This window comes from Schistocerca nitens, chromosome 2 (genome assembly GCF_023898315.1).
Source record: "Schistocerca nitens isolate TAMUIC-IGC-003100 chromosome 2, iqSchNite1.1, whole genome shotgun sequence".
Lineage (NCBI taxonomy): Eukaryota > Metazoa > Arthropoda > Insecta > Orthoptera > Acrididae > Schistocerca > Schistocerca nitens.
In genome coordinates, this window is record NC_064615.1 from 583,721,964 (window position 1) to 583,866,142 (window position 144,179).

Genomic DNA, 144,179 nt, shown 5'->3' on the forward strand with positions numbered 1-144,179 from the left:
TATCCCTCTGTCGTCTATTTCGATATCTACCATTTTGTCATCTGTGCGAAAATCTAGAGAAGGAACTACAGTGCAGTCTTCTTCTGTGAAACAGCTTTGGAAAAAGACATTTAGTATTTCGGCCTTTAGTCTGCCATCCTCTGTTTCAGTACCATTTTGGTCACAGAGTGTCTGGACATTTTGTTTTGATCCACCTACCGCTTTGACATAAGACCAAAATTTCTTAGGATTTTCTGCCAAGTCAGTACACAGAACTTTACTTTCGAATTCATTGAACGCCTCTCGCACAGCCCTCCTCACACTACATTTCGCTTCGCGTAATTTTTGTTTGTCTGCAAGGCTTTGGCTATGTTTATGTTTGCTGTGAAGTTCCCTTTGCTTTCGCAGCAGTTTTCTAACTCGGTTGTTGAACCACGGTGGCTCTTTTCCATCTCTTACGATCTTGCTTGGCACATACTCATCTAACGCATATTGTACGATGGTTTTGAACTTTGTCCACTGATCCTTTACACTATCTGTACTCGAGACAAAACTTTTGTGTTGAGCCGTCAGGTACTCCGTAATCTGCTTTTTGTCACTTTTGCTAAACAGAAAAATCTCCCTACCTTTTTTAATATTTCTATTTACGGCTGAAATCATCGATGCCGTAAACGCTTTATGATCGCTGATTCCCTGTTCTGCGTTAACTGTTTCAAATAGTTCGGGTCTGTTTGTCACCAGAAGGTCTAATATGTTATCGCCACGAGTCAGTTCTCTGTTTAACTGTTCAAGGTAGTTTTCAGATAAAGCACTTTAAAAAATTTCACTGGATTCTTTGTCCCTGCCACCCGTTATGAACGTTTCAGCCTCCCAGTCTATATCCGGCAAATTAAAATCTCCACCCAGAACTATAACATAGTGGGGAAATCTACTCGAAATATTTTCCAAATTATCCTTCAGGTGCTCAGACACAACAGCTGCTGAGCCAGGGGGCCTATAGAGACATCCAATTACCATGTCTGAGCCTGCTTTAACCGTGACCTTCACCCAAATTATTTCACATTTCGGATCTCCATCAATTTTCTTCGATACTATTGCACTTCTTATCGCTATAAACACGCCATCCCCTTCACTGTCCAGCCTGTCTCTGCGGTATACATTCCAATCTGAGTTTAGGATTTCGTTACTGTTTACATCTGGTTTCAGCCAACTTTCTGTCCCTGGTACTATATGGGCATTGTGACCGTTTATTAATGAGAGCAGTTCTGGGACCTTTCTATAGACGCTCCTGCAGTTTACTATTAGCACATTAATATTGTTATTCCCTGTTGCATTTTGCCTACTCCTACCTTGCCGCGTCTCAGGAGGCGTCTTGTCGGGCCTAGGGAGGGAATTTTTTAACCTAAAAAACGCCCATTTGCACTCCACACGTACTCCGCTACCCTTGTAGCCACTTCCGGCGTGTAGTGCACGCCTGACCTATTCTGGGGGACCCTACATTTCTCCACCCGATAGCGGAGGTCGAGAAATTTGCACCCCAGATCTCCGCAGAATCGCCTGAGCCTCTTTTGTAAGCGTTCTACTCGGCTCCAAACCAGAGGACCACGATCGGTTCTGGGAACGATACTACAAATAGTTATCTCAGATTCCACCCCGCGAGCGAGGCTTTCCGCCTTCACCAATTCCGCCAACCGCCTGTACGAACTGAGGATGACCTCTGAATCCAGACGGCAGGAGTCATTCCTGGCGACATGAGCAACAACTTGCAGTCGGGTGCACCCAGTTCTCTCTATCGCCGCCGGCAGGGCCTCCTCCACATCTCGGATGAGACCCCCCGGCAAGGAGACAGAGTGAACACTGGCCTTCTTCCCCGACCTTTCCGCTATTTCCCTAAGGGGCTCCATCACCCGCCTAACGTTGGAGCTCCCAATAACTAACAAACCCCTCCCCCCGTGTGCCTGCTCGGACCTTTCTGAAGGAGCGGCCACATGTCCACTCACAGGCAGAGCGCGCGATGCCACACGGCCAGCCTCCACATTGACCCTCCGCCTCGTGCGCCGCGAACGCCGCTGAACCCGCCACTCCCCTTGGGGAGAGGGTGGCCCAACCGCGTCCGGTACCCGCGAAGATGTCTCGACAGCAGGGACAGTGGGTGAAGCATGTTAACACCTGGGGTGTACCATGCGACGTACCAGACTCCCCACTGCCGCTACACTCCGAGGCAGCAGCCTGAAGACGGCTGACCGCGGCCATCAACACGTTCAGCTGTTCGCGAACAGTGGCCAGCTCCTCCTGCGTCCGTACACAGCAGTCACACATCCTATCCATCCTAAGAAATCAATTTACTGTAGAGAGTTAATCAACTTTTAACTATACTGCTTATTCACTAAAGGCGGCTGACTACTGACTAAACGGTGATTGCTAGCCACTTGTTGTAGAAAACAAAGAAAATAGCACTACCTGTCCCTGGACTGTTTTGAAAACAAACACTAGCACTACTGGCACTATGGTTGACTAAAGGGACCCTCTCTGACTGTATTCAAAACAAACACGAAATCTGTGGAACACTATTACCAGCACTCGACAATTAAAGCTTCCTAAAAGCAAAAACACACGGAAGAAGAAGTGACAAGAAAAATACAGGTAATACTTAAATTAATGTAGCTCCTCCATCTCACTGCTACCCAGTGTAGTGTCCAAAGCTAAGTCTCTCTCTTTCCTCTTCGAAGAACCAATATCTATCTATTCACAAATCCTCATCATCCCCAGTTCTCCGTAGGAACACCACCAAAACAAATCACCTACCCCTCATCAAGTTTGTTAGCCATGCTCCCAGTGGAAAGCCTCGTAACCAACGTATTAACAATTTATCAACAATCTCGCACGGTCGAGAACAGTTTCAGTGCCAGCCAATCCGAGCAGCAGCTGTGCTGCTGTTTTTTTGGAAAATAGCGTCTTATCTCCCACTAAAACCCCTAGTTTCAGCACTGGCTAATCAATGTCTTTCCTGCTATATTCTGCCGTCCTCAGATCAACAAACGTCGTGGCCTAGCGACGGAGTAATGGCGCACCGGCTCTTTACAAAGGGCACCGACATTCAATTCCAAAACACAAACTTTTTCCTGGTTCTAGCCAAGTAAGATGTTATCCGCCTTTCCGCACCATCGCGGTGTTATTTTACAATTAGCGTCCGGCTTGTGGCTACCAAGCCCTGAGTGATAACTTTTGGCTGAATGAGACGTCACATAACGAAAAGGCACAGGTGTTGCACAGTCCAGCATTCTCTTCAGTGCAGAGTCCTAAGGATTGTTCGGTGATCCCTGCCCCAAAAATCCAGCTTACCACTCCATGACGGCGTCGATATACAATGGCCTCAGCTGGCGACTTGTTGCCATCTTGTGTGGTGACCTCCTGTTGTCCCGACTGGCCACTCTATGGCGATGCCTTCCTCCTGGCGGCGAGGGTCCCTTGAGATCGAGTTATATATATACTTGAAATAAATCCAATCCATCGTCCACCACCAATTGTCTTCTCCGATTTTTGCCGATATGATACGATACGCGTGGTATGCATCAAACCTGACGAACGATAGAACAATTTTTCAGTCAATCAGGTGTGTTTCCCCAACAGATAATTTAAAAAACAATTGTTCTTGTAAAAACGCATCGTTTATCAGATGTGCTCGATGTCGTGCTGTTTTCTGCTTTCCATGTTTCTATGATAACTATCACTCTGGTTCGTGCGATACTCTAGCTACTTCTGGTCACTAATAGTTAATTATGTGCGAGTGTATACCGAACTTATCAATAAATTGTATCCACTTGAATATTATTTGTGATATTGTGTTTTATTTCAAGTTTTATTTTTTGAATTACAAAAAAACAAATAATAAAAAAAGTTGCATGGCGCGAGATTCGATCCGGCGACATTCGGATTACGAACCCGAGCGCTTACCGCTACGCCGCGACGCTGTAGAGAATAATTACTCCTAGAGAGAATTTCACCGGAACGGTTTCTTTTAACTGTCGATTTTCTCGACAACGGCTGAGAATTGCATCTTGGTGCTTTGCCACATTACACCTCTGGCCAAGAGCTTTTATTATGCGCAGTATGAATCGAATCTGAATTTCACAATTGTCGGCCTCCCCTTGTAAATTAAACTGAATCTTATACCATTTTCAGCATAAAGCGTTGTCCTAATGGCCTGTTCTTGTATTATTTTACAAGAGCTAGTCGTTTATTAACATACCATCGGTCGTGCACAGTAAACCAGAGCGAAAACCAACATTCTTTTGTTTGTAACAGTTAGCTACACCTTCCACCTACTTCTCTGCGTAGCCGCCATTTTGACTTAGACATTTGTCGTAGCGTTGTACCACCTTCCAATACCCTCATCATAGAAGGCAGCCGTCTGTGCTTTTCACCAATTTTCTACACTGGCCTGCAGCTCGTTGTCTGTGCCGAAATGTTGTCTTCACACCCAGCGGTTCATGTGAACAGAGATGAAAATCGAAGGGGTTATGTGATGGGTCATCAGACACTTCCCATCGAAAACGCTGCAGGAGCGACTTAATTGTCCCTGCATTGTGCGGCCGACAATTGTTATGAAGAACGAAGTGCATCACATTTATGTCACGGGTGAAATCTCTCAGCAGGCTCATATATAACTTTATAGGTATTTTTATGTATTCTCTGTGCGCTCGGAACAGAAGAGCGACGTGACGCTATCTACGGCCATAGTAGAGACATTGCTCAACACATCTGTGCAAAGCTTCACCAGGTTTTCGTCCGCAACTCGTGATCTAGTGGCTAGCGTTGCTAACTCTGGATCACGGGGTTCCGGGTTCGATTCAATCAATCAGTACAATCAAATGGCTCTAAGCACTATGGGACTTAACATCTGAGATCATCAGTCCCCTAGACTTAGAACTAAGTAAACCTAACTAACCTAAGGACATCACACACATCCATGTCCAAGGCAGGATTTAAACCAGCGGCCGTAGCAGCCGCGTGGTTCCGGACTGAAGTTCCGGACTGAAGCGCCTAGAACCGATCGGCCACCGCGGCCGGCTAGAAATAACAAGTTCAGATTTCTTTCTCATACTAAGGTCCATGGTCTCTTTGGGGTATAATAAACGATAGCTTCTAACTCAATACAATCAAAAGACACGGATATTTATGTTACAAATTTAGTTATTCGCAAATCCACTCATCAAAACCTATAGAGTACTTCCCGTTGGTGTACAATCGTGAAATTTCACAAGAAGATAGACTTCACATTACAAGTAAAGGGCAAAATCCGAAACTGCTAATTTGTTGCTATATTACATCCAAAAATTTGCCATTTGTTATCTGATTGTCTGTCCCTCCGTCCGTTATTCCCGTTTTTCTCGGGAACGGGTAAACGTATCAAGTTTCAATTTATATCACATACTAAAGTTCATAGTCCTTCTGTGGTGTAAAATTTTTGAGCTTCGAAGCCAATGCAATCAAAAGATACGGCCATTTATGTCATAGGGTACTTCTCCTTGACATAGAATCATGAAATTTGGCAATAAGGAAAGTTTCGATGTAAAAATAAAGGAAAAAATCAGAAAATTATTAATTGGTAATTATATCACAAGAAAAAAGTTTTCTTTCGTCATTTGTTATCTGACTCCGAACTTGAAATTACAAAATTCTCAAATGTCTTGGAATGTCTGACACCCTGTGTCGATAACAGGCAAAATGGTCGAGCCTCATTGCGCGAGTCCACTGTTTTTGAAACAGAGTCCATTTACTGCTCTTGTGTAATTCAATTATCGTCTCTCTATATGTACTAAATCTAACAACTTATATAATCCATTTTCCTTAGCAAACGCGGAAGGCGATGCTGTGGTCATAATTGCAGTTATATAATTGAACTACATATTTGTCTTTACCAAATATTGTCTTAAGCGTTTCGGCCACTAGCCATCTTCGAAAGCACATGCAATAGATTCATTCAAAATATCTCGTCGGTCTCTCATGTCCTTTTGAGGACGGCCAGTGTACGAAATGGGTCAGAAAAAGTAATGAAATAATTGTGTTGAAGACATAAAATTTAGTTTCGTTTTTGTTGTTGTTGTTGTTATTGTTGTTGCTGTTGTGGTCTTAAGTCTACACATTGCTTCGATGCAGTTGTCCACACTGGTGTATCCTTTGTAGGCCTCTGCATCTCTGAATAACTAATGCAACATACATCCTTATGCACCTGCTCACTGTATTCACGTCTGGGCAGCCCTCTACACATTTCACCCACTACACTTCCCTCCATTATTAAACTGACACTTCGTTGATGCCTCAGGAAGTGTCCTTTCAAACGATCCCTTGATTTAGTCAAGTCATGCCACAAAATTCTTTTTTCACCAATTCCATTCTGTAACTTCTCGTTATTTGTTTAATCTGCCCACGTCAGCCGGCCGAAGTGGTCGAGCGGTTCTAGGCGCTACCCCAATAACGACGCGCGCCAACAAAGGGACAATAGGCAATGACTTATACCGGTGGCAGCCACAAAACGTACGTATGAAACTGACGACGCAGCTGCCGTAGCTAGTAATTACGTAAAAATGGAAGACATTGGGGACATCTTACTCCAGGAACACGACGTAAAACATAACAACATTGCATATCCTGTGATTCACATTACAGTAAATGACGTAAAATTTACGGCAGTACTTGACTCTGGCAGTCCCATTTCAGTAATTAGTGAAACAGCCTTTAGCAAATGCAACAAATCGAACGATTGTCCCACACTTCCGTTACGTAAGATTAAATTACAAGGTGCAATCTTTGGAAAAAGTGTAGATGTACGCCAACAAACCAACTTAGAATTCTTTTGTCAAAGCCACAGCTTTTCTATGAGCTTTCTTATTGTTCCATTATTGTCGACGGAAATTATATTGGGAGTAGACTTTTTGGATGAATACAAAGCAATCTTAAACTTTCACGATGCTGAAATAAGTTTAGAGAAAGAAGGTAAGTCAATAGCTTTGAAATTTGAAGATTGGCTCTCAAACCATGACGAGGAAATTAATCGGCTTTACCTTCTGTTAGACAACAGTTCGGAATTTTCTACGGAACTAGACACTAACAATCACTCTGCAAGTACTGACAGGGATGATATCGACGGCATATTTGATACTAATGAGTTAATTCGGAATAAAATTCAAGCGATTGAGAGTTGTAATGACACTGATAGGCAGGACCTTTTTGAGATTTTACAAGCACATTCCACAGTTTTTACTCACAAAACAGGAACAATCAAGGGATTTCAATACCAATTTCGTGTTCGTGAGCATACTAAATTTTGTGTTAGACCATACGTAATTCCGGCGCATTATAGGGACCGTGTTAGAACAGAAATACAATCTATGCTTGACGAGGGCATTATTGAGCCTGCAGTAAGCTCATACAACAATCCATTACATGTTGTTGAGAAGAAAAATGGATCGATCAGGCTTGTCTTAGATTCGAGACAAATCAATACTATCATTATTGCTGAAACAGACAGGCCGCAAACGTTGGAAGAACTTCTTCAAAATTTTAATGGTGTAATAGTGTTGTCTTCTATTGATCTCAGATCCAGCTTTTATCAGATCGAACTTCATCCAGAATGTAGAAAATACACAGCTTTTTCTTTGTTTCGGCGTTTATCAATTTCGGAAACTTCCTTTTGGTTTGAACATTTCTTCGGCAGCATTCATTCGCGGGCTAAATTCCATATTACCTGAGTTCTTAAAACGTCACATCACCTTATATGTGGATGATATTCTAATAGCAGAAGCTTCATGGGAACAACATAATCGCATCCTCAACAGTTTGTTACGTATTTTTGCAGAATCTGGAATTACAGTTAACTTGGAAAAGTCTGAATTCGGTAGGTTAAAGGTGAGGTTTTTGGGACATATTATTTCTTCTGAAGGCATTCAGCCGGATCCTGAAAAGTTAGAAGCAATCAGAGCCATTCCAGTTCCATCCACAAAAAGACAAGTCCGCAGTTTTCTAGGTCTCGTAAATTTTTACCGTCGTTTTCTGAATATGCAAATTCTAGTTACACCAAAACTTTGTTCTTTCACTGGAAAAAATACTATTTGGAACTGGGACGAACAAGCACAATTGGAATTCAATTCTTTGAAAGAATCGCTACTTAACGCGCCAATACTAGCTCATCCAGATCTGTCACAAGATTTCTGCCTTAGCACGGATTCTTCTAAAGTCGGTCTTGATGCCCATTTATTTCAAGAAGCCACAGAAAATGACACTACTGTTCAGAAAACCATTGCTTTTGCTAGCCGAGTGCTAACAAAATCTGAAAAAAAATATTCCGTTACTGAACTAGAATCTTTAGCTATCGTTTGGGCATTTAACAAATTCCGTTTCTTTCTTTCTGGCAAGCACGTAAAAGTATACAGTGATCATCGTGCATCACAGTTTTCTTATGTCTTCAAAATTAAATCGTGACAGGTTAAAACGTTGGGCATTGTTTCTGCAAGAATTCCACTTCACAATAGTCTACATTCCCGGCAAGGAGAACGTTGTTGCGGACGCACTGTCACGCGCACCGGCTGGGCTTGAGAAAAGGAACACAGAAGGCAACCTCGAAAAAAATTTCAGTATTCTTTACATTCAGAAAGTCGCCTTTGAAAACTTCATCACCACATCTTTAAAGGACATTGCTCATGAACAAGATAAAGATCCGATTTGGAAAGACATCAAAAGTAAATGGCATGAAAAGCCGCACACTCAGATTCGGCATTATTATCTGGTTAGAAACAACATACTCTTCAAACGCTGCACTGTTGATGACAAGCTATGGGTACTTTGCTTTGCTGACGATTTTGTTAATAAGCTCATTTGGTACATTCATTTCAGCTATGCACATTTTGGCCCACGAAAATGTTATCATATTCTTCGGACGACTTGTTATTTTAACAATATGGAAAAGAGAATTCGAAGAGTCTTGTCTATTTGTAAACTTTGTCTGCGGTAGCGTTCTCGCTTCCCACGCCCGGGTTCCCGGGTTCGATTCCCGGCGGGGTCAGGGATTTTCTCTGCCTCGTGATGGCTGGGTGTTGTGTGCTGTCCTTAGGTTAGTTAGGTTTAAGTAGTTCTAAGTTCTAGGGGACTTATGACCACAGCAGTTGAGTCCCATAGTGCTCAGAGCCATTTGAACCATTTTTTGTAAACTTTGTCAAAAGGTGAAACCATCTACTATCTCACATCGTGCTCCATTGTTTCCTATCACTCCTTCTAAATTAAAAGAATTTGCTGCTGTTGATCTCTTGGGACTGCTTGTCAGAACATCTAATGGATTTTCGTACGTTCTAGTCGCTGTTGTACTTACTTCCAAATTTGTTTCTTTCACACCGTTACGTAAAGCCACTGGCCGGTCTGTATCCAACGGCTTTGTTATAAAAAATTTACGTGAAGTTGGACACGTTAGTAAAGTCATTTCAGATAACGGACCTCAATTCAGATCTGGTGTTTGGTCACGCATGCTTCGGAACCATAAAATCAAACCTGTTTTTATTTCATTGTACTCACCATATTGTAACCCCTCCGAACGGATTATGAAAGAAATAACTAAGCTTTGCAGACTTTATTGTCACAGAAAGCATCAGTATTGGGACAGATATTTACACTTATTTCAAAACGTGCTGAATGAAATGCCTCATGACTCAACTGTTTCACCACCTACTCTTGTACTGAAGAATGAAGAACCACCGAACAAAATCAGAGACCTTGTACCTTTCCCGAATACACGTAAACTTCGACACAAAGACATAATTGATTTGGTTATTAAAAATATAAAATCTGCAGCAGACAAAAGGAGAAAACTACACGGTAAAGCAAATGCAAAGAAATTATATATTGGTCAGAAAGTTCTCATTAAAGCTCATTCATTGTCATTTAAGAAGAAACACTTGAGTCACAAATTCTTTCTAGTTTACAATGGACCTTACAGAATCCGACGTATACCACATGATAATTGCGTTGAAGTTGAAACTCTGCGTACTAGGAAGAGTAAAGGTTTACACCACATTTCACATTTAAAACCGTTTATTGAAAGATAATCTGATTTTTAACTTAGTCTTTGCCATAAAACTTTTCACTTCACGCTACTAGTACAATTTGTCACACTGAGAAACTGTTAACATGCAACAATGTTTTGAAGTTAACTATCCACCCTAGAACCTAGGGAACATTTTTAAACAGAAATTACGAATCCATTGTTACTGTGAACAGACGACACAGTGTTATTGTGTGTGTACATTCTTGCTTGTTAGTTGCACGATTACGTAACGACTATAAGGCTTACATACTTAGAACATATACTGGTACTGCTAATGAGATTTTAATGCAACATTTTGGTTCACTTGAAAATACATTCTGGATTTAAAGTACTTTCTGTGAGATACCAGATGACACAGTGGTTAGTTTATGTGACAACTACACGGTTTTATCACGACGCTACTAATGAGTGACAATTTATAATGTTGCTTTTGCGGTGTTTCTGTTTTATATCTGCACAGTTTTTCTGCATTATTCTCGAAAGTAAAAGATGTTTTAGTAGTACCTTTTGTGGTATAGCAACAATGAGACAGCCTTTTTCGTGGCACAACAATACGTTACTGTACAGTACTTTCTTCATCACGCCAATAAGCGTAATAACTAAGATATCTATACGCAAAGCATTTCACTTTTGTTTATCATAAGGTAAGTACATTGACTTCTGCAGAACTTAGCTTTCGGAGGACGATAACTACGACACTTCCACAGAGATTACGTTGCAACAAGACGCACAGTTTAGCGCTACAGTACACGTATTTGAGTGATTAATTTTATACTTACAACATTTATTTTTAAAGGTTTTTGAATTACAAAGAAAGTTTTCCGTGATACATTTCATTCCATTGCAATAATCTGTAACACCTGAGGGTATAATTACATTAATCCTCAGGGGGGTAAACGCTTACTTTCTGTACCATGTGTTTGGCAAGCACAAGGAGCCCTAGCTAATATGGTATTTGCTTATACAACTTTACACATCGGTACCATATTTCTCTAACACAAAATCACACAGCTATCTGATTATTTAACAGAGAAACAAACATATTTTTACTATGTCAGTGACACATGTTTACGCAATTACACAGTTGGATAATTTCACATTTATGAAATTGTATTTTGTCTGTACTTTGTGAACTGTTCATATTTTTTCGGAACCATAGTGATAATATGAGAGCTTAGAATGATGTATTTGGTAAGGGATCATGATTTTTGAAGTGCGTTTGAGGTGGATGACTTTATTGAAGGTCTTGAAATTATTGAAAGAAGCTCCGATGATTCTGAGATGTGATTGATCTATTATGATGTTATTATTGCGATGACGATGTGTATTATGCTGTTGAGGTACGTTTATGATCAATAAGCTGAGAATCGTACTGTAAAGAGTTATGAAATGTGTGTATATGCGTGAATGTATCACAATGCCGCCAAAAATTTTTTGGACTCTGTTATATTGATAGGATTTTGTTTCTACACATTTGCAATGCAAATTCTCGACCTGTGAAATTTTTTATATGAGACTGTCACTGTAGTGCAAACTGCTGTAGTAAATATTTCGGTAAGAAAGTTGAGTGACCTGCACGTAATGCATCGTGGGCACCCAGCTGTGCCACCTGCCTGGAGAAAATGCCATTAGTGTGTGCCTTTCAGAGGCACATGTCGAGACAAAAAAAAAAAGAGGCCATTATCCTCGCTATTGACATTTCTTTGTAGAAAGTATCGCAAATACAACACGCTCAAACTTGAAAACATATGATTATACTGTGGAGCTTTTAATTTATGATATTTACTAAAATGCCTAATGAAATGATGAGAAACATTTTACATCTATTGTCTTTCTAGTTGAGAGTTTGTTCATTTTGTTTAATATCAAGTTTCTAGCTGCAGCAGCATTGGTTAAAATAAAATTTAATACATGTACTAATATCACTATTTTCTGTCTACAGACCCAGTAAAGAATATTTTTTTTATGTACTTTCGTAGAAAAGAGAGCACAAATAGACATTTCCCTTCACAGGAATTGCGAAAATAATGTTTTTAACAGGTTGGTAACTTATCTGCTAGAGTAAGTCAAGGTGATGCATCACTCTAGTGTTAAGATGTGACATAGGTATTAAACATGGCCATTTTTACTGTAATATTTTTTCTGCTTGAGCTATGTCATGTTTAGATATAAGTTATTGCATTTGCTGCTGCTGTTTGCCAGGCATAGTGCTACTAAATTTCACTTTGTATTACTCTGTTAAGCTAGTTTTACTACTGATTTATTTTTCTTGTTGCTGCACATTGGCTCATATTAGTTGTAATGTTGCATTTGCTTGGTAATTTAGATTTACTGTAGCTTGCTTTGCCAATTTCCATTTTTTTTGTCGTTGCTGTTTGTGTTAATTGTTTTGTGCTGCTGCATTGCCTCGTCCCTTAGTTTAGTATCTGAGCTCAGTAGATTTAAGTTAGCTTAAGATGGGGTAGGCTATATGTGAGAACAAGTTGTGATGAATTGGAAGAAATGCATTGAGAAGCTATAAGAAAATGGTTTGGCAAAAAAAGTATTTTGAAAGGGGATATGAACCAAAAAAGTAAGGTTTAGGGTCAACAGGTTTAGGTAGGATTCTCTTGGAAATAAATGATAAGGTAAGATAATGGAAAATAAATAATGAGGTAATAAATGTGTGAACATATAAATACAGAAAGCATGCTTGGATAGAATTTTTTTGGTGGAAACAAATGTTGAAATAAGAGGAAAGATATATGTAATGAAGTTTTGGGGTGTACTGCAGTACCAAATGTCACACTGAAAACAAACCCTGTCCTGTATTTTTGTGTTATTACACTATGTGAATTTGTGTTTTTCCTGTCTTAATGTGTTTAGCTAATAAGAGTTATGTTGTAGAATTTTTCCAATACTATGTTATTTACTTTGTAAAGATGTTTAGACATTATTTATTCTGTTTTGTTTTAATGGTCATGTGTGAAGTTGATGTTTCAAAAGTTATTCTGATCTTTTATATATTTACTTACGTCATAATTCCTGTAACACTGAGGTATATGTTATTTCGATTCTTCTGTAAAGCCTGAATTACCACAAATGTTATCTGTATTGTTATGTTCTTTAATGATGTATTTTGTACCTTTGTTATTGTATTCTTATGTTATAAAATTGTAATTGACACCAGTTCATCAAATTAAGTAACTTGTATGTTACATTTCACTGCACACGTTTCTGTTGGTCATAGTATATGGAAAATATGTGAGAAGTAGGGACTGTTAGTGTTCGCACGTGTGTTAATTATTCAGCAAGGGACTGGATAACAGCATTGCTGGTTCTAAGGACAATTCCAAAAACTTTGTCAGTGCACGAGTGGTGGTTTATGGACTTGCTATATTGTCCGCAAGACTCTTCGATGGTGATTGTGCACCTGCACAGTCGCAACAGATGGCTGCTGGTCGTCTCTACATGGACTACAGTGGGTCTGCATCTTTGATGGCCCACCAATACCATTATTTCTACAAGGACTACAGTGGGTCTGCTCTGTGATGACCTACTTACCAATATTCTTCAAAACTTCGACTGACTCTGCTGTGGGTTTGCTCTGTTATGGCCCATTACCTGTCTGCATGTCAAGAGTCAGCACTGTCTTTCCGTTGGTAGGACAACACTACTTCTTCAAGACTGCGTGGAAATCCACTACTTCCGTGTGCATTTTCTTTTACTGCTCAGACTTTGAGAAAAACACTGCAATTTTACTGTGATGAACGATCAGGACTGTCTTTATGGACTGTGAGAAAATTGTAGCGTTTGACCAACATTACATCAATAAGTGTGTGCATTTGATTTCTTTGTTATTGTATTTGTGAAAAAATTTTTAACAAATATGTATTGGCCAGTGCCCAAAAGAATTTGTAAAATTTTTTGTGGGGAGCATGGGGGCTATGTGAGTAGGCTATTTAGGTTTTCTTATTGGTAACGCCACGTAGCGCTCTGTATGAAAATCACTGGCTGTGCTGTATGCAGTCTGTGGCTAGTTTGCGTTGTTGTCTGCCATTGTAGTGTTGGGCAGCTGGATGTTAACAGCGCGTAGCGTTGCGCAGTTGGAGGTGAGCCGCCAGCAGTGGTGGATGTGGGGAAAGAAATGGCGGAGTTTTGAAATTTGTAAGACTGGATGTCATGAACTGCTATATATATATATTATGACTATTAAGGTAAATATATTGTTTGTTCTCTATTAAAATCTTTCATTTGCTAACTATGCCTATCAGTAGTTAGTGCCTTCAGTAGTTAGAATCTTTCATTTAGCTGGCAGTAGTGGCGCTCGCTGTATTGCAGTAGCTTGGGTAACGAAGATTTTTGTGAGGTAAGTGATTTGTGAAAGGTATAGGTTAATGTTAGTCAGGGTCATTCTTTTGTAGGGATTTTTGAAAGTCAGATTGCGTTGCGCTAAAAAAAAAATTGTGTGTCAGTTTAAGCACAGTCATGTATATTTCTTCAAAGGGGACGTTTCACCCTGACCTTTAATTCCCTTTCCAAATTTCTTCTTCATTTTCTTTACTGCTTGTTCGATGTAGAAATTGAATAATATTGGCGATACACTTCAACCATCTCTCACTATTTTCTCATCTACTGCTTGCCTTTCTTATTCTCTGATTCTTAAAACTGCAGTATGGTTTATTTATATGTTGTAAATAACCTTTCACTCTCAGTATTTTATCCCTGCAACCTCCAAAATATCAGAGTGTATACCAGTAAATACTGCCAAAAGCTGTATTGAAATCTACAAATGCTACAAAAGTGTGTTTGCCTCTCTTCATCCTAACTTCTGAAGTAAGTTGTAGGGTCAGTATTGCCTCACGCGGTCTAGTCGAGCGTAGACAAACTCTGCAATATGACAAACATGTAGGAACTGTCCAGCCATCCTGATACCCCAACTTCATACCTTGCTCTTCACGCAGAAGACCGGTTACTTACACTAGGCAGTCACAAACAGTCTGGAAAGCTTGTAATGCTGTTACAAGGTTAGTCGTACTGAGATATAACAAAATTCGTTAAGTTGCGCAGTTTCCCAGTTAATTATCATTGAAGTTAGTCAATCTGGGTGTTTCGCCCGAAAATTCAAGTGGCCTGAGAGAGATGGTGTCGCCATATGTGTTCTGTTCTTTTGATTACCTAAAACCGAACAAAATAGGATACAAACTTTGGCTTGGGAGGGTAAGGCTGACCAGTCTCATGTGCTATCATCTGCTCTGTGAGAACAACTGATATTAATTGTATATGGTGGGCCACTTGAATTTGCGCGCGCACCGGCCTGATTGGCTAATTTCAATGCTAATTCACTCCCAAACGGCGCAACGTATCGAATTTTTTCTTAGAAACTATTTATCGGCACAATCTATCCCGCAACACAGTTACAAATTTTTCAGGCTGTTTGTGACCACCCTGTATATGGTCAGAGGATTGCTCTAAGCTTTGGAGAACGAGAAAGTGCTGCAAGAGTTTCATTCACGGTTTAATTTTTTATGTGAATCTGCTCACTCTAACGCTTACTGTTTCTAAGTTGAAAAAAGTACACATATACTGTTACATTCGGCTAAATAGTTTGGGGTCTGGTTTCGTATAAAAAACTTACCATAAAACCAAAGAAAAAGACATGCTTTATCACTAGCATCACTATCACCGTCATCATCTTCATCATCCCCTACACATATTACTCTTTGCCTATTACAACTACTTATAGGACTTACACAAAGCGCTATCTCTGGTCTTGGGTTTCCTTCTGTTGCTTTGTTCTGTTGGTTTCTGTTTGTATAGTGGTTTTGGTGTTCCTTGCTACTGATTTACTCTTTCCATTTACTTGTGTATTCTTCTAAGTTTCCATTCAGAGATGTTAATTCCAATTCTGCTCTTATTTCTGTATTTCGCCTTCGATATTGCCTTTGTATCCTGCTACGTGCCTGAGAAATCTTATTTCCATATTCTAGATTCTATTTTGTCAATTTTTGTTACTCAGTTTGGCTTAAAAACATCTTGCGAATAAAAGAACTTGGAACTGAAACTCTTTGTTGTATATTTTATTTCCTTTCTAGAAATGCCTCTGTCAGGTAAGGGTTTTGATAGCTCGCCTAGTTTGCCGTGCGGGCGAACGCACGGCTTTCTGAACTGGTCCATCTGCCTCGGCGAATGCGGGCTGGTTCCCCTTATTCCGCCTCAGCTACACTATGTCGGTGATTGCTGCACAAATAAGTTCTCCACGTGATGCGTACAGCACCATTACTCTACTACGGAAACATAGGGATTACACTCGTCTAGTGCGAGACTTTCCCAGGGGGGGGGGGGGGGGGTCACCGGGGGCCGAACCGCACAATAACCCTGGGTTCGGTGTGGGACGGCGGAGGGGTGACGTGGACTGCGGTAGTCGTCGTGGGGTTGTGGACCACTGCGGCTGCGGCAGGGGCGGAGCCTCTCCGCCATTTCTAGGCCCCCGGTTAACATACAATACAATACAAGGATATGATATGATAATTTATCTTCTATTTAGTACAGTTGTAATAGTTCTCTTTAACGCAACGGTATCACGCTGTTACAATATGGCGTGTTGTTGGGAGACTGCTGCTGGTTGTGGATTTCCAGTTCTGGCAATAAGTGTAGTGTTAGGCAAGTTTCGGAGTTCGTGTGTTGACTAAGTAATACTTCCGAGGATCTTCAGCTTTTGTAGTCCTGTCGTCTGCAGTCGCCTACAATATTACTGTATGTTGAATTATTAATTTGGCACAGTCTAATCACAAAAGACTAAAAGCCAGTTTCATTCGACATAGAAAGCATGTACACCTCCATCCCAATGACAGAAATAATAGAAATCACAGAACGAAATTTCACGTTCCACAGCATGCTCATTACAGAAGCAACAACGGCAATAACAATTATATGTGAACTAATAACAGAACAAAACTACCAGCAATTCGAGGATGAATATGATCTGCAAAGTCATGAACTGCTCATGGGATCCGCAGTATCAGGAACTTTACCTACCTTTTTGTCAGTCATTTAGAAAACCAGATATTTGAAAAGATAGAAACTGATGAAAGATTTAAAATTTTGTTTTGGTACAGATATGTGGATGACATTATTTGTCTGGTTTATGAGCCAAGTGGAAAGATAGGTGAACTTTACTCCAAAATCAAAAAGGCAGACCAGAATATAAGATTCACATTTGCAAAATAGGAAAGAAGATCAAATAAATTTTCTGGTCGTAAAAGTAATCAAAGAAAAGGGAAAATATACGTTGAACATTTTCAGAGAAACAACAGCTTTGCACACAACAATAAATTTCACATCTAATTATCCCTGAAGTTATAAGCTCGTGGCACTATAAAAAGTGTTTTATGGAATAAATTAGAATAAACAGGATTCCGCTCAACAAGATAAATTATATAAAAGAAATAAGTACACGTATACGAGTAGCTAGGAACAATGTGTATGGCACACATGAAGTACAGAGTCTCAATCAGAAAACACAAACATAAATACTAACGAACACAACAAATCCAACCTATCCAGAATGCAGGCATACTCACAGATACAATGACAACGCACAGAAAAGAAGCATGTGGTACAGAAATTAACACATGGGGTGACTTCTACAAACGAAACAAGGCTTCCATATAGCATATAAAACTGTGCAGACTCTCCAGTCAAACTTAAGACAACAAACAACCGAGGGGGACAAATTCCAGGGATCAGATATATACAGAATTGAATGTCAAAGTTGTGACGCAATATACATAGGCATTACATGGAAGAATTTTAAAACACTGCACAAGTAACACATTATGTGTGGAAGTATGAAAGAAACCCCTCCACATTGCAGAAAACTTAAAACATCACAGTCACCATCCTACATACATGGAACAAGATATGAAAATAATCAGAATGAACAACCACAACAAACGCCTTGTACAAATGCAGGAAGACTACCACGTCCAGAAAATCATTGCTGAGAACAAATATGAGATAAACGAGCAGACACACATCAAACCAGACTCTCTAATAAACGTAATAAATGAAATGATAAGATATAAAACATTCCATTTATGAAAACGGCCACGTTGAAAAAAGTACAATATACATTTCACACACACACACACACACACACAGAGAGAGAGAGAGAGAGAGAGGAGAGAGATCAGAAGCAACAGGAAATCACATTCAATAGTTGGCAATGACGGCCAGCAATGGGCAACACCGTCCAAAACATATCTACATCTATACTTTGCGACGTGAGGTACATGGAAGAGGGTACGTCCCATTGTAGCTCTTATCAGGGTTTCTTGCCGTTCCATTCACATATGGAGCGTGGGAAGGATGATGGTTTCAATGCCTCTGTGCGTGCAGTAATTATTCTGATCTTGTCCTCACGGTCTCTATGTGAGCAATACGTATGAGGTTGTAGTACATTCCTACAGTAATCACTTAAAAACGCTTTGTTAACAGGCTGTCTCGGGATAGGTCAGGTCTGTCTTCAAGAGTCTTCCAGTTCAGTCCCTTCAGTATCTCTGTGACACTCTCCAACGGATTAAACAAACCTGTGACCATTCGTGCCGCCCTTCTCTGATACATTCAATATCCTCTGTTAGTCCCATGTGGTAGGGGTCCCACATACTTGAGCAATATTCTAGAACAGGTCGCACAAGTGATTTGTAAACAGTCTCCTTTGTAGATTTTTCCGGTATTCTACCATCTGCTTTACTCACGACTGGACCTCTGTTATCATCCATTTCATATCCCTACAAAATGTTACACCCAGGTATTTGTACGAGTTGGCAGATTTCAACAGTGACTAACTGACGTTATAGTCATAGGATACTAAGTTTTGTGTGAAGTGCACAATTTTACGTTTCTGGATATTTAAAGCACCACTTTGGAAACTTATCATTTCTGCAGCCTCTTTTAGATAGTGCTTCATTATTGGTGATTGAATCATCTGCAGAAAGCCTGATTTTAATATAAATATTGACTGTAACGTTATTAATATACAACACGAACAGCAAGTGTTCCAATACACTTCCCTGGGGCGCACCCGAAATTATTGCTACATCTCACGGTGACTCTCCACCCAAGATAACATGCTGCGTTCTCCCTACCAAAAAGTCCTCAATCCAGTCACAAATTTCGCTTGATACCCCCATATGATCGTACTTTTGACAATAAGCATAGGTGTGGCACTGAGTCAAATGCTTTTCGGAAATCAATAAATCCAGCATTTGACTGCCTTGGTCTAGGGATTTCAGTATGTTATGGGGGAAATGTGCGAGTTGGTTGGCATTGAGGAGATCACTCTGTTCCTCTGTTCAAAATACCTAATTATGTTTGAGCTCAGAATATAGATTGTACAACAAATCGATGTCAAGGGTACTGGACGGTAGTTTGGGTGGTAGTTTCGTGAATCACTTCTACTGCCCTTCTTGTAGATGGGCGTGATCTGACATGTCCAAAACATATCAAAATGTATGTCCAATTCCTAATGCTACGATGTGTACAAGACGAAATTTCAATTGGCAATTAACAGAAGGACACCTGTTACAGCAAAGAAACAAGAACGCAGCATGTAGATCAACGTCCACGAAATCTGTGGGAAGAACTTTAAATACTTGGTGCATCATAGAAATACAAAAGTGCCAGACCAGTTTACAACATGTAGCGTAACAGATACTACTTGTAAAGTAAATAGCATAAACCAAAACATGTACATATTCAAGGCCACTGAAAGTGCCTTGCAAAGACAAAGGCGAAATGCTCATGGCAAAAAATTGTGCCTTATTGAGTTGCAATTACTTGGTCCCAAAAAAATACTTATCAACATAGAGTAGAAGTTAAATATTTTGCTTGAGCCGATCTTCCTTCCTTCCTTCATTTTTTTCTCATAGTCTTTTTTGTCTTGTAAGCTTGTAACACGTGATCTTACATACTTATTCAAAAATGGTACGTATTTCATTCATAAATTATTACGTGCGTACACACACCATGAGATTTAGGTCCCACTTTTTTAACTGTCATTAGTCTTCCGTCTGCTTTTACGCCATCCGACACGTCTTGCTGTCTTTCTTTCCCTCATCGCCTCAACTGAGGACATTCGATGTATTTATGAGATACGTATAGGTCAATCTCTGTGTGATCTCCTGCACATTTTGCCCTATATGGATTCCTCTAGCATCACGGAATTTATTTGTTTTTCTCTCCGATTCTGCGGAGAACTTATCATTTCGCGTCATCCATCCAGTTTCAAAACATTCTTCTGCAGCAACATCTCAGACGCTTCGATTTTCTTATTTTCCTGTTTGTCCCTAGCCTACGATTCACTTCCATATAACGCTGTGCACCAGACATACATGCTCGGAAATTTCATCCTCCAATTGACTCCTGTGTTCGATAGGCATACTGGTAGACTTGTCTCAGGAGGGATGTCCTCCTTCCCTGGCCAGACTCGTCAATCGTACATTATTTTGATTCCAAGGTAGCAGAATTCTGTCGCTTCGTCTGCTACGTGTGATGTTCAATTTCGATGTTAAGTTTATCGCTATTTTCATTCCTGCTGCTCCTCCATCACATACATGGCGATTGATCTCAAATAGATAAAGATAACAGAGTATACCCAGAGATTCCCAGAGTACCCAGAGAATACTAGAGTACCCAGAGAATACTAGAGTACCCAGAGAATACTAGAGTACCCAGAGAATACTAGAGTACCCAGAGAATACTAGAGTACCCAGAGAATCCCAAGAGAGCATCCCAGAGTGTCCCAAAGACTAAAATACTAAGAAGAATCGCTTCTCGGCTTTTGGCAAGATCAATGTGTAGTTATATTTATTAAAATGTAATAAATCATGGATAAAGCCATCATGAGGTACCCAGAAGACATCCCAGAGTCACCTAGAGAGAATCCCAGAGGTACCCAGAAAACATCCCAGAGTCACCCAGAGAGCGTCCCAGAGTGCCCCAGAGACTAAAACACTAAGAAGAATCGCTTCTCGGCTTTTGGCAAGATCAATGTGTAGTTATATTTATTGAAATGTAATAAATCATCGATAAAAATCATGTCGTCCTAACCGCGGTCTGCTTCACGTCTGCTGTGCAGCGAGCTACCTTAATTTAAGTATTAACTGTATTTTTCTTACTTGTCACTTCTTCTTCCGTGTGTTTTTGCTTTTAGGAAACTTTATTTGTCGAGTGCTAGTAATAGTGTTCCACAGATTTCGTGTTTGTTTTGAATACAGTCAGAGAGAGTCCCTTTAGTCAGCCATAGTGCCAGTAGTGCTAGTGTTTGTTTTCAAAACAGTCCAGGGACAGGTAGTGCTATTTTCTTTGTTTTCTACAACAAGTGGCTAGCAATCACCGTTTAGTCAGTAGTCAGCCGCCTTTAGTGAATAAGCAGTATAGTTAAAAGTTGATTAACTCTCTTCAGTAAATTGATTCCTTAGGATGGATAGGATGTGTGACTGCTGTGTACGGAAGCAGGAGGAGCTGGCCACTGTTCGCGAACAGCTGAACGTGTTGATGGCCGCGGTCAGCCGTCTTCAGGCTGCTGCCTCGGAGTGTAGCGGCAGTGGGGAGTCAGGTGCGTCGCAAGGTACACCCCAGGTGTTACATGCTTCACCCACTGTCCCTGCTGTCGAGACATCTTCGCGGGTACCGGGCGCGGTTGGGCCACCCTCTCCCCAAGGGGAGTGGCGGGTTCAGCGGCGTTCGCGGCGCACGAGGCGGAGGGTAAATGTGGAGGCTGGCCGTGTGGCATCGCCCGCTCTGCCTGCGAGTGGACATGTGGCTGCTCCTTCAGCAAGGTCCGAGCAGGCACACGGGGGGAGGGGTTTATTAGTTATTGGGAGCTCCAACGTTAGGCGGGTGATGGAGCCCCTTAGGGAAATAGCGAAAAGGTCGGGGAAGAAGGCCAGTGTTCACTCTATCTGCTTGCCTAGGGGTCTCATCCGAGATGTGGAGGAGGCCCTGCCGGCGGCGATAGAGAGAACTGGGTGCACCCGACTGCAAATTGTTGCTCATGTCGGCACCAATGAGTCCTGCCGTCTGGGTTCAGAGGTCATCCTCAGTTCGTACAGGCGGTTGGCGGAATTGGTGAAGGCGGAAAGCCTCGCTCGCGGGGTGGAATCTGAGCTAACTATTTGTAGTATCGTTACCAGAACCGATCGCGGTCCTCTGGTTTGGAGCCGAGTGGAAGGCTTAAACCAGAGGCTCAGAAGAATCTGCGGAGATCTGGGGTGCAAATTTCTCGACCTCCGCTATCGGGTGGAGAAATGTAGGGTCCCCCTGAATAGGTCAGGCGTGCACTACACGCCGGAAGCGGCTACAAGGGTAGCGGAGTACGTGTGGAGTGCATATGGGGGTTTTTTAGGTTAGAGAAATCCCTCCCTAGGCCCGAGAAGACGCCTCCTGAGACGCGGCAAGGTAGGAGTAGGCAAAATGCAACAGGGAATAACAATATTAATGTGCTAATAGTAAACTGCAGGAGCGTCTATAGAAAGGTCCCAGAACTGCTCTCATTAATAAACGGTCACAACGCCCATATAGTACTAGGGACAGAAAGTTGGTTGAAACCAGACGTAAGCAGTAATGAAATCCTAAACTCAGATTGGAATTTATACCGCAGAGACAGGCTGGACAGTGAAGGGGGAGGTGTGTTTATAGCGATAAAAAGTGCAATAGTATCGAAGGAAATTGACGGAGATCCGAAATGTGAAATGATTTGGGTGAAGGTCACGGTTAAAGCAGGCTCAGACATGGTAATTGGATGTCTTTATAGGCCCCCTGGCTCAGCAGCTGTTGTGGCTGAGCACCTGAAGGATAATTTGGAAAATATTTCGAGTAGATTTCCCAACCATGTTATAGTTCTGGGTGGAGATTTTAGTTTGCCGGATATAGACTGGGACACTGAAACGTTCATAACGGGTGGCACGGACAAAGAATCCAGTGAATTTTTTTTTTAGTGCTTTATCTGAAAACTACCTTGAGCAGTTAAACAGAGAACCGACTCGTGGCGATAACATATTAGACCTTCTGGTGACAATCAGACCCAAACTATTTGAAACAGTTAACGCAGAACAGGGAATCAGCGATCATAAAGCGTTTACGGCATCGATGATTTCAGCCGTAAATAGAAATATTAAAAAAGGTAGGAAGATTTTTCTGTTTAGCAAAAGTGACAAAAAGCAGATTAAAGAGTACCTGACGGCTCAACACGAAAGTTTTGTCTCAAGTACAGATAGTGTTGGGGATCAGTGGACAAAGTTCAAAACCATCGTACAATATGCGTTAGATGGGTGTGTGCCAAGCAAGATCGTAAGAGATGGAAAAGAGCCACCGTGGTACAACAACCGAGTTAGAAAACTGATGCGGAAGCAAAGGGAACTTCACAGCAAACATAAACATAGCCAAAGCCTTGCAGACAAACAAAAATTACGCGAAGCGAAATGTAGTGTGAGGAGGGCTATGCGAGTGGCGTTCAATGAATTCGAAAGTAAAGTTCTGTGTACTGACTTGGCAGAAAACCCTAAGAAACTCTGGTCTTATGTCAAAGCGGTAGGTGGATCAAAACAAAATGTCCAGACACTCTGTGACCAAAATGGTACTAAAACAGAGGATGACAGACTAAAGGCCGAAATACTAAATGTCTTTTTCCAAAGCTGTTTCACAGAAGAAGACTGCACTGTAGTTCCTTCTCTAGATTGTCGCACAGATGACCAAATGGTAGATATCGAAATAGACGACAGAGGGATAGAGAAACAATTAAAATCGCTCAAAAGAGGAAAGGCCGCTGGACCTGATGGGATACCAGTTCTATTTTACACAGAGTACGCGAAGGAAATTGCCCCCCTTCTTGCAGCGGTGTACCGAAGGTCTCTAGAAGAGCGTAGCGTTCCAAAGGATTGGAAAAGGGACGTCGAACAGATGTGCAGAACTATAGACCTATATCTATAACGTCGATCAGTTGTAGAATTTTGGAACACGTATTATGTTCGAGTATAATGACTTTCCTGGAGACTATAAATCTACACTGTAGGAATCAGCATGGGTTTCGAAAAAGACGGTCGTGTGATACCCAGCTCGCGCTATTCTCCCACGAGTCTCAGAGGGCCACAGACACGGGTTCACAGGTAGATGCCGTGTTTCTTGACTTCCGCAAGACATCGGAAGTTCACTGAGGCTTTTTGCAGATGATGCTGTGGTGTATCGAGAGGTTGTAACAATGGAAAATTGTACTGAAGTGCAGGAGGATCCGCAGCGAATTGACGCATGGTGCAGGGAATGGCAATCGAATCTCAATGTAGACAAGTGTAATGTGCTGCGAATACATAGAAAGATAGATCCCTTATCATTTAGCTACAAAATAGCAGGTCAGCAACTGGAAGCAGTTAATTCCATAAATTATCTGGGAGTAGGCATTAGTTGTGATTTAAAATGGAATGATCATATAAAGTTGATCGTCGGTAAAGCAGATGCCAGACTGAGATTCATTGGAAGAATCCTAAGGAAATGCAATCCGAAAACAAAGGAAGTAGGTGACAGTACGCTTGTTCGCCCACTGCTTGAATACTGCTCAGCGGTGTGGGATCCGTACCAGATAGGGTTGATAGAAGAGATAGAGAAGATCCAACGGAGAGCAGCGCGCTTCGTTACAGGATCATTTAGTAATCACGAAAGCGTTACGGAGATGATAGATGAACTCCAGTGGAAGACTCTGCAGGAGAGACGCTCAGTAGCTCGGTACGGGCTTTTGTTAAAGTTTCGAGAACATACCTTCACCGAAGAGACAAGCAGTATATTGCTCCATCCTACGTATATCTCACTAAGAGACCATGAGGATAAAATCAGAGAGATTAGAGCCCACACAGAAGCATACCGACAATCCTTCTTTCCACGAACAATACGAGACTGGAATGGAAGGGAGAACCGATAGGGGTACTTACGGTACCCTCCGCCACACACCGTCAGGTGGCTTGCGGAGTATGGATGTAGATGTAGATGTAGATGTATCCACAGCCACAAGCCTCGCTCTGGAGGTGGTGGCGGTATGAGGACGAGAGTTGTCCTGTTGAAATAGCGCATGGGCCTAGACGATCGCGAACGGCAGAGCCACTGGTTGCAGGATCTACTCTACGTCAGGTGGCTTGCGGAGTATGGATGTAGATGTAGATGTAGAAAAAGTAATAACGTAGGAAAGAAATACAGAATAAGGCATCACAGTTAGTACACCGGCATCCCTCCCAATGTCACAAAGAAAGTCGTAAATGCTACGTAAATAATTCCCTTTCGCGAAAAACAAATCGGAGTGCACAAATTGTCAATAAAGGTTTCCTCAGGCCTCCTACTGTTTTTTGTAATACCGTCATTAGACTTAAATAGCACATCGACGTCTCAGTGGTCAGGTTTATTGTTTCGTATGACAACTGTATAGCATAAGCTTATGTACGTATATGCCGAGACTACTAAAGGACTAGTCTTTAAAAATCAGTATTAATACTATTTTCATTCTTTTGTGCGTCTTCGTGGAGTCTGAGAGGCACCAGTTGGCAGCTTTATTTAATGATATCAATTACGCTTAAAACCACTCTCCTGATGTTGGTTTCAGTTATGTGCTCTGTAAAAGAATGTAACACAGTAAATTAAACTACACACATACTTCTCGTATGACACAAAAGAGCTCTGAAGTGAAGCAAAAAAGAAAAAAAGTAAGATAAAAATGTTTTAGATTTATTATTTGAGAGTGCGAAAGGAAAATGGTGCATTAAAGAGAGTATTAATGCTTTCTGTATTCACGACGACGTCACTATGACCACCATGAAGTTAAGTGCATGTGTTAAACAATAACGACCGCTGAAATTATCACCATTTACTAGATATCAATGATTAATAGCTTCTGTGTAAAGAGATCTACTACTGTACCACTATGTGTTTTTATACAAAGTGGTTACGTAACATTTAATTTTAGAATAGAATTGAAACTAAACTTCGATTTTTAAATCGTATTGATACTGCCTCTAAAGCAGCAGCTATAAAATATTTATAAAGTGTCCCTTCTTTGAAAATGTACAGTGCAGTTTTCAGTCATTACACGTGTCATACCTCCATCAGTTTGTCAAGAGGGATTCTGTGTGCTAACGAATTCACCATGTCGACCAGATTCCCACAGCAAATAGAAACACATTCTGTATGATGTCGGGCATTGCGTCTGAGGTGTGTGTGTGTGTGTGTGTGTGTGTGTGTGTGTGTGTGTATGCGTGCGCGCGCGGGGGCGGGGCGCCAGAACATCATATGCCCATTTTCTGCCGTAACGAATGGAGAGGGCTGAGTCAACCTAAACGTACCACGACTGTAAGAACCGAACTTTTTGGGTAAAATGTCACAGAAGTTATCTGCACACAAGTCTGCGTACAGCAGAGTTATTGTCACGTGCAAACATCAGGGAGACACATCACGCAGCCATCGCTACGGTAGCTCTGGCGACCTGTCTAATAAACACCGACCACTGAAGGAATCTGATGTTGTCAGTTATTGCTGGTCACTTCTGCTGCTTCTGAGTTACAGAGACCACCATAGTGAAGAACCATTTATAGGCTGTTTGAATCGCTTTTTATGGTCTGTAGAACAGTGGAAGGAATTTGTGTGAAGTGATGAGACGCAGTTCATAATATGGTACCCACGTGTTAATTTATTTAACTCCCTAAAGATATATACTTGAGGATGTACTAGAGACTGTGATATTTGATGGAGCAGGTCTGGTCTTGATCTGTTTTTCTTAGTTTAATCTCGAAACAGCAAACCTAATCGCTCACAAAATGAAATATGTGGGAAAAAGTTTAGTTCAGCTACTCTGACAACGTTTGACAATTGACCTTTTTTCTGTATCACGCTGTTTATCTTGCAGGCGAGGACAGATATTACTATCACTTCACAACATAATTCTAATGTGTGTTTCTTAAACAGGTTTGTTTCAGCAAATTGTGTTAGGGATATTTGGTTGTTTTTATTTCTTTTACTTTGTATGTGTGTATTAGTTCGTCTGTTAAAAATTCTCGACTCAAAAGGCACGAAACTTTCTCGTACGAAATTTTGAACTGTACTGCATTTCATTTCGTTGCTCCTTCTTCACTTGACCTTGAGGCTAGATCGAGAATGATGTTGGTCCTCTGCACAAAGAACAAAAAAATTTTCACATTTTAAAAATTCTTAAAAACAGCCACGACAGCAACAAAATATTTATTTACAGTGGTAACCGGTTTCGGTCAATCGACGTTCGTGGAGCCACGACACCTGCTCCGTTCACCCCACCGCCTGACATCTTGGTATGAATGGACTGAAGATGGTCACATTCTGACCGAAACAGTCACCATTGCAGATAAATATTTTACTGCAGTAAAGACTGTTTTCTATCCAAGTTTTATGTATTTTTGCTAGACATTGTTTTGCTCCACGAGAAATGTTCATAAAAATTGCTCTTCGTACTTCATCGGTAGTTGTTTGGGGGAAAATAAGGTGATTCTGCTGGTCAAGCCAGTTTCTTAACTCGAATTATATCATACATAACATCTCCGGAATGAATTGGACTACAGTCGAATGCCATATGAATTGCACATAAAACGCCGTAACAAAGCGACAAAGAAGAATGGACGCAAATTCCATCATCATTATATCACAAATTTTTGAAAAATCGCTATGGTTGTAGAAAAAAAAAACGATATTATGTGTCTGGCTTTTTTGTTGAGAACAGTGAGAGGTATGGTGTTCGTATTTTGTAAGGACTTTTCGTGTGAGTCCACCCTGAACAGAAACAAATGCAACGTATCGCGCCTAAGCAGGGAGGAAGAGCTAGTATTGTATTAGTACACGTTTGCAGAGCAATCACCGGCAGCAGTTACTTCCATAAAATAGCTAGGAGTATGCGAGTGGAACGATTTAAAGTGGAACGACCACATAAAACTAGTGGCAGGTGGGGTAGATGCGAGACCGAGATTCATTAGAAGAATCCTCAGCCACTGCAGTCCACCCACAAAAGAGATAGCTTACAAAACTGCCGCTCGACCGATATTTGAATATTGTTCGTCATTCTGGAATTCATACTAGATAGGATCAATAGAAGAAATAGAGAAGATCCAAAGAAGAGTGGCGCATTTCGTCACAGATTCATTTAGAATGCGCGAAAGCGTCGCGGAGATGCTCAGCCAAATCCGGTGGCAGACGCTGCAAGAGAGGCTTCCTACGTCACCACTTGTTCTATTGTTAAAGTCCCGAGAGCGCCCGTTCCTAGCAGAGTCAACCAATAAATTGATTCCTGCTACGCACATCTCGCGAAAATACCAGGGAAACAAAATTAGAGAGATTCGAGTTTCCGCAGAGTTTTATCGGCAGTCGTTCTTCCCGCCAACTATACGCGAATGGAACAAGCAAAGGGGGTTAGTGGCACTGGTGCACAAAGTACCCTTCTCCACCCACCGAAAGGTGGGTTGCGGAGTGTAGACGTAGATGTAGGTGTAACCAGAGAAGTAGACTGCAGGAGGCAGAAGTTAAGTTGCGGAAGTCGAAACCCTAACAAAACGAGAAACAAAATGTTAGTCAAGAACCATTAGTGAAGCAACCATTAAGCGAAAACACAAGAACATATGGTTCAAAATCATTTGGAGATTAAAGAGAATAGATCAAAGAAAAACAATGAGAAAATGGCTTCAAAAGGAACTTGAATGCAAATGACCACGAGGCCAGTCTGTCTCCAGTAAAACAGAATGTAGAACGAAGAGCAATGGAGTGGCATCAAGGCGAAAGAGATGACGCATGCTTGGACACGTAGATACGGAAGCGCGGTTATAAACCACACCCGGGAAACTACGGGTGATTAATTCCTTAACGCCGGTGACAGCGGCAAGGTGTGGCCTCCTGAGGTGCGGAATCGTCTGCGCTGAGACTGGGAAGCCGTGTGTCAGAGAATGCACGCACGTCGAGAGACTGGACACGCCGGAATGGAATAACTCACCTACGCTAACTGGTCTAAAGTATCCGCACATCCCCATGTAATGCAGAACTGATCACCAGATGTCACGAGAGACGGAGCAAGCAGTAACAGCAGAATGGGTCTGTCAGCAGAGCTCAGTGACTTCAAACGTGGGCTAGTCATTGGATGTCACCTGAGTAACAAATCAATCAGGAACATTTCAAGCCTTGTAAAGCTGTTCAGTTCAACTGTGGACGATGTGATAGTGAAGCGGAAACGCGAAGGGGCAAGTACACGCAAACCAATACCAGGCAGACCTCGGGGAGCACTGACGGGCAGGGACTGTGAAGCAGTGCGGAGAGTGACTGCAAACAATCGCTTGGAGGCAGTGGGTCCCAACCTTTCCTAGACCGTTACCCCGACTGCAGTCAGGCATTAACTAGTATCCCCCTCCCCCCTCAACGCCTGTTGCTTCCCCCTCCTCCACATCATCACCAACTTAAGAACCCAACTAAACTGTAGAAGACTTCTCTTGGAGCACTTCCATTTTTAAAATGTTGAAAGATGAAAGATATTTAGCTTGTGTGCGGGGGGGGGGGGGGGACGAAGGGGGAGTTGTGCGGAACGGGGGGGGGGGGGAGGAGCGATACAAAACATACTTCCCCTCCATTACTCGTCTACATTGCTGGACTAGCTTGACCTACACGCTGCAACCCCATTTAAAATCAAACAAGTCAAAATGTGTGCACTGTACTTACTGTTCCTAAATCACTTGACTGACGCATTCTTCACTCCTGAACTGCAGAAATTGGAAGACTTCAGGCTGTAATTGCTTTGTGTCTGACCACAGCCACTAATAGTACTGTACTAATATGGCTCTGAGCACTATAGGACTCAACATCTGGGGTCATCAGTCCCCTAGAACTTAGAACTACTTAAACCTAACTAACCTAAGGACACCACACAAATCCATGCCGGGGGCAGGATTCGAACCTGCGACCGCAGCGGTCGCGCTGTTCCAGACTGAAGTGCCTAGAACCGCTCGGCCACTCCGACCGGCAATAGTACTAATAATGATAATAACAATAATACGCTATTGTGTACAGCACTATAGTAGCCCTTATGTAGTCACTGCTGTGTCGCGCTGTCAATTAATCTACTTATCTCTTTCAATACGAGTAATTAAGGAATTTCTGGACTACTGCAGTTGCTATCTATAACTGGGAGAAGACGTAAATTCCTGTACACTAGTACTTCCCACAGGAAATATAAAATTTATACTGTGTAAGTTGGTACATGTTACTGTATCTCTGTTTTGAAAAGTAACTACCAGTTATGCTTCACAATGAGAGAATCCTTTTTCGTATTATGTGATTGGTGAAATTTACTGTTATTTCTGCTTGATTATTGGTATTGGTCAGCACGTTATTGTGAAATATGTTGGAACTATAATTTCATTATTTCATTTCATTATCGATCGACACTCTCTAAACAGAAGAAAATTTGACAGATGAATGACAGTAATTGATCATTCCAGTAATGGTCTATTTTTACATTACTTTACTTAAAACAGTTATTGATCTTGCTGAGCAACAATCATACGATAACTCTTAAATAAACACACGGCCATTTGACTTTCTTGTCGTTTATTTAATAACGACCCAGGTTTCGGCCTTCTATGGCATTTTAAAGTGATTGAGTTTGTCAGTAACATATATTGCAGCACATAAAGCTCAAAATTGGCCATAAAGTAAGAAAAATAATCGCTACCCACGAAATGCCATATGTAAAACCACCATTTTGCAAAAATATCAGTGAATAATAGTGTGGGCACGTCATATTTAATAAGAACAGGTTTTTTTGCAACATGCTGGTCTTACGTGTGGCATTTCGTTGGGAGGGAATATTTTTCTTAATTTATGGCCAATTTTGAGCTTGATGTCCTGCAGTATATCTTAATGAGAAACTCAACACTTGAAAATGGCATAGAAGACCGAAACTTGGGTCGTAATTAAATAAACAACAATACAGTCAAATACCAGTGTAAAATAACAATTACTTGAAACACCTCATCAGAAAATGAAGAAATAAAATAAGGAAAAAACACAAACTTTGACTGACTATTGATAATTGTGAATCGATTAAATATTTTGTATCGCCTCTTAGTGAGGGCACGCTGTCGTTGGGCAGTCATATGCCGGGAATAGTAATGGGATCTCGCTTTCATTGGTCCTTCATATGATTGGTCTCAGAGTAAAGGGGTTAATTGATGATGATGATGTGGATTTTCCATCTCAGAATTTCGTAGCTATGAAGCATTCTTCGTTAGAAGACTTCACATCACGCCGTCTGGAATCTCCAGAATTCCCGAAGAGTAGCGACTGCTTGGGCGCGGGAAATGCGTGTCCTCGCCCCTTGTCGTGGTGAAGACGACCTCTTGCGTAAGCTTCCTGCAGCGCCGGATATTTAGACCTGCCCTCTCGTCGCGCGCCTCGTTTTGAAAGACAGGAAGCGTGATTCACGCTTTCCTTCCGAGGGCCCTCGAGACGGGACTTGTCTTAATGACGTTACTGTGTCTGTGTGTCTCTCGGTCACCCGTAAGAGGTGGCGGAAGCGAGCCCAGAGCTTCTGCGCTCACTCCATTGAGTAGGCCACGAAAAAGAGGGCGAAGGCACTTATCGCTGGTGGCACCAAGTACGGAAGCAGCGTGCAGAATTACTGAAGTAACCAGTTTTTAGTTTCTACCTATTAATTTTATTTCTTCATTCTAGTGGTTTCTTTTTTTTTTTCATTTGAAGATTTTACGCTTCCACGGATATTGGAAATTGCGACATAGGTTTCATGATTACTTTTTTTTTTTTTAATATTGTGTAACGCTTACATAACTTTTGTTAAAATTTACGAGTTGGCAGCTGACCGCTTCAATGAGGGACAATAATTTTGGTTTCATGAGGTTACTTATTACTTTCAACAGTTGAAATCGTCTTGATGAAAGAGTGTACTCCCAGAAGATGACAATTATGTACCAAAAGCCCTTACAACACTTTCAAAAACTGGACTTCTTTGTGAGAGGATATTGCTCTGACAAAGAAGCATCATCAACTCGACCTCGTATTTTAAGGAGCAAAAAGCTCACTTACAAGACATCAGCGGCAGCAAACTACCCCGTGTGAAAATTTGGGTCATTATTATGACAGTACACAGTTTTGACCTTCTAAAAGAACAGCTTTTAAACTTCCGCACTCGCTCCACCCAATTATAGCTGTCTAAAGACAACCAGAGCTCTCCTACTCCCTGAATGTAGAAGGCGTGGGAACAGGAGAGGTAAGGGGCCACATCTACCCAATACGTTTTGAAATCTTGTTCGAGAACACATGTTATGTTACACGAAAAATAGAAAATTAATACAAGTACATAACATTTCAACCTCATGCCCATATACATTCAATACTATTTTAACAATAATCTCGTACTGGTATTCTGCCACTATTTATAAACCTCCAAATCAATGTGAATACACCTAAGCAATTGAAGAATTATACATAATTCATTGACCATTCATACGCCATAACACAGGTGTTCACATACAAGTGTTAAAACATTAACAACAGAAAACTGAATGAAAAGTCCAATAGTATGCGGCAGTCGATTAAAGACTCACACAACTGTCCCCATCTCTTTTTTTTACTTTAGTTACCGCTTCACTGTTTTTTGCGATGTTGCAATGTCTGTGTTATTCCGAATTACGACACAAAGCTTCTTTGGGCATGCCTGCGTGGTAAGATGACCGCTCGCGAAAAGAGGGAAATCCGGGTTCGACTCCCTGTCCGCCACATATTTTCACTGTTGTCATTGCATTATACGGCTGATGGTTGTTCCTATTCAACTCCGAATACAGTTTATGTACCCACTCTTTAGTCAAGAATGAATTCCTGATTCCTAGTTCCATTCTTTCACTTTTATAGATTGGAAATTCATCATTGATGACGGTTTTACCAATTGAAGAAGGCCACGCCAACTGTTGCTCTGCGGCATTCTGTAATAGCTCCCTGCACCGTATGACATAGCACTGCAAATGACCAAATTTGGTATGAAATTACAGATCCTATTAGTTATATACGGACACACCCGTTCTTTGTGGGGCGTATGTGATCCTCACCTAATTTTCTAACCAGATGCATACTATTTTCTTTCTTATTTAAATCTGTTCACTCAGTACTTTTAAAATATCTCAGATACTTTAATTTCCCTATTATCAAAATATTAAATTATGAACAGTTCTATAAGATATACACCAGGAGATGCAACTTAAAGGTTGCGAAACCGGTTGTGTGTCTTTAATCGACTTCAGTAGATACACCTACTGCGAACTATTGTGGTTGTTCTAGTTTGAAAATTACCTGTAAATTAAGAATTATTATAAAATGAAATTACTGATTTTCGATTTACTGATTAACGATGGCCATCATGCTGAAGAACATCACATCTCCTGCAAACGTATTTAACTTTAACAGTATCAGCATTAAAATCCAAACAAAATAATGCATAATAACGATATTAATAATTAAATAGCTATACGCTACACCTTTAATGAGACACTCATTCATTTCATTTACTCCCACTGCGTATGTGAATTGCAACAATAAAATGATCAAAGCAAAGAGATCTCTGCCACCAGGTACAGGTTAGAAGCCATACACTTTGACACAATGAGCAAAGTGTATTATCAATACCAAAGCACTATTTCACAAACCTCTTACTCGCTCCACTGTACAGTACGCGCTAGGGCATTAGGCGACGCAGTGGGGCGGAGCAAATGACAGGCAACCAGCGCGCAAAGTTTAAAACCTGTACTTTCGGAAGGTAAAAACTGCATATAACCGAAATTTTCGCACGGGATCGTTTGCTGGAGCTTATACCTCGCAAGTGCGCATATTTCTCCTTAAAATATGAATGAGAGACTTGGAAACTAGTTCTCCTTTTGTGATGTTGTTACGTACCGGGATGCTTTGTGGTAACAAAATTACGTAGTGAAACTAATCGTCATATAACTAATTTGTTACTGTCCATCGACCAGACGGGCAATCACACGACTATATACTAATTTAATGGGTCAACTGCTAGTCTTGGCATCTGCTCTTGCGCTGTTGTATTGTGTAGCAACAAAATCTTTGAATCATGAAGCCCAGTCCAAGGAACAGCCAATTAATAAATTGCAAAACATTAATAAATACTTAATATTATATACCTTTATTAAGCTACGATCGGTCGTGAAATGGAAACGACAGTGAGAATCTGGTGATGATGATGGTGGTTTTGTGGGGCGCTCAAATGCGCAGTCATCAGCGCCCGTACAAAGTCCCAGTTGTTACATAGTCCAATTTTTTCACAGTCCAATCTAGCTACTGTCACAAATGATGATGACGTAATGATGAGGGCAACATAGACACCCGGTCCCCGGGCTGAGAAAAAGGGGCTAGACAGACAGACAGATAAGAAATGACAAAAATTTTATTTTTTTTCGTGTGATGTGATTACAAATTAACAGTTTTCGGATTTTTTTCCTTTTTTTTGTAGTATGAAACGTTACTTAGTGCCAAAATTCATGTTTCTACGCCAACGAGACGTATCCTGTAGATATTGATGACTAAGCTTGTGAATATCAAACTGACATACATGGCCGCCTCTTTTGATTGCTTTGATTAAAATCACCAAGGGGCCGTAGACCTTAATATGTAATAATTTTTTCATAATGTGGGGCCACAGTCATAATATATTTCTTTAAAGTCAGTACCGCCATTGGACTGTTTTTTATTTGCAGTGTTACATTTACACGATCATTATTTCGGCTTTACATCATCAAGTGTTTTAATGTAATACAGTGCCTAAAATGGCGTACTGTCGTATTTAAAACACACTATTATACACATTGTCTAAGGGTCAATATTTCTGGTAAAAGCCTACTGCTTTGTTTTATCACTGAGTATCACTGAGTATCAGTGAAAACAAAGCAGTAGGCTTTTACCAGAAATATTGACAGACAGTGTGTATAATAGTGTATTTTATATACGACAGTATGCCATCTTAGGCACTGTATAACATTAAAACACTTGATAATGTAAAGCCGAAATAATGATCGTGTAAATGTAACACTGCAAATAAAAAAACAGTCCAATAGAGGTACTGACTTTAAAGGAATCTTTAATATGTGACAAATTTCAACTTAATAAGTCTTCCCGTTCCAGAAAAAGAAAATAGTTTCGAATAGTCAGGCAGACAGACAAACAGCCAGACGACAACAAGTAGTTATAAGGGTTTCCATTTTTGCTGACTGATTACGGAATTCTAGAAAAGAAAGTAAACTGCAGAATTATTGGCAGATTACGCATGTTATGGAAAGTGCAATGCTAGTGGAAGAGGTCTACTGGAACTGCGGAGACGGGTGCAGCGGCGAGCAGCGTGCAGCGGGCAGCGCGCACTATTAGGGAGGCAGGAAGCGAGTTATCAGCTTCCTCCGGCGCGGCGGCGCGTGTCGTTGTCCTTACGGAGGAGGAGCCGGCAGACTGAGCAATGAAGGGGGGCGGCAGCCGCCAGCAGCCGCGTGCCGGCGTGGGCGGGACGGACCGGCCGTCTCCCGGCTGGCGGCTCAGCTCGGCGCCGTACAGTCGCCAATTCGCCGTCTAAGTCGACTATTCGTGGCGAGTAGGTTTGCTGCAGCGCTCCTGGCGTATCACTACCGTACTACGAGTCTCGACTGTCACGAGTAGTCGTTTTTTGTTTGCATGTCAGCGCCAAAATGGCATGAGTCGAGACAGCTGTCAGCTTCGCATCTTCGCACCAGAACGGTTAAAATGAGATTAAGGGAGACCATCCTTCTTACAAAAAAGTCGAAACGTTGTAATAAAATTACGGAACTAGCAATGGCAACAGTTTTTATTAATGACGAAAGCAAAATCCTTTGTGTACGTTCTTGTCAATTGTCATTGTGAATGAAATTCTCCAACAGACGTGTAACTTAATATGTTATTTTATTTTGAAGGCTAACATTTACAGCATTTCACGATGCCATCTTCAGGCCCTATACACATCTCTCCAAGCAAACAAAAATGTCATATAGTGCCATAAATACCCGGATGTCGTGGATTTAATCGTTTCACTAGCGCTTCATTCGAAGATATGATAGCAAGACATGTTGCTGTCATGTCTTCCAATGAAGCACTTCGTTACTGTTAATGAACACATCCGATTTGCAACATTTCTATTCGACATCCGTCTCTAGCTTTCCTTCAGCATTTACTGGAGGCCCGTAAAATTCGCACAACTCGCGATAAATCTGAGCAGTTGTAGATCCTTTCGCACACAAACGTCGACTTACAGCACGCACTTTGCAACTGACTAGGCTCAAATGGTTCTGAGCACTATGGGACTTAACTGCTGAGGTCATCAGTCCCCCAGAACTTAGAACTACTTAAACCTAACTAACCTAACGACATCACACACATCCATGGCCGAGGCAGGATTCGAAACTGCGACCGTAGCGGTCACGCGGTTCCATACTGAAGCGCCTAGAACCGCACGGCCACACCGGCCGGCGCAACTGACTAGAGCATCATTTTTCCAAGCCAATATTTTACTTTCACCCAGAGTCAAACGATTACTGAACAACACATTGACTTTTGTAAACAGTCAGTAGATAGCACTCCATTGTGCATCTTTATTCTGACACAATTTAACCAAAAGACTTCTACACTTATCTTTGAGGTGAACTGAAACGAGCGCACGAATTATGTGAGTTCAGTAAAATGCCCTTGAAATGTGCTTTTTTTATAATTACTAACGCTATCTAGCTACGGTTTAGTTGAAATATTGAAGGGCACAGAATGCTTTCACTGCGCAAAAGGAAAGAAAAGCGGTTACGCCTGGTATCCTAGTATGATTTAGAAGTCTAAATGTGATCTCCCTTAGTGCAGATCAAGTGCTATGAGAAGGTATGACATCACACTGAAATGTGCTTTTTTTATAATTACTAACACTATCTAGCTACGGTTTAGTTGAAATATTGAAGAGCACAGAATGCTTTCACTGCGCAAAAGGAAAGAAAAGCGGTTACGCCTGGTATCCTAGTATGATTTAGAAGTCTAAATGTGATCTCCCTTAGTGCAGATCAAGTGCTATGAGAAGGTATGACATCACACTGAAAGCCTAAAATCAATCCACAACAGCACATATGGAACAGCATGAAGTGTTGAAGTCCCAGTGATGGTTACTTATCTTGCAGGCATGCATGCAAAAAATTCCAAATATTTTTGCTGATGGCAGTTGCTTTCGCTTTGAAAAATAATTCCACTGAAAACAGAATGCATTGAATTGCTCATATTCAAATCATAAATGAGCGGAGGAGGAAAGATGCTTTGGTAGAATTTCTGATTATCAAGAAGCAATTAAGTAAGCAGTGACGGCCAACTTATTGACACCTGTCCAATGACCAACCATGTGGTTTACAAGGTTTACATAAGGGAGAATCGGAACAAAAGAAAACTCCATGAATACTAGAATGTTTTAAGTAATGTTAAATCGGCACAAATGAAACGAATCCCGTGTGATTACCTCACAGATGAGCAACTGAAAACCGATACTGTTTCGAGAGCATGAAACAAGGTTTCTCTCATTCATTGACGGGAGTTAAGTTAGGACACGACTGGAGGTACGTCTATAAACCTAAAAGACTTGCAAACTGTATATTACGCCGAACTGCAGGAGCCTTGATACAATCTTCATATTTTTCAGCATGAGAATGTCCACCGGAAAGTAACCTCCATTCAATACACAGTCCCATAAGCCAGCTTCGACCGCCGCTGAGAAGCAGGAAACACCAAGTCGTCCACAGAGAAGTGGGAAACAGAGGTTGAATGTAAATATCTAGCCTTGAGCATGGCACGCTAACCCCCAACGCTGCCACGTGAGCTTCCAACTCCTCAGCTCACCATGCCTCTAAAGTGTCGCTTTGTAGTATCAGACTTTCTCTGACGGTTAATCATGTAACACAAATATTTATGCGTAACAGAGCAAGTAATTTATAACTACTTATGTCTGTGAGGGAAAGATTATTTCTAACTCGTGATATAAAGACTCAGTGGATATAATGTGGAACATCACTTGTACAATGGTCTGACCACTTCGGATTTACAATTGAGGAGAGTAGGATCGCACTAGAACTGTAATTAGAGTCATTTCTGTAAGCTTCCATCTTGAATACGGAATGAAATTTGGTTGTGATAACATTTCATCTTCTACAGGAGGAGGATGTATACTAGAATGCAGCTAGGAAAGTCATTAATGGGAAAATATAATTTCATGAATGGAAAAGGTAGTTCAATTCCTTGGTTTTTTAACTAACAACGATCGCCGGAATTCTGCAGAGCCAGAGAGATATTATTCCAGGTTCTAACTTCGATGACGAGAGTCAGACGGAGTAGGATTATGAACTGTAACTTCTAGTCACTTTGTTTTATAGACATAAGAATTGATAATAGTAACAAAATTTCTATCGGAAGTGTGGGAGACAGTTGTGTAAAGATATTGCGGAAGCCACTTCTCTCGCCCAGAAGTTTCCATTCAACTAACTACATATTATTCAGTCATAACAATTTAACTTCAATTTCAGATGGGGTGGGAAGTTAAAGCCTGCACACATACTTCCACTTTTCCATCTAAAGACTGTAGTATGCTTAACAGTCGACAAACAGCGTTCGCAATCTTTTTGCAATAGCTTAGCGACTGAGAACCCGCGTAGATTATTTGTTTGTTGGTTTATTGGTTTGGGGGAGGGAACCAAACAGCGAGTTCTTCGGTCCATTGGATTAGGGAAGTATGGGGAAGGAAGTCGGCCGTGCCCTTTCAATGGAACCATCCTGGTGTTTACCTGAAACGATTTAAAACCTAAATCAGGAAGGCCGGACGCGGATTTGAACCATCATCCTCACGAATGCGAGTCTAATCTGAGAATCCGCATAGAGAGTAACTTGAAAAGCGACTTTTTAATTAATGGCTTTGATAATAAAATGACCCTTGCTTTCGAATGCAACTGATAACTAGCGTGTTACGTACTAAGCTTTCCATATGTACGGAGAAGAAGGTGTGTAATCACTGTGTATTACCACTACACAGTCTTTTATAGCCATCCTTCCTGAGGCTAGTTCACTGGCTAGACGCTGTTTGTTGTTTCACTGTTAGCTAGCTAGGCCTATCACAGGCTGACCAGAAACCCATTAGCAGCCACTTTTCGGAATTCCTACAGGGAATACTCGAAGTCCTCACTGTACTTTACCGCTGCAGGCCATCCGCTGCTTTGTGGTGTTGCCTGCCTCCCCTTCTCTTGGTTGTAGTCTTGTATGTGATAATGACGAAGGTGATAGAAAAGAATAGAGAAGATAAGACGAAAACAATGGTGTTCGCAGATGACTTGATGACCTGGGGAAACAAGGGGGAGGAGGTTCAGGAACAGCTGAGTGCTTGGGAAGAAACTGTGAGACAGTATGGAATGAAATTTAATGTAAATAAATGTGAGATCCTGGTTACAACTAGAAAGAAAGATAGAACCCCGAGCGGAATGTGAATCGGTGGTGATCAATTGTAGAAGGTGCGAAATGTAAAGTACTTGAGAAGTGGAGGTAATAGGAAGAAATGAGAAGATCAGTGAACTTGGCAGAGAGACACATGCATTCCTGCGAAGTGTTAGGAGCCTGGTTAGTAACATAGATGTCCAACAAAAAAGCAAAGAAGTAAAATATAGAAGCCAAAACATCCCAATACAGACTTATCCATCTGAATCCTGGGTAATGAAGAAAAGAGATGTAAGTAGATTACAGGTATATGAAATGAAGTTCCTCAGAAGTAGGATAGGAGTAAAAGGCGAGATAGGATGAGGAATTAAAGGGTAAGAGAAATGATGAAAGAGAATCTTTCATAGGATAGAAACATGAAGGCTAAGGTGGTATGGGCAGTTAAAATACATGCAAAACAAGAGGATTCCGAAGAAGATACATGAAATGGAGATGCGAAGGAAACGAGCAAGAGAAGACTAATGGGTAGATGGCTGAAAGATGTGGAGGAGTGAGTTGAAAAAAGGACCGAGGACAGGAGCAGAGTAGACACAGAAAAGCAGTGGGAAAACATGACTAGATGATGAAGTAACATTCCAATTAGACTCTGCCTGGGGCTGGAAACTGTTCAAGATGACGATGACATTCGACAGGTAGACGTCGACTACGAGAAATATGAAAACAAACATATCAGGAAACGAAGCAGAGTGGAAGATTATTATGTCTGTAATGAAGCTGAAATAGAAGTGTAGCCAAGCGAACGGATGGCGCTTGGAGAAGGGAAGTTGTTCAGTGGATTGCAAGAAATACGACCGACAATGGCGATATAACGGCAGGTCACTTTAGAAAACGTAAAGGTGATCATGCGTGCGTTTACGAGAAGACGTAAGTACACGGAAAGGTGTATCCAGCAGCGAATGTCAAGTGGCTGATAACAACACTGATTAATGCGCATGGCTCCGTAGCTCTAGAGCGCGAATGACTTTTAAGAGTGAAAGGCGTGTGTTGCTAGGCGTCCTTCACGTCGGATATTCACGAATGCGTCAACAGGTACATGTCTCAAAAATCCTGTTGTCATTTATCTGTCTCCTGGGGCATTAGAATGTCGTCTTAAACTCTGACGTGAGTCGGACAATAGAATAGCTTAGCAACAGAATCGATTCGCAAGGCTCAGTGTCCGCAAAGAGGCGCTCTTGACTGGATTCTCTTCTTTGGCTTGCTATCATCAGGATGAGCCGATATGCTTCGTATAGGAGCTTGGTCTTGTGATAATGAAATCAGCATACTGAAGCGACTTCGTTCAATGATAAGATGAGATGGTGACTGACTAGCATGCTTGTGATGCGTCATTGTATGTTACGGGATTTTCCACTTCACAGGACATTACATTTATTTCCGGAAGGTACAGCACAGTCGTGTTTAACTTGGGAACCGTTAAGTCCTTTCCTGTGTCCACAGTTTCTCTAAAACGCATGGGAATCAACACCCATCCTTTATTTAGTCATCCAAGTTTTCAAGCAGCTTAGCTGAAACTTCTCCCCTCATAGAATAATATTTCGGGTATTAATGTTAATACTTGTTGATTTTCCTTGTCTATTGCACTGGCTGGCTACATGTAAAGTGAATCCACTCACAGAGGTCCTGTGTGAGCTGTAACTAACATATGGCAGCGAAAATTAGTAGATATTCTAGTGGGTTAATGAAAAACCTATTTACACTGGAAAAAAATTAGTTCCAATTTTGTCTGCCAGGTGCAAATCTAGCGCTGTGAATGGAAGAAAGGCGTGTAGTACTGTTTCCATATGTAATGGATTATAAATGAGCAGTAGGCAGAAAAGGTCAAACAAGTGAGTAAAGAATAATGTTGATTTTGTTATTTACTGCCGCTTACGCAATTTGTTCAGTACGAGTACTGGAGACGTCGACGAGATGCTGTATCCGTTAAACGATGTGATCAAAAGTTGCTCGCAGCAGTTCCTGTGGGATCTGACAAGGGAAACTCACCTTAGCATACCCCCCCCCCCCCAAACTTAGTGGTAAGATGGCCCAGTGACAGTCCGTCAAAAACTGAACATAAGTCAAGCATGAAAAACGGAAGAAGGTGTATGGAACCACGAAAAAAGAAGCAAAATAGAAACAGAGATCGGTCTAAGTTCAAGATGTACAACATCGACCGAAATTGAGTATCTCCGGCGTCTTGGTTAAGTGGTTCCGATATTGAACTGCAAAGGGAAACATTCGCGTTCAAATCTCGCTCTTGCCCCATATTTTTTTAACAAAATTATGAACTTTTCGTCCGGTCATTGAAGTGTCTGTTCGTTGTATTCAGATTTGTGTCTGTGGACTGGTGTAACGTCCGTCTGCAACAGCGAGGTGTAACGAAGTGACCTCCAGACGTACGTACCTCCTATTTGTTCAACACCTGTACCACACGTTAAGACTTTTGCCTTCCGTTTTGGAAGTTTTGACTCTCGAATTCCTTTGTTGTAACACAGTTCACACATGTTTATTTGTTGTTTTCATTTTTGTGACAGGTCTATGCGGCATCTTGCCTTCTCTCAGTATTCATCCAATTTAGTTGCGACGGTAATGTATTCTTATCATGTGATTCCTGTTCTGTAACTAATGTATAGTATGACAGTTGCCAACACTACAGAACGAGAGCAGACACTTCAATGAGTGGATGGACAGTACAAACATTTGTGGAGAAAAAAAAATGCGGCACGAGGAAAGTTTGAACACAGATCTCACGCTTGGCAGCCTAACAACCACTACCCCGCTTGTGTTGCAATTCGCTCGGTGCCGCACATCTTAAGCTTGGGTCGTTCCTTTTTTCTATTTTGCTTTTTTCACAGTTCAGCACACCTTCTTGTTTTCGTGCTTGATCTGTGTTCAGTTTTTGAGAACCTATCCACGGGGCCATTCTACTACTAAATCTGAGGGGAGTGTGATGGTGCGTTTCTCTTGTGGTCAATGTATTTCTGTATACTGGTTTTCAGGTCAGCTAAAGACAGAACGTGTCCCTAGTTAGACCATCCTTTTAGATATACTCAGCCCCAAACGTCACAGGGATTCAAACCAGGTGATCTTTTAGACCATGAATCTGGAAAACCTCTGGGGATGTTCGCGGAGGGTTACATAAGCAGATCTTTCACTACGCGAGCGACATGAGATGTTGTCCCATCGTGCATGAAAATACAGGTTTCCACACAGCTGCGCTCTTCCAGAACAGGAATCACGTCCTGCACAAGCAGGTCTCGACAATGTGCAGACGTCGCGGTACACCTTACAGGCCCTCTGCCTGTATTCTCTTCAAAGAACAAAGGACCGAAAATAAAGGTGCTTGTGACTCCACACCACATAGTACATACGGCGAGTGCAATGACATCTAAATCTACATTTATACTCCGCAAGCCACGCAACGGTGTGTGGCGGAGGGCACTTTACGTGCCACTGTCATTACTCCCTTTTCTGTTCCAGTCGCGTATGGTTCGCGGGAAGAACGACTGCCGGAAAGCTTCCGTGCACGCTCGAACCTCTCTAATTTTACATTCGTGATTTCCTCTGCAGGTATAAGTAGGGGGAAGCAATATATTCGATACCTCATCCAGAAACGCACCCTCTCGAAACCTGGCGAGCAAGCTACACCGCGCTGCAGAGCGCCTCTCTTGCAGAGTCTGCCACTTGAGTTTGCTCAACATCTCCGCAACGCTATCACGCTTACCAAATAACCCTGTGACGAAACGCGCCGCTCTTTTTCGGATCTTCTCTATTTCCTCTGTCAACAAGACCTGGTACGGATCCCACACTGATGGGAAATACTCAAGTACATGTTGAACGAGTGTTTTGTAAGCCACCTCCTTTGTTGATGGACTGCATTTTCTAAGGACTCTTCCAAGGAATCTCAACCTGGCACCCGCCTTACCAACAACTAATTTTATATGATCATTCCACGTGTCATGAGTCATGAGTCAGGTGTCATGAGTGACAGCTCTCTATAAATGGAGATGAATGCAAGAAAATCCCTATAACACAGAGAGCCTCCGATTACGAGATTAGTGTGAACAACTGAGCAGGTTACATCTTACAAGTATTTTACATTATGAATAAGCGGTATGGAATGGGACGACCACGTGGAATCGGTTTAGGAAGGGCAAACGGAGGATTTGGATTTGTCCAAAAATCTTACCTCTATCAATTTCAGGTTTCAACCAGCCTTCTGTGCCAAGTATTATGTTAACTTCAATGTTTTTTTATAAGCGCTTCAAACTCTGGCACATTGTTGCGAATGTTTCGACAGTTTAGCATTAGAATTTTAATATCGTCATCAATGGCAGGCATTTCTCTCGATCTTACACTGATACTTACGTGTTTCCTATAGCTGTCTTTATCTGGATTGGATGGAGAGTCGCCTAATCTAAAAAACACAAATTCAGCTACCTAAGTAGCAGCCTCCGATGTGTAATGGACACCTGACCCACTTAGAGAGACCCTGCAGTTCTCAGCCCTAAGGGCAGGAAGTCGCAGCCTAGCTTGTCTCAGAACTTTCGAAGTCTCTGGTTCAGTCTTTCCACTCGACTAAGAACCAAATGGCCACGATCAGTTCTGGGGGCAATGCTGCAAATTGTGAGCTTCCTTGAAACTTCTTGCACAAGGGTGCACTTCTCAACCTTCTCTGCCAGTTGATGATCTTAGAGTTACGGATCATCCACACGTGGTTCCACTTTACTCACAAAGTAGTGACAAAGCAACTAATGGAAGATATTCTGAACTTCACACTCGAATTACACTGCGTTGCAATTTAACCATTGTCCTACGGACTTAGCAGAGACGCGCTTAGCCGGAGATCTTACCACTTCAGACGCTCGCCGCGGACCGACTGCCTGGGCCCCTACCAAGGGTGCTTAACAGATACCAACGGAAGTGACCAGAGAGGCAGCTTCCTATACGAACATGACAAGGGACGGACAAGACCATACTAAGAATAGAAACCTCTCTGCTTTTAGAAAGCGTAGCTACCTGTTCCGATGTTGGTCCTACTGTTCTCTAGCAGACAGGCTTGTCTGCTACCATCAAGCATCCAACTAAAAATACATTTGCTCATTCATCCTTTCACCCAGAAGGGAAGGGGGATGACAGTATCTTATCATATGCAGTATATAAAAGAAAGCGGATGTAGGTTCCGTATGAGACTGTGTGACATGAATTACATATAAACTGTGTTTTAAAGTGTAGTAGTGTGACAAATCGTTCTTGATTATGTGTAAAAGTAACACGTTTCACTGCTCAGTCTCCTCCAAGATAGTCAGAAACACCACAGTAAATGTAGAAGAGGAATTTATGCCGTAAATGACAACAGATTTAAGAAATTAACATGAAAGGAATCCAACAGAGACCTTTCACCCTTTCCTGTCCCTTGCTGCCATTTCCCTAAGTGCTTCCATCACTCACTATACGTTTGAACTGCTGACGATTAACAGACTCCTACTCTCTTGCCCCTTCCTGACATAAGGCAAAACAGGTATCCCAAAAAGCGGACGAAGTGCGACCCACTAGCAGAGTTTCAGTTTTAGTGAAAGACAGCACTTCATACTTGTTGGTTAGGGGGATCGGTACAACACCCTGAGACCTCCATGGTCCCTGACCACAGTGTACAGGACGTCTAGATCTTCCACTGACACGCCACTTTCGGTCAAGTGGACGAATAATGACAGATCCTGCACTTTGTGCAGAGGAGACAGGATTCACGGGTGAATACTGTACCTGAGGTACCTCTAGTATGGTACCACAGGTATACAACTGTCGGGAGCTCTTCCAACACACGGATTTGCAGCAGTTGCCAGTCGTTTGACAGTAGTCAGGGGAAGTTCCAACTGCTTACGAATGTCAACCAACTCATCCCGTGTACGAGAACAGCATTCATATTTGGGCTGCGTTTTGGCTGGAGCAATGTTTTTATTACGAGGTAGTGAACAAACAACTTTAAATTAAAACCGCTGATTGTCTTTTGATCTGTTGATCGAAAAAGATGCTAATTCATTATAAGAATTGAAGCAAATACCCAAAATGAGATTTCTATTAAGACAACACAAAAACCGATGGTAAAAATTACTATCTTCCTAAAACGCCGGCCGAAGTGGCCGTGCGGTTAAAGGCGCTGCAGTCTGGAACCGCAAGACCGCTACGGTCGCAGGTTCGATTCCTGCCTCGGGCATGGATGTTTGTGATGTCCTTAGGTTAGTTAGGTTTAACTAGTTCTAAGTTCTAGGGGACTAATGACCTCAGCAGTTGAGTCCCATAGTGCTCAGAGCCATTTGAACCTAAAACGTATTGAAGTTAATTGTTGTTGTTAGCAGTCTCGGAAACAGAGTTGATTTACGATGAATGCAGGCAATAAATAGGACTACCCCTCTTTAAGGGAAAACTGGATGTAACACAATACGTTAGTAACTAAATTATAGATGCCAGTCTCTTACAAACTGCACATAGATTAGTCAGAGGACAGTGATAGCTTGCGAAAATTCTCAAAAATACACGTTTATTTGCGTTGATATACAAAGAAATTCCGGGGTGATGTGTTATTTGGCATAACTGGGAACCACAAACGCAGATTTGCTACGAAGTAAGTTACGTATCCAAAACACTCGTACTAATAACTTACGAAAATATAGTTTTTAGGCGTCTACAAATTCTCAAAATAATTTGCTTTTCACGTAATTGTACAGTCAAGTTAGAGAACGATTCTTTTGGACGTAGATATAGGCCTACTGTTCTTAAAAATTTTATAAGAGTTTAAGTCTACAATTGACAATAACAGTAATAGTTTATCCCAACACTCGTGAAAGTTCTAAATTTCACAATATATCCCATCACAGATGGGTATCCAGTCAATGAAAGATTATGCAGAAGCAAAGTGAACAGTAAAATATGCAAATCTAGAACTTCAAATCAGCACATGTATCTTCTACACGAGTTCTCACACAAACGAAAATACCGGAGTCGGCTTTTATACATAAACAAACGTTCGTATTGCATGAATTTTTCCCTTATCTGATTCTGTGCACTCTTCTACATCGGCGTGCCGATGAAGAACACTGCAGTGTGAGTTTGCCTCGCTCAAAATCGCTAAAATGTGCAACATCAACAAAACACATCTTCTTCTTGTTGCAGCTAACAGTGTTCAGTACTTTGACCAGATCGTTCTCCCGATCTTAATCCTTTCGATTTTTGATTATGGGGGCATCAGAAAACTTCGGTATGTGCAAGCCCCACTAACGATGAACACTAGAGTGCAAAACCTAATGACGAAACTACTTTCGGATGATGTGTCACTGCCAAGTAACATGGCTCGATGTAACTTGGAACAGACATTGAACGAAACTTTTTAGACTAGTACAGTAGGTTGTTATTGTTGTGATCTTCACTGTCTTTAAAGACTGATTTGGTACAAGTCTCCACGCTACTCTATCCTGTGCAAGGCTCATCTACTCTGAATAGCTACTGCAACTTACGTCCTTCTGAATCTGCTTTACTGTATTCATTCCTTGCCCTGCCTCTGCAGTTTTTAATCCCCCGAAACGTCCTTCCAGTACTGAACTGGTGATCCATGGATGTTTCAGAATGTGTTGTGTCAAATGATCGCTTCTTCTGGCCAAGTTGTACCACAAATTTCTTGTCTCCCGACTTCTATTCAGTACATCTTCGTTAGATTCCTCATGGTCTCGCGGTCGTGTTCTCGCTTCCCGAGCATGGGGTCCTGGGTTCGATTCCCGGCGAGGTCAGGGATTTTTCACCTGTCTCGAGATGACTGTGTGTTTGTGTTGTCCTCATCATTCACGAAAGTGGCGAGGTTGGACTGAGGAAAGGTTGGGAATTTGTACGGGCGTTGGTAAACGCGCAGTTGAGCGCCCAACAAACCAAACCCATCATCATTAGTTTCGTGATCTACACATCTAACCTTCAACATTCTTCTGCAACACCACATTTCAAAAGCTCCTGTTCTCTTTTTGTCTAAACTGTTTTCACGTCCATACATGGCTACAGCGTACAAATTCTTTCAGAAAAAACTTCATAACACTTGGATCTATATTCGATGTTAGTAATTTTTTCTTCTTCAGAAATGCTTTTCTTGCCATTGCCAGTCTGCATTTTGTATCCTCTCTACTTTCGCCATCATTAGTCATTCTGGTGTCCTAGTAGCAAAACTCATCTACTACTTTGTCGCATTTTCTAATCTAATTCCCTCGGCATCACTTGAGTTAATTCGACTACATTCCGTTACCGTTGTTTTGCTTTTGTTGTTGTTCATCTCATATCCTCCTTTCAAGACAATGTCCATCCCGTTCAACTGCTCTTCCCAGTCCTTGGCCGTCTCTCATGAAATTACAATGTCATCAGCAAACCTCAAAGTTTTTATTTCTGTTGCGTAAACTTTAATTCCTACTCCAAATTTTTCTAGTAACTGAACTATATTCGTTATGAGACGAAGAGAAAGGACACGTTCATTCAAAGATAATACACTACTGGCCATTAAAATTGCTACATCACGAAGATGACGTGCTACAGAGGCGCAATTTAACCAACAGGAAGAAGATGCTGCGATATGCAAATGATCAGCTTTTCAGAGCATTCACACAAGGTTGGCACCGGTGGCGACAGCTAATACGTGATGACATCAGGAAAGTTTCCAACCGATTTCTCATACACAATGAGCAGTTGACCGGCGTTGCCCCGTGAAACGTTGTTGTGATGCCTCGTGTAAGGAGGAGAAATGCGTACCATCACGTTTCCGACTTTGATTAAGGTCGGATTGTAGCCTATCGCGATTGCGGTTTATCGTATCGCGACATTGCTGCTCGCGTTGGTCGAGATCCAATGACTGTTAGCAGGATATGGAATCGGTGGATTCAGGAGGGTAATACGGAATGCCGTGCTGGATCCCAACAGCCCCGTATCACTAGCAGTCGAGATGACAGGCATCTTATCCGCATGGCTGTAACGGATCGTGCAGCCACGTCTCGATCCCCGAGTCAACAGATGGGGACGTTTGCAAGACAACAACCACCAGCATGAACAGTTCGACGACGTTTGCAGCAGCATGGACTATCAGCTCAGAGACCACGGCTGCGGTTACTCTTGACGCTGCATCACAGACAGGAGCGCCTGCGATAGTGTACTCAACGACGAACCTGGGTGCACGAATGGCAAAACGTCATTTTTTCGGATGAATCCAGGTTCTGTTTACAGCATCATGATGGTCGCATCCGTATTTGGCGACATCGCGGTGAACGCACATTGGAAGCGTGTATTCGTCATCGCCATACTGGCGTATCACCCAGCGTGATGGTATGGGGTGCCATTGGTTACACGTCTCGGTCACCTCTTGTTCGCATTGACGGCACTTTGAACAGTGGACGTTACATTTCAGATGTGTTACGACCCGTGGCTCTTCCCTTCATTTGATCCCTGCGAAACCCTATATTTCAGCAGGATAATGCACGACCGCATGTTGCAGGTCCTGTACGGGCCTTTCTGGATACAGGAAACGTTCGACTGCTACCCTGAAAACGTCTGGTCAACGGTGGCCGAGCAGCTGGCTCGGCACAATACGCCAGCCAATACTCTTGATGAACTGTGGTATCGTGTTGAAGCTGCATGAGCAGCTGTACCTGTACACGCCATCCAAGCTCTGTTTGGCTCAATGCCCAGGCGTATCAAGGCCGTTATTACGGCCAGAGGTGGTTGTTCTGGGTACTGATTTCTCAGGATCTATGCACCCAAATTGCGTGAAAATGTAATCACATGTCAGTTCTAGTATATTTGTCCAATGAATATCCGTTTATCATCTGCATTTCTTCTTGGTGTAGTAATTTTAATGGCCAGTAGTGTAGTTGCACCGAAGTCACTGCGATTTACAACGGTCCCCTGGATATTACAAAATGCTGGACATGGTTCTTAATAGGTTGTATGATGATGTATGGTAACAAGGCATCTCTGAAGCGTGCTCACATGCTGGCCACAAGCCTGGTAAGTAGTCCTTGTGGCAGAGCGCTCCATTTGTTCACCAGCGCAACCGAGAACTGCTGCATGGTGACTGATGCATGTGGACATGCTGCAGTACGTTTCTCTAACGTGTGCCACGCGATCCTGGGTGAATTAAGTGTTCTCATCTTTCGTCATATGAGAGTGCGCCGAGCATTGTCGATCATGATCGTGTTGGTGGTCCAGGGCTTATGGTGGGAGGAATTATGTTGCATGGGCGTACTGACCTTCAAATCTTTGACCGCGGCGCACTCATCGTTTAAGATATTTGTAACACTGTACTCCTTCCCCACGCGCTCTTTTCAGGGGCGCATTCGAGCTTAACTTCATTTTTTTGGACGACTGGATCAATGTGTGGAGGTGGAAGAACTCGTGTAATGCGAGGATATTCGGCGAAAGGACTACCCTGCCTCTCCCCCCGACTTATACCACCGAGCATGTGTGGGATGCTTTGGCGAGACGTATTTCAGCATGTTGACATGCTCTAAAAACCACCTCCCAACCGTGCTGGTGGAGGAATGGGAAGCCTTACCACAATGACTGCTTACCTACCTTGTGCCCAGCTTGTCAGCACACTGCAGAGCATCCCTTGTTGTGTTAAGAACCATGCTCCGCCATCTGTAGTGTCCAGGAGACCATGGGTAGTCTCGGTGACTTCAGTGTAATTATGAATATTTGAATAAAAATGTCATTTCTGTTCAAATGGTTGAAATGGCTCTAAGCAATATGGGACTTAACATCTGAGGTCATCATTCCCCTTGACCTAGAACTACTTAAACGCAACTAACCTAAGGACATCACACACATCCCTGCCCGAGGCAGGATTCGAACCTGCGACCGTAGCAGCAGCGCGGTTCATGACTGAAGCGCGTAGAACCGCTCGGCGACAGCGGCCGACCCATTTCTGTTGGTATCGTTCCTTATATCTTTCAGTATTATACTGTAGTAGTTCCTTCTATGTATGTTCCAAGTTTCATTGAGCTATGTAACTTGGCAGTGACACATCATGCGACAGTTACTTTCATCCTTAAGTGGTACACGGTAGTGTAGAAACACTACAGGAACGTGTCATCAATGGCTGCCAGCTAATCCATGACCTGGGGTTTTTCAGATTGCCTAAGACGTCGGACAGAAGTATGCCTTGCTATGAATGGACAGGACAATATTGAGCACCTCCTTTACCAATGGCCATCATGTGGAGGTCATATGTAGTAGTGTTATTCCAAGGATCAAACTGATGAGGTCATCGGTCCCTAGACTTACATTCTACTTAAACTAACTTATGCTAAGAACAAAAAACACACCCATGCCCGAGGGAGGGCTCGAAACTCTGGCGGGAGGGGCCGTGCAATCCGTGACCTGGCGCCTCAAACCGCGCGGCCACTCCGAGAGGCGCATGTAGCAGCAAGCAGATTGCGTTAGAAGCTCCTGTGTTCTACAGTGCAAGATTGATATTTTCTCATTTGTTTATTGCATTACGTAGGTCGTTCATAATAGCAAAGAGCTCGCAGTAGAAATGTGTTTGACGCTAGCGAAGATGAACGAGTGCTCATAGTTCTTGAGATATGCCTTTTAAAGCCCATAGTTGCTAGGCATTTTTGTCATGTTTTGCCCCAAATAACGCCTCTCAAAATACGGAACTGCTTTAGTATAACACCCTTTATGAGAAGAAAAAACACCCGCAGCAGTCCTAAAATCTAGCAGATGACAGCAGTTGTGTAGCAGCGATGGCGCAGTTAGGGCCTGGCGCGCTCGCAGTGGCGAGGCCGCTATCTTATCAGCGGCGGCGAGTATCAGGGCGAGGAATGCGAGCGGCCGGCCTTACGTCAGTCACGACACACGAGCGTCGTCCGCGACGGAGGACACCCCGCTGTGAGACCCGACACTGCCGCCGCCGCGGCGCTGCGCCTGCACTGCTTGTTTACCGCTGCTCTCCCGGCGCCGACAAACACGTAGAGTGCGGGCCCAGGGAAGCCCGGCGGAAGAGTTCGGCAACGAATCGACTTCCTACCCCATAAAGCGGAGTTGAGTGTATGGTACAGACCCCGCACTGACGAAGTTAGGCTGTTTATAAGTTGGACGTACTGTGTGTTATTATTAAGAAATACACACACAGAAAGCGGTAACAGAAAATGTATCCACGGACAGATGAAATGCTTTTGTATTATCCTTGATAGATAAATTCATGACCGCCGGCCGTTTTGACCGAGCGGTTCTAGGCGCTTCAATTCCGGAACCGTGCTGCTGCTACGGTCGCAGGTTCGAATCCTGCCTCGGGCATGGGTGTTTGTGATGCTCTTAGGTTAGTTAGGTTTAAGTAGTTCTAAGTTCTAGGGGACTGATGATCTCAGACGCTAAGTCCCATAGTGCTCAGAGCCATTTGAACTAACCAGTAGTACTCGATAAACGGTCGCTCGACTGTTTTCTGCGCCACTTCTTCTCGGACGAATTTGATTTCCTTGTGGTGTTTCCAATGAATTGCAGCTCTTAATCATCTTTATGTACAAGGTTCTTTTTTTTTTTTTTTGCGGTCATCCTACCTTAGATCGCTCCGGTCGTTTACTCTTACGCATCCCGTTATGCATCTCAGTATTACGTGTGTCTCTCTCTTTATGTGTGACTTTTTTTTATTTTGAGAACGAAAATCTCCTATAGATTAATCAACATGGATTCTGCAATCACCTCCCTTCCTCAATTCAGTCAATGGCCAAGGCCCGGTTGTAAAACACAGTGGTCAGCCATCCCCCTCAGCTGGTACCAGAATTCAGACTTCAGTCAAGACTAACACTTGAGTCTTCAGCCTGGGCTTACGGAAATAAAACCTCTCTTTTCGAAAATTCACAGCCATGCCTATCCCAAATCCGGTGTGCTGTGCCTTCCCACAGACACAGAAATCATCAGAAAGCATGAAAGCCTAGTATCACGTTAAAGGAAATGAAACTAGAAAGAGCTCAGTATGAACAGTCACTGTGATACGACATATGTTAATAACAACATTGCTCTTGGGCTCCACCCTGTTATCACCCTCTAGATCCTGAATCATCCTAAAATTAAATGAAAAAAGAATGTTGAATCGCCTGATACTTTTCAAGGTAAATAAACAGCAGAATGCTGTCTACACACATTCTTCTAGATATTCATCCATGTGTGCTACCTCACTTCAAAAATTGGTTCAAATGGTTCTGAGCACTATGCGACTTAACTTCTGAGGTCATCAGTCGCCTAGAACTTAGAACTACTTAAACCTAACTAACCTAAGGACATCACACACATCCATGCCCGAGGCAGGATTCGAACCTGCGACCGTAGCGGTCGCTCGGCTCCAGACTGTAGCGCCTAGAACCGCACGGTCACTCCGGCCGGCCACTACCTCACTTCAATGAAATTTTTACTGAGCCTGAATTGTACACATCCGATCCCACGGGGCACCTAGGGCACATACTTTCTCTGTCAGGTCGTGGCCAAGAGCGACTTTAGCGGGCTGATGCCCAGGTCGCTCGAAAACGCACGATTTTGAATTGAACCAATTGGGGTCCGCCAAATTCCGCACCATAAGTCAGGTCACCTCCAGTTATTGCAGATACCTGGTTGTGATGTAGTATTCATCAAATATACTGAAGTACCAAAGAAACTGATGTAGGCATGCGTATTCACATACAAGGATATGTAAACAGGGCGAAGATGGCATTGCGGTCGGCAACATCTATATAAGTCAACAAGTGTCTGGCGCAGTTGTTAGATCGGTTACTGCCTCTAAAATGGCAGGCTATCTAGATTTAAGTGAGTTTGAACGAATAGTCGGCGCCCGAGCGATGCGACACAGCACATCCGAGGTAGCAATGAAGTGGGGGTTTCTCGTACGACCATTTCTCGAGTGTGTCGTGAATAGCAGGAATCCGGTTAAACATTAAATCTCCGACAGCGCTGTGACCGGAAAAAAGATCCTGCAAGAACGGGATCAACGACAACTGAAGAGAATCGTTCAACATGACAAAAGTGCAACCCTTCCGCAAATTGCAGCAGATTTCAATGCTGGCCCATCACCTGGTATCGGAGTGCGAGCCATTCAACAAAACATCATAGATACGGGCTTTCGGAGCCGAAGGCCCATGCGTGTATCATTGATGACTGCACGATAAAAACCTTTACACCTCGCCTGGTGCCGTCAACACCGACATTGAACTGTTGATGACTGGAAACATGGTTCCCGATGGCGCGAGTCTCGTTTCAAATTATATCGAGGGGCGGACCTGTACGGGTATGGAGAAACCTCATGAATCTGTGGACCCAGAATGTCAGCAGGGGACTGTTCAAGCTGGTGGAGGCTCAGTAATGGTGTGGGGCGTGTGCAGTTGGAGCGATATGAGGCCCCTGATACGCCTAGATACGACTCTGACAGGTGACATATACGTTAGCCTCCTGTCTGATCACCTGCATCCATTCATGTCCGTTGTGCATCCCAACTGACTTGAGCAATTCCAGCAGGACAATGCGACACTCCAAACGTCCAGAATTGCTACAGAGTGGCTCCAGGAACACTCTTATGAGTTTTAAACGCTTCCGCTGGCCACCAGACTCCTCAGACATGATGATTCCTGAGCATATCTGGTATGCCTTGCAACGTGCTGTTCTGAAGAGATCTCCACCCCCTCGTACTCTTACGGATTTACGGGCAGCCGTGCAGGATTCATGGCGTCAGTTCCCTCCAGGACTACTTCAGACATTAGTCGAGTCCATGCAGCGTTGTATTGCCTCACTACACGATATTAGGCAGGTATACCAGTTTCTTTTTTTCTTCAGTGTGCATATCCCTTAAAAGGAGTAAATTTCTTTTTGACATTTCTTATTATCTCAGATCACCCACAGCTCTAATAATTCGCAATTTAGGATTCACGATTTCACACCATTCTCAGTTTTCATGGTTTCTCTCGAGAATGAGAGGGGGGGGGGGGGGCGGCTCAAGAGTGACACCTACTTCTTGCCATGGAGAATTGTTTGGTAGTTTGTTACAACAATGATCTCACCACCATAAGTAAGAAGAAGAAAAGAAGAAGAAGGGGAAGAAAGGCTGAAGAAGAATGATAAAGAGGAGGCTGCACCAGTGGCTGGCTAACAATGAAGTGTTTCAAAGTGTCGAGCATCGACATACCAGAAGAAGCCCAAGGTAAATTACAAGGCGAAATTTTGTTTCATATTACTGATGTTGACTTTTTTGTAATTCAGTATGCACTATAATTTTTAAAGTTATAATTAATAAAGTACTTTAATAAAAGAGCCAAAGACTGCAATATTGTTGCAAAACGTTGCCATCTTGTTACCTTACAGCTGACTGCAATGGATGAGTGTGCATTGTGGTGTCATGATTGTGTTGTATGCTGATGGGGAGAGAAGGAGAGGGTGAGACATAGCCCTCGTAGAAGACCTATTGCTCAAGAATACCACCAAAGGGGCAGCGGAAGCTTAAGAGTACCATACGGTGGACAGAATCCCATGAACAATGGGACATCCTTTACTCCATGAGACACTGCCAAGAGGTTTGCAATTTAATTCAGTACGCTGACGCGATCCTCTCTTCTTCCCTAGCCCATAACATACTGACGGTGAAAATTGCTCACTAGAAAAGGTTCACAGGATGTGCGTCTGTAATATTAGTCCGTCTGGGTACGGTTACTCACTAACACGGGCCCATCGAGGTGATACTAGTGGACGAAAGTGATTAAACAGCAGCGGGCTTAAGGGCGGAGGGAAAAAGTGCAAAGCAGTTGCAGAGGGGAAAGAGCTCTGCGGGAGTCTTGCCGGGCAGTGAGAGCAGTAGCAGATTTGCTTGCTCGTTGCGGGAGATGATGCAAGGGTGAGGTTATGAAGCAATGCTTTGTACCAATGTCATTACTTAAGTTCGTCATAAAGTGTATCATCCGAATCAATGAGAGATACTGTTGAGGCTGGGCAACGACGATGTCCCTTGGGCCAACTGCAGCGTCTGCGTTCCTGTAACATGCCATGGTTGTCATATGAGTGGTGGATTGGTCATAAATCGATCGGACAGTACGAAGGCTGGGCTCTGTTTGTGTTGAGTGCGCAGAGTGACTTCCTTGCTGCTGCCGGTTGGGCGAGTGTGTTCGTTCAGATTGTAGTTCTAGCCAACTTTGCTGAGATGCAGGGATTCACCGATATTTGCGTTGTTTCTGTACCTTCGACCTGGCACATGTGGTTAAGCGTCCCTAGTAAAGAATGTCTTTGGGCGATTATGTTTCCATCTATGGTTGTGATCATAGTTCCCCAAATTTAGGATGAAAGGGTTGTACATTCGTGTGGCGAGTTTTTTGAATACCTCCGAAAGACTTTCGAGGTGGTATTCAGTTTGAAGGTGCGCTGTGCATGTGTGTTGTGAAGCACTGCTTATGATATGTAGCACCTTATTCTGTATGACCTGAAGGCGGCGCAGGCGTTTTGGAGCTGCGTAACCCCGGACTGAAGCTGCGTATGTCATCAGAGGTTTAATCAGTGTCATGTACTAGACCTTGAGACCCTCCTATTCAGTGCACTTTGCCAGTTAAGCATTGCGTAATGTTGTCTAAGCCTCGCGTGTGCTTGGTTGGCAACATATTGTATGTGTCCCCGTCCCCAGGTTAGTTTCTGGTCCAGCCAGGTACCTAGGAACCTGACTTTCTCACGGAAACGTATTGGGCGTGTGTGTAGTGTTATTTTTCTGCGGTGTTGGTGTTTGTTGAGTTGTTTTGCTCAACAGGTGAGCAGAACTGCTTTGTACTTCACGACGCTTCCCTCAACACGCCATTATTCCAAGCAAGGCTCGACGGTTCCGAGTGCTGTCTTTAGTAGTGAGCTGATGTTCGATAGATGGCAACCGTCGTATTTTGTGCATTTTGGGTGTAGTTAATGTAGAGGCTAAACAAGAGAGGCCTAGGATGCTACCTTGGTGTACTACAACTCGTATACTCTGCCGTATTGACTATTTGCCCTAAACGTCAGTGTTGAAGCTCCTGTTGGTGAGATTTGTGTGTATGAGACGTACGAGTCCGTCGGGGAAACCAGCATCGCTGAGTCTGCGAACGAGGCTGTGCCGGCCGAAGTGGCCGTGCGGTTAAAGGCGCTGCAGTCTGGAACCGCAGGACCGCTACGGTCGCAGGTTCGAATCCTGCCTCGGGCATGGATGTTTGTGATGTCCTTAGGTTAGTTAGGTTTAACTAGTTCTAAGTTCTAGGGGACTAATGACCTCAGCAGTTGAGTCCCATAGTGCTCAGAGCCATTTGAACCATTTTGAACGAGGCTGTTGGGAGCGACTCTACTGATAGTTGCATCGACTGTCCATTGTGAGACCCCTTGTGTGAAGGGAGAGCTACATCTGATGGAAGTCCCTCAGTCCGGGTAGCGGAATGAGTGGACCACAGCGACCTTGTATGACCCCTCATTTCTTCTTCTCCTCTCCGCTGTCTCCGTCACTGAACTGGGAACGGTTGTACTGTACGCAGAGCCTCCGAAAACGTTCTCGGTCAGCCAAACAGACACAAAATAAAAGTACTCTGCACGTGGTAGTATGCAAATCTATGTGTAGTGATGAGGACGCATCGATCTGACCGAGACGGGCTGAGCAGACGTTCGGTGTACAGTCTTTCGAGCGGGCTTAATAAACCAAACGTCACTCAGCGAGGGAGAACGCTGGCTGCTCGTCTTTCAGACGTCACTCACTGGCGCGGCTGCTTGTAGCCACCGCACCGGAACACGTGCGCTCGGCCGCCGGAACCACCTGTGCTCTCCTAAATAACACGCCTCTCCGGCAGAAAAACGCGACGCACCCAGATGCGCGACATTTCATTTAAACCACACTCCGAGCGAGAGCGCGGCGGCGGTCACTTATAATCACATTAGTTCCTGAACAATTTGTCGGCTCCGTCGCAATTAATAATTCATGCGCGTTGTCAATTGAGGCTGGTGGGAGGCTGCCATACAACACGGCTTTTTGTTTCCTGCCACGTCGAGTCGTTTATCCGATCTCGTTTGATATGCAGCTCATATTTAGTCGCTCTGTGGAAAATGCATCATCGGCCTTACGCCGTCCCTATGCAGCACGGAAATAACGCGGCCAAAAGGGCTTTCCCGTTGCTAATGAAACCGGGTAACCCAATATTATTTTAATACATGTTTTTATTCGAGCACACGAAATTACGAAGTATTTCATTATGTCAATACACGCATTCCACACCATTTAATATTGTAATCCGAGTCTGGTTTAAATTATAAGTATTTTATTAGGTCAATACACGCATTCCACACCATTTAATATTGTAATACGAGTCTGGTTTAAATTATTCTAACCTCTTGTGGATATCATGGGTCTTATTTCTGATGTCTACGTTTATACTATACTTCGTTCATCGTAAGAATAAACACAAACGCGGTGACGTCATAACACGTACCACACGTACACTCGTGGCGCTACGCTGTTCAAATGGTTCAAATGGCTCTGAGCACTATGGGACTCAACATATTAGGTCATAAGTCCCCTAGAACTTAGAACTACTTAAACCTAACTAACCTAAGGACATCACACACACCCATGCCCGAGGCAGGATTCGAACCTGCGACCGTAGCAGTCCCGCGGTTCCGGACTGCAGCGCCAGAACCGCTAGACCACCGCGGCCGGCGAGCTACGCTGTTGGAAGTAGGTCCTACTTATGTATTACATATCTTATTAATGGAAAAGCCGTGTGGCTACAGCCTTCCTTCGGGTAGAACGTTCGCCTGGTCCAAGTCTTTCGAGTTGACGCCGGCGACTTGCGGTCGATGAGGATGAAACGATGATGATAAGGACACATTTTTTTTCACTAGCTGCTTATTTTTTATGACCCACCGTCTAATTTCTTATGGTGGGTCGTATGTTGCCGCTTAGCCGCTGTGACTGGGTCCGGGGTCCGGAGTGACTGTAAGTAACACCTACCCGGCTCCCGCCCCCACTCACACCGTTGCCCGTGTCTCGCCACGTGGAGGCGGGCTCTGTTTGTTTACATCCATTTGATATCTTCTTTGTGCAGCATTAGAAAAACTTATAACTAATACAAAATCAAGTGAGATATTAATAAACAAAACGAAATATTTAGAAAGAAGGAAGGAAGAGAACTGAATAAAGAAGATATAGGTATAATATTGCCCGTCACCTGGTTGTGGGCGGCGGCCAAGGTCTTGGAATGACCCTCAAGACTCTAGCCATCGCTCACCATGCCTTTAACATCTAACATCCTAAAAACTAACTTAACTAGAAGAGATTGGTGTACGTTAAAGCTAGAAACTAAGACTAAGACCTCCATGTGCCGCCTGCCAAACTTTTTACGACGTACAATAGAGAGGTAACTGATTTTGTGCTTGGCTCAAAGTTGCTAATGAAAGGGTACTTGTGGTAATAGTAATAAAGGTAATGATGCTAACGATTTGTGTTGAGCCTACAAGGCTCCTAGTAGAGTACATCAGGTGCAAGCACCTCCCGGCCCCGCCGCCGACGTGACCCGAACGGTGGTTTTCCCTGATCTACCATATAGGTATCCGTTGGGTTGGGCTCAAAAGAAAGGAACCACAATTAAGATCCATCCATCCAGACTGTGCGCTGCCTCTTAACGGAAGGCGTAGGTCCCTTGAAGAGGTACCTAGCTTTAAGCTCTTATTACACATGGAGGTACTGTTAACTATTTACATATTTACATATGATGTGCAATCTATTTTTAGGATTGTGTGTGGCTTGTGCACCTCTTGTCGGTTGTTCCAGACAGTTCTATGAAGTGGACTTGGTTGACACTATGGATCATCCGCGCTGGACACTTCAATATCTGTGTTGGTGCCCTGGTCTGTATCTGTTTCTTCTTCATCACTCGTGGTGCTAATCATGTCTGTGTCCCACTGGGCATCATGATGTCTGTTTGGACCGACTTGCCTTCGGTAGGGTCTGTTGCGCAAGTATTCTATTTGTTGGATCTTTGAGATTTCGTCAGTTAGTTTGTTGAGTTCAGTCCACCTTTCCGGGTCGCGTATTATGGCATGATAATCATGTCTGTGTCCCCCTGGGCATCATGATGTCTGTTTGGACCGACTTGCCTTCGGTAGGGTCAGTTCAGTCCACCTTTCCGGGTCGCGTATTATGGCATGTAGTTCGTTCTGTGTGTTCAGGCGATTTATGTATAGTGTGTGTCTTGTGTTCGTGCGTTGTCCGCAGAAGACAGTGTGTTGAGGGGAACCTTCTTCCCCGCATGTGCATCTATTAGTCTGCTGCAGACTCACGCGGTACAGGTGAGTGGGATAAGGGCCATGTCCTGTGATGAAATGTACCATACCGCGGCTGGGATCAATATGTTTTAGTTTTAGTCTTTCCCGGATGTCAGGGAAGAAGTTGTAGACACGGCGGCCCTTATCGCTGTTGGCCCACCCGCTTTGCCAGGTACCCACTTCCCATGCTCTGAGTTGGCGTGTTGTCTCAACCGGTACACCAGTGATCTACCGAACCTGGTCTATTCTCCCCATCCTAAGCCAGTACATTGCTGCGCGGTACCTGATGGTGATATCTATGGGGAAGATTCCCATGACCACATATAGTGCGTCATTTGACGTCGTGTTGAATGCCCCTGTTTTTCTAAATAGAACACTTCTTTGCCCTCGACGTACAATGGTTCTGTTGGTTGAGAGATTTAATCTGTGGGCCCACGTACTGGCAGCAAAGCATAGTTTACTGACTCGAAGAGAGCGCAATGGTATGTTCGTGTGACCAACAGGGGTAGTCTGAATTGTTCCGAATTTAGCCTAGCAAGTTTGTGTAGTGCTGCATGTTGCGGTGTGTCTGTGTTTTCTATGTCGTCAGGCAGGAGTTTGCTCAGCAGGAACTCCGCTGTGCGTCTCCAGCCCTTAGTCATCGCACCGTCCTTCTGTCGCAGCGTTCCCAGAACCAGTGGGCTCTTACTTTTCTCTGTCACGATTTTGTATGGTTCCCCCCAAATGTTTAGTTGTGTTTGTGCTGCTACATGGCTAGTCCAATGGTTCAAATGGCTCTGAGCACTATGGGACTTAACTGCTGTGGTCATCAGTCCCCTAGAACTTAGAACTACTTAAACCTAACTAACCTAAGGACATCACACACATCCATGCCCGAACCTGCGACCGTAGCAGTCGCACGGTTCCGGACTGCGCGCCGAGAACCGCGAGACCACCGCGGCCGGCTACATGGCTATTCCAATGGTCTTTCCTGGTCTTATTCAGCTCAAGTTTGTATTTGTCCTTGGCAAGCCGGTAGTCGTGTAGTCGTAATTGTCTTTCTCTATCTGAAATTGCTCGTTGGTAAAGCAAAGCTTACGTTTACGTTTTGAGTCTTGTTTAAGTCGTGTTAATTGTGTAGTCCAGGGAATGTTTTGGTGTTTTGTCATTCTTTGTATGGGTATGCAGGTGTTCTGAGTGAGTGTGATGATTTCTGTTAGCATGTGTGCTCTATAATCAACACTGCCGGTGATGTCTTGCGGTGCGTGCTCATGTATTTTTAGTCTGACCCTGTCCAAGTCTGTTTTGCCAAATAATAGTGTTTTTGGTTGTGTTTCTGTGTTGACGTTTGGTGTACCACTTGGGGTTATTGTGATGATGTTGTGGTCGCTGGCAGTGATCTGGTCATGTACGGTCCAGTCTCCTACGTGGTTGATGGCGGCATTGTTAACGAGGGTGACGTCTCTGTTTGATGAATGACCGTTGTGTCCGATGTGAGTCGTGTGACGTCCTTCCTTGTTGAGTACGTGTAGTCTGTTTTCTTGGATGATGTCATTTATTATTCTGGCTCTGTCGTCAGTTCTGTCTGAATGCCTCAGGGTTGATCTGGCATTTATGTCTGCACAGATGAGAAGTTTCTTGTTGCCAGCGTATTGCGCAACATCTCTGATGAGGTCTGCGTATGGCTTGATGCAATGACAGAATTGGGCGTAAGGCGACGCGATGATCCAAGTGTCCCCCTTGTGTGTGACAACTGTAATTAGGTGCTCGGAACAGAGTTCTGTAATTTGGACTGGATGTATTTCTTTGTTTAAGATTATGACAGATGCCTTACAGCCTGTCCCCTCCGCAACTGTCACCGCACTTGGAGGAAAGTTGGGGATATGCCCTTGTCTGATAAGGACAACACAACACCCAGTCCCTGAGCGGAGAAAATGTCCGACCCAGCAGGAGAACGGACCCGGTCCGTTAGGTATGACATTCCGTCGCGCTGACCACTCAGCTACCAGGGGCGGACATCTTATTAATTTATCACGGTAAATGAAACTTTCAGATGTTCTAATGAATTAACAGCCATAAACAGTTTTCTTAATCACATTTTAGCTATGTAGATCTCATTTCGAAAATCATGTATAGTCACAGTCGCTGTGCTGTGCTCTGATTCTCGAACTGCTAATACGTGAAAAAGGCAGACGCTGCGTCCTACTCCACCGTGAAACACGCACGTGAAACACTGTTAAAAAGTGGCGAGAAACTGGTTGTTCTTAATGTTTTAGACAAGTTTACAGAAATAAACAGCTTTGAACTTTTCTGAGGAACTGTGTTTAGTAAACGTAAATCGCGTAACACGTGTTTGAATACGGAATGAATAGCTGAGTAGGTATCGCTATAGATAGTAATTGAGTACGAGGGGGGTTCAAATCGCGCTTTTGCCGTTCTTCTTGTTTCGTTCTATTTGGAATACCCTTACAGCCTGTCCCCTCCGCAACTGTCACCGCACTTGGAGGAAAGTTGGGGATATGCCCTTGTCTGATAAGGACAACACAACACCCAGTCCCTGAGCGGAGAAAATGTCTTTTAAATGCAAAATTCATCAAATACATGCTAATTAACAGATATTATGATTTTTAATAAAAAATGCACGTCCTCTTGTTATTAATTACATATTGCATGCAAAATTTCAGTTTTCATTGCGTGTATAAATTCTTATTTATCGACATTTTGTGAATAATTATTAATCAAGGTAGATCAAATTAAAAAAAAACATAAATTTTCGTAGAAAAATTAAAAATCTCATATTGCTTATTCGGACTACGTCCATTGCTTTATGCCGCAGATGTTGTCTCACGCGAACCAGAATGATAAGCGTCTCGGAAACACGGACAACAATAATTTTTACAGCATTTAGGACACCATACGCGTTATAAATGTAGCAGATTATAATTTCAGTACTTAAATATATTTCCCGGATCCGAATGTGGAAGTAACTGAAAGGTTACCAGACGACAGGCTTCCAGTGTTACCTTCAATAGCTTCAATATTTGATTATACGGGACAAGCCCTGCAAAACGCTTTTGCGCCACAGATATTTTGCGCAGAAAAATTAACCTGCTTTTAGGGAAGGAATTTTCACCACTCTTGTTTTTAATTAGAATACTATTTTAGCTAATAAATACAGCATGGTATGCTTTCCGTCTGTTCCCCTAAGGAGCATGCGATATTGCTGGAGTTTTGCCGAATATTATTTTACTCTCTTTAAAAATTAAATTACATTCGAAGCTATGTTGTTTCCTGCTGGTTTCTTTTTGTCATTGTAACTGCAGCTGCTCACATCACCGCGGTTTATTTGGACCAGCTGGGTAGCCAGTGGTGTTCAAGTTCAGTGCGCCGGTAACGCCGTTCCCTCGTATTATCGCTCAGTCGACGTGCGCGTAACACACATCATCAAACATATTCTTTTTATCGTACTTGACTGTACTCGAGACAGTTTGGTTTCAGCTCGACGTGAAACGAAATCCAGTGAGATTCCAGCAAACATGAAAGTATGCATGGTGTAAGTCTACATCAGATTTATTGTTATCATGACCACAGTGTAACTACCCTGCGTACTTCCTTTTCTTCGTCTTTCATAATGACGCATTCATAGTCAAAAGTACATCAAATATGGCTTCTGAAAGCTTTTATAGAAGTCGGAACATTCTGCGTAGCAATATTTAGAAGTTTACGGTGTTTTGACCTCTATGGCAATCATCTGGATGGCGTTCAGTTCTCCACCTTGTCGCCAGTTACAGATACAGCGATGTGGTGCAGTGGGCAGCACACTGGACTCGGATCCGGAAGGACGACGGCTCTCAAACTCGCGTCCGACCACACTGATATGGTTTTCCGTGATTTCCCTAAATCGCTTCAGGCAAATACCTGGATGGTTCCTTTGAAAAGGAAAAGTCGATTTCCATCCCCATGCTTCCCTAATCCGAGCTTGTGCGCCGTCTCTAATGACCTCGTTGTCGACGGGACGATAAACACTAACCTCCTCCACTCCTCCAGTTATAGTGGGGCGACGGTTAGCAAGCAAATGCAGGACCGATGGAAAACCAAGAGAGTTAAAGTGTCAGTCATTTATTCCCTCAAACACGGTGGAAGTGTTGATGCAGCCGGCGGCCGGGATCGAAAGTCGGTCCTCGAGTGCGGAGAAGGCTCTCAACAGGCCGTCCTCGCCGGCTGTTGTAAGCAGGCCGTAGCGGAGCAGCGTCGCGACGCGCATTGGACAGAATCCCGAAAAGTTGAACATAAATAAAAAAAAGAGATTGGAGTCCAGAAGTTTCGATTAATAAGTTAGCTAAAGTTAGGACTACTGAATCCCTGTCTTAGGGGATGGAAAAGCGTTACGTTGTTCCGATGAAATATTTTTGCTCAGCGAAATCAGACCGAGATTTTTTTTAATGGAGGCTCTTTCACAAAGTGTGTAGGTAATTACCAAAACTTACTTCATTATTTAATCATTAATTAAATAACTATTTTTGTTAATTAACGTCTTACCAGACTGCAAGAAATAAAACTGTACAACGCGAGCGAAAAAAAAGGGATAAGTCTTAGATTCCAGGACTTTCCACCTTCGTATTAGTTCTGTCCTTTAAGTATGAACGATCATCTTCGTGAATCAGCCTTAAAATCCAGCAACTTCCCGCAGCTCCCGAAGTGTGGAGTTTAACGTTCGGTCTAATCGAGGTCATTAGAGACGGAGCGCAATCTCGAATATTGTCAAGGACGGGGAAGGAAATCGACAGTGCCCTTTCAAAGGAACCATTCAGGCATTTGCCTGGACCGACTTAGGGAAATCACGGAAAATCTAAATCCGGATGGCCGTACACGGGTTTCAACCGTCGTCCTCCCGAATGCGAGTCCAGTGTGCTGACAAATGAGCCACATGGCTCGGTCGCAGCTCTTGCTTTGCGCCATCTTTCAGCGACAGTTGTAAAATGCCGTTATTTACACTGAGAAAACAGAACTGAATTTTTTAAGTCATTGCAACAGCCAGGCATTATATCAAAGACTACTGATGGTAAAATATGCCAACTGGAGTCCATAGACTGTTTATCCACGAACCGGACGGAAGTGCTTCTTTATTTTTCCAATCGGTCAGCTGTCGGAAGATGCACAGAAATCAACAAATAGTCTAAAAAGGCAGTATCGCCTAAGCTTTTCCAGAAAGTCTTCTCGCGGGAAAAATATGGAGCATGTGTTCCGGAGACTTCTGACAACAACCGATCCCTGTATTTCTTCTTTGCGGAAACCATCTCCGAGGAAAGTGAAAACTTTGTCGTCGGACCTGTTGCCCTCATGGTATCTGCTGCAGAGGATTACGAGGAACCAAATGTTGAGGATGACGAAGAGGATACAAATGTCGGTGAGGAATGCAAGTGGTGTGCGATCCATTACCCAACGATAAACACAGCCTTCCACAGGTCGATGGTACGCAAAATCGATTGTCAAGCGCTGCTAGCGCTAAGCGAGTGAAGTGTCGGTCGAGTTTGGAGTCCTTCGAGTTCGGGCAAAGCTGTGAACTATGCGTCGTGTCGTGCTGGCTGAGTGAGCCCTCACCGCCGTGGACTGACCCTCAGCAAAACATTACCGATTCGTGACGTAAGATATTCTTGGCAAGTGCTTTACAAAGGTTTTGCAGTGTGCTGCATATTCGCGCTCGCGTCACCCACGCCGGCCACATTCTGGATTGCACTGAAGATTGTGTGTGATGACCATTGCTATATCGTGTGATCAAATACTAAAAATTCTGATCTGTGATGAGATTAACCGTAATAGAAATGTGAGATGAAGTATTGTCTGCCTCATATTACGTCTAAACAGAATATATAAGGTAAACAGTACAAAACATCTTAGCATTGGCTATTGTAAAATCCTTTTTCATTGTGTGAATATTTTTGAGCAGCCGCACTCTGATTACAAACTATTCCTAAAGCAGTTAAAGACGATTAGCACTTATGTATTACGTTAAGGTGACATCAAAATTAAAGTTGGGCTGCTGTTTCGGTTAACAACAATCGAGTCATTATTAAGAAGGTCAAGAAAGAAATGAAGATGAAGGACAGGAAGCACAAGAGGAAGAACATTAAGAAGGATTATAAAACTTTCAGTTTTTCTTACTGATGTATCTTCCAATTCTTATTGGTATATCTTCTCTGCACTAAAGACTGTAACAGAGGAACTTTTATAATAATTTTTACCATTAAACACTTTTTTGTCCAGTTCATTAATTTTTACAGATTATTTTCGCCATATTAGATCCACCATTTTGAATTTTTCAAATTTGATTTAAAAATAGTTATCAGAAGGCGCAGAAACCCCTGAGAGGCACCCAAATGCCTTGCTCATACTGTGGCATCAAGCAGTCAGGCCTGCAAGATAGTGGTCTGCCAAGCGAGTGGATTCATTCTTATTTATCAAGTAACATGAGCTCAAGTACTCACAATTAAGTTACAAATTATTCTCCTGTTTGAATATTACGCAACGGAAACGGATAACGCACATCTGACTATTAAAAATTTACATAACTCTGATTGTTCACTACGCACTGGCAATGCCACATTTTCTTTCTTATTCAACGGCTTTAATCAACACGTGGCCATCGCACTGAATATGAATGGTTCTGAGCACTATGGGACTCAACTGCTGTGGTCATCAGTCCCCTAGAACTTAGAACTACTTAAACCTAACTAACCTAAGGACATCACACACATCCATGCCCGAGGCAGGATTCGAACCTGCGACCGTAGCAGTCGCACGGTTCCGGACTGCGCGCCTAGAACCGCGAGACCACCGCGGCCGGCTACTGAATATGAATGGCACACACATTATAAATTCTGGATATCATGGCTGTGGTGTCACCGCCAGACACCACACTTGCTAGGTGGTAGCCTTTAAATCGGCCGCGGTCCGTTAGTATGCGTCGGACCCGCGTGTCGCCACTGTCAGTGATTGCAGACCGAGCGCCGCCACACGGCAGGTCTAGAGAGACTTCCTAGTACTCTCCCCAGTTGTACAGCAGACTTTGCTAGCGATGATATACTGACAAATACGCTCTCATTTGCCGAGACGATAGTTAGCATAGCCTTCAGCTACATTTGCTACGACCTAGCAAGGCGCCATTACCAGTTTATATTGAGATTGTAATTATGTATCATCAAGAGCGATGTTCTCCAATTATGGATTAAAGTTAAGTATTCCAGAAGCTATGTACTATTTTTGGCTACTATAATTACGTTACCTTGTTCCAGACCTCACGCCAGTCTGCGTGAGCTTAAACGCGTGCATTTCGGCCTCCTCTAGAAACACGGTGTTGGCTCTTCTGCCAACACATAAATGGCTACATACTGTTCGAAGAACAAGGCCACCAATCTTTTTCTTTTCACTATCTTTTTTATTCCGATAAAATCTATTAGCTAAACACACCATTACATTTTCTACAACAATTAACTCCGCCCAGTTGGCATGGCTTTACATTGGTGATTCTCTATCTTATGGTCTCGTAATTATCTAACACTACAGTGCACTTTCTGGATAGGATGGTGGATCTTTTGCTATATCTCACACTTCGACTCTCACACCCATCATCACGAAAATTTCCTCCAGACCGAGCGGTACAAAAAGGAACATGCATAACCCACTGCCTCTGAAACTATCTTGCTACTCTCCCATGCAAACGACACATACGTAAATTACATGAAATACATCACACTGGCAACATGGAATACAACACAAGGAATAGTCACAACGTTATAATCACATCACTTTCAGCTTTCCCACTTCAATTAGTATCCATCCCGGTTTCACACAACACTGCCCCACTTCGTAACTTTCCTTTCCTACTATGAACTCTGGAGGATATTTGCACGTCTTCCTGTGCAATGCAAGCCAAGTGGCGTTGCTGGATAGACTGCTGACTCACCTTGCTTCACTCTCAGAGTATTATAGTTTGAATCAAGCGTCACACGGAAACATAACATGCAAAGTAATATTAAGAACATATTCGTCACACACGCGAGTCCTCAACTGATACCATGGACGAGTACTTCTCTTTATCCTTTGTCTCACACACAGATTAAGATTCACACAGTACTCATCACGTGGAAGTACTCGTCTCTAATTTCAAGTCCTGCACACGCCATTTCTTAAATATTTTCAACTTATAGTACACACACCAGTAATTCAGCTTAACTTTAGCACTCGGAAGTATTGCAACTTATTGCTACACGTGGTTTCATTGTGACCTTTGGTCACTTCCGAAGATTACTACGATTCCCTTAATATTACCTGCCTGAAATTTAATTCTCCCCGCAAAAGTTCCTGAAATAAAGAAATTATTATTCCAAACTACTCGTAAGTATTCCACATGCATACCATTCTATCCACTCTTTTGTCTTTACGGAGCACACCTAAGACAGGTCTTACCAACACAAGATCCAGCGCCAGAATGCTGAAACATGGCCGATCTCGCACCTCCGCCAAGGTGGGGGAGCACCATGCTACCGTATTGGTCAGCCACATTTCAGGCGCTCAAAGCTCAGGTAAATTTCATCTCTTTGGTTCCACCGAAGGTGACCAAAGGACCGTCTCAAAGATGATCATATATTCACATTCACTATCTGCGGTTAGCAGACGACCATACATTCATTCATTTCACAGATCTCACCAAATTGGATGTAGGGATTTATTTTGTGGGAGTGCACATGTGATCAATTAAATAAATAAATTATCCTTCTTTCCTACACTGGTTTCCGGCTTCGGTGTATTAAGTGAAATTGAGTTATTATTGCAAAAAATATGTTGTTATGACAAGAATTACGAAGAATGTTGTACCTATTTTCAATGTCGGGCGGTACTGTACCCTTTCACCCCTTTATACCCATTTTTGGCTATATTGGAGAAGATTTTGAATTTCTGGCCAAGTTTTCAAGGTTATTATCCACTGTGCGTCGTTAGCATTACGGTGTCGAGGAAACGCTGAATAAGGGCTGAAGGCAGGGCGGCGTGCAGCTGGAGAAAGGCGGCCTCGATGGCTGGCGTTACCGCATGGCTCTTTGTGGGACGCATCAAGGCGTGCGGGGACTGAACCGTGGACCCCAGCTGTTCGGCAGCGGCATCAGCTGCCAGCAGTAGATTATGCCCGCACTAGGCGAATGGGCAATTGCTGAGCCGATGAGAGTCAGCCAGGTGGAAAGCACCAGTTAACTCCCAGTGGCATATGGACTTACAAGGAGCAGGCAGTCCTGCAGGTTAGTGCAGACGGCGTCTGACAGCGGCAGCTAGATGACCATTTCAGGACGATGATCGGCGTGGAGTAGCCTACTTCTGGTAGCTGGCTGCGGGTGGTGACTGACTGGCTAAAATGGGCGGTATTAATATGAGTTTGGCCAGTCAGTGTTTTGGACAGGTATCGTTTTCCGTCACGTCAGCCACAACAGAGCAGCAATACGAGGCTTCGTTGTGCGGCAAGCACGCCACGATCGCCACAGTGCTATCCGTCTTTCCGCTGAAACGACCGTGTGGCACTGACATCCAGGAATTCCCACCTGGTGAAGTTCGGCCATCGAGCTGCAAGTCTTTTCAGCTGACGACACATTCGGCAACTTGCGTGTCCATGATGATAAAGTGATGATGAGGACAGCACAACACCTAGTCCCCGAGTGGAGAAAATCTTCGAGCTGACCAGGAATCGAACCTGGGCCGGCTGCATGGCAGTCAGACGCTCTGACCAACCATGAGGCCCTGACGGCGATTCCTGCAGTATCAGCATAATCCCAATGAAGTTGCTATGCAAGAACGAGACCATGGTGGCGTCTTTTCTTTAACTCGGGCACATGTAAACAAGAGGGAGCGCAACGCTCTGAAAAACCAGTAGAGTAAAAAAACTAGCAGCAGGAGCTGCTATATAACTCAAGAGTGTAATCGTGTGACGCTCGTTAAAGAAAGTGCTAAGAAATGAATATATAAATAAACTTTCAGAATGTACATGCAAAAACTGCATTTCTATTTTAAATCGCGCGTCGTCAAATTTCTGGCCCATACCCAGATAAAGCAGTGTGCAAAACTAGCATTACAAGAAAGAGAAGTGAAATATACATAAATTATGAAGCTGTGCTGAAAACCAATGCCTCAGAATTTGTTATTCACTTCTCAGTAGGCCATGCATAGTACTCGGTCCGCTTTCCCAAGTGACGCAAGTGACGCAAGCTGCAAGTCTCTGCTACTAGAGCACAGAGGTCCTCTGAATTTCACTGAAGAGCCAAAGAAACTGCTACACCTGCCTAATATCGTGTAGGGTTCCCGCGAGCACGCAGAAGTGCCGCAACACGTCTTGGCATTAACTCGAATAGTGTCTGAAGTAGTGCTGGAGGGAGCTGACACCATGAAACCTGCAGGGCTGTCCACAAATCCGTAAGAGTACCAGGGAGTGGAGATCTCTTGTGAACAACACATTGCAAGGCAACTCAGACATGCTCAATAATGTTTACATCTGGGGAGCTTGGTGGCCAGCGGAAGTCTTTAAACAGAGAAGAGCGTTCCTGAAGCCTCTCTGTAGCAGTTTTGGGTGAGCTGGTTCTCGCCCAAATCCGTTGGAATGCACAATGGACATGAATGGATAGAGGTGATTAGACAGATGCTTAGCCGGCCGTTGTGGCCGAGTGGTTCTAGGCGCTTCAGTCTGGAACCGCGCGATCGCTACGGTCGCAGGTTCGAATCCTGTCTCGGGCATGGATGTGTGTGATGTCCTTAGGTTAGTTATGTTTACGTAGTTCTAAGTTCTAGGGGACTGATGATCTCAGATGTTAAGTCCCATCGTGCTCAGAGCCATTTGAGCGATACGTACGTGACACACACGTCAGAGTCGTATCTAGACGTATCAGTGGTCCCATATCACTCCAACTGCACACGCCCCACACCAATATAGAGCCTGTACCAGCTTGAACAGTCTCCAGCTGATATGCAGGGTCAATGTATTCATGAGATTGTCTCCATACCCTTACACGTCCATCCGCTCGATACAATTTGAACAATATTATTCCAGTCATCAACAGTCCAATGTCGATGTTGGCGGGTCCATGCGAGGCTTAAGGCTTTGTGTCATCCAGTCATGCTCCGAAACCCCATATTGATGATGTTTCTTTGAACGGTTCGCACGCTGACACTTGTTGGTGGCCCAGTGTTGAAATCTGCAACAATGTGCGAAAGGGTTGTACTTCTGTCCCGTTCTTGCAGGATCTTTTACCGGCCGCAGTAATGTCGGATATTTAATGTTTTGCCGGATTCCTGACATTCACGGCATGGTCGTCAAAAGGTCGTGCGGGAAAATCCCCACTTAATCAGTACCTCTGGTATGCTGTGTCCCGTCGCTCGTGCGCTGACTACAACTCCATGTTCAAACTCACTTAAATCTTAACAACCTGTCATTGCTTCAGCAGAAACCGATCTAACTACTGTGCCAGAGACTTGGTGTCTTATGTAGGCGTATATCTCTGTATTTGAATACGTGTGCCTATACCAGTTTCTTTGGTACTTCGGTATATATAGCGGATAACATGGTGGCGTATAACGTAACTATGTCGGTGCGTAATAGACCCCTGGAAACTGAAAGCATGAATTCGAAAGGTTAGTCAAACAGTTCAAATGGCTCTAAGCACTATGGGACTTAGCATCTGAGGTCATCAGCCCCCTAGAACTTAGAACTACTTAAACCTAACTAACCTAAGGACATCACACACATCCATGCCCGAGGAGGATTTGAACCTGCGGCCGTAGCAGCGGCGCGGTTCATGACTAAAGCGCCTAGAAGCGCTCGGCCACAGCGGCTGGCAGGGCCAGTCACACATGTGCTGTAGTTGTAAAGTCAAACGTTCTACAGTAACAGTATGAACAAATTGTCTCCCGTTCGGAGAAACGTGTTCGTCACCAGGGCGTCTTTGTTGAGATATAAATATGTAGAAATGAAGAACAAAGATGCGCAGTGTTAATAAACTTTAAGAGTTCTCACATAAAAACTCGATATAGTTTCACCACGCCCTCGTCGATGGGGTTAGTATAAAAGGATCAAATCGCAATTACAGCTCAACTTCCGTATTCTTCTGTGCCTCACGTAAGCTGAGCTCACTTAGTTTTTCACATATAATAGTAGTTATCGAAACTACGCCAGCTAGTATTTATATATATGGTTCATAAAAAATGGTTCAAATGGCTCTGAGCACTATGGGACTCAACTGCTGAGGTCATTAGTCCCCTAGAACTTAGAACTAGTTAAACCTAACTAACCTAAGGACATCACAAACATCCATGCCCGAGGCAGGATTCGAACCTGCGACCGTAGCGGTCTTGCGGTTCCAGACTGCAGCGCCTTTAACCGCACGGCCACTTCGGCCGGCATATGGTTCATACTAAAACCTTTTTGTGAACTGATATGCTGAAGGAAGTTTTACTTCTTTCGTAATGAAATGCTCTTGAAAAAAGTACGACAACAATTTGGTAATGTTTGCAATAACGCTTTAGCATCTGGGGAAGGCACATGGTATATAAGAATAATCCCCTGCCCTTCTCAAGCTTTATTCACGGAAGATTGAAACGTAGAAAAATTTCGGATACCCCTTTGTATACACTCAAATCTGTCTTGGTCATTCTTATGATCGTTACATGATGTGAAAGCTAGAGGACGTAATACGTTGCTTAGTTATGCTGAAGCGTGGGCTTGCTGAATTGTAAGATTATGACCACCTGCAAAGCACAGAGCGTCTCTTGTGGAGTTTCCCTTTGGAGACAATTGGGTATTCCCACGAAACTCGTATGCTAAGCGGACAAATGGGCGAAGAACCACGCAGCTCTTCTTTTTAACCTTCTTTATCTCTCACATCATTCCTACTTAGCAGTTTCTTACACTGACAAACAGTGTACAAGAACTGGTTAATCGATGATTTTGGAAACCACTTCCTTCAAGTGTGCGAGCTACAGTTTCCTAGGATTCTTCCGATATACTCCTCTCTGGTACTCTATAGCTATAGTTACTTGGGCTTCCAACTTGAATTGCTCTGCACGTATTCTACTACGTGCTCATTAAGCCTTAATGATTTCCGCAGTGGTTAGCACACTGGACTCGCATTCGGGAGGACGACGGTTCAATCCCGTCTCCGGTCATCCTGATTTAGGTTTTTCGTGATTTCCCTAAATCGCTTCAGGCAAATGCCGGGTTGGTTCCTTTGAAAGGGCACGGCCGATTTCCTTCCCCATCCTTCCCTCACCCGAGCTTGCGCTCCGTCTCTAATGACCTCGTTGTCGACTGGACGTTAAACACTAATCTCCTCCTCCTCCTTAATGATTTCAATGTGTGATGAAAGACTGCGTAGTCATACGTCTTCAGGTCTTTTCATTCATTTACCCGCAATGCATTAGGGCTGTTTATGCTCACAGTCAGCAAAGCTTTGAGTCAAGCTCTGATTACGTCCAAGTGTCGCTGAATTTCGTAGCAATTTTCTAACGGAGTGTCCTGTATGTAACTATTATGATATGGCATAACTGTGGGTTCTTTGATTGCTCTGCGAGATGGTGGTGTGGATATACAACATATGAAGTATTAATTCACTTTATTACGAGACTGATAAGAAGATTTACTTGACTTTATTCAATCCGTTGCCATAGGAATGTTCCTAATATTTTACATTTGTCTTTGAAAATTAAAGATCATTTGATGCACATGAAGTACGAAGTTTACAATGACTCTTCAGTCCAACAACGGGAGGCTATGACGTTCGGATCACGGATTTACTTCAAACTTCGTACACTTTTAGTGGTCCATGATGACAACATGCAAGTAGTGAGCCGTACTAGTTAGGTTATTTCAAGAAAATCAGAAGACAAGTTTTAGACGTAAGTGATGTATTGCTGAGTTGCAACCAGGAGCACAAGATGACGGCTGTCCTGTGGTTAGTGTACAAGCTTCGTGATCGGTGGGTCGCCGAGTATAAAGGATGTCTTTTACTTAATTTACATTTTTTTAACACTAGCCATATTATTTCGTACATATTACATTTGAAAGGTAATGTGACGAAAAGACAGGTATATTTTAACTTTTACTGAATTTTCAGTGTTATTCGGTTTTTACTGATTTTTATTATCACAACAAATATTGTAACTATCGACAAGTAAACGACCAAACGCGTAAAGTTTTCTTGAAAATGTATGCCTGCGTGATTTCCCAAATATCTTATACCTGCAGTTGGGTAAGGCACTGACAACTGCTTTGCACCTGGACGCTTCGATCTGCAGACACGGGTTTCAAGGATGACAGAAAGGCTTGGCAATCCCAAGTCAAACATCGATAAATCATGGTATAAATAACTTTACGGCGGTTACAATACGCCAGAATATGAGGCTAATGTACGATTTACCGTCATATATGCAAGTTGAAGGATAATATTTTTCATACAGGCACGAAAAACACTCATTAAAACGGTACGTATTGCATCTAATGAATGCAGCCATCCCGCATGCACAAGGAATCTCCAGAGTTTCTAAGGAAAAATAAAAGTCGTTGACGTTTTGAAAAATTTGCCTTTCTGCCGACAATCTGGATGCAAACCATGTATGACGCACAATTTTCGTATATGTCGGTACTGAAAGTTGGTGATGTACGATTGAATGTACTGTAATAGTATCTTCACAAGAAGAAATATTTCGTTTTTTGTCAATAAAATATGAACAAGTTTGAAGATGCTCGATAAAGTTTTTAATTTGGCTATAGAAATAAAAAGGCACATAATTTTTGTTGTTTCAATAAAAATTACTACATAGCGAAATAACGTGAGAATTCAATAAAAGTTCATGCAAGATAACTGTGCCTTCTCATTATATTACCTTTCAAATGTAATATGTATAAAGTAAACTGACTTGCGTTGAAAAAGAATATAAATTTCTTTTAAAAATAAAGTGGGTTTCGATCCAGCCGTCCACCGATTACTAAGTTTGCACGCTATCCACATGACCGCGGCTAGCTCATGGTGAAAGTCACAACGCATCGGTAGATCACTGATGCGTAAAACTTCTCTTGCGATTTTCTCTATTTTTTCGATAAATAGTACGCCTTGCTACTTGCACGTTATGTTATTCGAATGAGCTATTAAAAGCATATAAAGTCTTGATATGACTTCGTAGGCTTTCCCGGCGTCTTCGGGTTGGTTGCCGGATCCTAAAATCGATTCGATATTTCGGCGATCCAACTGGTCGCCATCTTCAGGAGCTCAGTTCTCAGCGGGACACATCAGCAGAAGCAGGTTTCTCCTGAAGATTGTGACCAGTTGAATCGCCGAAATATCGAATCGAATTGATTTTAGGATCAGGCAGCAAACCCTAGGAGACTATATAAAGACTATTTGAGGATTATGTAAAGTTACTATATAAAGCAACCCGCGACCAGAAAGTCGTGGCCTTCCCTCTAATCGCTTTGTCCTAACTAGACGATTTTGTCTGCTTGTTCGAAATATCCATCTCTTCGTCCGTGGATCGTCCTCCGTCCAGTGGCGCTGGGGCGCTGGCAGAGAAGGCGTGACTTCGCCTGCGCCTCCCATTCGTCGTTGCAGACTGCACCGAGACGCCGTTAACCTCTGTGATATCGATACGAGGTGCCGACTTCTTTACAGGACCACGATCTTCGGACGATATCTCAGTAACTACGTAGCATGCACGTAGCATCAAACAGGTAAAACTATTGTCTTCAAGGTCTTTGCTGTGTGTCTCGAAAAAGAAACGAAGCTTAAGATTTAAAGGCACATAGATTACGATGTCGTTAAAGATAGTGCACACATACAGATTTGACAAACTCTGAGGAAAAATCGGCTGCGTCCTTTTCGAAGGAACCATCGTGGCGTTCAATTTAATATAGTTAGAAAAATCTCTGAAACCCTAACTCTGAACAGCCGGACAAGGATTTAGCTACCAGTTGTCCAGGACACGAGAGAGTGATGTCGTAAACACTAACATAACTGTCAGACTTCCCTCGTGTGTGCTGTCGTTGCAGTAAGTTGCGGGATGTTGCTTTCGAAAAGGCACATACAACATCCTTCCACATCCTTCCTGTAATTCGGGCTTGTGTTCCACCTCTAATCGCTTTGTCATCGAGGGACGCCAATGCTCAGTCTTCCTTCGTTTCGTCTTTGGGTATACTGAATGTTATTTTCGCTGGTGACGATGTTTAGCCATTAAGAACGTCATACCAGACACCATTCGATAGCACGTTTTCGATGCAGTCGCATACCTGTTCCAGCATTCCGTTCTTATGCAAGTACTCGAATGTAGAATAACGACTAGTGCTGTAATATATGAAGTGTTATCACTTGCTTCTACAGTTTCAGATTTAAGCTAATGTCTTATCCACTGGAATAATGACAATTAAGACTACAGTTCTCTCTGAATTTAGGTGCACCACAAATTTATATGTCTCACAGTTTGTTGTCCAAAGCTTCAGGTAGTTTTTAACTATTTTCATCCTTTCCCTCCTTGTGCTGCTCTTTCTCATCCTTTTTCCTCCGTTTATTGTAAATTTTGTTTGCATTCAAATTAACACGTGATAACTACGCTGAGTTCTAGGCGCTTCAGTCCGGAACCGCGCTGCTGCTACGGTCGCAGGTTCGAATCCTGCCTCGGGCATGGATGTATGTGATGTCCTTAGGTTAGTTAGGTTTAAGTAGTTCTAAGTTCTAGGCGACTGATGACCTCAGATGTTAAGTCCCATAGTGCTCAGAGCCATTTGAACCAATAACTACGCTGATGTACAGACATTAGCTTTTAACAGAAGACGTATTCATACGTTGCGTAATGTAAAATGCTTAATCCGATGTAAGAAAAGGCCCAGATCTCTAATCTGGTTTTGTTAAATAACTGAACAGACAGCGTTACTTCTAATTCACAGTCTTAGGACAATCTGATTGCTGAATGAGCCATCAACTTCGGGTGATTGACTGCTTTTAATTCGACTGAATTTGTACGACGAGCACTAAAAACTATTACACATACACTTTTCCTTTTTGGACTACGGCTTAAGACATTGGTTCGCCTTCCGGTGGGCTCGTACTTTACTGATACTTAGCTTCCTAGTTCCTCCTACTATTACTTCGATTTCATGTCACTGGTTAAATTGTCATTTACAAAGTTTACATTGAGAAATTTCGCCTTGTGTCGTCACTTCCAGTTTTACATCTTTTTGATTCCATCCTCTTCCTTCATAAATTTCTCCAAATTCTCCGTATTTGACTTCAGTCTCTTGTTCTTACCGAAATATTTGAACTTGTGTTTGCTATTATCCCCGTGAATGTTTATATACAGTTTTAACTTTTAGGGAGTGTTTAGTCTGAACTAACAGTTCACTTTTTTTGTTCCCTCGTCTAGATTTTTTTTTAAGGTCCGTGCTATTCTGTTCAAGATTAGTACTTGTGATGCATAGAGAGATTCTGGTTTCTGACAGAGTCTATTAACTTTGTGAGTCTGGAGACGGCCTACGTGCTGAAAATGGATTGTATGTGTCGTAATATTGGCTACATTCCTTTGTAACTTCTCTGTCGATTCCATTTTTGTACTTTATTAATCGAGACAGATTTAGCCGTATTTTATTTTCTTGTGTTTTGTAGAAGACTGGAAGCTGTTAGCCTTAGTTGAACCTGAAATACCAATTGTGCTGTAATGCTTACGGCCGGAGCCGTAAGTTTTGATGTGCTCAGGACCCCTGCGTCTCACTGCCTCTGCCCGTAGGACGCCCAGAATTTCTTCCTTGGAGGCAACGTGACGCACTTCAGAGGTCCACAAATTCCGTCACTCAGGTCCTGCAGAGGACAGTTTCTATTGTTCCACTGCTCTTTTCTCCAATTCAACAGAATCACTAGACATCTGGAAGCGGTCCGTCTGTCCTCCAGTAGCTGTTATCGGTCTGTTGGTTCACTTGTGATTCAGATGTGAAGTGGCCGCCATTGACCTGCGTTAGTGTGTACGAGTATTTCCTTTTAGCAGTACAGTTGTTGCTGTTACGCTTCTTCCCCAGAGAAACAAACACTTGCTCAGCTTTTATTTGCATTATTATTACCCTGTTGCTACAAATCTACAAGAACGTAAAGAGCCAAAAATAACGGAAAACAAAATGTAATAAATTAAACGTCATATTTAATGAAAAGTTCCCAAATTCCATGAAGTCGTTACGTGCCAACTTTTTGTTGACTACCGACGTACAAGGGTAGTCATGATCTCAGATAATTCAGAATAAGACGACGCCACAACTTTGAGAAATAGTCGATAAACAATTTCTCCAAATTTGGTTCGTAGTTGCCAGGCGCTTCACGATGAACTAGTTGTTTCAGGAAACGGTAATCATGGCGCACATAGCAGAGACTCGTATTTTCTGGAAGCAACATCGACATCATACTGTAGAGGACAGTGATTTTTAAAATACTTTCCTTAAACTGTATTTTCCACAGGTCATAATAAGGAAGCAGCAGTTTGACTCCCCACGCACTTTGAGGAAAGCGCATTGTCAGTGAGTGACAAGTAGTGTGAGAAAAATACAGTTTTGCAAAGAGATATGTGCTCTCACTTCCATGATATAGGATTTACCAGTTTTGTGAACTCAGTTAAAACTAATCCCCGTAAGCGTCTTAGCACTGACAATTCCCTCAAGTAGCTATGTCATGCTAAAACATTACGAGGCCCGACCATTTTTTATTTATACACTCCTGGAAATGGAAAAAAGAACACATTGACACCGGTGTGTCAGACCCACCATACTTGCTCCGGACACTGCGAGAGGGCTGTACAAGCAATGATCACACGCACGGCACAGCGGACACACCAGGAACCGCGGTGTTGGCCGTCGAATGGCGCTAGCTGCGCAGCATTTGTGCACCGCCGCCGTCAGTGTCAGCCAGTTTGCCGTGGCATACGGAGCTCCATCGCAGTCTTTAACACTGGTAGCATGCCGCGACAGCGTGGACGTGAACCGTATGTGCAGCTGACGGACTTTGAGCGAGGGCGTATAGTGGGCATGCGGGAGGCCGGGTGGACGTACCGCCGAATTGCTCAACACGTGGGGCGTGAGGTCTCCACAGTACATCGATGTTGTCGCCAGTGGTCGGCGGAAGGTGCACGTGCCCGTCGACCTGGGACCGGACCGCAGCGACGCACGGATGCACGCCAAGACCGTAGGATCCTACGCAGTGCCGTAGGGGACCGCACCGCCACTTCCCAACAAATTAGGGACACTGTTGCTCCTGGGGTATCGGCGAGGACCATTCGCAACCGTCTCCATGAAGCTGGGCTACGGTCCCGCACACCGTTAGGCCGTCTTCCGCTCACGCCCCAACATCGTGCAGCCCACCTCCAGTGGTGTCGCGACAGGCGTGAATGGAGGGACGAATGGAGACGTGTCGTCTTCAGCGATGAGAGTCGCTTCTGCCTTGGTGCCAATGATGGTCGTATGCGTGTTTGGCGCCGTGCAGGTGAGCGCCACAATCAGGACTGCATACGACCGAGGCACACAGGGCCAACACCCGGCATCATGGTGTGGGGAGCGATCTCCTACACTGGCCGTACACCACTGGTGATCGTCGAGGGGACACTGAATAGTGCACGGTACATCCAAACCGTCATCGAGCCCATCGTTCTACCATTCCTAGACCGGCAAGGGAACTTGCTGTTCCAACAGGACAATGCACGTCCGCATGTATCCCGTGCCACCCAACGTGCTCTAGAAGGTGTAAGTCAACTACCCTGGCCAGCAAGATCTCCGGATCTGTCCCCCATTGAGCATGTTTGGGACTGGATGAAGCGTCGTCTCACGCGGTCTGCACGTCCAGCACGAACGCTGGTCTAACTGAGGCGCCAGGTGGAAATGGCATGGCAAGCCGTTCCACAGGACTACATCCAGCATCTCTACGATCGTCTCCATGGGAGAATAGCAGCCTGCATTGCTGCGAAAGGTGGATATACACTGTACTAGTGCCGACATTGTGCATGCTCTGTTGCCTGTGTCTATGTGCCTGTGGTTCTGTCAGTGTGATCATGTGATGTATCTGACCCCAGGAATGTGTCAATAAAGTTTCCCCTTCCTGGGACAATGAATTCACGGTGTTCTTATTTCAATTTCCAGGAGTGTAATATCCATGGGGAGCACGCCATGGTCTCGTCATTGTTTGAACTTACGTGTCAAGTCTTAGGGCTGAGTAATCATAATGTGTGTTAAGGAACCTTAACGCAACGTTCATTAGCAGGCTTTCGGCTCGTTTACATATCGGCCATTCCAAATCTTAAATTTCTCATTAAACCGGACTTTTTGTGAACTCTCGGTTCTTTACAGTTGGACCATGCAAACTGAAACATAGGCATACAGAGTCTCAGTTGGACTATGTAAGAGGAGTATATTAATTTCTGACCTTTGTCTTACAAACATGGAACATTTTCCGAAAACCAGGAAATCTTAACCTTACCACATAAAATTAACGTATATGTATCCATTTCGATTCAAGAAGCAGGACATAGTCGACGATTTCGTTGATGTATACTTGCGAGTGTTACACTAAGAGAATTGGTACGTTTTCACTGCTAAAAGTTGTATGATAACTGCCAGACCCCTGTCATAAGTCACTGACAATTTGGTAACGTTGGAAAGCTTCTCGTAGCGCGAGGTAGCTAACCCTATGAGGTAGGTTGGGGGCACATGATGCAGCTGCCGCAATACCGACACTGCGAACTGCAGTGGTTAAGAAACTGTAGAGGTGATCAGTAGCAGTGCCCATCTACTCATGATTTAGATAGAACATTTCAGAGAGGTCGGAATGGAACTGGTTCAAATGGTTCAAATGGCTCTTAGCACTATGGGACTTAACTTCTGAGGTCATCAGTCCCCTAGAACTTAGAACTACTTAAACCTAACTAACCTAAGGACATCACAAACATCCATGCCCGAGGCAGGATTCGAACCTGCGACCGTAGCGGTCGCGCGGTTCCAGACTGTAGCGCCTAGAACCGCGCGGCCACTCCGGCCGGCTGGAACTGGTATCCGGATCCTTGCCTTTGCGAGCAATGTTCTTACTGGCTGAACTGTCCAGGAGTGATTCACAAACCTGGTCAGAACTACAGTCTGCCCTGTCTTACTGCAAGTATTTCGGTTGGAGTTCTCCTTTGACATACAGTTTAAAATTGCACATAAGTTTCATAAGAGCGTACATCCCAGAGCAAAGCGATATTTTAATCCTGATTGAGGGTTTCCAGATTTATCATACGTCATGGTACGCGTATTCCGGGGTGAACCTCTTAGTCTACATCTACATCTACATCCATACTCCGCAAACCACCTGACAGTGTGTGGCGGAGGGTACCTTGAGTACCTCTATCGGTCCTCCCTTCTATTCCAGTCTCGCATTGTTCGTGGAAAGAAGGATTGTCGGTATGCCATTTTCCTGCCACATTCTTGCCAAACTAGGAAAGTACTCCGTTTCCATTCATCTAGGTATCAAGAAGACCCTGAACACAAAACTTTATTGATTATATTACCTGATGGTTACAGTGTAATAAAATTTCGACGTGGTTTTGCTCTGATTTAGAAAATAGGAATATGCAGTTCGGAAACAGGACTGCATTACTCATGGTTTCTGAGATCTGCTAAAACCAGTTTCATTGTCCGCTTCTATTTACACAGAGACAGGTGCACCCGACATCGTTAAGACTCAACTGAAACGACAAAATTTTGCTTCCTAACAAAGAATTGAGAACCAGCAAAGTCTTAATTGACACCTTAAAGAAAATATGTGGAAGACATTGTGTTACAGAGAGGACTGTACCAGTATCACAGTGGTGAATGTAGTTAATGCCTCTAAACACTTGCTTTCCAAGCAAAAAGGTTGTAAAGGGAGGATGGATTAGTGACATTCTTGCCTTAAGTGCTAAGATTAAACAGTGGAGCCATCGAGGGTTACGATAACACAGTGGACGTTTGTAGCATCTGTGGTTGTTTATGGAGAAAGGTATTAAAACATATTAGTTAGGTAATTACAACCGATGTATCTGTTCCATCCAGTCACTGCTCAATTGCTGTTGCAGCAGCACCGAGCGTCAGTTCCAAAACAGGTGTACGGAAGCTATAATCGATGAACATCCATGCATAAGATTTCACGCGACAGCACGTCTCCACGGATGACGAGGGAAGGAAAGCTCGAAAAATTGTATCGGCTTCTACACTACTTGCCTTGTCTGCGTGCCTCCCGCTACTACTTAGTACAATTCCTACTACAATTATTTCTGCTATTACAGTGAACTAGATGAACTGGTAGTAAACCATATTGGAAAGTAATAAAAAGTCAAAGTAGTATCATTTTGAGGGAATAAGCGTGGGGCGGCAGACGCAGGAATCCTGCATCGCCTTTCAAGGCAAGGTCCCAGTGGTTGCGGTTTGCCGTCACCTTACTCTTAACAGCCATGAGTTCTCAAGTGTGTATCTCTGTCTTGTGGATGACTGTGATGAGTGCTGGAGCAACCTAGTGTTGGGTTTGTGTTGTCATGGATGAAGGAAAGGGAGAAGATGAAACCCGGTCCTGGGATATACACACTCCTCTCGAAAAGAGGCAAGAGGGCGCCGAGCTTAACGTATCCATCTGACGGGTGGATCACCGTCAACTGTCACATGCCGTCACTTTATGAGACTCTACAGACAGGTTTGAAATTCAGGTTCAGTAACTCTTACGCCACTGCATTTTCTTCTCTTGCCGGCCAAAAATAGTACTGAAAATTTTGCAACACCAGGATTCGAACCAGCATGCCCCCTAGTCGGAAGCCCCCACAAATCATGCGTTAGCGAGCTTGGATGCAGAGGCGGTTATGACTGGTAGAAGTAAGATTTAGTTGTAACGTCGCATAAATTACGTTGTATACTTAACTTTTTGTTTTTTTTGCATGTGCGTGTCTGTAGTTCTAGTACGAATGGAAACCCATGCCTACCCCCAGGTACCATCGCGCCACTGCTGGACCAAAAAAAAGAAAAGGACATGAGGTAATTCATTTTCTGTATTTGAAGGCGGATTACGCCGCAGTAATCCATGCTGGGCTGGCAAGTGTGCAGCAGCAATGTACCGCCATATGATACTGTGGTTATATGTCGCAGACCGTTGTAGTGTGGCCAAACAAGCGTAAATGGAGAAGGAAGAAGTGGCAGATCATTTTTTTAAGAGAAACTCGGAACCCTATGACAGGTGGAGAGGGTTGGGTAGGATTGTTTGGGGAAGGAGACCAGACAGCGAGGTCATCGGTCTCATCGGATTAGGGAAGGACGGGGAAGGAAGTCGGCCGTGCTCTTTCAAAGCAACCATCCCGGCATTTGCCTATAGCGATTTAGGGAAATCACGGAAAACCTAAATCATGATGGCCGGACGCGGGATTGAACCGTCGTCTTCGCTAATGAGACTTCAGTGTGCTAACCACTGCGCCACCTCGCTCGATACAGGTGGAGACTGTAGCGCTCCAAGATCGAGGCGGCATGTCAGTTGTCCACCTGTTTTCAACGTATTACACAACATTTTGTGCATGACAGCGACTACCGCGCATTGGTTTCCACAACTGCTCACACCATTTCAAAAAGTCAGCTACTGAGCTACTGCGAGGCATCTGCGGGAATATTGCAGCTGTATCTCTTCAATCCACAAGACTTCTTTAGCCATTTAGTGACCACAGGCGAGTGCTGGATGTATCAGTACGACCCCGAGAAAAAGCAGCAAATCAAGCAGTAGAAACACTTGGTTTCGTTACGGCGCAAGAAAGCGATGGCCTAGTAACCATCAGAGGTAAGTTATTGGGACTGTCATTGTGCGTTGTTGACATATTGTGCTCATAAGAACCAAATTCTTGAAGGACCAAACTATCGAAATCTCCTGTCGAGCTTACAAGAGGCTGTCAATGTGAAATGAGTGTTTCCGCTCCACGACACTGCTATAGTACTTTCTGAACAAGATACTGTCATACATCTGCTCCTTTGGGCCTTGAAATGCTACCTACCCACCCCCAACCCCCTTTCAACCGCTCGTATTCTCCTAACGTGGCACTACACGACTTCTTCTACTCTCCTCGGTGAAGAAACCATTACGTGGTGGGCGCTTCCAGGGTGACGCTGAGGTGATGTCCCAGGTGGGACGCTTCCTGGAAACCCGAAATGCAGACATCTATAACCAAAGTCGATCCCGATTCATTCACTGTTAGTAAAAAAATAACTGTCGCAGTGAAGGTTGAGTATGTAGAGAGGGCTAACACCGTCACCAAGGTTGAAAGTCGCCGCTTGATATTTTTACGCGGTGATAAAACTTCGCATCGTATCTATTATCTGATCAACAGCATTTGGACACTCCTACGTAATGTGAAACCGACGGCCAGAACAAAAGGAGGTGGGGAATATTTTATTTTCAGTAAAGAAACATTAACAGCAGCGTAGGTCACAAAGGAGAGCTCAGTGATTCCGAATATGGGCCAGTGACTGGATGAAACCTGTGTAAAAAAATCCATTAGGGACATTTCAAGTCCTCTAAAATTGTCCAAGTCGACTGTTGTTGATGCGACTGTGAAGTGCAAACGCGATGGAATACCCTCAGCTGGACCAAGAACAGGCACACCGCATGTAGTCACGGACAGGAAACATCAGGCTTTGCGAAAGGAGATTATAAAACATCGCATGTAATGAGCTGAAGGATTCACTTGTGAGTCCCTAAATGCTACCACCAAGGATTTGAAAAGAATGATGTACAATGGTCGAGTGCCTCCTCGTAAACCACATATTTCTATAGTCAACGCTAAGCGACGCTTGAGCTCGTGTGAACAGTGACGGCACTGAACAGTGGATAACTGGAAACGTCAGATTGATGGATTACGCTGTACCTTGTGGCAGTCCGATGCAACGGTTTGGGTTTGCCGGGAGCCTGGAGAACGTAATCTGCCACCATCTCTTGTGCCAACAGTGACGTGCGGCGGAGGTGGTTTTATGGTATTGGGGTATTTTTCGTGTTCAGAGGGTGGTAAAATTGCTGCGATTAAGAAAACACTAATTACGAAAGGATATGAACATAATTAGCAGCACTTTGTGCAGTGTATAGTACAGGGACCGTTTGGAAACGATCAGTGTTTATGTTAGCATTTCTTTCGTAAGGCAGCATCTGTGACACAATGATTTGTTGACAATAACATTTCCGATATCTGCTGACACCGACTGCTAGTGATCTGAAAAAAAAAAAAAATGCATGGAATCTGCGGCAAGACTCACTCGTGAGTTCCAAAGTGCTACCAACATTCCAGTTAGAACAATGACTGTGCGTAGGGAGTTAAAGAACGGGATACAATTGTTGGGCAGATTCTCATAAGCCACACGTTTCTTTAATCAATGCTAAGCAACGCTAGAGGTGGTGTAAACGGCGACACCACTGGACAGTGGATGACTGGAAATGAATGATTCAGAGTAGTGAACCACGCTGTACCCTGTAGCAATTCGATAGAGAAATTTGGATCTGGTGAATGCCTCGAGAACATTACCTGCCATCAATGTGCAATGGCCACAGTGGATTGTGGAGAAGGTAGGTTTAATGCTGGTTGTGGGGATTATTATTGGGATGTGGTCCGGTGTGGTCCCCTCATTGCGCTTAAGAAAGTTCTGAACTTGGAGGGATATGAACTCATTTTACAGCTTTGTATACTAGGTACAGTAGAGGAAGAGTTCAGGGATGATAATTGTACCAGTACGACAATGCAGCTTGTCATAAAGCAACACCCGCGATGCAGTGAATTGTGGGCAGTAACACTGTTAAAATGGAGTGGCCCGTCCAGAGTACCGAAGTGAACACAATGGAAGAACTTTGGGATGAGTTAGAATGTCATCTTCGCTCCAGACGACAGTGTCCAACTTCACTACCTTCCCTTGAGAGTAATGTGCTGCGGTCTCGCCAGAGGTATTCAGATATGTCACTGAAAGTGTCCTCGGCAGAGCTCAAGCCGTCGTAAAGGCGACGTATTGGTAAATCTCGTATGAATGTCAACTAACAGGTGTCTGGATCTTTTTGATCAGCTGTAGACAGGGAGCGCCGTAACAGGATAGCAAAGTAATTGCCGAACCGTGGTAGATACCTGGTTGGCAGTGCGTGAGCGAGGCGACGCGTGCGTGCAGCCATTCCGCTCTCCGGCTTGCGCAACGCGTGGTCACCCGACCTGGGCCTGGAGCTGCCCGCGGACGCGCCGGCTCAGGTGGCGGCCTTGGCGTGCGACGCCGCGGAGCGCAGCTCGGCACAGTTCCCGAGCTGACCCCACCTTCTCCAGCCGCGCTGCCTGTCTCTGCCCAGGAGCAGAGGGAACGTCACGTACGGCCTAATCACTTGTTTTATGACAGCGCCCACCGAAATTATACTGACGAAAAAGAGAAATTGCAACACCAAGAAGGAGTTGTGCGACATAAACGAAATTTGGTATGCGTGTTTCTAAATCTGAAAGATGGTGTTTATTCAGATTATGGGCCAGTCGCATGAGAACTGCGCTAGTAGCACCACTGTTGTTGCTGTGGTCTTCAGTCCAGAGACTGGTTTGATGCAGCTCTCCATGCTACTCTATCCTGTGCAAGCTTCTTCATTTCCCAGTACCTACTGCAACCTACAGCCTTCTGAATCTGTTTAGTGTATTCATCTCCTGGTCTTCCTCTACGATTTTTACCTTCCGTGCTGCCCTCCAATACTAAATTGGTGATCCCTTGATGCCTCAGAATATGCCCTACCAACCGATCCCTTGTTGTAGTCGTGCCACAAATTTCTCTTCTTCCCAATTCTATTCAATACCTCCTCATTAGTTATGTGATCGACCCATCTAATCTTCAGCATCCTTCTGTAGCACCACATTTCGAAAGCTTCTATTCTCTTTTTGTCTAAACTATTTATCGTCCATGTTTCACTTCCATACATGGCTACACTCCGTACAAATACTTTCAGAAAAGACTTCCTGGCACTTAAATCTATACTCGATGTTAACAAATCTCTCTTCTTCAGAAAGGCTTTCCTTGCCTTTGCCAGTTTACATTTTATATCCTCTCTACTTCGAGCATCATCAGTTATTTTGCTCCCCAAATAGCAAAGTTCATTTACTACTTTAAGCGTCCCATTTCCTAATCTAATTCCCGCAGCATCACCTGACTTAATTCGACTACATTCCATTATCGTCGTTTTGGTTTTCTTGTTGTTCATCTTACATCCTTCTTTCAGGACACTGCTCATTCCGTTCAGCTGCTCTTGCAAGTCCTTTGCTGTCTCTGACAGAATTACAATGTCATCGGCGAACCTGAAAGTTTTTATTTCTTCTTCATGTATTTTAATACCTACTCCGAATTTTTCTTTTGTTTCCTTTACTGCTTGCTCAATATACAGATTGAATAACATCTGGGAGAGGCTAAAACCCTGTCTCACTCCCTTCCCAACCACTGCTTCCTTTTCATGTCCCTCGACTCTTGTAACTGCCATCTGGTTTCTGTACAAATTGTAAATAGCCTTTCGCTCCCTGTATTTTACCCCTGCCACCTTCAGAATTTGAAAGAGAGTATTCCAGTCAACATTGTCAAAAGCTGTCTCTGAGTCTACAAATGCTAGAAACGTAGGTTTGCCTTTCCTTAATCTATTTTCTAAGATATGTCGTAGGGTCAGTATTGCCTCACGTGTCCCTACATTTCTACGGAATCCAAACTGATCTTCCCCGAGGTCGGCTTCTACCAGTTTTTCCATTCGTCTGTAAAGAATTCGTGTTAGTATTTTCAGCCGTGGCTTATTAAACTGATAGTTCGGTAATTTTCACATCTGTCAACACCTGCTTTCTTTGGGGATTATGAGGATGAAAATCACGTTTTCTTGAAATAGACACTATAACTGTGGTGAGCATTACTTACCTTTGCGATTGGATGTGGTGAGTTGAGGCTAGTCAAGAAGCCTTTAAGGCGACAAAGACGCCATTATGAACACTTGACTGAGTTTGAACGAGGGCGTGTAATAGATCTACGAGATGATGGATGTTCCTTCTGGGATACTTCCCGAATACTTGCTACGAATGTAATCACTGTACATGACTGATGGCAGTGGTCATCACGAGAATGTACGGTCGCGAGAAGACTCGCCTCCAGACGGTCACGTGGCTAAACCGGGACGGAAGACCATCGTGTTGGGCGTATGGCACCGGCACATCGTATCACAATCTTCAGCAGCAGTTCGAATATCAGTTGACACCACATTGACACAACGAACTGTTGCAAGTCGGCCCGCATCTCGTGGTCGGGCGGTAGCGTTCTCGCTCCCTACGCCCGGGTTCCCGGGTTCGATTCCCGGCGGGGTCAGGGATTTTCTCTGCCTCGTGATGGCTGGGTGTTGTGTGATGTCCTTAGGTTAGTTAGGTTTAAGTAGTTCTAAGTTCTAGGGGACTGATGACCATAGATGTTAAGTCCCATAGTGCTCAGAGCCATGTTCCAAGTCGGTTACTTCAAGGACGCTCTGAGACAGACGCTTTGTAGCGCGTATTCGACTGATCTCAAACCAACGCCATTATCAAGTTCAATGGTGTGAAGTGAGAGTTCATTGGATGGCAGAGTGGAGGTTCTTTTTATTTTGTGATGCAATCTGGTTCTGCCCCAGTGGCAGTGATGGCTGTGTGTTAGTAAGAAGGAGGCCAGCTGAGGGCCTGTCTGCGTCCTAGACACACTAGCCCTACACCTGGAGTTACGGTCTGCTGTGCGATTTCTTATGGCCTTAAGAGCACTTTCGTGGTTATCCCACGCAACCTAATTTGTACGTCAACTAGTGATTCGAGCTGTTGTGCTGCCATTCATGAATAGCATTTCAGGGGGTGTTTTCCAACAGGATAACGCTCGCCCCCATACCACTTTTGTAAGCCAACATGCTCTACAGAGTGTCGATATGTTGCCTTGGCCTGCTCGATCACCAGATCTGTCTCCAGTCGAGCACATACGGGACATAATCGGAAGACAACTCCAGCGTCATTCACAAACAGCATTAACCCTCCTTGTATTGACCAACCAAGTGCAACAGGCAAGGAACTCCGTCCCATAAACTGTCACCTGTTCAACACAATACATGCACGTTTGCATTCAACATTCTGGCGGTTACACGGGTTATAAATGTACCAGCATTTCACATTTGCAGTAGCTAATCTCGCGTTTACATTAAGCTGTGACATTGCAACGTTAATTGCTTATACAGAGTTATTACAAATGATTGAAGCGATTTCACAGCTCTGCAATAGCTTTATTATTTGAGATATTTTCACAATGCTTTGCACACACATACAATAACTCAAAAAGTTTTTTTAGGCATTCACAAATGGTCGGTATGTGCCCCTTTAGTGATTCGGCAGACATCAAGCCGATAATCAAGTTCCTCCCACACTCGGCGCAGCATGTCCCCATCAATGAGTTCGAAAGCATTGTTGATGCGAGCTAGCAGTTCTGGCACGTTTCTTAGTAGAGGAGGTTTAAACACTGAATCTTTCACATAACCCCGCAGAAAGAAATCGCATGGGGATAAGTCGGGAGAGCGTGGAGGCCATGACATGAATTGCTGATCATTACCTCCACCACGACCGATCCATCGGTTTTCCAATCTCCTGTTTAAGAAATGCCGAACATCATGATGGAAGTGCGGTGGAGCACCATCCTGTTGAAAGATGAAGTCGGCGCTGTCGGTCTCCAGTTGTTGCATGAGCCAATTTTCCAGCATGTCCAGATGCACGTGTCCTGTAACGTTTTTTTCGCAGAAGAAAAAGGGGCCACAAACTTTAAACCGTGAGATTGCACAAAACACGTTAACTTTTGGTGAATTGCGAATTTGCTGCACGAATGCGTGAGGATTCTCTACCGCCCAGATTCGCACATTGTGTCTGTTCACTTCACCATTAAGAAAAAATGTTGCTTCATCACTGAAACCAAGTTTCGCACTGAACACATCCTCTTCCATGAGCTGTTGCAACCGCGCCGAAAATTCAAAGTGTTTGACTTTGTCATCGGGTGTCAGGGCTTGTAACAATTGTAAACGGTAAGGCTTCTGCTTTAGCCTTTTCCGTAAGATTTTCCAAACCGTCGGCTGTGGTACGTTTAGCTCCCTGCTTGCTTTATTCGTCGACTTCCGCGGGCTACGCGTGAAACTTGCCCGCAGGCCGTTCAACCGTTTCTTCGCTCACTGCAGGCCGACCCGTTGATTTCCCCTTACAGAGGCATCCAGGAGCTTTAAACTGCGCATACCATCGCCGAATGGAGTTAGCAGTTGGTGGATCTTTGTTGAACTTCGTCCTGAAGTGCCGTTGCACTGTTATGACTGACTGATGTGAGTGCATTTCAAGCACGACATACGCTTTCTCGGCTCCTGTCGCCGTTTTGTCTCACTGCGCTCTCGAGCGCTCTGTCGGCAGAAACCTGAAGTGCGGCTTCAGCCGAACAAAACTTTATGAGTTTTTCTACGTATCTGTAGTGTGTCGTGACCATATGTCAATGAATGGAGCTACAGTGAATTTATGAAATCGCTTCAATCATTTGTAATAGCCCCGTATATGTAACCTAGAGAAACGTATTCTTGAAATTCACACTCTACATTAATTACTTTTTCGTTTGTGATTTTTTTTTTCGTCAGTGTATCTCTTGCAAGGTCCGTTTGATACGAGAGCGGTGTTTCACATACAATATTATGTTATGTTATGTGAACTGGGGACCTAGAAACGACGAAGAGGCTCCTTCTTCGCCGCAGCCGCAGTGGTCCGCAGCCTCACGACGACTATCGCAGTCCACTTCACCCCTCCGCCGCCCCACACCGAACGCAGGGTTATTGTGCGGTTCGGCCCCCGGTGGACCCGCCCCCCCCCCCCCCCCCCCCCCCCAGGGAACGTCTCACACCAGACAAGTGTAACCTCTGTGTTGGCTTGGTAGAGTAATGGTGGTGTACGCGTGTTCGTGGAGAACTTGTTTGCACAGAAATCGCCGTCATAGTGTAGCTGAGGCGGAATAAGGGGAACCAGCCCGCATTCACTGTGGCAGATGGAAAACCGCCTAAAAACCATCCACAGACTGTCCGGCTCACCGGACCTCGACACAAATCCGCCGGGCGATTCGTGCCGGGGACCATGCGCTCCTTCCCGCCCGTAAAGCCGTGCGTTAGACCGCACGGCCAACATAGCGAGCTTTCACATACAACAATGTACTTTATTTATTTATTTGTTCGACTTAAAAACACCAGAACACAATATAATTCTAAGACTATAATGCAGTATTAATGTTCAGCAGTCAGAATGGTACGGTCATTCACTGTAAGCAGTGATTATGGATAAGTTCTAAGCACGGATGCCTCGGATTCGTTGCTTGCTTGTTCTTTTCGGTCTGTGCTGTCATCGGTCTCCTTACATCTGCAGGTGCTAATCCCATGGGTGGAAATAGCTTATTCATTGGAGTTGGCCTTAGGCATCCTGTGGCAGTGCGGCCAGTCTCAGGAAGAGCCGCGTCAGCTTGATCAGCACGTGCAGAGTTTCATCTGTAGCTGTAGAGAACGCTGCACTGCGCTCCAGACGTTGCACTCGTCACTTTTCGTTCTAGTGGCTTCCTGGTACATACTTCTGTCTTGATTCTACACAGTAGTGTTTGGTAAGTTAAGCCCCGATCGAATTATAGTTATAACCGGGATTTGGAAGACCCCTACAGATGGAGATGAATAGTGATAAATGCAAAATTAATTTGAAGAACTGGGATATCAATAACCACGGACTGTGCGAATGTGGGAAAGGCAGGACTCTGAACAATTAAAGATTTGCAGTAACTTAAGCGAACCCTGCGACGCAGGACAACTGCTTTGAGTGAATGACTGCTCAACATGGGACTTCAACTGGTTCAAATGGCTGTGAGCACTATGGGACTTAACATCTGAGGTCATCAGTCCCCTAGAACTTAGAACTACTTAAACCTAACTTACCTAAGGACATCTCACACATCCATGCCCGAGGCAGGATTCGAACCTGCGACCGTAGCTGTCGCGCGATTCCAGACTGAAGCGCCTAGAACCACACCGGCCGGCGCCGACTCCGGAATTTTCCTTTATGTGAGACCTCGTGTAAAAGATTCATGTGCTGATTTGCGTATTTTACTGTTCACTTTGCTTCTGCCACAAGTCGCAACAGATGGCTGCTGGCCATCTCTACAAGGACTACTGTGGGCCTGCACCTTTGATGACCCACCAATACTGTAATCTCTAACAGGACTACAGTGGTCTGCTCTATGATGACCTACCTACCAATATTCTTCAACTTCGACTGACTCTGCTGTGGGTTTGCTCTGTTGTGGCCCATTACCTGTCTGCATGTCAAGAGTTAGCACTGTCTTTCTGTTGGAAGGACTACACTACTTCTTCAAGACTGCATGGAAATCCACTACTTCTGTGTTCAGACTGCTCGGACTTTGAAAAAAGAAACTGCAATTACTACTGTACTACTGTGATAAATCATCAGGACTGTCTTTATGAGAAAATTTTAGCTTTTGACCAACATTGTATCAATAAGTGTGTGCATTTGATTTCTTTGTTATTGTAATCATAAAAAATTTCTTCAAATCTGTATTGGCCTCTGCCCAAAACAATTTGTAAAATTTTTTGTGGGGAGCATGGGGGCTATGTAAGTAGGCTGTTCAGGTTTTTATGTTGGTAACGCCACGTAGCGCTCTGTATGAAAATCAATGACTGTGCTGTGTGCAGTCTGTGGCTGGTTGGCATTGTTGGAATATTCGCTATTGTTGTGTTGGGCAGTTGGATGTGAACAGCGCGTAGCGTTGCGCAGTCTGAGGTGAGCCGCCAGCAGTGGTGGATGTAGTGAGAGAGATGGCGGAGTTTTGAGAGCGGATGATCTGGACGTGTGTCCATCAGAGAGAGTAAATTTGTAAGACTGGATGTCATGAACATATATATGTATTATGACTTTTGAACACTATTAAGGTAAATACATTGTTTGTTCTCTATCAAAAACTTTCATTTGCTAACTATGCCTATCAGTAGTTAGTGCCTTCAGTAGTTAGAATCTTTTATTTAGCTGGCAGTATTGGCGCTCGCTGTATTGCAGTAGTTCGAGTAACAAAGAGTTTTGTGAGGTAAGTGATTCATGAAAGGTATAGGTTATTGTTAGTAAGGGCCATTCTTTTGTATTGATTTTTGAAAGTCAGATTGCGTTGCGCTAGAAATATTGTGTGTCAGTTTAGAGTAGATCAGAATAAGTAAAGAGAGTAATGTCTGAGTACGTTCAGTTTTGCTCAGCTGTTTGAAAATCAAATAGCGTAGAGGTTTCTCAGCACAATCATTCATAAATTTTTCTAAGGCGACGTTTCAACGTAACTGAATAGAACTGGGGAGACAAGAAATCTGTTGCATAACTTGACGAAAAGAAGGGATCGGTTGATAGGATATGTTCCGAGACATCAAAGGATCCCCAACTTAGAACTGGAGGAAGCGTAGGAGGTAAAAATCGTAGAGGGAGACCAAGAGATGAATACAGTAAGCAGATTCTAAAGGATGTAAGTTCCTTGGCGAAGGACAATTTTTTCATTCTCCATAGACCAATTTTGACACAGTGACAAAAAATCGTCTGTTCTGCAGCAGACATTGAATAAACTGTGTCAGTCGGTAGTTCTTTGTTATTGCTTATGATTAACAGTATCATAAGCAACATCTGGAACCTCTTTCCTTTCATACCTTCCTCCAGGGGGCTGGTTTAGATTAATTACACGACTACTACATGATTACTAAATTGTAAAAATACCGGGAGGTTATTATTAAAGTTTCCCTATTTAACACATTATAAAACGGAAACTGATTACCTTATGAGTACCAAACTTGAAAGCATTAATGTCCAGAGCATGGGGTCCACAATTTCCATGAATCACAACGCCACCGTCCAGTTCCAATTATGGCCACCAGGTGCCGTGATCAGTCATCATGGTTCATAGCTCAGATACCCGACCAGTCGCAGTGCACTTGTTGGCATGTCAACATGAGCTTGGTCAAAAGGAGCAGGGCATTATTGGTGAAGCTCTATTATCAAAACAACAGTAACGCTGGAGCTGCACTTTGAGAATATCGGCGGTTGAAAGGATTAAGGAAGGGTGCTCTTTCTCCACCTGCTGTGAGCAGCATGATGAAGAAGTTCGACTCCATTGGAGTCGCTCCAGAAGGAGGCCGACGACTGGCTGCACCACCGGTGGTTGATGAAATCGCTGTTGCTAGGGCACACAACCCTGCGCGTAACTGCCGGTCTCCAGGTAGTGCTTGTACTGTGTCACGATAGTTCAGCATCCTGCAGTCCACTGTACGGAAGGTGTTTCGAACCATTCTCAAATGGTATCCGTACAAGATCCATATCCATTTCATTTTTCATTCTACGGTTTAGTTAGGTACTAAAGTTGATGATAATACGAGGGAGGGGGGTTGGGGTAGGGCAAGGGTTCTAGTTATGTCCGATTGCGTTCAGGTGTAACGGTCTAAGAAAGGCTGGGACCAATGCATTAGCATCTCGGAAGAGATTACCGTATGCTGAGGTGACTGGACTCAAGTCATTGGAAGCCGCCTGCAGAAATATTGACTCATTCTGCTTCCACAGCCGTCTGTAACTTCGGAAGTGTCGTCGGTGCAGGATTTTGTGCATTAACTGACCCCTCCCGTAAATGTTCCATGGAATTAACGTCGGGCGATTTGGGTGGCCAAATAATTCGCTCGAATTGTCCAGAATGTTTTTGAAACCAAATACGGTGGCCTGGCGATATGGCACGTTGTCATCCATAAAAATTTCATTGTTATTCGGCTGCAAATGGTCTACATGTAGCCCATCATAACCATTTCCAGCAATGATCGGTCGAGTTGGCCTAAGGAAACCCAGTCCATTTCATGTAAACAAATCCTGCACCATTATTGTGCCACCACCAACTTGCACAATGTTTTGTTGAAGGCTTCATGGATTTTGGGCCAAACTCGAACCCTACCATCATCTCTTACCAACTGAAATCGTGACTCATCAGACCGGGCCACGGTTTTCTAGTCGTCTAGGGTCCAACCGATAAGGTCACAAGGCCACAAGAGGCGCAGCAAGCAATCTGTCTCTTTTCCAAGCATTAATCCAGACTTGTGGGGTCTACTGGTTAATCGGATATAGCATGTTAATTTTAAGGGGTAGCCGGATGCCCTTCCTGTCGCGATCCTGTACCCCCCCCCCCCCCCCAGGGAGGAATTAGTGTACCTCAACTGTCTGCGTCTAGTGTAATCCATGGAATAGTGCAAATGTGTTCAGATGTCTGCGAGCAGTGTAACTGAGGCGGAACATGGGGACCAGCGGAGTATTCACCTAGCGGGATGTGGAAAACCGCCTAAAAACCACATCCAGGTTGGCCGGCACACCGACCCTCGTCGTTAATCCGCTGGGCGGATTCGAACCGGGACCGGCGCGCCTACCCGAGTCCAGGAAGCAGCAAGTTAGCGCTCTCGGTTACCCTGGCGGGGCAGAGGCACAGCAAACAATGCTGTGCTGATAACAAAGGCACTTATGTTGGTCGTCTACAGCCATAGTCCATTAATGACAAATCTCGCCACTCTGTCCTAACGGGTATGTTAGTTGTACGCAACATGTTAATTTCTGTGGCTTTTTCACGCAGTGTTGCTCGCCTGTTAGCACTGAAAACTCTACGCAAACGTCACTGCTCTCGGTCGCTTGGTGAAGGCTGTCGGTCGCTGCGTTGTCGGCGGTGAGAGGTAATGCCTGAAATTTGATATTCTCGGCACACTTTTGACACTGTGGATTTCAGAATACTGAATTCTCTAACGATTTCCGAAATGGAATGCCTCTTGCGTTTAGCTCCAACTACCATTCAGCGTTGATACCCGTCTTTCGACTATAATCACGTAGGAAACCTTTTCACGTGAATCCGCCAGTGTACTACCCTTTTATACCGTGTGCATGTGATACTACGGCCAACTGTATATGTGCATATCGCTATCCCATGACCTTCGTCACCTCAGTATATACTCACACTAAAAGAGATGTCAAACCAGCTTGATGCCTATTCAGATTGTCATTTTCCAACAAGAAATCCGAACCAGTAATACTTCTGAAAGGCCAGAGATGCAGTTTGGGTATCTCATCTCTGTATCTCAGGGGTTTTTTAGTGTTACTTGGACCACCATCAAATATTTGAACCCATCAAACATAAAGCGCTGAGGTACAGCGACCCCATCAAAACAATAAATTCTCTGTGAAGTAATACACAAAGCCCACAGGAAATGTCTGGTAACAGAAAAAATTCCTGCGTTGATTAATTCGCATCTATATATTCAGTGATGAGCAATCACAGAATAATGTGCATCACCGGCGTTATAATTTTACCCAGCAAGAGGAAGGCCTCAGACATGCTCAATCGACTGGGACCATGTTTGGTTGGTCATTTGCGTATAACCAAAAATGAAGAAATATGAGATACTAGCTTAGCGTACGCTGCTTCGCTCACGTAGACTCTATGATCTGCACAGTTTCTTTTTTGTTTTTCTTCAATCGAATTTATGTGTTGCCACGCCCATTGCATGTGTAAATCTACACGCTGTGCAATGTATCTGTGCAAACCAAAGAACGTACTCCCTATAAAAGAGTTAGTGAACCTTTGCGTGGCTGATAGTGTCTGCATAACTGAAGTGTACCAACGGTATTAATTGAATTTCATACAGCGAGTAAAAAAAAAAAAAAAAAAAAAAAGGAATTGCATTTAATTGTTGTATCTATTTTGACATCAGTAATAATTTTGTAAATATGTATTAAGCCTGGTGAAAAATTAATGTATTAGAGATCAGTTTCCTTTTCTATGGAATTCTGACAAAATCTATTTGTCGTGGTGGCTGTTAAATAGCTCTTTTATTTAGTTCACAAACTGCAGTTCCTTTCAAACTTTTTACGCTAAATTTAGGCTGCTGAATCAATCATTGTCTTTTCCGATTGTGCTCCTGACCAATTAGCGGTTATGGTAGCTGAAATCGCGGATTTTTGTTAATCCTGCCTGTTGAGTTCTTGTGTTGACATTTCCGTAGGTACGTTCACCCCTATCACATATTTCTTTATTTCTAACCGAAAAGTCAGATACCAGTTTTTAAGGATTTAGCTTCAAAAATGCTTATGTAATGAAGTATTTCCATTAAAGTTTCCTACCCATTTCACCTTCTTAACGGTTGACTTTCGAAAAACATTGATACACCTATTTTTTGTCATTAAGAAGTCCAATACAAATTTTGATAGATTTAGCTTTAAAAATGCTTCCATAATGAAATATATCCATGAAGCTTTCCCTTCCCTATTACACATCATTCGGGCTTAAATTTCCAAAAGCACTGACACTTGTATTTTTTTTATTCCTAACAGAGCAGCGAAATACAAATTATGATAGATTTACTTTTAAAGGTTCTTCCATAACGAAATATTTTCATGAAACTTTTCACTACCCTATTGCACCATTTAGGGGTTGAATTTCTAGAAACACTCAAACAAGTGTTTTTGTGTTTCTAACCGATTTTCATAGATGCAGCTTTTAAAATGCTTTAGTGGCTCCTTGACATTGATTTATCCACAAGAACCTTTTACGCACTCCTTTACCCTCTCGGGAGCCGAATTTCCAAAAATATCGAAACACGTTTTTTGTTCTGTTTCTGACCGAGAAACCAAATACCAGTTTTTGTAGCTCTAGCATCGAAATTGTCTTAATAGTGACATATTTTCAAAAAACGTTTCCCCTCTGTTTCACCCCCTTGGGGGTGGAATTTCATAAAATCCCTTCGTAAACGATGCCTACAGTATAAGATCAATACCCTCTCCGTATGTCAAGTCTCTGTCCTTTGCAGTTTTGGCTGGGCGATGATGACTCATTAAATCAGTCAGGACATTTCCTTTCATATACAGAGGCTGGCTTCCGTCCACTGCTTAGCCTTAAAAAATTATTAACATTACGAAATAATATCTTTAAAATTTTCATCCTCTGTTTCACTCCCTTAGGGATTGAATTTCCAAAAGCAGTAGAACACGTATTTTTTATTTCTAACAGAGAAGTCAAATACAAATTTTCATAATTTAGCTTTGAAAATTCTTTCATAACGAAATAGTTTCATAAAAGTTTTCATCCCCAGTTTCACTCCCTGGGGGTTGAATTTCTAAAAACAGTGAAACACATGTTTCTTTAATTGCTAACCAAGAAGTCAAATAGCGACTTTCAAAGGTGTAGCTTAAAAAAACTTTAGTAGTTCTTTAATAACGATTTATTTTCGGAAAAGCTTTCACTCTATTTTACCCCTGTGTGGTTGAATTTCCAAAGATGTTGAAACACGTATTTGTTGATTTGTGACGAGAAACCAAATACCAATTTTCGTAGTTCTACTTTCAGAATTACCTTAATAGCGACATATTTTCCAAAAACCTTTCATCCCCTATTTCACTCCTTTACAAGTGGATGCCTACAGTGAAAGGTCTACACCCTCTCCAAATTTTATGTTTCCATCCTTAGCGGTTTGGTCTCAGCGATTATAAATCAGTGAATCAGTCTGGCCCTGTTTCACCCTCTAAAGAGTTTAATTTCCCGTGTAACGTTTACTTTGTTTTTTATTTCTGACAGAGAGGCCAAATTTTCACAAAGGGTTCAAATGGCACTAAGCACTATGGGACTTAACATCAGGGGTCATCAGTCCCCTAGAACTTAGAACTACTTAAACCTGACTAACCTAAGGACGTCACACACATCCATGCCCGAGGCAGGATTCGAACCTGCGACCTAGCAGCAGCGCGGTTCCGGACTCAAGCGCCTAGAACCACTAGGCCACAGCGGCCGGCCAAATTTTCACAGGTTTAGCTTCTATAGTACTTGCATAATGAAATATTTCCATAAAACTTTCATACTCTGTTTCACACCCTTATGGTTGAATCTCCAAAAACAGTGAAAAACATTATTTTTTATTTCTTGCCAAGAAGGCAGATAACAATTTCTACAGATGTAGCTCTAAAAGTTCTGTCCTTAGTTTTTTGGCTAGTCAGCGAATCAGTCAGGACATGTTCTTTTCTGTAATTATACAGAGATAAGCGGCAGTCGTAAAAGTTTCTTTCCGCGTTTCTAGGAAAAAATTTGTTTCCGTTTCCTATACATACTGACGAAAAATGCTCTGCTTCCAATTATTATCGAGCCCAAAATTTTTTAGTAGATTGCGCCTCAGTTTCTCAAAAATTAGTGTTTGGAAGGAGGGGAGGTACTAAGCGCAAATATGTTTGTCTTTCATTTTAGGCTGCACACAAGTGACCTACCAGGTAAGCTGCACTACGCCGGGCAGAATGAGGTCAGCCGGCCGTGGTGGCCAAGCGGTTAAAGGCGATACAGTCTGGAACCGCGCGACCGCTACGGTCGCAGGTTCGAATCCTGCCTCGGGCATGGATGTGTCTGATGTCCTTAGGATAGTTAGGTTTAAGTAGTTCTAAGTCTAGGGGACTGATGACCTCAGGTGTTAAGTCCCACAGTGCTTAGAGCCATTTGAACCATTTTTTTATTAAATGCTTCGTGGAATTTTTAACTGATAATATGAATTCATGTAAACGGATCTGTATAATATGTTCAGTAAGCATAGAATGATTACCACTTGAATAACACTTTCTTAATCAAGGTACAAAAATGTATGCATGATTCTGCAGGTTTCACTTTCACTAGCCTTCCAATAGAACAGAGAAATGTATTTGTATCTACGATTCTGAAGGTTTATTTCTCACTAGCCTTCCAACGGAACTGAAAATATGACTAACGAAACTTAGATTTTCTAGTGTAATCTGAAATGCTTCCTTCGATCTCGCTCTTTTTTCTAATTCTGTACAAGCATACCTTTACAGTAGTTTAGAGCTTTTCACTGTATCATTGCGACAGAAAGTCGTTCTAGTGACCTATGGAACTTGCATCTAAGTAATTCACTATTTTACTAGTTTTTGCTGTCAGAAAACTGTGCATTGTGTGTGTAGTTATTTATCTGACGACGGTGTAAATTTAGCTCTACTGTTCCACAGAAAAAAGACAAAAAATACTGGAGGATGAAGAACTGAATGTCATATACTAACGAATGTGATGTAATGTGGTTGTGTACATGTAATACATTTAATCAGTTTGTAGATCATAACTTTCACAAAGTCTATTTCTCTTATCCGAGATTCCCGTAGACAAAATTTAAAGCGACATTAACCACACAGAGACGCCCTAAAATTGTAAGTACTCCTTTTTTAGTGGGTGAAAAGGGCTGTCTCTTTACGTTACGTCTGCAGTGGTGCTAGAAATGCCCGTGTCGCGTGTTGACACCTCATTACGCCTCGCTAACCGCCGCACGTTTAGCGCCCCCCGACGCCAGCGCTAAACAGGCGCCAGTCACCGTCGCAGATCTGATGACGTCAGGCGAATTTTCACATTGTAGACTTTTTCAACTGCTGCAGCAGCTGGTAGGAGAAGTGGTACGATTCTTCAGTGGAGCGAATAACATCGGCTGTAAATGCGATATTCGTTAAAGACAGCATTTAACACTAACATACGTGAATCGGCAAGTACATTGAAATACAGTTTCGTTTAAACTCATGTTTAATACCCGAGTCGTATTTCACCTACTCCTTTCTTCGTGTCTGAATATAACAACAACTAAAAGTCACTGAGCTGTGTTCGATCTTCTCAAACTAGGTGGCATCTTTGTGCATTAACTAATGAGATGCAATAACCATAAAGAAGACCTTTAACACACTGATGCACCTTGGTCATCTCACCTCACATTATTTTCGTAGACGTTGTGCAGTTAACATCACCAAAGAATATGCAAAATTTACCTTCCGTTGTTTTGATGACGTTTGGCATCTTAGATACACGCACTGGTAATATTTGCACCTGAAATGTTGCATGTGTTTATGATTACACTTTCCATCCTCAAGGTGTAGGTGTAAATATCATGCTGCTTTCGTCATACTCATCGAACTACTTGATAATACGTCACTAGCTGCCCATTTTTCACCCTAGATAACTGTATTTCAGTGGTCTAAAGCTGATTCTGAATAAACAGTTTATAACAAATGATTCACAAATACGAATCTAATCCAGTTAAGTCTCCAAAAGACCCAAGACCTGCGCAGTCTAGTTACATCTCTTAGAAATCTTGAAATTATTTTCGTCTAATTGAATGGAAGACAGCATGATGCTACAAGGCGAGTTGTTTCTTAGCATGCAGTTCTGTGTTCAGAGAAGCTTGGGTGGTAACAGGGATACGCACAAAAATTGTCTCCAAGCATGTACATACACTTCCTTGTTTATTTTAGTCTCCTATCCACTAGAAACATGCATCTCATAAATTGGTTTTCTTATTGGTTATAGACATTTCGAGTTTCGTATGCAACAGTTTACATGTGTACTGAAATTAATTACTGTTTGAAAACGTTTAGTAAGAGAAAAATTTTCGTTTCGCTTTCTGATTAAAGACTTGTAGTTAATAAATTGGAAACAACAGGTAAAATGAACAGCGTGTAAATAACAGCCACTTCTGCTATAAAGTGATTCACCACCTATAGCAGAGATTTTCCAGATACGTGACCGCTTCGTCATGTTTCAGCTATTATTCGAAGTGGCATTCATAGGAATTTTCACGCAATTTCTACTATAGTACCTACTGTAGTCTTTAGTATATAACACGATGATGGAGACCACTTACACCAGAGAGCGAAATGTTGATCTACAGCCCGCATCTCGTGGTCGTGCGGTAGCGTTCTCGCTTCCCGCGCCCGGGTTCCCGGGTTCGATTCCCGGCGGGGTCAGGGATTTTCTCTGCCTCGTGATGGCTGTGTGTTGTGTGTTGTCCTTAGGTTGGTTAGGTTTAAGTAGTTCTAAGTTCTAGGGGACTGATGACCATAGATGTTAAGTCCCATAGTGCTCAGAGCCATTTTGTTGATCTACAAAAACCAGGATGACACGGTGAAGCAAGTGGGAACGTTTTATTGAAGGTGCCAAAGGCTGCGGACAGTTTGATACTCCAGCGCTATTATTGATAATTATTCCATTCTCAGAGAAAGAAATTGCATAAGAAGTTGAAAGTCTCCCGCCAATGTTTACATTAATTTCGGAGTTAATAAGACGCTATGAACCTGGTTTTTATATCCTGAAACGTTACCCCTTTATAAACAATCTGCTGTACATGTGAATAAACTCAATCTGACTAACTTTAAGTTTAGTAGTGCAAGAACTTTCACAAGGAGCAAGGGAATAATGAAAGTCGGTTTAACAAGAGCTATCCAAGACAAACCCGCAACTATAATCCTTACAACATACCTCATGTACCTACTCACCATACATGGGTAAGAATTGTGTCTTATAGATGCCGTTCTTGTTCTGCAAATGTCATTACTCTCTGTATCTTACAGCACCTAATAAACTGGAAGGGCCGCGCGCGGTCTAAGGCGCCTGGCCAGAGCTCGCGCCGCTGCCCCCGTCGGAGGTTCGAGTACTCCCTCGGTCATGGGTGTGTGCGTTGTCCTTAGGGTAAGTTAGTTTAAGTTAGATTAACTAGTGTGTAAGCCTAGGGACCGATGACCTTAGCAGTTTGGTCCCATAGAACTTACCATAAATTTCCAAACTGAAAGGACCTGAACTAGTCTGGTAGCAGGAATCGCCTCAATGTCTCCGTCTGTTCGCTCGTGTTTCGCGGTCCAACCTCTTCACAAACGCCGGCCGCGGTGGTCTAGCGGTTCTGGCGCTGCAGTCCGGAACTGCGGGACTGCTACGGTCGCAGGTTCGAATCCTGCCTCGGGCATGGGTGTGCGTGATGTCCTTAGGTTAGTTAGGTTTAAGTAGTTCTAAGTTCTAGGGGACTTCTGACCTAAGATGTTGAGTCCCATAGTGCTCAGAGCCATTTGAACCATTTTTCTTCACAAACTTACCTGCGTAACTAAAACTTTATTTAATAAAACTTTAATTTCTGCTTAGCCGGCCACTGTGGTCGAACGGTTCTAGGCGTTTCAGTCCGGCGCTGCGCGCCAGCTACGGACACAGGTCCGAATCCTGCCTCGGGCATGGATGTGTGTGATATCCTTACGTTAGTCAGGTTTAAGTAGTTCTAAGTCTAGGGGCTGATGACCTCAGATGTTATGTCCCATAGTGCTTGTGGCCATTTGAACCATTTCTGCTTAAGACAGCTCATTCCCTCTCGCCTTAAACGAAATTAGTGTCAATCAGTACATTCAAGAACACAGGCCACAAGGGAATACATGTTCAATTACGTATGGAGAATGTGGGAGGTCAGCTTAAACACGAAGCAGGGCGAATGAAAATAAGCTTGCGTGTTCACATTTTAAGCAGTGTTCAATAACTGAATACAAGATATCATACCTAGTACACAAGTATAATTAATCGGATCATGTTTCCTTAGGTTACAATCTAAATAGCACAGACAAAAAATAATCAACAAAATGGCTTTAGGCACTATGGGACTTATCATCTGAGGCCATCAGTTCCTTACACTTAGAACTACTTAAACCTAACTAACCTAAGGACATCACACACATCCATACCCGAGGCAGGATTCAAACCTGGGACCGTAGCAGGCGCGTGGTTCCAAACTGAAGCGCCTAGAACCGCTCGACCACAGCGGCCGGCAATAATCAACACTCAATACCTATTATCATGAATGGCAGAAACATTATTTGATGAGTGGGAGACCAATGAGCTAAGTGACTTGCGCTGTTGTCGACGTTTCGACCTTGGAGCCCTTACCTCTGAATCAGATACCTCATAATTGGGATCACGAGCTTGAGTGCATCACGGTCCAGTCTTCCTAGCAACGAAAAAACTTTTACCTTACCGGCAATCGAGACTAGTCCTCCCTCACGAGAGCCTGTAGCGTTGTCCACTTTTTATTTTCCTTTTGCTCTGACCTCTTTTTTCTTATTACAATTTCTCAATGGTTTGAAATAAGGGAAACGCTTATTTGTTTTAATTTTTAAATTTTTTTAAATTTTTTATCCTTTTTTTATAGGGTCAGAGTCAGCTGCAGACTTGAGGAGACATGGTGGGCAGGGTCAAATCCCGAGGTCTGTCCACGATGCCTCCCCCGTCCCATCGCTGTGCTCCAGCCCCGCACAGCTCATTTTTATTTTACATGTTCATTTAAATTTTTGCACTTATATACAGTGGAAAACCAAATTAAAACCAGTCCACCCATCCTTAGCCGTGGAAATACCGCAAGATGATATAGGATGGCAGAGAGGGCGAGTGCAAGATGTAGGCACGCCATGTTTCACTCCGAATCGGGTGGACGCCTCCTAACCGGTAATTCGCCAGCTTAGTGGAGCGTTGTAAAAACGCTGTCAAGATAACTGGAAAAATAGGCGCGATAACGGGAACTGCGTGCAACCTCCGCACGTGAAGTCTTCAAGTACTGCCAAAAACCAAGGCGAAAGTGATGAGCATCTCCGAATAGATATGCCAAGGTTCAGTCTTTTACCCAGAGAACCGCCTGAGACTTCGTGGCAGGAAAATATTCTACCGCTGGGTAAAGAAAGCACTCTGGGTCAATAATATGCAGTGGCACTCGTAGGAAACACGTGACCCATTTGTCGTTCTAACTACCAGAATCCGAAACGGCTACACAGTTGAATCGGTGGTGATCATTGTCGACGCTATGACAAATGGCGCAGAGGGCAGTGTCCGTCAGTCATACAGAACGGAGCCGCTAATTGGTTGGATACTTCACACAGGTCACATAATGGCAGGTCGATTCGATATGCGTCGGAAGGAGACTGTGATGAATGTGCTACCAAATGACAATCCACCGCAACGATGGGAAATTGCGATGTATGGCGTTACAGGAGACACCACGCAGGGAAAGTACATAGAAACTTTACGAATATGGTATCTGTTCTTTCGGACATCTTCATATAGTTAAGGTTAACCGGCCATTGACCTTCTTCTTCTGTTCTGGATGCACACGCATTGCCCGAACTCTTGCGGGACTCGTTATGATCATCTACCGCGAATAATGAGTCTAATGGGCAGCGGCACTACGGATGTAGTGTGTGGACACTAAGTCGGGACTGTGGGTCTCACGGGGAGCGTGAAAGGGATAAATAACTGCAGTCGCACTCTTCTCTGTGCCCTCGGTGGCTCGGATGAATGCCGGCACGGTAGCTCAGCGTGTTCGGTCAGAGGGCTTAGCTACCCACTGTAATAAAAAACTGAGTGGACGGATCAACTAACAGCCATTACGGATGTCATCGGACGTCCGCCGCGAACGAATTTGACTAACAATATAGAACAAAATGAGATTAAAAAAAAAAAAAGATGGATAGAGTGACTGCCATGTAAGCAGAAGATCCCGGGTTCGAGTCCCGGTCGGGGCACACATTTTCAACTGTCCCCGTTGATGTATATCAACGCCTGTCGACAGCTTAGGGCCTTGATTTAATTACCATTCCACAGAAATCTTTTGCAACGGCCAGCGGGATCGAGGGAGTTCGGTACGAGCATAACTGAGTTCCACAACGAACGCGGCGATGTATGCAGACACGGGCATGATGCTACCGACCGGGACCGGCGGGGTGAAGGGCGCTGGTACAAGGACGGCAAGTTAAAGGTGCGTAATGGAGACCTCGACACTGCACCATTGTTTATACATCGTGGCCGTAAAGTGCCACGGTGCGATAGCGTACGTTCGTAAGAGCAAGCCCTCCTGCACGTGGGGGGCGAGTAAGTCTGTCATAGCGTACTTTGAAGATGGAACCAGCCGCTATAAAATATCAGAATACCGCTAGAATACAATGTCCTATCGTAATTGGCAGCGGTAGAATCTGCGCAATATGAAACATTCCGGACGGGACATACGCATTCACGTAGGCAACATGGTGCAAAGGATCGAGACGGGGTGGGTGTTGACTGACCATCATACGGTAATTCTCAAACGTTGACGCAAGTTGACCACAGATGTACAATACACTGACGACGTAAAGGTGATCCCAAGATAGCGGAGGGGCGCCAGACCTTCTCGCGACCAATAGAAAGCGCCGTGGATTTGCGCACATACATCACACTTCCAGTCGCCCTGCAATGAGCCGTAATGATGGAGAGTACGTGTGCGACCTCCTCTCGAGAGCTGGATGGCATCTGTGTATGCACGACATCGGAAGATGTAACCGCATAAGGAGAGTCCAGACACGTGCGCCGTCAGCAGGCTTACGACGCTATAGCGTCACTGCATAAAGGTACATGGGTAGGAAACATCCTTGGCAGACTGATCGTTGGATCGGTATCGGACTCGCCACACGCCCATTGACCTGGATCAACGAATGCACGCTGCTAAAGAGCCACCTAAGGAGCTGATGAACCGGGTAGGGAAGCTCACCCGTCCTAACACAAATATAGAAATATGGAGCATACCCTGTCAAACGCGCTGTCAAAATCTACGGCTACTAACGTCGTACAAAGCATGCACGCCTCTGTTCTGCTACATCGCCTAGTTTGTTCGTTGTAGAGGACACGTGGTAAGAGCGGTCTCCCGCGCGCCGCTAATAACCGTGCAAATATCTTGAGATCAGTATTTATTGAGGTGATAAGAAGAAAGTGGGCCGTAATTCAGGTGTCAGTTTATGAATATGAACAATAATGCTCTTGACAAAAGCTTGCGGAATCGCAGCTGCAGGTAGGTTTTTTAAATTAAAATACAGAACGTAGGTACGTTTGAAGATTTTATTTCGGTTCTTCCAGTTCACCTCTGTGAACTTGTCATTTCTGAGAACGCATACTGTTACAGCGTGATTACCTGTAAATACCACATTAATGCAATAAATGCTCAAAATGATGTCCGTCAACCTCAATGCATTTGGCAATACGTGTAACGACGTTCCTCTCAACAGCGAGTAGTTCGCCTTCCGTAATGTTCGCACATGCATTGACAATGCGCTGACGCATGTTGTCAGGCGTTGTCGGTGGATCACGATGGCAAATATCCTTCAACTTTCCCCACAGAAAGAAATTCTGGGACGTCAGATGCGGTGAACGTGCGGGCCATGGTATGGTGCTTCGACGACCAATCCACCTGCCATGAAATATGCTATTCAATACCGCTTAAACCGTACGCGAGCTATGTGCCGGACATCCATCATGTTGGAAGTACATCGCCATTCTGTCATGCAGTGAAACATCTTGTAGTAATATCGGTAGACCATTACGCAGGAAATCAGCATACATTGCACCATTAGACTGCCATCGATAAAATGGGAGCCAATTATCCTCCATCCCATATTGCTGCACCATACATTAACCCGCCAAGGTCGCTAATGTTCCACTTGTCGCACCCATCGTGGATTTTCCGTTGCCCAATAGTGCATATTATGGCGGTTTACGTTACCGCTGTTGGTGAAAGACGCTTGGTCGCTAAATAGAACGCGTGCAAAAAATCTGCCATAGTTCCTTAATTTCACTTGTGCCCAGTGGCAGAACTGTACACGACGTTCGAAGTCGCCGCCATGCAATTCCTGGTGCATAGAAATATGGTACGGGTGCAATCGATGTTGATGTAGCATTCTCAACACCGACGTTTTTGAGATTCCCAGTTCTCGCGCAATTTGTCTGTTACTGATGTGTGGATTAGCCGCGACAGCAGCTAAAACACCTATTTGGGCATCATCATTTGTTGCTGGTCGTGGTTGACGTTTCACATGTGGCTGAACACTTCCTGTTTCCTTAGATAACGTAACTATCCGGCGGACGGTCCGGACACTTGGATGGTGTCGTCCCGGATACCGAGCAGCATACATAGCACACGCCCGTTTTGGCATTTTGATCACAATAGCCATACATCAACACGATATCGACCTTTTCCACAATTGGTAAACGGTCCATTATAACACGGGTAATGTATCACGAAGCAAATACCGCCCGCACAGGCGGAATGTTACATGAGACCACGTACTTATACGTTTGTGACTATTACTTCTCCATCTGTCACAAAGCGAAAAAAGTGGTCCAACTAAACATTCATATTTCTTTACGTACTACAAGAATATGTAATAAAAAATGGGGGGTCTTATTTTTAAAAAACGCAGTTGATATCCGTTTGACCTATGGCAGCGCCATGTAGCTGGCCAACCAAGCGCCAACTGGTTTCTCCCTTGAAGCTAGACAAGTTTCGTTCTTTGTAGTTTTTTCGTTTGACGCTTATTTCGTGAGATATTTGGCCCGGTCACTATCAATGGACCACCCTGTAGACATGAGAACACAAAATGTACAATAAAATTCAGTAGGGAGTCCGTCAGTGTCTGGCGACTTGCACAGCGCATCGCTGAAGACAGCAGTACTGACCTCCTCGGAGGTGAAAGATTACACTAACGTAATCCCCTCCTCTAGCGTGATGGCGAATAGAACGTCCAAGCCGATGGTATGGAAGTCCAGGAGTGCCCCATCATCGGCACGGCAGACTCGACGATAATGTTCAACAAAGCTGCAGGTGACGCGCTACGCATGGTGATCCACGAGTTCGGGTACTAAGTTTTGTCTGCGATCACGTGCAGTGTGAATCATGGGGGATTCTCCCACCACACCACTTCGGGTCTGTGGGCGCGCACCACAGGCCCTTCTAGTTCCCGGCGAGTGACGGCCAGTAGCTTCGCCTTAAGCATGCTGCATTCAGTTTGCATTTCCGGGGAAGGTCGCAGAGGGTGCTGAAGTAGTAGTCCGTATTATGCCTGTACCAAGCGGTTAACTCCCTGCTGTAAGTAATGAATGTGCGATGGAGCATCGGTTTGGCACATTTAGCCGCAAGTCTATCACTGATGCACAGGATGGGAGACGCAGCTCACACTTTGTCTACGTTATAATGATACGGTGGCAACAATCAGCATCCTGCAAATACTAATTGTTGAGTTTTAATGGTGTCCTACCACTTCAGACCTCCTGATGGGGAAGAAGCGGTGTGCACATGTATACGCGTTGATCAGAGAACACCAAAGGTCAGCGCTCCACATAGAGCAGCGCATCAACCAGCCCACGGGAGACATTAAGGCGGTGTAATCGACTTGCCGAATGTCTCGTGTGAAACGGGAATCCCGGGTCGTCTGTACAACTTGCCTCCTAGGTATCCCGGTATCCTATGGTCTGGATCGCGAACAGTGACACGCAGCTCCTGGCACTTTGTAAAATTCGAGTACGCGATCTCTCCGGCCGAGAACACGATTAAAGTCCTCTCCAAAGAGAAGATGTTCGTATCGACCTAAGAAGAATGGGACAATCTTCTCCGAATAAAAGCATGAACTTTCACGCCGACGCCCGGTATCAGAAGACGCATACACATTAATGAGAGGCGTGGAGTTAATCGTAAACACGATACACCGTCACCCCACGGCCAAGGAGATCGCGTTACCCGTTGTAATGCTGCTAAATGCACCTCCTGTAACAGTGCAATGTCTAATTCCGAAACCCACGTCACTTCTTTCAGGAGATGGAGCTTGACGTGCGCGTGGACGCCGTCGACGTAGTGTGAGAGGGGCTGCGCCCTACCGGAGCGGGTAGCCACAGGTCACGGCTTCGAAGATGAGGAGGCACCCGGCAGCAGGCGCTGCCAGCGCCTCTCCCACGGTGCAGAAGTTGACCTCGGCTGGTCGCCTCCCCTTAGATCGGAGACTCCTGTACGGTATAAGCTGTTTCTTCAAAATTCTCGCTTCACGCTAGCGGTGACTCCGTCCCCATGGTATCCTTATGTTCAACACCTGCCGATATCATCAGATTTGCTGATATTGTTCCTTCTTCAGTAGCGACTTCAGAAGCAGGAACATTCGTTCCGTCGATGTGAGAGCCACTGAGGGCCGTCGTTCCACAGACGCTCTGACGACGCCGTCGTCGATAGTCTCAGACGCTGTAAGGTTGATTTGCTCAAGAGGTAGTGTATTATCTGGACAGGGAGAAGAGTCCCGTTCCGACGTCGTAAGGCGCCTCCTTTCGCGTCATTTAGGGGTGCGTTGTTTACGCACACGTCCTTCCGCGTCCGAAGACGGGAGGGTGCCGCGCCGGTCGGGCAGGAAGGCCGCTGTCAGGACAACCAGAGAGTCGACCAACGAGTCACGTTCGACATCAGAGTCGCCCATGAGCGCAGCCGCTGCAGCCACCGAAACTGAGGATATACCTGAAGTCACATGTCATTTATCTCGTCCATAACTGGTTCAGGATTGTCGAACAGACGCATAAAACTACAGGACTGTATGTCTGACGTCGGTCTGTTTGATGGAACATGTTTTGTGGTCGCGTCTTATGTCATTTCTGGAGACCGGAAATCTCCTCTGTAGCCATCAACATGGATACCGAAAAGCGTGTGAAACCTATCTCGCTTTGTTCGAGCACGAGACCCATAAGGTAGCAGATACAGGCGCCCAGGTTGTCGCAGTGCTCATTGACTCCATGCAGGCGTTCCATACAGTTCCGCACTACCACCTAACGAACAAAACACGAGCGTACGTAAGTCAGACCAACTGTGTATTTAGACTGAAAAGTTTCTAGCATACAGCGCAAAGGAACCTTCAGACGTAAAAGTAACTTCGGCCTACCCCATGGGTCTGTTATAGCACCATTACTTCTGAAAATGTATATAAATGACCGGGACATAACGTCGGATGTTCCACAAGACTTTCCGCCAATGATGCTGTTGTATACAGAGAAGTCACAACTCTAGAAAATTGTACCGAAATGCGGCAAGATCTGCAGAGCATCGGCGGCTGTTGTAAGCCGTGCCAGCTGACTCGGAACGTAAACAAGTGTAACGTATTTCGAATACCTAGGCAGGAAATCCTTCTTTTGTATGAATACATGATTGCAGAAAAATCACAGGAAGCAGTCTGCCGGTCGGTGTGGCCGAGCGGTTCTAGGCGCTTCAGTCTGGAATCGCGCGACCGCTACGGTAGCAGGTTCGAATCCTGCCTCGGTCATGGATGTGTGTGATGTCCTTAGGTTAGTTACGTTTAAGTAGTTCTAAGTTCTAGGGGACTGATGACCTACGATGTTAAGTCCCATAGTGCTCAGAGCCATTTGAACCATCTGAAGCAGTCACGTCCAAAAATATCCAGGGTTACTCGTGGAACGATAACATAAAACTAACTGCAGGTTAGCCAGACATCAGCTTCAGATTCGTTACAACAATCCTGAGGAAATATGATAAGTTCACGAAGGAGATGCTCAGAAAACACTCGTTCGACCAGTACTCGAATATTGTTCGTCAGTATGGGAATCGTATCAGGAAGAGGAAACAGAGAAGATTAAAAGAAGAGAGAAGAGCCGCACGTTAAGTTACAGGTTCCTTTAGGAAGTGCGAACGTCTGGCGGAAATGCTCAGCCAGCTCAGCGCAGACGCTACAAGAGAGGCGTACAGAATCCTAGAATCTGAATCCTAGAATCTCCCGAAAAGACAGTGAACGAAAAGTGGGAGAGTCCACCCACAGACTCACGAGGAATCGTTCTTCACGCGCATCATTCGTGACTGAAGGAGGGAAGATTAGGGTTCAACGTCCCGTCGACATCGAGGTCGTTAGGGACGGAAAGGGAACGGGGAGAAGTGACAATGACATGCAAAGTACACTCCGCCACACACCGTAAGTTGGCTTGCGGAGTGTAGGTGGAACAGCAGTACCAGTAGCAGTAACAACGCGGCATCATGTACTGTACCCAGCCTGAACTTAATGAATTAAGTTTGCAGAACGTATTTCGCCTCTTACGACAGTATTTAGGTGCATATTTTACTGTTTTTTTTTAATTTTTTTTACACAGTCGCGTTACAGTTAGTCTAAAATAGTCTGCTTTTTAAATACACGTGTAATTGCAAGACCTCGTTCAGGCGACAAATCTTGAGATTCACGACGATACAGGAATAAAAAATACCGGTGATTTGCGTTAGTGGGAATTATGCGGATTATCTGGTTACAAGGAAGATCTGGGTGGTGTTTTCAAGAATGGAAGACGTCACGATAAGTGGTACGAAATACACAACCTTGCGACAATAATATTTAATTAACAAATCTCGTGGAGTGTGAAGACTGTACATCTACATCTACGTAATTACTCTGCTATTCACAATAAAGTGCCTGGAAGAGGGTTCAGTGAACCACCTTCAAGCTGTCTCTACCGTTCCACTCTCGAACGGCACGCGAGAAAAACGAGCACTTAAATTTTTCTCTGCGAGCCCTGATTTCTCTTATTTTATCGTGGTGATCATTTCTCCCTATGTGTGTGGGTGCCAACAGAATGTTTTCGCAATCGAAGGAGAAAACTGGTGATTGAAATTTCATGAGAAGATCCCGTCGCAAGGAAAAACGCCTTTGTTTTAATGATTGCCACTCCAATTCACGCATTATGTCTGTGACACTATCTCCCATATTTCGCAATGATATAAAACGAGCTGCCCTTCTTTGTACTTTCTGGATGTCATCGGTCAGTCCCACCTGATGCGGATCCCACACCGCACAGCAGTACTCCAGAATAGGGCGGACATGCGTGGTGTAAGCAGTCTCTTTAGTAGACCTGTTGCACCTTCTGAGTGTTCCGCCAATGAATCGCAGTCTTTGGTTTGCTCTACACACAATATTATCTATGTGATCGTTCCAATCTAGGTTACTTTTTCATTGTAATCCCTACGTATTTAGTTGAATTTACAGCCTTCAGATTTGTGTGACTTATCGCGTAATCGAAATTTAGCTGATTTCTTTTAGTACTTATGTGAATAACTTCACACTTTTCCTTATTCTGGGTCAATTGCCACTTTTCGCGCCATACAGATATCTTATCTAAATCATTTTGAAAGTTGCTTTGATCACCTGATGACTTTACAAGGCGGTAAATGACAGCATCATCTGCAAACAATCTAAGACGGCTACTCAGATTGTCTCCTAAGTCGTTAATATAGATCAGGGACAATAGAGCTGAATCCCGAGAACGACAATAAGTTACTACAGCGAAGCGAGTGCCGCTGTTGTCGGATGCATGTGAATATTCTGATCGTTTAACTGCTCGTCCTTGAGTGTCTAGGAAGTACTTTCTGCCGGGTTTGAAGACGATACGGAACCAGTATATTCATGCAGTCCGTTGGCTTCCACAAATAAACTACACAGTGGATACAACTCGGCATTCCGGAGCGGTTTACATCTTCAGCGGATGTTTGGAAACCAATCCGTCAAACTGCGCCTGCAAAGAAGTCAGGCGAGTCGGCAGCCAATCACACTTGGCACAGCCGTGGCACAGCGGCACTGCCGCCGTCTTCCGCTACGACGACCACACGTCGTTAAACGCCTAGCGTCGCAGCGTCTCGCGTAGGAGCGTAGATTAGCCACTGAGGACACGTGATTCACAGGGCAATGCTGCCGAGCAGCCTGGACGGACGCAGCATTACAGCAGTTTCCTGCTGTGCCTTTGTTTCTACAGAAAGTAAACTGCTGGTCTCACTGGAATGGAACGGCCTGGTCCCTCTGTTGACATAAATGGTTAAAGCCTATATGCATAGTCAGAAGGAGAAGAAACTCGATTATGTACCTTAGTGTCACGTTGTTGCAATGTTAATAAATAGTTCAAATGGCTCTAAGCACTATGGGACTCAACATCTGAGGTCATCAGTCCCCTAGACTTAACTACTTAAACCTGACTAACCTAAGGACATAACACACATACATGCCCGAGGCAGGATTCGAACTTGCGACCGTAGCAGCAGCGCGGTTCCGGACTGAAGTGCATAGTACCTCTCGGCAATGTTAGTAAGTACCAGATTTATAACTTCAGTACAGTGCCTGAAAAAAAAAAAAAACTCTCAGAAAGGACTGAAGGTAGCGAAATAAAACTTGGATTGAGAATATATGCGTAATGTTAGTACGGTGATTGCAAAATCGAGTCAGATTTACATGGAACTTGGCAGTATGAGCCCACTTATTAATATCACGTTGCAATTCCGCAAGCCTTGTTGCACTGGGAAGAGTATGATGAGACAGTTTTGGCAGCAGAGAATACTCCTGCGGCAATTTGGCTTACAACTGTCGTAAATGGTCGTTGATCTCCTGGATACTGGCACTGGGACACAGTTGACAACCGGGCTGGCCCCACACACGTTATATCGGAGAGAGATCTAGGATTTGTTGGCCACGAGAGTAGCGCAACATCACCCATACAATTCGCAGCCATGTGTGGACGAGCATTGTCCTGTTGAAAACTGGCAAAACGATACAGTCGGACGAGGGGAAACACATGAGGACGCTTGGTAACTTACACATTTTGTTGGGGCGATATATATATATATATGCCTAATTTAATCACCCTGATAAGGAGACCTCACTGACCGTGAGGCCATTTTATAGGATGGCCTTCGGCTGTGCGTCTGAGAAGGACTTTGAGGTTTTATTCTATTGAGGCTCTAAAACATAACCCTAACATGCTGCTGCACATATGGCTGCTCCAGAAAAATTAACGGAAACGGCCGCAAACAGTCGCTTATCAGCGCCTATTGCGCAAGCGGAAGTGAATTATTCTGCAACACGATCTAAGTAATACTAGAGATCGTGTGTTGAAGCAGCCGCGACAGAGACTAAGTCCCGTTCAAGGTCACCCGCATTAAGAATCGAAACGTACATACGTACGACATAACATATATATATATATATATATATATATGTATGTGTGTGTGTGTGTGTGTGTTTGTTTTGTGAAAGCGAAGAGCCTTTATTTTAAGACCTTTATTCCAATTACTAGTTTCGACGGAATCGTGCTGTCATCTTCAGATTGGCATTATACTTTGCGTCTTGTTCACTCACATACAACTGTCGTCGACACATGTATGTGAACATATGCCCAAAGTGTAATGCCAGTCTGAAGATGACAGCACGATTCTGTCGAAACTAGTAATTGGAATAAAGGTCTTAAAATCAAGTGATGTTGACTTTGACAAAAAATATATAGAGCGGTCGATTTTGACTGACTGTTGTACCGTTAGTTCCCCCAATCACTACCAGACGTGGCCATACCAGGACGCCTCTCCAAAACAGAGGAAGAATAGGACCTACCTCCAGGTAGCCACCATACTCATCGACAGTGGTCATCCATGGTAGTACAGAAGCGAGATTCATAGCTGAACACAGTGCTGTGCCATTTATCAGCGGTCCGTACATCCTAGCAAGGCACCACTACAAACTCAGCCGTTTGTGTTTTGGTGTTAACGGCAGGCTAAGCATGGGACCGCGGGCCCGGCTGCTGCTAATTAACGACCAGTAGTGCTGGATCACATAGAATGTTGCTGGGAGTCCATTTCTTGTTTTCGGATGGCACTTGCAGATGCAAAGCGAGTACGGTATGCTTCGTGCACAATACAGCGATCCTCCCTGTGGTGGACCGGAACCTTGACGACGAGCACGCCTACCCTCACGTTCCAGTGCAGTCCAACATCGGGTCAGAGCCATATCCGAATGCACCCCCACCCCAAATCTGGATATTGCACGACTCGACCAACTGTTGGTTTGACGAACAATTCGATCGAATGATTTGGCCATCCAGATCGCCCGGCTTGAGTGAATTCGAACATCTATCTGACATAATAACGAAGTCAGTTTTTGCACAAAATTCTGCACCAGCAGCTTTTCAGCGATTATGGACGTCTGTAGAGGCAAAATTTTTCAATATTTCTGCAGGAGATTTCCAAGGACTTGTGGAGTCCTTGCCATGCCACGTCGAGTTGCTTCAGTATGTGGGGCAAAAGGAGGTCTTACACAGTATTAGGTGGTATCCCGTGACTCGTCACCTCAATGTGATAGAGATCTTGTGTGGATATTGCCAAGACACAACAGCATTACATATTGCAGACCCCAAGGACATTACTGGAGATTCTTGTATTGCAATTACCAAGAGTAAACTCGTAGAAGTAGATGACGTGAAACATCATTATTTGCAAACTAGACTGGCGATGCATGTGTTGCCGACCAACTGCTACTGCATCCTTTGTGGAAGGAATCATTGGACGCTAGTATTGGAGTGGCATTCGGTTAGCTCAGAACCAGGTGAGTGTCTGGCTACACAGACAACAGCAGTAATTTATCAGTCCCTTTGTTAAGAATCCTTGAATGTGAAAAACACCAAGGCGCACTGTGGTTACTGACTCTATAACAGAGTGGAAAAGTCATTTCGAATGTAGGAGAACCATGTGTTGTGGAGAACTATGGTGTTCGTACCAGTCGTCTGATAGACGTTCGATGTACGAGATTCAGGTATCACACTACTCCATACTGTTAACGTTGGTTTTCTAAGTCGGGGCCACCACCTGATTTTCAAAACGAAGAAGAAAAATTAACGTTTAATGTCCTATCGTCAAAAATGATTCAAATGGCTCTAAGCACTATGGGACTTAACATCTGAGGTCATCAGTCCCCTAGACTTAGAACTACTTAAACCTAACTAACCTAAGGACATCAGACACATCTACGCCCGAGGCAGGATTCGAACCTGCGACCGCAGCAGTAGCTCGGTTCCAGACTGAAGCGCCTAGAACCGCTCAGCCACAACGGCCGGCGCCCGATAGTCTAGAGACGGAGCTCAAGTTCGGATAGGATAAGGATGGAAAAGGAAATTGTTCTTGTTATTTCGAGTCGCCTTAATCTGATTACGATATGACTAAATATCACATTACCACGGTTGGGTTACGATTACTTCAATCAACAGGCTCGGTTTCTTCATAAACTAGCTGCACAGTAGTCCTTGAACCTCAGAGTGGATTGTTTTCCAGACATTTCCGTATCAGTAGAAAGCACGGTCACCATTGGAGGTTGAGCCCGAAATTTCATCAGCATCTACTGATGCTAACCACTGGGTCATGTATGAAGTCTGACTGCTGTTGTAATGTTTAAGATGTTTAGGTCAAAGCCGTATGAAACTTGAATGTGAATGTTAGAGATCAGACATAAGTCACACCTTTAAATCCATAGGATCAGATAGAAAAGCAAAAATCGTGGATTATATCTTTTTCGTTCCTTCTTCATTTATTTCCTTTCAAGGTCAAGTTGAAGGGAACAGTTCGTTGGGTTCATATTTCTAGGATGGATTGGCTGCAGAAGGTTCTGCGGGCGTTTCGCCCGTATTTGTTTGAGGTGGGTGATATCTATTTACCCATACCACAAGACTGAAGTGTGAAAGTAATCTGTGTGCTCAGTAAAGTATGTCATCATACTGGTCCTCTAACACCACCAGGGATAATTTCTCCATAGCTTTGAGCTGTTTCCGCAATTCCTTCCCATAAACAGAATGCGACCTAGTGTCCAGACTAGCATTATATTCTTCAGTGATTCCTTACGTAAATTAGAAACGTTTTATGACAAACGTAAGTTATCTGACATTTCGAGCAGATTTCTAATCACCACTCACCTCTAAAGTCCACGTTTGCCAGCCATCAAGAATATACTGGAGCACAATGGTGAGCAGCTTCCAGAAACCCTCCATGGTACAATGTAGCAGGACACACAATTATTTCCAAACTTTGAGTTTACACTATCTCCAATGTCTACGCCAATAACATTCTATAGAGCACCAATAGGTGTGGTGTTACTCTCTGCAAAGTTAAATGCATTTTTATGGAATTTTCACCACTTCAAGAGTTTAATGCAATGTTAATTTACGAAAAAGCCGTATTTTCTCACATCAAAGAAGTGCTGTCAAATGATGACTGATATCGTTTACATTTAGCACAAATAATAGGAATGCACAATTATCAAACGTTGATAGTGTCACTGGATTACAGGGTGTAAGCATTACCAAAGAAAATATACACGAACATCGAGTATTCCATGCAGTGCATTCCCCTTCAAACCACTGCTGCATATCAGCAAAATCATCAAGCGTGTGATTTAAAAAAAAAAAAAATGGTTCAAATGGCTCTGAGCACTATGGGAGTTAACTTCTGAGGTCATCAGTCCCCTAGGACTTAGAACTACTTAAACCTAACTAACCTAAGGACATCACACACATCGATGCCCGAGGCAGGATTCGAACCTGCGACCGTAGCGGTCGCGCGGTTCCACACTGTTGGAAAGGCCGCTGGATCTGATGGGATACCAGTTCGATTTTACACATAGTACGCGAAGGAACTTGCCCCGCTACTCTGTAGGAATCAGCATGGGTTTCGAAAAAGACGGTCGTGTGAAACCCAGCTCGCGCTATTCGTCCACGAGACTCAGAGGGCCATAAACACGGGTTCACAGGTAGATGCCGTGTTTCTTGACTTCCGCAAGACGTTCGATACAGTTCCCGACAGTCGTTTAATGAACAAAGTAAGAGCATATGGACTATCAGACCAATTGTGTGATTGGATTGAAGAGTTCCTAGATAACAGAACGCAGCATGTCATTCTCAATGGAGAGAAGTCTTCCGAAGTGAGAGTGATTTCAGGTGTGCCGCAGGGGAGTGTCATAGGACCGTTGCTATTCACAATATACATAAATGACCTTGTGGATGACATCGGAAGTTCACTGAGGCTTTTTGCAGATGATGCTGTGGTGTATCGAGAGGTTGTAACAATGGAAAATTGTACTGAAATACAGGAGGATCTGTAGCGAATTAACGCATGGTGCAGGGAATGGCAATTGAATCTCAATGTAGACAAGTGTAATGTGCTGCGAATACATAGATAGATAGATCCCTTATCATTTAGCTACAAAATAGCAGGTCAGCAACTGGAAGCAGTTAATTCCAGAAATTATCTGGGAGTACGCATTAGGTAAAGCAGATGCCAGACTGAGATTCATTGGAAGAATCCTAAGGAAATGCAATCCGAAAACAAAGGAAGTAGGTTACAGTACGCTTGTTCGCCCACTGCTTGAATACTGCTCAGCAGTGTGGGATCCGTACCAGATAGGGTTGATAGAAGAGATAGAGAAGATCAAACGGAGAGCAGCGCACTTCGTTACAGGATCATTTAGTAATCGCGAAAGCGTTACGGAGATGATAGATAAACTCCAGTGGAAGACTCTGCAGGAGAGACGCTCAGTAGCTCGGTACGGGCTTTTGTTAAAGTTTCGAGAACATACCTTCACCGAAGAGTCAAGCAGTATCTTGCTCCCTCCTACGTATATCTCGCGAAGAGTCCATGAGGATAAAATCAGAGAGATTAGAGCCCAAACAGAAGCATACCGACAATCCTTCTTTCCACGAACAATACGAGACTGGAATAGAAGGGAGAACCGATAGAGGTACTCAGGGTACCCTCCGCCACACACCGTCAGGTGGCTTGCGGAGTATGGATGTAGATGTAGACTGTAGCGCCCAGAACCGCTTGGCCACTCCGGTCGGCGTGTGATTTCCCTACATGTACAGATGTCATGGAATTGCCTCGTGAAGCCTTATTGAGATCACCCATCAGAACACTTCACAAAATACCTCTGATAAACCACTTAGACAAAGCATGCTATTTCTGGACTACATTGGCCTATACGATTACCCCATAAATAGAAATTCGCATGGTCGTGTCTAAACGAGAGGCATTGTCCATCAGCTATTTAAAGATGTTCTACGCCTATCTTAAATACAAACCGGTTATTCACTCAACTGAAACATAGTTTAATAAACCACTTAATAGGTAACAGCATTTCTGTATCATCGTCCTACTGGTACTAAACTGCATGGTTCTACATTTGTAATTAAAGATGGCAGCCGAAGGTGATGATCCTTCACATAACCGATGATGTCAGAATCCAATGCGATCCAATATGGCGATTCACAATGACATCAATGATATCAGTATCCAATATGGCTGTCTTGAGGATACGAGCACAGTCCAAAATAGATGTGCTGCTGCAGCTGTCCACCTTCACGGCTCATCCTGAGTGTTCAGGTTCACCAGCCATCAAGTGAAATCACCACTTGTGCTCTGTACACCACAGTGGAAAGCTGATCATCATGATGAAGCGTCAGCACAGATCTACTACCTCCTGACAAAAATCTGATTTATATCTTTGGAGCAACTACCAAACTACTCATCAGGAAACAGTTGTGCTGAAAGAGAAATGAAAGAAAATTATGAGAAATACACATACACAAATACACAATGAAGGACAGTAATAAACACTGAGCAACATGTAAGTGGTTTAGGACTTAATCCAACTGTGCAAATCAGTTTTTTTTTGTCTGACGCTTCACAGTGATGATCAGACGTTCACTACGATGTACAGAGCACAAGTGGTAATTTGACTTGATGGCTTGTAAGCCTGCACACTGAGTATGAATGCTGGGAATATACACTCCTGGAAATTGAAATAAGAACACCGTGAATTCATTGTCCCAGGAAGGGGAAACTTTATTGACACATTCCTGGGGTCAGATACATCACATGATCACAATGACAGAACCACAGGCACATAGACACAGGCAACGGAGCATGCACAATGTCGGCACTAGTACAGTATATATCCACCTTTCGCAGCAATGCAGGCTGCTAATCTCCCATGGAGACGATCGTAGAGATGCTGGATGTAGTCCTGTGGAACGGCTTGCCATGCCATTTCCACCTGGCGCCTCAGTTGGACCAGCGTTCGTGCTGGACGTGCAGACCGCGTGAGACGACGCTTCATCCAGTCCCAAACATGCTCAATGGGGGACAGATCCGGAGATCTTGCTGGCCAGGGTAGTTGACTTACACCTTCTAGAGCACGTTGGGTGGCACGGGATACATGCGGACGTGCATTGTCCTGTTGGAACAGCAAGTTCCCTTGCCGGTCTAGGAATGGTAGAACGATGGGTTCGATGACGGTTTGGATGTACCGTGCACTATTCAGTGTCCCCTCGACGATCACCAGTGGTGTACGGCCAGTGTAGGAGATCGCTCCCCACACCATGATGCCGGGTGTTGGCCCTGTGTGCCTCGGTCGTATGCAGTCCTGATTGTGGCGCTCACCTGCACGGCGCCAAACACGCATACGACCATCATTGGCACCAAGGCAGAAGCGACTCTCACCGCTGAAGACGACACGTCTCCATTCGTCCCTCCATTCACGCCTGTCGCGACACCACTGGAGGCGGGCTGCACGATGTTGGGGCGTGAGCGGAAGACGGCCTAAAGGTGTGCGGGACCGTAGCCCAGCTTCATGGAGACGGTTGCCAATGGTCTTCGCCGATACCCCAGGAGCAACAGTGTCCCTAATTTGCTGGGAAGTGGCGGTGCGGCCCCCTACGGCACTGCGTAGGATCCTACGGTCTTGGCGTGCATCCGTGCGTCGCTGCGGTCCGGTCCCAGGTTGACGGGCACGTGCACCTTCCGCCGACCACTGGTGACAACATCGATGTACTGTGGAGACCTCACGCCCCACGTGTTGAGCAATTCGGCGGTACGTCCACCCGGCCTCCCGCATGCCCACTATACGCCCATGCTCAAAGTCCGTCAACTGCACATACGGTTCACGTCCACGCTGTCGCGGCATGCTACCAGTGTTAAAGACTGCGATGGAGCTCCGTATGCCACGGCAAACTGGCTGACACTGACGGCGGCGCAGCTAGCGCCATTCGACGGCCAACACCGCGGTTCCTGGTGTGTCCGCTGTGCCGTGCGTGTGATCATTGCTTGTACAGCCCTCTCGCAGTGTCCGGAGCAAGTATGGTGGGTCTGACACACCGGTGTCAATGTGTTCTTTTTTCCATTTCCAGGAGTGTATAATTCCAGCCGGGGGGTAATTTGTGCCCACCGAAAAAAAAAATTTCTTCAATTGTTATTGACTTTTGCGCTTTAAATAGATGCTGATGTATGGTCCTAAACATGAAAATATTTAAACCGATGTTTACTACCGAAGTTTCAGCTACTCTTAAGACTAGAATTTTTGGGTTAAGTTCAACCGAAAACTTTAAAACATTTTCGGAATCTGGTAACAGAATTCGTTAAAACCAATAAGCATTTTTCCCGAATTTTAAAATATAAAGTAACTGACTAGATTACAACATTTTCAAAAGACAGACATAAAGTACACTCCCTCTTTCCTCTTTCCTCCCCCCCCCCCCCTCCCCTTGGTATTGCGAAGGTTAAACATGTAAGCTCTACAAATTTTACATTTCGATTAATATTAGATTTTAGAGATGGAAATGTCAAAAAGTTGGCTTAACTTTCCTATTTTCGTTCACTGGTGTCTTATGAAATCATATTCAATGGTAACTCGTCACTGAGGAAGAAGAGTTCGCTTCACAGAAACGTGTAATAAGAATAATACGTGGTGCCCACTCTAGAACCTCTTGTAGACAGCTATTTAGGTAGTTCCGCACACGGACAACAAATGGTTCAAATGGTGTTCAGCACTATAGGACTTAACATCTGAGGTCATCAGTCCCCTAGACTTACAACTACTTAAACCTAACTAACCTTAGGACATCAGACACATCCATGCCCGAGACAGGATTCGAACCTGCGACCGTAGCAGCAGCGCGGTTCCAGACTGAATGGTCTAGAACCGCTCGGCCACAGCGGCCGGCCGCGGACACAGCCCAACTGTACAGTTATTCGCTTATGGGGTTTGCTGTTCACAATAAATCGCAGTTTGAAAATCAACTGTAACATTCATAATATAATCCTAGAAGGGAAAATAAATTACACTATTCACCTCCCAGCCTTAGTATGTCATAGAAAAGAGTGAAGTACTTCCCAATAACAGTTTGCTAATAATCTTTGACTACATACCGAGCGATGAAAAGAATTTAATGGATAATAAAAGCAACATCAAACAGAAACTGAAATCATATCTATTTGACATCTCCATCTACTCTGTAGAAGAATTAATGAATGTGTTGGAATTTGATTGTGTGTGTGTGTGTGTGTGTTGTTAAAATAGGGCGAGAGAAAGACATTGAACATATCTAAGTATAAATCACTGTATACATATAAAAATTTAACCAAGGTTAAGGAATCCTGTAAATGATCATTATGTTGCCTCTACGGAACATTAAAACGACTAACTGAACGTCGGCGCCGCCTAAACTTTGAATGAAAAGATGACAAGCATCACGCTGACAGTCACCCCGTTTAATACAGTTCCGAAATCTGTCGTGAAAATTTGTCGGACTAATGAGTCCTTTCCCATACGATGTTTGTCATTGACTGCAATGAAACGTGCTTCTCCAATTGCACTACGCAACTTCACTGCAGATTCGCAGTTCGATACTGGAACTGGATACGATGTTTGGCATGGCAGCCACAGAGTAATCCAATCCATCTGTAAATATCCTGAATCGAGGAAAACGTTCGAAATAAACGGTAACTAGAGCAAACCATGTTACTGTATCACACTGGTGTGCAAAAATTAAGGACGAAAGTAGTTTCTGTATTATGTGCCACTGCCAAATAACGTAGATCGGTGAAACTTGGACCATTCATAGAAATAACTGCTACAGTGTGGTAGTGTCTACAGAACATAACTGAAAGAAATACGCAATGACACGAACAGAAATGACACTTTTATTGAACGTCAGTATTGAAGTCGCCACGATTTATGATGGTCTCCTGAACATTACAAAATGCAAGACATGATTCTTAATAGGGCGTGTGACCAACAAGGGTGGCAGTGGATGCCATGCAAGGTGTTTCCACTCCAGCGACCAGGCTGGTAAGGAGCCCTTGTGGTAGGGCGTTCCATTCCCCCATGCTGGATGGTCGTTGGTGCAACACTTCTCCCCGACCCATTCTGTACGTGCTCGATGGGACTGAAATCCATGTCAGGGCAATCCATGAGCCGAATATCTTTTCGTTCCAAGAGCTACTCTACCTGCGCAGTTCAATGCAGTCACGCAATGTCATCCATAAAAATAAAGTCGGGGAGGAACGCAGCCCTGAAAAGAAGCAGTGGGGATGAAGTTTAATGGCATAATAACACTGACGGTTGAGGGTATCGTCTTCAAATATTTAGAGGCCATTACGCCTCTGTTAAGTACGCCTCGGCACACACCAAAACGGTCACGTTCGGTAATGTCCCTGGGTGCACTGCGTGTTCCCACCTCTCGCCATGTGAAGGTACGTCCAGCAGTACTATTCAAGCCGAATCTGCTCTTGTACGAGGAAACCATGCCGCCTCACTTCTCCCTGTTCCAGACCTTACAAACGGTGCTGACGATGTGCGGGTGTCAGTGGAAGGCAACGTTCTGGTCGTTGTGAAATGAGAACACCCCATTGCAATTGTCGTGCCACTCGGGAGCGTGAGGTTACGTGCCTTGCGAGGTGCCGGGGCTATCAGTGTATTTATCACTAAATTCTACTAGAATCCACATATGTAAATCATGCTCTAAGCCCCCCCTATTCTAACTCCGACTTTTGCTGTTGCACAAGGATAAAAAAAATACGCGAACTGACTCTAATCAACCCTGCCAGTGGAGTAGAAGAGAGTTTGGCACCTGCAATAATTTAATTTTATAAATAAGTTAAATAAACAAAGGTTTCATTTGCATGGTGAGGAATGATAGGGTTGCTCTATCGATTAACAGAATGAAAGTTCTGTCCAAAATAACAATATGATTTATTAAGACTAAACACTGAATAGTAAAAGAAACACAGGAAATATAATACATCAAATTGGCTCAAATTTGGAGATTCATACAAACACTGTAAAGGTGAAGTTGTCCCTAAACTAGATCGTGAGGTTTAAGACGAGGTGGTATGTGGAGCCAATTCCTTTCCACTCAAATCTCAAGAGAGACACACAGCTAACCCAACAGTAATTGCTGCTACTCGAAACAGAACAAAGTTAGAAAAGGATGAACAGGCGTGCTCTGCTGAGCTCTGATTGTCACCTAGGAAAATCCCTATCTGCCGGTGCTGCGGACGTACATTACCAAACGGTCTTCTTATCTCCCAGAACACGATCTGGCGTACCGCAGGCGAGGGCTGGTTGCTTCGACGTCCTCGACCGAAAGGCGACTGCCGACTCCCACAAGAGCACCCGTACAGGCCGAACATAGAACATTTCCGCCCCCACGACAGTGGCCGAGGTTAAACGTTCCAATCAGCAACTCGAAAACCGGCGGAAATTCCACTCCATTGCCGGAGCACTACCATTCCACCAAAGGAGATTCTTGGCGCCAATTTCTGTGCTGATTTTGCTACGTCACGGCGCTATGCTCTGAGCAAACCAATCACCGTTACTATTTTGCAGAAAGTGCGGGAATTTTCCCGCCACAACTGCCAGGGTACACAAGTCATTCCCACGCCTCGCTGGTAGCCCGCCAGAAAGTGTTTTCGCTAAGTTTCTCCGAAGTAACGGAACCTCTAGCCCAGCCGCTACTTCACACCCCAGCGGGCGTGTCTCTTGACAATGTCGGCGTCTGCAAAGCATTCACTCGACTGCCTCACACACGTCGGCTTAACCCGCCTGCCACCGGACCACCCGGGTGACGAGAGACGCTGCGTGGGAAGTCCGCGTGTGAAGGAATAGCAGCCCTCCACCGCATGCAAATAGAGAGGAGAGTCGTAAGATAGAAATATGAGAGGGGGCTCATGCCACCTCTCAGCCTTGCAGTCGTGTTACATGTTCCAGAATGAAATTTTCACTCTGCAGCGAAGTGTGAGCTGATACGAAACTTTCTGGTAGATTAAAACTGTGTGCCGGACCGAGACTCGAACTCGGGATCTTTGCCTTTCGCGGGAAAGTGCTCTAGCAACTGAGCTACCCAAGCACGACTTTCGACCCGTCCTCACAGCTTTAATTCCGCCAGTACCTCGTCTCTTACCTTCCAAACTTCGCAGAAGTCTCCTGCATACCTTGCAGAACTAGCACTCCTGGAAGAAAGGATACTGCGGAAACATGGCTTAGCCACAGCCTAGGAGATGTTTCTAGAATGAAATTTTCAATCTGCAGCGGAGTGTGCGCTGATATGAAACTTTCTGTCAGATTAAAACTGTGTGCCGGACCGAAATTCGAACTCGGGACTTTGCCTTTCGCGAGCAAGTGCTCTACCAACTGAGCTACCCAAGCACGACTCACGACCCGTCCTCACAGCTTTAATTCCGCCAGTACCTCGTCTCCTACATTCCAACCTTCGCAGAAGCTTTCCCTGGAAGTACTCATCTGGCACATTCCCCAACTATATACACATTACTGGGGCAAAGAAATGAAAGAGGAAGCCGCCTGGTAGAATTTTGCACAGAGCACAACTTAATCATAGCTAACAATTGGTTCAAGAATAATAAAAGAAGGCTATATACACGGAAGAAGCCTGGAGATACTGACAGGTTTCAGATAGATTATATAATGGTAAGACAGAGATTTAGGAACCAGGTCTGAAATTGTAAGACATTTCCAGGGGCAGATGTGGACTCTGAGCACAATCTATTGGTTATGACCTGTAGATTAAAACTGAAGAAACTGCAAAATGGTGGGAATTTAAGGAGATGGGACCAGGATAAACTGAAAGAACCAGAGGTTGTACAGAGTTTCAGGGAGAGCATAAGGGAGCAATTGACAGGAATGGGGGAAAGAAATACAGTAGTGTGTCGTGCTCAGCTGTGTTCAGCTATTACGTGACGCCACGCAAGGCGGGTGACCTTGAACGAGCTTCGCCAGGCTGCCGCTAGGCTCATGAGGCAGCAGCACGTCAGTCGACTCGAAGCAGCCGCACAGTACACACAGCCATGCCCTATCGAAGGAGAAGCTTTGAGGGATGAAGTAGTGAAGGCAGCAGATGATCAAGTAGGTAAAAAGACGATGGCTAGTAGAAATCCTTGGGTAACAGAAGAAATATTGAATTTAATTGATGAAAGGAGAAAATATAAAAATGCAGTAAATGAAGCAGGCAAAAAGGAACACAGATGTCTCAAAAATGAGATCGACAGGAAGTGCAAAATGGCTAAGCAGGGATGGCTAGAGGACAAATGTAAGGATGTAGAGGCTTATCTCACTAGGGGTAAGATAGATACTGCCTACAGGAAAATTAAAGAGACCTTTGGAGAAAGGAGAACCACATGCATGAATATCAAGAGCTTTGATAGAAACCCAGTTCTAAGCAAAGAAGGGAAAGCAGAAAGGTGGAAGGAGTATATAGAGGGTCTATACAACGGTGATGTACTTAAGGACAATATTATGGAAATGGAAGAGGATGTAGATGAAGATGAAATGGGAGATGAGATACTGCGTGAAGAGTTTGACAGGGCACTGAGTAGACAGCATTCCATTAGAACTACTGACAGCCTTGGGAGAGCCAGTTCTGACACAACTCTACCATCTGGTGAGCAAGATGTATGAGACAGGCGAAATACCCACAGACTTCAAGAAGAATATAATAATTCCAATCCCAAAGAAAGCAGGTGTTGACAGATGTGAAAATTACGGAACTATCAGTTTAATAAGTCACAGCTGCAAAATAATAACGCGAATTCTTTACAGACGAATGGAAAAACTAGTAGAAGCCGACCTCGAGGAAGATCAGTTTGGATTCCGTAGAAATGTTGGAACACGTGAGGCAATACTGACCCTACGACTTATCTTAGAAGCTAGATTAAGGAAGGGCAAACCTGCGTTTCTAGCATTTGTAGACTTAGAGAAAGCTTTTGACAATGTTGAATAGAATACTCTTTTTCAAATTCTGAAGGTGGCAGGGGTAAAATACAGGGAGCGAAAGGCTATTTACAATGTGTACAGAAACCAGATGGCAGTTATAAGAGTCGAGGGTCATGATAGGGAAGCAGTGGTTGGGAAGGGAGTGAGACAGGGTTGTAGTCTCTCCCCAACGTTATTCAATCTGTTTATTGAGCAAGCAGTGAAGGAAACAAAAGAAAAATTTGGAGTAGGAATTAAAAGCCATGGAGAAGAAATAAAAACTTTGAGGTTCGCCGATGACATTGTAATTCTGTCAGAGACAGCAAAGGACTTGGAAGAGCAGTTGAACGGAATGGATAGTGTCTTGAAAGGAGGATATAAGATGAACATAAACAAAAGCAAAACAAGGATATTGGAATGTAGTCGAATTAAGTAGGGTGATGCTGAGGGAATTAGATTAGGAAATGAGACACTAAAAGTAGTAAAGGAGTTTTGCTATTTGGGGAGCAAACTAACTGATGATGGTCGAAGTAGAGAGGATATAAAATGTAGACTGGCAATGGCAAGGAAAGCGTTTCTGAAGAAGAGTAATTTGTTAACATCGATTATAGATTTAGGTGTCAGGAAGTCATTTCTGAAAGTATTTGTATGGAGTGTAGCCATGTATGGAAGAGAAACATGGACGATAAATAGTTTGGACAAGAAGAGAATAGAAGCTTTCGAAATGTGGTGCTACAGAAGAATGCTGAAGATTAGATGGGTATATCATATAACTAATGAGCAAGTATTGAATCGGATTGGGGAGAAGTTTGTGGCACAACTTGACCAGAAGAAGGGATCGGTTGGTAGGACATGTTCTGATGCATCAAGGTATCACCAATTTAGCATTGGAGGGCAGCGTGGAGGGTAAAAATCGTAGAGGGAGACCAAGAGATGACTACACTAAGCAGATTCAGAAGGATGTAGGTAGCAGTAGGTACTGGGAGATGAAGAAGCTTGCACAGGATAGAGTAGCATGGAGAGCTGCATCAAACCAGTCTCAGGACTGAAGACCACAACAACAACAACATACACGTTACTATGTAGAAGTATCATAAATATGAAACTTTGACATCCCGACTGCTGCGCGGAGGCGAGTGGAGTTTTACTCAGTACGTTCTGCTAAGGATTATCACAAGTCCGGCTCTTGATCCCGACCGACACAGAGGTAGCGTCCCCATCTACTCTCCTGCGCTCTTCCTCCAGTCGGCGGGTCGCCCGTTCATAAGGGGTGGTTGCACTCGACACCACCCTTCTGAAGTTCCATGAAGGCTGTTTCTTTCGTGTCCATCATGAGGTTAACGTGTCACTTCCTGCTGCTACCACGTGATATTGTTCAACGTCTTCTGTAAGTGTTCTGTGCCGTCCAAGTGTCATGCGGCTGTGCTTGCTACAAACCTTGTGATGCTCCAGTGTACGCTCCTTTCTAACAGAAAAAGCTTTGCATAGCGGCTTCCGGCGTGTCAGACAAATATTTCATATGCCTCTCGCTCAGCAGTGGTCTGTAAACTGTCTTTTTGGCAAAACTCTGAATACTTCCCGCTTAACCATTTTACTGTTCTTAGGACTGAATATTTTGCTGTATACGACAATTCTTTTGTCAAAACACAGCGGAGTTCACATAGTGTCACCTCACTAAGATATTGTGCAGACGCAGTTGTGACAGAATCCGAAGCAGTGGGTTAATAAGTCTATTAAATGAGAAACTGAGGACAATTAAGGTCAACAGCTTATGAAAGAGCATATACTTGATACAAAAGTAAACGTGTAACGTCTACAATTGTGTTCCAAAACCCACAGCAATTCTCATTTCGCAAGCTATCGATGGCCCTTGAAAATTACATTATTTCATCGAAAAAGTTTGTAGTCTGTGGAAAAATATGATAGATAATGAAATTTCACGTATTAACCATGTGGGAAAATACTGTCCTCATTGTGTGCTATTATTTGCCAAAATCTTCTTTCGAGATCTGAGGAATCTCTCGGATATTTCTTTCTGACTTCATTGCTGGCACGTGCGACTGCAAATTATTTTGCTACATAAATCAGTTTTCTCGAGATTGGTGACAGATAGACGTCTCAACCCGGGTGTACGGAAAAAAAGTTCAGTATATTAGCTCAGTTTCATACGCAGCAACATATGATGTAATATGCACCAAATACAAAATCTTGGCGACCGTATTTTTCTTTTGAAACTTTTTAGGATTTTGCGCAGTGTCTTATCTAAATGCAGACGTCACAACAATTATCACCATTAACGAAATGATGGGCACTTCATTAAGAAGTTCACATACAAAGCTACAAGTAACGCAAAAAAAATTTTTTTTACCCAATGGTCTCTGTAAAATCGTTTGACTAACAAGGTGCAAGGTGTGTGCCTCGATTCCGTCAGTGCAGCGCGTCGCCAACCGGCCGCAAGCGGGCAGACAGTGTCGGCTCCCCTTCGGAACAAACGACAGAACTTGCCCAGTGCTTCCGACGAAAATTCGTCACTGCGGACTGGCTAACGTATTCTGTGTGGACTCTAGCTATAGATGAACCACCAGCCAAGCTGGAGATGATTGGAGGATGAAACAATGAAGGCCCTATTGAAGCTTACATCTAGTTGTCTGGATGGAGTAGTTTACGGAAACCATAGAAATGTGAAATGGAATTACTAGAGGAGCATTCGGTTCCTGGTCTTACTGAAAATGAATTCTGTGTCCTAACCTCTGCGCCAATTGATTCGTGTTCGCCAAACACTTGAGGTCGTCCTACGCGGCGGTTTACGCGTGTGGTTAAAGGCCTACCTTACACACCGCTAACCCCTAATACGTGGATTTTTGTGTAGTCTCCGACATGTGTAAGAGGTTTGTTTGTTTGTTGGCAGCGCTATAGACTCTGTGGTTGAACGGGATAGCAGATAGCGAGCGGACAGAGAAGGGTTTGGACATGATGTTCTCAGTGGAGACTCAGTGTTGGTAGGACATGCATTGTAAAATGAGGGTGGATGTTGTTGGTAATGTTTGGGTAGTGGAATTATTGACAACTATGTAATTTTTGGAACTGGATGTCACATGAATAAGGTAAAATCTTATAAATGCATTGTTTGCTCTTCAACAAAATCTTTTGCTAACAATATGCCTCCAAGTAGTTAGAGTCTATATTATTTAGAAACTTTTTATTTAGCTGGCTGTAGTTGCAGCTTGCTGTAATTGCTGTAGTTCGTGTTATGAAGATTTTTGCGAGGCAAGTGAATTGAACAAGTATGGATTATTGTTAGGATTTCTAGCGATTCAGGGCCATTCTTTTGTCTTAATTATTGGAAGCCATGTCGTCGCTGTATAGCAGTCAGATTGCGTTGGGCTTGTGTATTGTCGGTAATAAATTAATAGGTTAAGTTTGAGTTGTTTTTGTCAGGGAAAATTCCGTTGGTCAGTGTTTAAATGATAAAAATAAGTAAAGACTATAGTTTCACATGTTATGACGCGTTGCCTCTAGCACAAATCATTATCATCCCGCATGCAAAGAGGGTTATCTCGTGTTGCCATGTTCACTAAAGTTATATTTTTAACTGACTGCTCAGGTATCGTGTCTACATTTGCGTCATATGACCGCATTTAAACGCAACGTTCAGACATCATACCTGGTACCTCTTCAAATGGGGCAGCCTTTCCAGTGATTTTTAGTCAGTTCGTTTGGACGTAATGTTTTCTTCTGCTTTACGATTGACTTCGTGTATTATTTGACTTTTTTCCTCGGGAAGAAATGACGACCAGCAAGTACGTTATGTTGTGGCGTAACAAGCTAGCTACGCCACACTGAGAAGTAGCCGAAAGGGCACGCGTCAACTCACGCCGTCTTGCGTTAAGTCTGAAACAGGATACTTTATGAATGCTACAAAGAAAAGAACGGAGCTTCTCGTATACTTAACTTTAATTAATTGTGGTAAATTTCTCTTGATAATACAAGTGAGACTCTCTCCAGATATGGTTAATGGCGCCTTGCTAGGTCGTAGCCATGGACTTAGCTGAAGGCTATTCTAACTGTCTCTCTGGAATTGAGAGAAAGGCTTCGTACGTGTAGTCGCTAGCAATGTCGTCCGTACAACTGGGGCGAGTGCTCGTACGTCTCTCTAGACCTGCCGTGTGGTGGCGCTCGGTCTACGATCACACAGTGGCGACACGCGGGTCCGACATGTACTACTGGACCGCGGCCGATTTAAAGCTACCACCTAGCAAGTGTGGTGTCTAGCGGTGACACCACACGTTATTTTCATAATGAGAAATGCGTTACGATTTTGTCTCTGTTGTCGACACTAAGAGAGTAGCTGTTTTAACTTGAGACAACCAAACATGTCTGAAACGACGCATTTTACAAGAAAAAGTTTTAGGTGATAATTTAGTAAACTGCTGAAAAGAAATAGTATAGCTGGAAGGGTAACATCTATTTTGATCCAGTGACAACAGTGCCACCTGGAGGATAATAAATGTACTGCTAAAGGTTTCAACGTCGTCCGCCAACAGCATAGTGGCATAGCTACAAGAGTGCCATCTGTGCTTACCCGTTAACAGGGGATGCTCACCGACAAAAGGCTCAGTGTGACACAAACGTGCAAAGCAAGCAGGCAACCATGACACGGAGATGCACTCATGGTAGTTACAGCCAACTGAGCCAGTTTGAAAAGGGTCAAATTGTGGCCTCTCGAGCTGCGGGTTGGTAATTTCGTAAAATTCCAACACAAGTTGTATGTGCTGCATCAGTTAACAACGATGTTGGTATCAGTGGTCAAGTGAACATCTTCACACCCGTAGACGAAATTCTGGACGTCCACGCACCACTGACGCCCGCCAGGATCGCCGTATTGTGAGGGCAGCAGTGGCAGATCGTACAGCTACCACAGCACAGAAAAGAGGGCTTGTCAGCCCAGACGTGTCAACACGCACTGTTGTGAACCGATTATCAGCACTGGGGCTGCGGACACATACACCTCTACCCCGTTTTCCAGTCACGCCACACCATCAACGCGCACATCTCGACTGGTGCTGTCAGGCGATCACTTGGGAGGTAGAATGCCGCGCCTTTGTCTTCAGCGATGAAAACAGTTTCTGCCTGCACACAAGTAATGGTTGTTCGACGTGAACCTAGTGAGCGCTATCACGCAGAGTGTGCTCGTTTAAGACACAATGACTCCACCCCTGCCCTAATGGTCTGGAGTAGGATAAGCCACAACTCACGTTCGTCTTTGGTGTTTCTGGAGGGGAGGCTAACCAGCGCTTGATACGAGCAGAATTTTCATCAGGTTACCTTCCATGAGGAACGTGGGTGCACCCAACGACTTTGGTATGACTTTGAAATGATAGAGCACGGCAATCAGACGTTCTTTTCCTACAGGTTTTATTCGGAAAATCTAGATTTCGATTAGTGCCTAGTCATTATCAGTGCACCATTTTATAGCATCAATGCATGCCCTAGTATGACAGTCCTCTGTTGTTCGGGTTTCAGAAGCCCGAACAATAGGGGACTGACGAACTAGAACATGTTGTGTCTAGACAAGACAGCCTAGACACAATGAGAGGAAGCCGAAAGGCACGCGCTTAAACTCACGCAGGCTGGCGTGAGGTCTGAAACAGGATACGTAATGAATGCTATAAAGAAAAGTACGTAGCTTCTGGAATACTTAACTTCAATCCACATTTGTAGAACATCGCTGTTGATGATACATTAATAGAATCTCAATATCAATTGAATACGGCGCCTTGCTAGGTCGTAGCAAATGTAGCTGAAGGCTATGCTAACTATCGTCTCGGCCAATGAGACCGTATTTGTCAGTGAACCTTTCCTTGCAAAGTCGGCTGTACAACTAGGGCGAGTGCTAGTACGTCTCTCTAGACCTGCCGTGTGGTGGCGCTCGGTCTGCAATTACTGACAGTGGCGACACGCGGGTCCGACGTATACTAATGGACCGCGGCCGATTTAAAGGCTACCACCTAGCAAGTGTGGTGTCTGGCGGTGACACCACAGAACATGCATTGATGCTATAAAATGGTGCACTGATAATGACTAGGCACTAGCTGAAATCTCGATCTGTCGAATAAAACCTGCAAGCAAAAAGGGCGACTGATTGCTGTGGTCTATCATTTAAGAGCAGAATTATGTTAAACCTGTTCTTTTGCTGTTCTTGGAAGAGGAAGGTGATGTGTACTTAACGCATAATGCTCGCCCGCACACTCCTGTGAAACTCTACGTGCTCAGCAACTTCCCTGGTCAGCACGATCTCCGGACTTGTCTTCAATTGAGTCTATGTGAGATACTCGTATAATGGGACGAGAAGTGACTCATGCGACTCGCCAACCAACAACTCTTACAGAACTACGTGAACAGGTCGAACAGACGTCGAATAATGTATCCCAAGACAGTATTCGTCATCTGTACAATCGAGTGGACGCCAGAGCCTGCAGCTGCATTGCCGCCCGTGTAGACTGCACCACGTACTAACACGGGTATTTCAGCGTGGGTCGGCACCTGTTACTACTGAACCGCTTGTGCTATTGATCTGTAAATGTAATGATTTCATGTACTCCATATCCACTGTTGCAACAATAAATCTTGAGTGAACTGGAAACCTCTAAATGGGTGTACTAATTTTTTCCGCCAATGTAGTAATTAGGGGACATCTATCTGTGTTACAACTGATGACTTCCTGCCCATCCCTGCTACGTAGGCGGGACCAACTTTGTATTTCCAAATAAGAACCACCCAGTTTTATAGCATATTCGGATTCTACGCCAAAGTTTACTCAAACCAGTGTTTTCTGTTCTTGTTAGATGGTATTGTAGTCGACAAATATCAAGTGTGTCTGTTTTTGCAATTAAGAACCGACTCAGAAGATATAGCTGCTGAACAGTTGAAAGAAAATTCAGTCTCTTTTCAAAAAGGTACCCCATTCATGCAATTAAAGTCGGTGGCGACTTCAATCTACCCTCGATAGGCTGGAAAAATTATAAGTTTAAAGCCGGCGGCAGGCATAAACGTCATCCGAAATGATACCGAATCCTTTGTCAGAAAATTCTTTGGAACAATTAGTTGATGGTACACTCGAAGCGTAAATGGTTACGAAGGCATACTGGACCTCTTAACAACAAATAATCCTGGACAAATAGTATCGTGACCAATACAGGAATTAGCGACCACAAGGCAGTTGCTGCTAGGCTGAATACCGCAACACCCACAACCATCAAAAAGAAACGCAAAGTACATCTATTTAAAAAAGCTGATAAAAATGCCCTTAACGCCTTTTTAAGAGACAGTCTTCACTCCTTCCGATCTGACCACGTAAGTGTACAAAAGTTGTGGAATGATTTCAAAGAGATAGTATCGACGGTAATTGACAGATATATACCACATAAATTAATAAGTGATGGTACTGATCCCACATGGTACAGATTGCTGCTGCAGAAGCAACGAGAAAAACATGCAAAATTTAACAGAACCCAAAATCCCGAAGATTGGCAAAGTTTTGCAGAAGTTCGAAATATAGTGCTTGCTTCAATGCGAGATGCTTTTATTAATTTCCACAACGAAACTCTGTCTCGGAATCTCGCAGGAAACCCAAAGAGATTCTGGTCACATGTAAAGTACACCAGTGGCAAGACGTAATCAATACCTTCACTGCTCGATAACAACGGTGAAATCACTGATGACAGTGCCACGAAAGCAGAGTTATTAAACACGGCTTTCCGAAACTCCTTCACTAAAGAAGACGGAGTAAATATTCCAGAATTCCCATCAAGAACAACTGCGAAGATGAGAAACATAGATGTAGGCATCCTCGGTGTAGCAAAGCAGCTTAAATCACTTAATAAAGGCAAGGCTTCCGGTCCATATGAGATACCAGTCAGGTTCCTTTCAGAGTATGCAGATGCAATAGCTCAATTTTAGCAATTATATACAACCGCTCGCTCATAGAAAGTTCCGTACCTAAAGACTGGAAAATTGCTTAGGTCACACCACTAACCAAAAGGGAAATAGGAGTAATCCGCTGAATTACAGGACCATATCACTAATGTCGATTTGCAGTAGGGTTTTGGAACATATACTGTATTCCAACATTATGAAGCACTTCGAAGTAAACGATTTACTGACGCATAGTCAGCACGGGTTCCGAAAATATCGTTCTTGCGCAACACAACTAGCTCTTTATACTCATGAAGTAATGAGTGCCATCGACAGGGGATGTCAAATTTGATTCCATATTTTTAGATTTTCAGAAGGCTTTCGACACCGTTCCTCACAAGCGTCTTCTAACCAAACTGTGTGCCTATGGAATATCGCCTCAGTTGTGCGACTGGATTCGTGATTTCCTGTCAGAAAGGTCACAGTTCGTAGTAATAGACGGAAAGTCTTTGAGTAAAACAGAAGTAACATCAGGTGTTCCCCGAGGAAGTGTTATAGGCCCTCTATTCTTCCTCATCTATATTAACGACACAGGAGACAATCTAAGTAACCCTCTTAGGTTATTTGCAGATGATGCTGTCATTTACCGTCTTGTAAAGTCGCCAGATGACCAAAAAGAATTGCAAAATTATTTTAAAATGTTCAAATGTGTTTGAAATCTTATGGGACAACTGCTAAGGTCATCAGCCCCTAAGCTTACACACTACTTAACCTAAATTATCCTAAGGACAAACACACACACCCATGCCCGAGGGAAGACTCGAACCTCCATCGGGACCAGCCGCACAGTCCATGACTGCAGCGCCTTGGACCGCTCAGCTAATCCCGCGCGGCGCAAAATGATTTAGATAAAATATCTGTGTGGTGTGAAAAGTGGCAATTTACCCTGAATAAAGTAAAGTGCGAAGTTATTCACATGAGTACTAAGAGAAATCAGCTAAATTTCGATTACGCGATAAGTCACACACATCTGGAGGATGAAAATTCAACTAAATACTTATGGATTACAATTATAAATAACCTAAATTAGAACGATCACATACATAATGTTGTGGGAAGAGCCAACCAAAGACTGTGATTCATTGGCAGAGCACTTAGAAAGTGCAACAGATCTTCTAAAGAGACTGCTTACACCACGCTTGTCTGCCCTATTCTGGAGTATTGCTGTGCGATGGGGGATCCGTATATGGTGGGACTGACGGATGACATCGAAAAAGTACAAAGAAGGGCAGCTCGTTTTGTATTATCGCGAAATAGGGGAGACAGTTCCACAGACATGATACGCGAATTGGAGTGGCAATCATTAAAACAAAGGCGTTTTTCATTGCGACTGGATCTTCTCACGAAATTTCAGTCTCCAGTTTTCTCCTCCGATTGCGAAAACGTTCTGTTGGCTCTCCCCTACATACGGAGAAATGATCACGGTAAAATAAGAGAAATCAGGCCGTTCGAGAGTGGAACGGTAGAGAGACAGCTTGAAGGTGGTTCATTGAAGCCTCTGCCAGGCACTTAATTGTGAATAGCAGGTTAATCATGTAGATGCAGACGTAGATGTAGACTCATGTGATCCTACATTTCATTTACGACGTAAATGTAAACCTCAGTGCTCTCGGTTCATATACTTGAGTGCTCCAAATGTGATTACATAGTACAAGTAATATGGCTAGAAATTTACATTTATGGCAAATAAGGTACCTGCGGTGTCAACGGTGACGTGTCTCCAAACGATCGGAATGTTTGATTTCGGTGGGTAGCCTCGAACGCTGCCGTCAGTGTGACTGATTTTGGTGTGTGTTTCCTTGGAATCGCCTTAACTTTATTGATGGCCGCTACGTAGCTACCGGCGGAATACGAACCACAACCACTACAATAAGATAAAATGTCCATGAAGCGATAGATGCATACACATCGTGTAAATACATGCTCGCCCCTGGACTCAGCGCCACATTACACGGCACGTTCCATTTCAGACTCGGAGTCCTTATAAGGACTGTATTGATACTCGTGTATAACTATCAACCACTAGAAGACATAAGTTTGCATTTACATCGTAAATGATATGTAGAGTCAAATGCGTCCGTTCTTAATTGCAAAATGAGGCACACTTGATATTTGCCCATCACAGCGCCATCTACCAAGAGTGGAAAACAACGGTTTGAGTAAACCGTCCGTATTTTGTGGCGTGGAATCAGAATATGCAGTAAATATGCGGGGGTTCCCATTTTAAAACGCAAATTGACCCTGCCCATGCAGGAGGGATGAGTAGCAGGTAGCCAACGTACACAGATAGATATTCCCTAATTACTAATATTAACTTTTTACCAAGAACATTTTCTTCGTACAATGGATTGTCTTCGAGATTCTTAGTTGTCTCAAGTTAAAACGAATATGCTGTAGAATCAGTGATTCAGTTCGACATTCGAAATATGGTGACGAGTAACTATCCTCGGTAGGCACTGTACCGACATTATGTTTATGGTAATGTCATCCACAACGATATAGTTAGAGACTTGGCAAAAGATCAGTTAAAAATCAATGATGAAGGGCCTTCGTGAATGAAATTGTCATACTAGCTAGAATAAAGTAAAAAAAAGTAATTATGAAACGTTCATGAGATGAAGACTGAACAGTTTGTAATACCGGGGCTAGATACATTGAATGAAAGGACGTTGCTCTTTAACAAAAAAATTTACAATAAGGTTGCTGAACATTAAATATTTTTGTTCCTCTCTTATACAGAGCAGATCTTCCAAGCGGTTTAACATTTAATAGAATCTATGCAAAATACTTACCCGCATTTTCAGACAGCAGAGGGAGTTTCCCATTGAAGCCCCTGAATGCATCGCTCTTGCCGCGCTCGGCATGTAGCGCAGGTGCGCGAGTTCCATTAGAGGATTTGTGCGAACGGCAGGGAAGCGGTGCAAATGTGGAGTAATATTCCTCGCTTGGGTGCAAAGTTAAGCGGATTACGTAGCCTGATTAACGAAGAGGGGCACAGCACAGAATACGTGGCCTCTGGGACTGGAATCGCCCGCTCTGGACGTGCGAGGGTCTTCGAAACATTCGGGTCTCGGATCTTGTTGCCAACTCGGATTCTGCAGTTTTTCTCACTACGTATTTCCTCCAGGTCATGCGTCTTGGTGATTAGTAACAGGGTGCTGTCATCTCTTCATGGTGAATTGCTTTGTGAGTCTCCTATTCTCAGTAAGACGTGACTTCATCGCACTTGATTCTTTCTTTTTCTTTTTTTGTAACAGATGGCTGTAGTTTCTCTGTAATGTCCGCAGACCTGCCGCATGTGATACGAGTTTTCTTGTTTGTGGGCGAGGATATTTTCTGAATGTTATTGTCATCAAACGGTTTCCTTGTTTCGCCGCCGGCCGTTGTGGCCGAGCGGTTCTAGGCGCTTCAATCTGGAACCGCGCGACCGCTACGGTCGCAGGTTCCAATCCTGCCTCGGGTACGGATGTGTGTGATGTCCTTAGGTTAGTTAGGTTTATGTAGTTCTAAGTTCTAGGGGACTGATGACCTCCCACAGTGCTCAGAGCCATTTGAACCTTGTTTCGTGACCTTGTTAGAAGTGGAAAACCGAGCTGCTTCTTTTATGGTACGTTTTCTACCGTAACCTTTCCTGTGTCCTATAGCTGACTTCTGTACCTGTTGCTCTTTATCCAATTCGGAAGTCAGTGACTGCTTTGTGTTGAAACAGAAGAAACACATGCACCATTGCTGATATCGCTACTGGAGGCTTTAGTTGTCTCATCTATTCGAAATGCATTCAGATTCCCACCTCCAAAAACATTGAATTCACTGGTTCGATTTTGAGGTGAAGTCTTAGCAAGAGTCAGAGTAGGAACGCTACTTCCTCGTATAACGCCAGAGTAATTGGGAGACAGCCGCGGTATCTGCCGTGTTTGCCGCTAGTCTCATGCACGATCAGCTGGTTTGAAGCGAGCGCTTTCGGCCCTCAAGTATTATGTAGAGTTACCAGCAGAACAAGTTCTAGGTTGCCCGTCATAGATTGCTGCAATCCATTACAGTCCAAAAAAAACGTAATATATTTCTGTAAATCAGTTCTCATAACACGACCACCGTTATCTACTGGGTGGTTATAACCAAAGTGATGCTAGTAACAGAGATCTAGTGTGGGATGCAATTGCATGGGGGCGAAGGTTGGTAGATATTCCGTTGGGTTAATGCAGTTGGAAAAAAAATGAGTTCCAGTTCTGGCTTCTAGGTACAAATCTGACGCCATGAATGCAAGAAATACGTATTGAGATGTTTCCATTTGCAACATATTAGGAATGGGACGTGGGCGGAAAAGATCAAAGGAAGGAGAAAAGCATAATATTGATTTTTATATTAACCATCGCTTACACAATTTGCTCAATATGAGTAACGGAGACGCCGAAGAAAGTTGTACAATGCCAGATTTGCACCTGGAAAAGCAAATTATACATCTTAAATGTCCTCAACCCAAAGCCAACATACCTTAGTTGCGCAGCATTCACTTCGTTTTATTTAAGTCTGCAGGCTTTCGTGGCTGTTGTCGCTGAAGTTAAAATGTTCTGGGTTATTAGGCCGCGTCATATTTCCTCTATAATGATCGACGTTTCGACCCCTCTGCTGGGATCTTCCTCAGGATCTTCCGGTGTCCACTACAGCTAGAACACCTCGTTGTTGCTATGCACAAAGGTTGAAGTTCCACCCATTGCGTCGATCATTCCTGCACACCGCTCTTCGTTAACGACTAGAGTTGAGTTCTACAAAAACTGCGGTTCCGTAGTTTTAGTACAGCACACAAATTACGTAGTAAACGGTAGGATTAACGGTAGTACTGGCAGCATTGGTAGGAAAAGAAACACAAATGAATGTGTAAGAGAAACTGGGAGTCGACGAATTTTTTTCACTCATAATTTGTTCCGCACATTATTCATTGCTAATCCAATATGTACTTTATATCTTTACAGAAAATACGTTGCATTTTATATACAATAAAAATTAATTGATCACGTAACTTCCGTGCTTTTATGTAACCAAAGCAATTACGTTTGATGTAAGTAGAGTTTTTATGCACAAACACAAAACGTCTATGTCATTTTTATTTTGTACTCAATACAAGGTTTATCATGATCAGAGGCAAGAGATAAGAGTGAAAGTTGTTAATGAATACTATAAACATGTTTTTTGTAACTTCGACGAACTATTGAATCAATGTTTAATTGTTTTTTGATTATGTTTTTTGAGGAACTTGCTTTTTATAGCGCCAGATGGTAAATCTGTATTTTTTTCCACAAGAGCCTTCTGTTTCACATGATAAGTCGACAAGTTTTGAATAAAACCTGAATTAACAATTAAAAGTTTCGGTTTTGCTGTAAATACTGTTTATGTTTAAGTAACAGACAGGAGGATAACTACGTAGAACATAATAGTGCCGCAGCTTACGCGGTCCTGAATACGGGAGAATCACCTAAACTTGCACCTCAAGTATTGCGGAAATACACTGAAGCGTCGAAGAAATTGGTATAGACAAGCATATTCAAATATATCGATATGTAAACAATCAGAATACGGCGCTGCTGTCAGCAACGCCTATACAGGACAACAAGTGTCCGGCGCAGTTGCTGGATCGGGTACTGCTGCTACAATAGCAGGTTATCAAGATTTAAGTGAGTTTGAACTTAGTGTTATAGACGGCGCACGAAGAATGGGTCACAGTATCTCCGAGGAAGCGATGACGTGGGGATATTCCAATACGACCATTTCTCGAGTGTATCGTGAATATCAGGAATCTGGTAAAGCATCAAATCTCCGACCTCGCTGCGGCAGGAAAAAAATCATACAAGAACGGGCCCAACGACGACTGAAAAGAATCGTTTAACGTGATAGAAGTGCAACCTTTTCGCAAATTGCTGCAGATTTCAGTGCTGGGCCATCAACAAGTGTCTGCGTGCGAGCCATGCAACGAAATATCATCGATATGGGCTTTCGGAGCCGAATGCCCACTCGTGTACCCTTGATGACTGCACTACACAGAGCTTTACGCCTCGCCTGGGACCGTCAACACCGATATTTGATTGTTGATGACTGGAAACATGTTGCCTGCTCGGGCGATTCTCGTTTCAAATTGTATCGAGCGGATGGACGTGTACGGGTATGGAGACAACCTCATGAATCGATTGGCCCTGTATCTCAGCAGGGGACTGTTCAAATCGATGGAGGCTCTGTAATGGTATGGGGCGCGTGTAGTTGGAGTGATATGGGACCCCTGATACGTCTGACAGGTGACACGTACGTAAGCATCCTGTCTGATCACCTGCGTTCATTGATGTCCACTGTGCATCCCGACTAATTTGGACAATTCCAGCAGGACAATGCGACACTCCACATGCCGAGAAGTGCTACAGAGTGGCTCCAGTAACACTATCCTTAGTTTAAACACTTCCGCTGGCCACCAGTCTCCCCAGGCCTGAACACTGTTGAGCATATCTGGGATGTCTTACAACGTGCTGTTCAGAAGAGATTGCCACCCCCTCGTACTCTTATGGATTTATGGAGAGCCCTGCAGGATTCATGGTGTCAATTACCTCCAGCACTACTTCAGATATTAGTCGTAGGGACCCTACACGATATTAGGCAGATGTACCAGTTTCTTTGGCTCTTCAGTGTCGAAAGTATTATTGTCGTACGAAAAAAAATAGCTCTGAGCACTATGGGACTTAACATCTGAGGTCATCAGTCCCCTAGAACTTAGAACTACTTAAACCTAACTAACCTAAGGACATCACACACATCCATGCCCGAGGCAGGATTCGAACCTGCCACCGTAGCGGTCGCGCGTTTCCAGACTGTAGCACCTAGAACCGCTCGGCCACTTATTGTCGTACGGTATTTCACAGAATGGATTGATAGTCAGCGTCTTGTACCGTTAGCCAATAAACAGGTTGTAATAATACTTAGAAAGTGTATTTTTTTGTGCAAACATTCACTTTTGTAAATCAAGCAATGCCTATTGACATTAGCATACTAAATTAAAATAGAGCGTTAGCGGTGTTTATCGCAGAAGGCTAGTGCAAGTCGTTTACTAGGTATCGTATTTTGTAAAGTTTCCATACTGACGCTTGTTTGTGTCATTCATCCTGCACAGTTGCTAGGTACGACGTTGTTATGTTTGCTTACAATGTACTTGGGTATTCCTTGAGTTTACTGCAAGTTACTAGTCAGTTAGAATGTGACAGTCCAAGTAGGTCATGAGTGGATGGTTGGGTGTACCAGTGCATAAAAAACCAACATGCTCATGGTGTATGGAGAGTGTAGGAAGAATGCAGTGTCTGCGGCAAGATATCCCAATAGTCGTCAACCATCCCGCCAGTTATTTATCAGACTCTTAAACCACTTACGTGAATGTGGTAGTGTAACACGGTAACTCCTACACAACGTAAGAGAAGAAGACAAGTGACGACAGGAGAGAGGGAAAATAATCTTCTTGCTGCTGTTGCAGTTGATCCTCACGTTAGCTCCCTTGCAACTGCACGAGGAAGTGACTTCAAAATGGCTCTGAGCACTATGGGACTTAACATCTGTGGTCATCAGTCCCCTAGAACTTAGAACTACTTAAACTAACTAACCTAAGGACATCACACACATCCAAGCCCGAGGCAGGATTCGAACCTGTGACCGTAGCGGTCACGCGGTTCCAGACTCAAGCGCCTAGAACCGCACGGCCACACGGCCGGCGAGGAAGTGGCATGATTCAGGCAAGTGTCCTACACATTCTCCTTCGACTTAGGTTCCACCTCCATCAAACCTCTCTCCATCAACAGCTAAATGGAAACGATTATGAATATGGGCATTAAGACAGGATGCATCTTGTTTAATGATGAAGCTAGTTGACTTTGTATGGTAGAACGCAAGCGTCCATGGAGTGTAAGCGTGTGCTGCGGGATAGTGAACCATCAGCTCATAGGCCCATTTTTCACAGACGGAACACTGAATGTGAATAAGTAGTCTATCGCTGTCTGTTAACAGACCATCTTCCACGGATGCTAGCCCTTAACACACGAGGTGAGTTTTCTTAAACGTACACCACGAGGTGGGGCCTCTGGGACCCCTATGTTTAAACCGAGATTTAAGGCAAAAATCATTTTAAATTTTTAATTTATGCAATTTAATATTTGTTTTTGCTGTTATTTAAGTGTTGTTTAAATGCTTGTAGTTTATTTTATTGTACTAAACAAAACCTGAAGCGCTTTACTATTTATCACTCAAAAACACATAATTTTGTGTGGTTCTTTTAAATAGTACACATAAATAGAAAGTTGTAGAACTGAATTTTACATTCTGAAAAATTATACAATCTCTGTAGCAAATAAATTTCCAAATAAAACTAAATTCCAGGGTTTATATTTTCGCATAAAAATTCCACCCGGTTGGTACAAAAAGAAAGTTTATCAAATTGACATTCATTGCTGAGGACTACATTTTTATCATCACTGAGAACACGTTCGATTTTAACAGACACGTTAAGTAGTCCATTGAAGAAACAGACATGTACGCATCACATCTTTCCTGAAGTTCTTACTCTGAATGATACTCGTGTTCGACAGCAGAACTGTGA